Source organism: Polypterus senegalus, chromosome 11, assembly GCF_016835505.1.
Source record: "Polypterus senegalus isolate Bchr_013 chromosome 11, ASM1683550v1, whole genome shotgun sequence".
Taxonomy (NCBI): domain Eukaryota; kingdom Metazoa; phylum Chordata; class Cladistia; order Polypteriformes; family Polypteridae; genus Polypterus; species Polypterus senegalus.
The window spans coordinates 37,987,550-38,110,053 of record NC_053164.1 but is presented as its reverse complement, the minus strand read 5'-3'; the positions used below and the strand labels follow the sequence as shown (position 1 = coordinate 38,110,053).

The window sequence follows — 122,504 nt, the reverse complement described above, 5'->3', positions numbered from 1 at the left end:
CTAACAAAATTAATATACTAGTTTGTCCAGTCTGTTGCCATAAGCAAATAATTGGTTAACCAAAGTAGAGCAGTTTCACAGCTGTGCTGCTCCCTAAAATCAGACTGAATGGATTCCATCAAATTATCAGAAGTTAAGTAATTGGTGAGTTGGGAGGAAACAACACACTCAAGAACTTTTGACAGAAAAGATAAATGCGAAATAGGCTGAAGATTGTCAGCATCAAGCCCAGACATTTTTAACAGTGGGGTTACAGAAGCAATTTTAAATGTGGATGGCACAAAGCCAATGTCAAGGGATTTATTTATTATTGTCGTAACAGTTGGGATTATGGTATCAAGGCAAGATTTAAGAAGTGTGGTGGAGATGGGGGTCCAGTACACAGGTAGTTGGCTTCATTTTACAAAGTACATCAATAACAAATGCAAAAAGCTGGGTGGAGTGGGAAGACAGGACAAGGTATAAACGGATGATGGATTTACATTAGTTAAATTCTTTAGATCTTTAATTTTATTGCAGAAAAAGTGGAGGAATTTTTTACAGACTTCAGTAGTGGAGGTACTTGGGCCAGATGCAGGTTGAAGAAGTGTATTAAGTACAGAGAAGAAAACCCTTGGGTTACTGTGGCCACTTTCTATTATTTTACCATCATGTGTGTTTTTGGCTGCAGTTAGTGCATCCACATAAGCCCTTTGATGGCCAGAGAAAGCCTGAATGTTTACGGGGAGGCCGGTCTTATGTGACATTTTCGAAAGGCTTCAGCTAGCTGCTTTCATGAATGACAGAAAGGCAGAAAAACAATAATGATGGTGAACATTAACTACAGTCATGCAGACCAAGAGCATAATGCATGTGGAGGACCTAATGTCACCATGGATGACACCCTCACACCTTCTGTCTGGCCTAAGCTATTTGCATATGACATCTAGAGTAATGGTCCTTGCACAGGTCATCTTGCTCTGAGTCCATCAGCATGTGTGTGCACCTTAAATTTTAGTAGAGGAACAGGTGACAGATCTAAATAGATCTCTCACATGGACCAGTGTATTATGTTGGTTCTGCTCTGATGTGGCCATTCAAGGGTGACCAGACCTTAGACAGTAATTTTTCCTGCAATTCTGCTGAAATCTTGCATTTATTTGGGATACTGGAGGGGCTAAATCCATAGGTTTTGGCAATATTGGCACATGACATGTGTATGGCACAGCATACACATACTGTATGCAACCATTGCATTTTAATGGAAGATATAACAGAGAAGGGCAGGACGGTAGTGAAGTGGAAACCCTGCTGCCTCATACGTATAGTGTCCTGGGTTTCAAACCCACGCTCTGTTGGGGTTGCCTGTGTGGAGTTTACACATTCTTATCATTTTTGTGAGGGTTTTCGATATTCAAAATATTTATGTGTTGATTGGTTATTCTAAATTAGCCCCATGTGATTGTAATTCTGAGTGCCTAAGTGGACCCTGTGACAGACCGTTGCTTTTTCCAGGGATGATTACTGTCTTGTGCCTTAAACTGCTATTATAGACTCAAACCTCCTAAGAGTCTAATATGGATTAAGTGGATTTGAGAATGCTATGTATGTGATATCATAGACAATTAAATTTAAATTTACATTTACTTGCAGTGGCTTACAAAAGAAGTAAGCAATCGAGTAACATTAGGCTAGGGCCTAGTGTAATAGGACGGGTAACAGAAGTTAATTGCCACAAGTGAAAAGATGTAGTAACTCATACATTTACAATCATAGATTACAATCACTAAAGCAATTACAGGTAAACAAATTAATGAAAAATATAAAAATCTTGCAGAGCAAACTTTTTTTTTTTCATCATTTCGACAGATATTCACAGAAAAGATGGGTCTTCAATCGCTTCCTAAATACATTGAGAGAGTCAGCAGTATGGATGGAGGTAGGCAGCCTGTTCCACCCACTAGGAACTCCACAGGAAAAGAGTTTGGATTGAGACTTGATACCACGTAAAGGTGGCATCACCTGAAGCTGTTCTCCAGCAGACCTGAGTGGGTGAGAAAGAGCATAGCATTTTACCAGTGTCTCCATATGCACAGGTGCTGATCTACTAACTTCTCTGTAGGCAAGCATCAGGGATTTGAACTTAATGTATGTTGCTACAGGGAGCCAATGCAGCGACCTAAAGAGAGGAGTGACATGTGTCTGCCTCAGCTGGTTAAATACAGATGGGCCACTACATTCTGGATCACCGATCTGAGACACTTTTCATTTTTATTTTTATGGTCTATCATTCTCTCTATGAAAGTGATGTTGATGGACATGTTAACAGAGTAGATTAGACAGGAGTCCCCATGGACTAAGATATTTGTGGATGGCATTGTAATCTGTAACAAGAATAGGGAGCAGGTTGAGGAGACCCTGGAGAGGCGGAGATATGCTCTAGAGAGGAGAGGAATGAAGGTCAGTAGGAACAAGACAGAATATATGTGTGTGAATGAGAGGGAGGTCAGTGGAATGGTGATGATGCAGGGTAGAGTTGGCAAAGGTGGATGAGTTTAAATTCCTGGGATCAAGAGTACAGAGTAACGGGGAGTGTGGGAGGGAGGTGAAGAAGAGAGTGCAGGCAGGGTGGAGTGGGTGGAGAAGAGTGTCAGGAATGATTTGTGACAGACGAGTACCAGCAAGAATTAAAAGGAAGGTCTACAAGACAGCAGTAAGAACAGCTATGTTATATGGATTGGAGATGGTGGCACCGATCAAAAAACAGGAGACAGAGCTGGAGGTAGCAGTGTTAATGATGTTAAGATTTGCATTGGGTGCGACGAGGATGGACAAGATTAGGAACAAGTACGTTTGACGGTCAGCCCAGGTTCAAAGGTTTGGAGACAAAGCCAGAGAGGCGACCTTGCATTGCTAAGTATAGAGCTGCCAGGTAAGAGGAAGAGATGAAGGCCTAAGAGAAGGTTTAGGGATGTGGTGAGAGAGGACATGAAGGTGGTGCGTGTAAAGGAGTAAGATGCAGGAGACAGGAGGATATGGAAAAAGATCATCCGCTGTGGCAACCCCAAATGGGGGCAACAAAAAGAAAAACAAGAAGATTCTCTCTGTGAAAGGTGTTTCTGAATTGAAAGAACATTTTGAATGTTAAGAGTTCATTAGGTGTGTTAATACACTAATAAAAAGAGTGTTATTTTATTCAGCTTAACTTCTGAAATACAATTTTTATTGCTAGATTCTTCAGAAGAACTGCTGCTGCTCTTTTTCTTTTGCTTGCAGATAAAAGCATCAGAAAAACAGATTGAAGTCATTTGAAAGTACGATTAGGCTTCAGCTTCCTGCTACCCTAAAATTAGATTAATGCATTTACTAAATGGATGCATGGATGATGATGATGATGATAATAATATGTTTTAAGCTAATGAGCAAAATATAGCTTTGGAAATTTGATTTTGTGACGCTGTCCTTTAGAATATGTTCTGCATGGACCCTGCACATTTTCCTTCTCACTGTTATGGCTTAGTCAGAGTTCTAGCCCTGGATCTGGTTTATTCTTGATTTTGTTACTTTTCAAATATTATTTGCCCTTTTACATTATTTTTTTCATTGTATTGATTTGTCTTTATTTTGATTTATGTAAATAATATTTTTAATTTTTTTATTGTTTAATTTGCAAGTATTGTATTTGTATGTATTTAGTCTTGTTCTCTTATGTTCCTTATGTTTTGAGGGTAGAAGCTCAAGTGGTTTGACCCTTTACACTTCAAAGCTGAGAGTGGATCCTTCAGTGGTCCATTTTTGTGTCTTTGAGTGCATTCCTCTGTAAATACTGTTTTTTTCTAATATATGAATTCTTGCTTCTTTTTTGTGCATACTGTCTTCCAATTGCTTTGGGACTTTTCCTTTGTTTTGCCTCCTTTTGTGACTCTTGCATTTGTAAAAATAAATATCCATCCATCCATTGTACAACCCGCTATATCCTAACTACAGGGTCACGAGGGTCTGCTGGAGCCAATTCCAGCCAACACAGGGTGTAAGGCAGGAAACAAACCCCAGGCAGGGCGTCAGCTCACCGCAGTCAAAATAAATATCCCCATTTATAGAGATTCTGCAATAGGACTTGTCCTTCCAGTTACATGTATTTTATATATTTTGGAGTATAAAGAGATTGTTTAGAACTTTGAAAGACAATTCCTTATTTTGGGACTGAGTAGGACAAAACCTTGCTGTAGAGTCAGGAGGTCAGAATTTTTGGGGTGATGTTAATTCTAGGCAGGCTCAGAAGGCTTGGCCTGGTGTATGGTGCCTTTAGGAGGCCATACATACAGTTGGCTACATCTTAACACTCTCCACAGAGGTTTTTCTTTAAATTATTTATTCTTCCCTCCCACAGTTCCATGTTATCATTTGGAGTCCACTTCATTGTCACTTCCTGATTACACCTAAAGCTAGTAGAATAGACACCAGCCCCTAGCAACCTGAATTGAAGTAAGTGGGCTTGTGTTACGTTCTGTTATGCTTCTAGGAATAATTTAACAATTTCCTATTTTCTTCCACAACATAGTGTAAAACAAGCCACTTGTCTAAGTCCATATCTAAGTCCACAGCAGAAGTTAATCAGACATAAGCCTCACTCAGGCTTTTTGCCTCAGGCTTAGCCTCAGAGCACATGTTGTATCACATTTAATTAAGCCTTCTGTAGCCAGTGGATTCACTCTTTTAAAATCCTGCACCCCTCTGTTGTTAATCTCTACCTCCAGCTCATGATCTGAAAGGTGTTTACTCCAGATTAACTAGGAAACCTTGTGAAACAGCAAATTAATTTATATAGTGTCAATGTCTGGAAATCTAACCACCTCTTGGGGTTGAAAAAGAATGAAAATGATGCATCAAAAAGGTAGAGTTCTATTTAAACTAAATGATGTTCCTCTTGACCAACAATTGCTAAGGTGCAAGTTTTGGCTTGGCATTGTAGGATAAATTTTGTACTTGAAACATTATAAGGGAGATCACTGAATCAGAAGAATAAATGTTATGCTAAGTGTGAAACAAAGTCTTTAAAAGTTGGGCTCAAAATACACTAAATTTCACAAACAAGAAAAATGTCACTACATAACGAAGAATTTGAAGCTGCATTCAAACCCAATGCAGAAATCCAGGCCTAAATCTGAATGTATCCTCAAAACATGCACCAGACCCTTACATCAGGTGTTCGCTTTTTTGACACAAGTAGCTTGTAGGCTTGAACCAAAAGCAGATGGTGGATTGTGAAATTAACATCAGGGCAAGGATATGTGCCAAACAGGGTGAAACTGAGGTCAGGGTCTGATGCGTTGATTAAATAAGAGCTTTAAAGGTGTGGCCCAGAACAGATGGCAGAAACATATCCCGAGAACAGTAATAGTTAACAGCATAGTCAACATTTTAGAGTTAGGACTGGTTAAGCAAAACAATTAGAATGCGAGTTTGAATTTGCAAGAGATGGCACTGGAAGGCATCAGATAACCTTAATGATCTCTGACAGGAGCAGAAAACAGACTTTTGTATTGATCACATCCTACTATACAAGTAGAAAATATACCATCTTGCTTTAAAGGCAGGGTGGTTTTTGCAAGCATTTTCTGCTCTATTGTCTTTTGTTGTCAAAATGGGATTGCAGCTTTGTTTCAATTTAATGGCCACACCTGGATGACTGCCTAGTACATCTAGGAATAATATACCCCTGAATAATCAAACTGGAACCCAGGGCTTAATTTAGAACATACGATAGCTTAGGCAGGGAGTTACTGAGTATATTGTTTTCTATAAAGTTAGAAAATCAATGGCATCAAAAGCAAAATTCTAGAAAGAAGGTAGTCTAACAAGCACCCTTAATTAACAGTAAACTTCAAAATGTTGAAACATGGTCGCTAGGTGACATCTCAGTTAGACATAGCTGGATGAATCACAGGAAGAAGTAATTTCCTGCAGAATGTATGTTACTAATGATAATGAGTCTCATCCTTGGACGGATTCACTTGTGTGGTTGAATTGTCAGCAGGAATTTTTCAGGTAGATAGGATCCCAGAACTATTCAGAATGACATTCCTGCCTAGATGATAAAAACAAAAAAAAACAAATGTGCACTTTAGTAGAAAAAAACATGTAAGTAAATACTAACAAGTTTGTCTTGTAACTCTTATAGAACATCAATCAGTCAGAACATTAAATTGAGATAACTTTTCTGGATAATGCTGATAAAGAACCTGTCCTTCCCATGGCACAAAGGTTCTTGATTATGCTATTAGATAGCTAGTGCTTTTCTACAGTAGACACTGAAAATGTTTGGCGTAGATTGTTGGGGAGCCACATCAAGCACCACCAATGTGCAACATCCACCTGGATGATGCAACAACATCCATTTTTGTGCCAGTGCACTCACCATACACTAGCTATTAGGTAGTGAAAGACTACAAGAGCCAGTGAGCCAATTAGAGATGGTATAATTAGGGGACCTGAATGGACAAGCTGATGTGGGAAATTTAGCCAGGACATTGGGGTACACCCTGTTGTTTTCGAAGGATGACTAGGGATCTTTTATGACCACAAAGAGTCAGGGGCTTGGTTTTTTACGTCTCATCCAACAAAAGCACCATTTTTACAAACACAGTATCCTTGTCACTACATTGAGGCATTGGGATCCACACACAAACCACATGGTAAGTGTCCTCTGATGGCTTCACCAACACCTCTTCCAGCAGCAGCCCAAGCTTTCCCTAGTTGGTGTGCCATGCAAGTACTGGCCAGGTTGTGACAGACTTAGCTTTTGATGGATTACCTGTTCTGAAGTGGAGGTCGTATGGTTGCTAATGTTCAAGCATATCTCAACCATATCTGTTTTAGTGATAAACTGTTGAAGGAGGGTGGGCATTTGTCACTTTAGCTTCTGTTTATAGTGAGAGAAACCTTGTTCATTTTATAGGGTTAGATCCAGACTGCTACTTTCTTGAGAATGCATCATTAGCTGGAGAGCTGGGGCTTTGCATTTTTCCACTGGTATTTCAGTGTTGGTCAAGAAAAACTTAATTGCCACAGCTAGTCCAGCTATTTCATGATCCTCTATATGTATCATGGGGTTAGGAGTATAATTTTGGCTTGGGCTGGAAGGAAACAAGCACTGTTTGGTAACAGCTGACCTTTTTAAGACCTTGAAAGAGACACCACAGCATAACTCACTGACTTTAGCTTTGAGTGGCAAATAAAATGTATGACCTGACAGCAAGAACAAAAAATTATGTATTGAGTAAGCAGAGAACCTGTGTGGAGTAAAACCTGGTTCATGCTAAAAATGCAGATAGACCTGATTCACAACCTTGTTTGGCAGGATCTAAATTGATAAATATGTTTGTTCTTATGATGGCTAGCTAGCAGAACACAAGGTTCAATTTCTTGCCTGCACACTTTCTGTAGTCCCCAGGTCCATCTGTGATCTATCCCAGTACTCTGGGTTTCGTGTCGTATCTCACAGATATGCACTTAATGCTGATTCAGGTCAGGTCAGGTTGGGGAGCATGCATTGGTACAGTGTGTTGTCACACCCACCTCATGATGAAACAGCTTTGGATTCCAGGTGGCAACCCCCAACACAGACATGTGGTCTAGTCCCACCCTCCAGAAATGACCGTCTATCTGCTGCAGCCTGGTGTTATGTGGGCGTCTTCTTGGCCTGGTCCAGCCACACTAGTCCTCAACAATGAGAATCCTGTGATCTGGTTCACCCTTGAGGAATAGTACCACATGGCTATAGTGCTGTAATTGACGCTACCTCACAATGCAGATAATGTATCTCATTCAGGACTGTGTGAACAACTGCTTGTTCGATACAAAGTCAAACTAGCGGTAACCAAGGATTTTCCGAAGAGACACAGTACTAAAGGAGTGAATGGTAAATGTAAACTATCTTCATATACATAATTGTGTATGAGTTTGTGACTGGGTGTGCCTTGCCATGGACTGTCCAGGATTACTTCTTGCTTTGCATCTAATGCTCCTGGTATTTGATTGAAGTCCATATTTAACTGTGTTGGGGTAAGTGTATTTGGAAAATTAATGTATGCTTGCTCAAACTGAGCGGAGATTCGCTTGAATGAATAATGAAAACAATCATTTATGATTATAGGCTGTAATGGGCAAACCAGCGTCCAAGGTAGGATGGACTCCCTTCCCTTATCTGTTTAGGAGGCCAACATAATAAAGGTTGTAGAAGAAAGATGCACCAGGTTAGGCATCCCAGCAACAATGGATGGGAATCTTGTAGCTGGGATGCCAGCATCGAGTATGGACAAAATAGAAGGCTCAGAACAGGGACTATTACTTATCTCAGCTCGGAGGCTGAGATCCCCCATCTGGGACACCAGGGGGAGCTATCAGGAAGTAAACGTTCAAGTTTCTACCCGACCTGGAAGTGCTTCTTGAAAATGAGGTTTTGACACCTGAAGTACTTCTGCGTTGGAATGAGAAGGGGGCCATTGACTTCTCATTGCAAGTTGGAGTCAGGAAAGGAATTGGCCAACACTTGCTTGAGAGAAGTCGAGAAGAGAGAAGAGAAAGGGTTTACCTTGTTGTACTGTTCTGACAAGGAAGAAACTTGTTAAAGGTACTCTGTAAAATAAAAGCATGTGTTTGAACTCGAGACTTTGTCTATGAGGTTTTGTTTGGGGTTTGAGGTGCTGTTATGACCCTTAGCAGTAACAAGACACTGAAATCAACATTAGCCTTTGGCGATATTACTATATCCATTTTAAATGAAGTCGTCTTCAGAGCCGACCTGGATAGCATGACATAATGTTCTCAAGCCTGCTCAATTATGTTGCTACCTATCCAGGCAGCAACTGGCTCAAGGCAGTAATCATCCCTGAATAGGGCATCAGTCCATCACATGGACTAGAATGGGGTCATTTTATATCCATTTATTAGGGGACACTTTTATTCATAACAGTAACTTACTGCTAACAGTGACAATGAATCAATGGAGGTGACTGAACTTGCAATCCTGTGGTTTTCCATTTGTCAGATTAGAAAACAGGCTGCATGGCCTGCCTTGACATCAGGCATAACAAAGATATGGCAGGTTGTTCTTTTTAGCATAGCTTATGCTTTGTTCTTTGGCCAATTTTTGGGAGGATGGGCCATTTAACAGATGCAGAAGCTTCCATCATTTTATTCTGTATGTACCAATAAAGCTGCAGAGCAGCTTGGAGAATTTACTAAGACAAAAAGCAAAACGCTTCAGTTGTTTGTCAATTCAATACAAGCATAGTCATTTGGCAATTCTGTATTTATTTTTCTTCTTCTTCTTTCCTGGGATTCAAATGAAAAGACATGTATCTAAAAACTGGGTCTCACCATTTCTTTTAAATACTACAGAAAATAAATACTGGACTGTGATTCCAATGACTTACCAAGCCCAATCTGATCTTTGTTGCCATCCGTCTTACTTGACAAAGCTAATTATGGAATTCAGTAAAGTAAAAGTCACAGGTATCCATCCTGAAACCAAGAAATAAACAATTGAAGAAACTGACTGTAAAAGCTCATTTTAAAGTGCTGTTTTGTTTAAAATTTTTTTGTATGACTTCTGACAGCAGCTTGAGTTTGAAATCTTTGCACAGTTTCATTGTCCTTGAGCAGTCTGCAGTTTCCCACATTCCTGAAGACATGCAAGTTTGGTTAGCTGACAATGCCAAATCAGTACTGTTTGAATTGACAGTTGTGTACAAATAACCCCTGAGATTTTTTGACACGCTGTCCAGTGCTACTTCCTCTCTTGTACTCAGTGCTGCCAGGACAGGCTCAGGCCTTCACCAGGACTGAATTAGATTAGGTGTACTAGCTTTTAAAGTATTATGTGTTACTTCTAGCTTCACTATGACAGAGTTCACCAAGCTGGCAAGATAAATAAAGGCCTTACAATGGTTGTTAACACATTTTTGCCATTGAATGAGATGCCACCCATGTGAAGTGTGTATGTTTAACTCACATTTGTATAGGTTTCCTTCTGAATTTTAGGTTTCATTTGCTACTCTGCTTGTCCCAGTGTGAATTTTGATGTGCCCAGTGTTGCCAGGATATAGGCCCCAACTCCTTATTTTCCTCCAAAGTTTTGAAAATGGGAAGATAGATGGTTGAATGAAAGTCAAGTGGTGGAGTAGTTAGTGTTTTCCTCAGAACTCCTAAGACCTGAGTTTAAATTCTATTCCCAGTTGCTGCATGTCTATACTTTGAATGGTCTCCCTGTGTCTGAACAGGTATTCTTCTGTGCTGGAATAAGCAGTCTCTCAGGGCCAGACGTGATTCTGAAATAAGAATGCACAGCTGGGGAAAAACATGTCAAAAAGTTTGTAGTAAATAGTAGTTGTGGTGAGAGGCTGGGGCTGCTACCCAGCCGGGACGCCCAGGAGGACTGGAGGAGGGCTTGTACCTCCTCCAGACCATTGAGGGGGCGACCACCCTGGTTGCTTTGGGGACCACGGGTAGAGAGCTTGGAAGCTCAACCCTGTAGAGGCCCGTGGTCACCGCTAGGGGGCGCCCTAATGTCTAGACAGCCCTGGACCTCAGCACTTCCGCCACACCTGGAAGTGCTGGGGGGAAGAGGATCGGGGACACCCGGAGTGCTTCCAGGTACACAGCCGGTGCTTCCGCCACACAGGGGAGTGTTGGAGGACACCTGGAGCACATCCGGGTGGTTATAAAAGGGTCCGCCTCCCTCTATACGAGGGCTAGAGTTGGGTGGAAGAGGACGAGGTCTGGAGAGGAGATGAGGAGGCGGTCTGAAGGAAGAGAAAAGGCAGTGTGAGGCCTGGGCTTTGGGGTGAAGTGGGTTGTGTGGCACTTTATTATTGTATATAGTCTGTAAATAAACGTGTGGTGGTGATTTGCAACATGTCTACCTGTCTGTGTCCGGGGCTCATTCCACATAGTGAAATCCCTTGTGACAAAGACTATGCCCACAGGGCTTTTTCTTTAAACACTCACACCCCAATTCCTCTAGGCCGTGCATCATTTAAACCAGCAGGGTTTCAGGGAGAGAGCAAGATTTAACTGAACAATAAAACTTGACGGTGAGAGAAAATAAACAGCTACACAGCTGTTATCAGTTCAGGAGCTCAGTAGCACCAAAGTAAGTGAAGCTTAATGATACAATCTGTAAATTGTAATGAGCGCTCTGACAGAGTAGACACAGACACACACACAAGTGTTTGAGAAGTGTTTCTGTCTGCTATGATGTCTGTCTGTCATTTTGACAATTGCATCACAATATAACATAATAACAGCCGCAAGTAGAGTTTAGATAAACATTGTGTTCTGTGCATATACTACATGTTAAAACACTGAGGCAATATTCTGGCATGGCGTGTTTGCATTTCCAATCAGACATTCATGTGAACTCACTTTAGTTATTCATTTAGATGTGTAGTCAAAGGTGGATGTCATGAAACCTTGTGCTTCTACTGGTGTTGATTTGGGTGTTTTGAGTACTGAAATCTGTAGTCCTTTTGAAACATCATTTATTTCAAATACATATTTTCACAAACATGGCTGCCAGTTCTTTTAACCTTACATCAACTCCTATACTAACAGCATAACAGTAAACAACAGAGCACACACACCGCACCACAAGGTATCATTTACTTTTACCACTGATGTCACAGAAAGGGTTTCCCCATTCAGCAGGTTATGATTATTTTTAACACGTGCACATTTATATGTTTAATGGGGTCTTTTTAGGAGACCGTAGACCATTGAGTTTATCATAATCAGAAGCTTGACCTCATCAGACCAGTTTAACAAGACCACCTCTGATCTGTGCAGTTCAAAATCCCCACCCCTACTTTGAGCGTCACCTCCACTAGGCTTTGGATTGGTTTGGAATTGTGACACTCGGTGAGCTGTCTAATTGATCACAATCCATTCATGGTGTCCTCCAGTGTATAATGTTTCTACTTATATATGTGATAAGTAGAGAAGCCATGTGGAGTAAACCAAGGTGTAATGGACATGAGCCTGATGAACAGCAGTGTTCTGCAGCACTCATATTAATAAATAGGTTTGTCACATGATGGTCAGGTAGTGCAGTATTTAGCGCTTCTGCACCACAGGGATCAAATCCTGGCCCCAGTATTCTATGAAACTTGAGTGTTTTCTTTGGCTCTACATGAGGTTTCTCCAGGTATTCTGTTTTTTCTCTCAAATCTCAAAGACATAAATGTTAGTTCAATTGCAACTCTATGAGCACTTATATGAATTTTTCCTGTCTTACAATAGTGTTTCATCCAAACCCAATGCTGTGACTTTTGAAAACCCTGCAATGAACAGAACATTTAATGAAAGACATATATGGGAGCACACGTGACATGTTTTTTTTTTTTTTTGGATGGAAAGGTAGGGAACATTTCCTTGTCAATATTTGCTTATCATAAAAAATTAGTTTTCCCACATCCATCCATTTTCTAACCCGCTGAATCCGAATACAGGGTCACGGGGGTCTGCTGGAGCCAATCCCAGCCAACACAGGGCACAAGGCAGGAACCAATCCTGGGCAGGGTGCCAAACCACCGCAGGACACACACAAACACACCCACACACCAAACACACACTAGGGCCAATTTAGAATCGCCAATCCACCTAACCTGCATGTCTTTGGACTGTTGGAGGAAACCGGAGTGCCCGGAGGAAACCCACGCAGACACGGGGAGAACATGCAAACTCCACGCAGGGAGGACCGGGAAGCGAACCCGGGTCTCCTAACTGCGAGGCAGCAGCGCTACCACTGCGCCACCGTGCCGCCCGTTTTCCCACATGTAAAAATATTTTTCTTTAGATTCCCATGCACATCAACTAATTTAAAAAAAAGACCTTATACTGTAAGTAGGAAATAAATTTACTGTTTTTTATGAGCAGTCTTGATATTTCTGGAGTATCATAAAAAACTATACAGTAGTATTGCACCATATTGATTAGCAAACTAAACTACATCCAGACATCTGGTGGTATTTATTGTTAAAGAGACACTGACATATTCAACTAAGTACCTCTTTGCAACATAATTAATATTGGTACATTCCAGCCTTGTGCATGATGCTGCCATGGTAGGCTCCAACTCCCTGCAGCAATGTAATGTAATGGGCTCATTAAATTGATGAGTACATGAATGTTATTTAGCTTAATGGTCAAATACAACAGACCTCTACTCCCATGCCATCTCTCTTCAGCTTGCTGATACTCTAGGTGGTCAAGATTGTTCATGATAATACAGGCCATTGAAGTGAGCAGTTAGAGCATCCCAAAAGACGCCTTAAGGTTTACCTGTATGGCAGCAGGCCGAGGCATAACTGGCCCTGCTAGTGACTTTTGATTTTGATGTTTTCTTCTTTTGTGAAGTTGTGTACCCTGAAGAACCATAGCAGGAAATGTTTGATATAGCTGATTCTACAAAAAAAAGAGTATTCCTTCATTATTACATAAAATAAGGAAATGATATCTAATGATTAAATGAGTTAACTCCATAGTGTTTGCTGTAAAAAGGTGTCATTTAAAATAAAGGATTCATTTGGAATTTGCACAATTCATAAAAAGAGACATTTGAAAACAATCACAATTGCACCTATAAGAGGTACTAATTTACATAGAATAATTTAGCATTTAGTGTTCTTATTTTTAGCATGTTGAACAGTTTAAATGTAAAATTCAGGTTATTTTTTCAACAGGTTAATATGTGGAGTGGAATTCTCAACTTCTTTCTTTATGGATTTGGTACCTCTCCGTATTTAATAATACATATGGTTTATATAAACCTTTGGTCAACACTCAAAAAAAACCCCATCAAAATCATTAGAAGAAACCAAAACATTTAAAGATGCCTTGAGGTCACTTCAAAACATTCTCAATTGAATATATTGATAACATAAAATATATTTTGTTAATTTATTCATGTTACAAAATACACATTGATCCTCAAGTCTAAATGTAAATAATATAACATTTCCTTAACATGATAATTATTATGAATAATGCTATATGATATTTCTTCAAATCAATTGTTAACTCAATACATAATAACAATTTTTCAAAGTTTCTGCAAATTAATATTTTAAAATTTAAAGTGTCAATAGATGTTTTGCAGGTGGAATGTATTTTGATAAATACATGATCCATATAATAATAAATAAATAATTATATTCATTTGGTGCTTTAATAACCTACTCAAAGCTCTTTACATAGACAGTGGGGAACTACATTAACCACACATTAGCTATCAGGCAGTGAAGGGGTGAAATAGTTAGTCCATTTGAAAGAATGGTGGGGGCCCAAAATGGACAAGGCTGTGATGGACAGTTTAGCCAGGACATTGGGGGTGTGCATCCTTCTCTGTTCAAAGGATGCCCAGGGACCTGTTAAGACCACAGAGAGTCAGGACCTCATTTTCAGGTCTCATCCAATGATTTTACAGTACAATGTCCTCATCACTGCATAGCAGCATTGGGATCCACACACAGACCACAAGGTATGCGCCCCCTGCTGGCCTCCCCAATGCCTCTTCCAATAACAACCCAAGCTTTCCCCAGATTGGCTCCATTCTAAATACTGGCCAGGCCTAAACATGCTTAGCTTTAAGGTGGATTACCTATTCTGAAGTGCAGTTATAATTAGTATTACACTTTTTTTTCTAAAATATTAGCACCAGAAAAATAAATAAGGTGTTTAATGATTGGTTGAATGAATATACAGTTAGGTCCATAAATATTTGGACAGAGACAACTTTTTTCTAATTTTGCTTCTGTACATTACCACAATGAGTTTTAAATGAAACAACTCTGATGCAGTTGAAGTGCAGACTTTCAGCTTTAATTCAGTGGGTTGAACAAAACGATTGTATAAAAATTTGAGGCAACTAAAGCATTTTTTGAACACAATCCCTTCATTTCAGGAGCTCAAACGTAATTAGACAATTGACTCAAAGGCTATTTCATGAGCAGGTGTTGGCAAGTCCGTCATTATGTCATTATCAGTTAAGCAGATAAAAGGCCTGGAGTTGATTTGAGGTGTGGTGCTTGCATGTGGAAGATTTTGCTGTGAACAGACAACATGCGGTCAAAGGAGCTCTCCATGCAGGTGAAAGAAGCCATCCTTAAGCTGCGAAAACAGAAAAAACCCATCTGAGAAATTGCTACAATATTACGAGTGGCAAAATCTACAGTTTGGTACATCCTGAGAAAGAAATCAAGCACTGGTGAACTCAGCAACGCAAAAAGCCCTGGACGTCCACGGAAGACAACAATGGTGGATGATCGCAGAATCATTTCCATGGTGAAGAGAAACCCCTTCACAACAGCCAACCAAGTGAACAACACTCTCCAGGGGGTAGGCGTATCGATATCCAAGTCTACCATAAAGAGAAGACTGCATGAAAGTAAATACAGAGGGTGCACTGCAAGGTGCAAGCCACTCATAAGCCTCAAGAATAGAAAGGCTAGATTGGACTTTGCTAAAGAACATCTAAAAAGCCAGCACAGTTCTGGAAAAACATTCTTTGGACAGATGAAACCAAGATCAACCTCTACCAGAATGATGGCAAGAAAAAAGTATGGAGAAGGCGTGGAACAGCTCATTATCCAAAGCATACCACATCATCTGTAAAACACGGTGGAGGCAGTGTGATGGCTTGGGCGTGCATGGCTGCCAGTGGCACTGGGACACTAGTGTTTATTGATGATGTGACACAGGACAGAAGCAGCCGAATGAATTCTGAGGTGTTCAGAGACATACTGTCTGCTCAAATCCAGCTAAATGCAGTCAAATTGATTGGGCGGCGTTTCATGATACAGATGGACAATGACCCAAAACATACAGCCAAAGCAACCCAGGAGTTTATTAAAGCAAAGAAGTGGAAAATTCTTGAATGGCCAAGTCAGTCACCTGATCTTAACCCAACTGAGCAGGCATTTCACTTGTTGAAGACTAAACTTCGGACAGAAAGGCCCACAAACAAACAGCAACTGAAAGCCACTGCAGTAAAGGCCTGGCAGAGCATTAAAAAGGAGGAAACCCAGCCTCTGGTGATGTCCAGGAGTTCAAGACTTCAGGCTGGGGATTTTCAACCAAGTATTAGAAATGAACATTTTATTTCCAGTTATTTAATTTGTCCAATTACTTTTGAGCCCTGAAATGAAGGGATTGTGTTAAAAAATGCTTTAGTTGCCTCACATTTTTATGCAATCTTTTTGTTCAACCCACTGAATTAAAGCTGAAAGTCTGCACTTCAACTGCATCTGAGTTGTTTCATTTAAAATTCATTGTGGTAATGTACAGAACCAAAATTAGAAAAAGTTGTCTCTGTCCAAATATTTATGGACCTAACTGTATAACCTACTGTTGACCCTAATAGGAGTATTATTTTGCATAAGTGAAATCTTAAAGGTTTCCTGGAAATTCTGCATTGTCTCACCAGCATAATACTATTTTCAACCCATACTTGAAAAAGATTGATTCATTTTTATAACCTGTATCTTTCAGAAAAAAAACTGTGCACGTGCTGCATACAACACACACTGTGGAGGAGCGGCAGAATCGCGCATGTGCACTCTGATCAGCTGTGACCTGATATGACTAATATGACCGGAACACACGCACTTCTAATTTGGGATGTGGAAGCATAGACATGTATAGATAGACGCCGCATTCACTGTGTTGCCCAGTCGACACGATACGTCAGCGCGTCAGCCCTATTGCGAGTGGCAAAAGTGCCATTTAAACTAATACAGGTAGAAGTGGAAAACGGATTTTCTGATGAAAAAACAATAACGTTTAAAACAGTATCGTTTACATACAACAGAGTTTGGCGAATCGTTTACATGCAATTATTTATATCCATTTATACACTAATAATGGCAATTATTAAATAATAACAATAATAACAATAATAATAATTACTCGCATATAAGTAACATTTCTTGGACTGCCTTCTTCCATCTCCGAAACATTTCTAGACTTCGTCCTGCTCTTACAGAACACGGTACTGAAGTATTGGTTAATGCCCTAGTCACGTCACGTATAGATTACTGTAATGCTATTCTATCTGGCATACCACAAAAACATAAACATAAACTTTAAAATTCTGCTGCCAGGATAATAACCTGCGGTTCTAAATCCACTGAACATATTACACCTATTCTCTCTCAACTTCACTGGCTCCCTGTTAACTACAGAATATCCTACAATACTAAATACCGCTCTGAACATTTAAAGCTCCACCCTACCTCACTGATCTCCTACAGACTTGCACTCGTCTCGCTCACTCAGATCCTCATCTGCAGCTCTACTTTCTGTACCACACATCAAACTCAGTTCTGTGGGAGCTCGTGCGTCTCTCATAGAGCTCTTCAACTCGAGAATTCTCTTCCCTCACATATAGGTCTACTCAATAACACATTTTAAAACTGCCCTTAAAACTTATCTTTTCAAACTGGCATACCAATTGTGAATTTTGCACTGTTACTGCCAGTTATCTTTGTTTGTTTGCTAATTATTGTTTTTTGATTTATCATTCTCTTGTTTTAATTTTACTAATATTGTTTAATTTTATTATAAGGTGACCTTAAATGCTAACATTATAAAACGGGATTTTCTGAAGGCCAAATATAACCAAAACAATTATTCAGCCTTACCTATGAAATGTAATCCCCCAGGGTCTGGTTTGGGCAATCCTAAGCAGCACAATATTCATTACTTCACTCCACAGCAGTGCCACTCGCAATATGGTGGCGACCTTGACGTACTATGCTGCTGGTCATGCGGCGTCTAGTAATTCTATGTCTATGTATGGTAGCGCTAACTTGAAACGTCTGGACACTGCTATGGTGCCATCTACTGGCTCTTTTGTAAAACTACATTAGCTTTTCGACATGCAAAATATAAGTACTGTACTGTGCTCTTTATTACAGAACAATACGACTAATTAGATTTCTAAGTTTGGCACTGTGAGACAGTGGTGTTAATGTATTTAATAAAGTTCACAGACAAGTAAAGTATTTCTGTCTCCACCTCCATTTCCAAACATTAAACGTTGTCCAGCATGTTTGTTTAGCATTTTTGGTAGATTTGTCACGACAAGCTGAAAAGCATATTGTAGTTGAATATGCTATGAAATGCACCTTATACACTCTTAAAAATAAAGGTGCCTGAATAGACCTTAAGAGTGATGCCCTAAATCTGTTCAAATTAAGGTTCCAGATTTTATTTATTTAGATATGTTACAGCCTTCATATAGTAAATAGCTTTGAACTGATGATAAATGATTTGCGAAATACCAATGGCTCATTATTTTAAAAGTACTCTTGCTGCATACATACGATAAAACGGGCTAAGTTCAGTTTTTCTTAATCTACTAGTGTCCTGCTAGGTACCCTACCAAACATTAAAGATTTCATTAACCCCTACATATTAGGAAGTTTTTCAAAGCACAAAAAAAAAAACCCAACATCATATGCAAAGAACCCTTCCAGAATCACATGGCACTTTGTCAAGCAATGGCTCTATGAGGAACCACACAACTCTGAAAAGAACCATAAAGTGCCATTACAGAACCTTTATTTTTAAGACAGAAGGTTGTAAAAACTGGTCCTGTGTGAATGTAGGTGTATGTGTGAGTGAGCACTGTGATTGACTGGGCCCTGTTCAGGTCTATTTCCTGCTGCCCAGTGTTCCCAGTATGAACTCACACCTGCACCATGACCCTTAAGTGGATTAAGCCAGTGTGGGAATGTTATGTTATGCAATATGAGCTTCACTAAGCTTTATTCAGATTCTGTCTTGACAATAATCTGTCCATGAATACCACCATGACAAAAGAATTCACTGTGGAATTCTAAACATCAGTGGTGGAATTACCATCAGGGCGTTCTGGTTGCGTGCCCAGGGGCCTTTACACCAAAGTCACTCACAAACCTGCTTGATAAAACAATCAAGTGTCTGCATATCCAATGCAGGAGTGGGAATTACTGTGCTGCATTAAATGACTGGGTGTCTGCTTGCTGCATTTTTAAAGGTACTGTATGATCAACTCTCTGTTAAGGAGCTTTATTTATTAAGTGTTGGAGTCTTAACCAGGCTTTACCAAACATACAAAGTGAATTATATGGTATCACCATGTACACTTAAACTCCTTTTACTTCATTTTCTTGACATTTGCCTTTCTTGTTCAGATGTAACATTCACCTTTACCATTAATGGTTTATGTTCTATAACTTTGTTTAATCCCAAGGACTCAAGAATGGGCATGAACAGGGTTTTCAGCCTTGGAAGTGAAAACCCACACCACACTATCATCTTCCTCTCTTTTCTTACCAAATATTCAAATGTGAAAAAATTAGAAATGGTCTGCTAATGTACTTTTAAACTCTTTTTACATACAAGAGAAAATTGACAACATTGTCAAGAAAATTTTACATTTAGTGTCTGCTCCTCCCTGTACCTGTTCTTCATATGAGGCAGGTTAACTGCCTGTATTTCAGATATATAAGCTTTGTGTGAAAGTGTTGAAATAAGATATTACACATACTGATGGAGGGAATGAGAAAGAGAGAGAGAGATGGAGAAAAGGCTGCCAAGAAATCTTACTGGCCAACAAGTGACAAACAGTTCAAACCAATATGGATGGAACTCTGCTACCCAATAGAGACAACAGATAGCAAAGAGACCTGTCCCTTTAAGGGACACTTTGTCTTCAAGAGCAGGGCCTTCGTAACGAATGGGCACAATGTGCATGGCTTGGGGCCCCAGGATCATAGAGGCCCACAATGTTTCTGATGCCAATGTATGTTTCTGTTTTGCTGTCAAAACAGGGGCCCCAGCTCACTACTATGCCCTGCTCAAGAGCCCTGAGGGCCATTGGTATAAGCACTAGCTTGTTATCTCTTTAGGAGGACCATCTGAACCTGATGGTGACTACTGTGCTTGATCAAAAGTGACTCTAGTTTGAGGTTTGCAGTTAGGTCTTGAGCTGGGAGAAAATAGGATGTAAAGTCTCACTGGATGGAGGATACGAGACCAGAGTCACCAAATAGAGATGGGAGATGAGCAGCGAGTGCTTTGCTGTGTGCAAATGGGAGAGTCACACCACCTGGTAAACAGCAGCTCAAGTAATCTGTGAAGGCAGGCCCATAGCAGCAGTAGAGTTAGTTTTTTTAATATAGTGGAACTTTGTGTTCATCTGTTAAACCCTCTAATTTTTGTTTGCTTGTGTAATAAAGCATAACATTCTTCTTTCTATATCTTATGCCAAAGACACAGATAGCAGACTTTATCATACCAAAAACAAACTTTATTTCTTCCAGCCTTCTTGGTGCTTGCTCTTTCAATCCTCTGGTGCTCTTACATACTTTCACCCAGGATGCTACGCACTGACCAATCATAGATTAACATATGCACTTTGGTTTCTGTGCTCAGATGTCACAATTCTCAAACCCACTTCATTCAGTTTAGAATCCCTGGGGACTAAAGACTATCGTGGCAGCATTGGGCACAAATCACGAACAGCCCTGGGAAGGACACCAGTCTATTTGGCCAACTTATGCACACACTCAAAATGAGCCAATTTTATAGTCATCATTTAATCTAACACATGTGGGAGGAAAACCCACACAGACACTGTTTGGACATGCAGACATCTTGTGGACAGAGTCGGAGTGCAGGATCTGAGCCTAGGATGCTGGATCTGTGATGCAGCAGAATTATCCACTGTGCTGCTATGCTGCTCCTTTATAATTAAACACTATCTTTTTTCTTTTGGTCTTCTGGGCATTATATGGATAGGAGATACCTCACCTATTCCAGAATTTAACAATTCTGTACTCCCATTATTATCTGAATGAGTTTTGAATATTATGCAAACTCAGACTCATCAAGAAGTCCCAAAAGATGACGAAATTCTGTCACTGTAAATAAAAATTAAACATACTTGTTGGACAAAGTGTTCAAATTCTGTTTTGGGCAAAGTGTGGAGTTAAAATGTTCTCTTGAGAACATTAATGAGATTTTCCCATTAACCATGGTTTTCCTCCAACATCTAATAGAAAGTTATGCTATAACATATTAAGGTAACCAACAATATGGTAGTCTGTGCAGGTTTGGAGCATTAGTGTGTTTTTGCAATAGACTGGTGTGTTTCATTAGGAAAATTCTCACCCTGAACCTAATTCTACCAGGATAAGCTCCAGGTTCTTGCGGCCATGGAATACAAATGAGAAAGTGGATGGCTTGCATCATTACAAATGGCAATAAAAGCAGTGAAGATTAAAATTACATATACTCTAGAAAGCACAAATACATTAAAGATAAGAATTTACTTTGTATCCATTAATCCATGAAGATATTTTACAGAGCATAGATCAGCTACTGAAGTATAAAGCTTATTTGTGAACAAGAAAACAAAAAAAGAATCTTACCTGACCCCTGTTTTGCTTTCATGGTATCATCTTTTCTTTGCCCATCTAAGAAAATAAAGTATTGATCACTATGTGTAATTGCTGCATATGTTATCATATTCCAAGATTGGCTAGAGTTTAAACCGAGGCAGTCACCATTTCATAAAATAGAGATTTAAATAATGTGCAGTGAATGGGAAGGACAGTTCTTAATGAAAACAAGTAAAAATGAAGTTGTGATGGAAGCAGAGAAAGAACTAAAACCTGGCTCAAAGAAGATATGAAAAAGAGGATTAGGATGGTTCACCTGGAATCTGTGGCTGTCCATATCTGGACTTATTACTGGTCAGAGCTGTACAAGGTTAACAATAGTTAAAACATGTTTTTCAATAAGATTTTCTTTCTTTCTTTCTTTCTTTCTTTCTTTCTTTCTTTCTTTCTATAAATGACTCATTCTCAGACACGTTCTCTTGCTTGCTTTTCTGTTAGCTCTGTTGCCAAAGATTTCAAATTCTAGTCTGGTCACTAACTGTGAGGAGTTTGTCTATTCTCTCTGTGTCTTCACTGGTGTTTTCTCTGTTTTTCCTCCCACACCTAATGACATGTAAGTTAGCTTCATTGTTGATTATAAATTGGCGTTGTGTGAGCATATGCACGGGTTTGATTATTTTAGCTACAGAGTTTATTTCTCATTATTCACTGCCTTGCCTGCCTTCCTTGACAATTGATATGTTTCTGAGAGATAATCTGGAAAGAGTTTGTACTGACCGAGGTAACTGGAGTCCTAACTGCAGGACTGGGATTAGTCAAATGCTTCTTGTTTTCTCTGCTTTTGTCTGTGTTCAGCATCAAAGCCCAGCCTGATGTGTAAGCCTGAGTGTCTATATAAATTGTATGATTGATAATTTCTCTGCCTGAGAGATTCAGGAGCAAGTTACTCCCATGCATGATTAAAACTACATAATCACTTTATGATAGGAATGGGTTTCTCTATTTCTTTGATTGTCTCCACACCAGCCTTGCCCCCGGTGTTGCTGGCCATCTATAGGTGCTTGTCCGTCTCCTCTGACGTTACAGTCTGATAAATCAATTACAACTGAGTCCCTTTAAATTAGCCCCTGAACTCCAGCTCCTCTGTTACTAGTTCATGATACTTCTAAAGATACATATTTTGACACAATTCCCAGTTTCCCTCATGTCACAAATTCCTCATATGTCAGAGTGCCCTTCATCTTTCTATTTGTGTGCTGAATTGTGCCCCTCTAACTTGTCTTGTAATCTTAGAATGATTGCCTCTTACTGTCTGTCTGTTTTAAACTGGATCGCGTTCTTTCATTTTCCTTACCAATGCTGCAAATGAAGAACAATGAGGTATTGCAGGGCTTATTTTTCCAGTCGCCTGCTGTGTTGACACTCATGCACAAAGATCTGTTTTGATTATCCTGTGTTGCATTCATGGTGCTATTGAGTGCTTCTCCAGTAGCCCAACGCCAGATTGAGGATGCAGCTTCCTTGTTCAGTCCAATCCAAGCCTCCACATTAGGTTCAATTTGAGTATGGTTCATGAATGCGCTTTTGTATAGTGGCATGGCTAAGACAGAATAATTTGTATAACAGTATTCATTTGCCTTTTTCCAGGTAGCCCATTGCTTAATGAGCACATAATTTTCCCACTGAACTTGATCTGCTGGATAAAGAGAACAGAAATATTGAAATAACCATCCTTGAGGTAACATTTATTTTGAATGTCTCTCCTCTGGGTATAGCAAAGGCTATATTAATTTGATTGTATAATTAAATATAAATAACATATGGTTTACGTTAAATTTACATAATGGCATGCAGGTAAATACTGCTGCTTCAGATCTTAGTCTGATTTATTAGAACATTAGAAAATTTTTCACCAGAACAGGCCATTCAACCCATCAAAGCTTGCCAATCCTATCCACCTAATTCATTCAAAAACATCAGATTGAGTTTTGAAGGTCCCTAAAGTCCTACTTCGTACCACACTACTTGGTTATTTATTCCATGTGTTTATGATTCTCTGTGCGATTAAATACTTTCTAATATTTGTCTGAAATTTACCCAGAAGAAGTTTCCAACTGTGCCCATGTGTTCTTATTGAACTCATTTTAAAGTAACAGTTGGGACACACTGTACTAATTACTTTCATAGTTTTAAATCCATCCATCCATCCATCCATTTTCCAACCCGCTGAATCCAAACACAGGGTCACGTGGGTCTGCGGGAGCCAATCCCAGCCAACACAGGGCACAAGGCAGGAACCAATCCCTGGCAGGGTGCCAACCCACCGCAGGACACACAAACACACCCACACACCAAGCACACACAAGGGCCAATTTAGAATCACCAATCCACCTAACCTGCATGTCTTTGGACTGTGGGAGGAAACCGGAGCGCCCAGAGTAGTTTTAAATACTTCAGTTTTATCACCTAGTTGTTTAAACTAAAAAAGTTTGGCTTCTTCCATCTTTCTTAATTGCTCATACCTCTCAGGCCCAGAATATGCCTAGTCACTCTTCTCTGCACTTTCTCCAGTGCTGCATTGTCCTTTTTGTAATATGGAAACCCAAACTGTACACAGTAGTCCAGATTAGGCCACATCAGGGTGTTATAAAGATTCAGCGTAACCTCCTTTGATTTGTACCCTACAGATCATTCTATATAACCAAATGTTCTCTACCTTTCTCAACAGCTTCTGTGCAGTGCTTGAAAGTTGATAGTGATGTGCTCACTTTGACTCCTAGGTCTTTCTCATAAGAGGTTATTTTTTACGTTTCAGACCTCCCATTGTGAATTTAAACCTAACATGTCTACTTCCTAAGAGTAATTAGTTAAATTTACTCTTAGGTTAATAAGTATTTGGATAGTGACATAATTTTCATAATTTTGGCTCTGTACGCAGCCACAATGGATTTAAAACTAAGAAATCATTATGTGATTGAAATGTAGACTTTCAGCTTTAATTTAAGGGGGTTACCAAAAATATGTATGAGTTATTCAGAAATGACAGCCATTTTTGTGCATAACCCCCCATTTCCAGGGGCTCAAAAGTATTTAGGCAAACTAACATAACCATAAATATAATGATCAATTTCAATGTTTGGTTGAAAATCCTTTACAGTCAATGTCTGCCCAAAGTCTGGAACCCAAGCACTAGGTGGTAGTGAAGAGTTACCAGCTGGACAACTACAGCAGAAGTTGTAAAGGAGACAACTAGATGGGTGATTGGTGTGACATATGGACAGAGGAAGGAGGATAAAGAAACCTGGTGGTGGAATTGGGAAGTACAGGAGAGTGTACAGAGGAAGAGTTTGGCGAAGAAGAAGTTGGATAATCAGAGAGATGCAGAAAGTGGGAAGGAGTTTAAAGAGATAAGGCGTAAAGCAAAGAGAGAGGTAGTGAAGGCTAAAGAAAAGGCATATGATGAGTTGTATGAAAGGCTGAACTCTAAGGAGGGAGAAAAGGACCTGTACCGATTGGCTAGCAGAGGGACTGAACTGGGAAAGATGAGCAGCAGGTTAGAGTGATAAAGGGTAAAGATAGAAACATACAAGAGAGGAGAGTGTGTTGAGCAGATGGAAAAAGTACTTTGAGAGGCCGATGAATGAAGAGAATGAGACACAGAGAAGGTTGGATGATGTGGAGACAGTGAACCAGAAAGTTTACTGATTAACAAGGAGGAAGTAAGGACAGCTATGAAGAGGATAAAGAATAAGAAGGCTTCTGGTCCAGTGATATACTTGTAGAAGCTTGTAGGTGTTTAGAAGAAACGGTACTGGAGTTTTTAACCAGACTGTTTAAATGAGAGGATACCTGAGGAGTGAAGAAGTACACTGGTACCGATTTTGAAGAACAAGAATGATGTGCAAAACTGTAGTAACTACAGGGGGATAAAACTGATGAGCCACAACATGAAGTTATGAGAAAGAGTAGTGGAAGTTAGGTTAAGAAGGAAAGTGATGATTAGTGAGCATCAGTATGATTTCATGCCATGAAAGAACACCACAGATGTGACGTTTGCTCTGAGGGTGTTGATGGAGAAGTATAGAGATGGTCAAAAGAAGCTACATTGCGTCCTTGTGGACTTAGGGAAAGCAAATCACAGGGTTCCTATAGAGGAGTTGTGGAATTCTATAAGGATGTTGGGAGTGGCAGTGAAATACGTAAGAGTGGTACAGGATATGTATGAGGGAAGTAAGACAGTGGTGAGGTCTGTGGTAGGAATGACGGATGTGTTTAAGGTTGAGGTGGGATTACATTAGGGATCGGCTCTGAGCCATTTCTTATTTGCAATGGTGATGGACAGGGTAACAGATGAGTCCCTGTGGACTATGTTGTTTGCAGATGACATTTTGATCTGTAGCGAGAGTAGGGAACAGAAACATATCTAGAGAAGAGAAGAATGAAGGTCAGTAGGACCAAGTCGGAATACATGTGTGTGAATGAGAGGGAGGTCAGAGGAATGATGAGGATGCAGGGAGTAGAGTTGGCAAAGGTGGATGAATTTAAATACTTGGGATCAACGTATCAGTGTAATGGGGAGAGTGGAAAAGTGGTGAAGAGAGTGCAGACAGGGTGGAGTGGGTGGAGAAGAGCGTCAAGAGTGATTTGTGACTGAAGGGTACCAGCAAGAGTGAATAGGGAAGGTCTACAAAAATAGTAATGAGACTACCTATGTTATACAGGTTGGAAGTGATGAGACTGACAAAAAGACAAGAGCCAGAGATGGAGGTGGCAGAGTTAAAGATGTTAAGATTTGCATTGAGTGTAACAAGGACGGACAGAATTAGGAATGAGTACATTAGAGGATCAGCTCAGGATGGACGGTTTGGAGACAAAGCCAGAGAGGTGAGATTGTATTGGTTTCATGCACAGGAGAAATGCTGAGTAAATTGGGAGAAGGATGTTAAGGATAGAGCTGCCAGGCAAGAGGAAAAGAGGAAGGCCTAAGAGGAGGCTTATGGATGTGGTGAGAGAGGACATGCAGGTGGCGGGTATGACAGAGCGAGATGCAGAAGACAGGAAGATATGGAAACAAAGGATCTGCTGTGGTGACCCCTAATGGGAGCAACTGGAATAAGAAGAAGAAGTTTGCATATTTCCTTGTGTCCATTTGCAGTTTCTTTGAATGTTCAAATTTTATCTCACATTCAAAAGACATAGAGGTAAAGTTGATAGGTGATCTAAATTGGCTCGATAGGTGTGAGTAAGAGGTGTCACTCTGACTTGAACCACATGCTGCCAATATAGACTGTTGCTCCATGATTCAGCACCTGAATAAACTGGTTTAGAATGCGGATTGACAGACTTATTCTGCTTTATATCACAATATGACAGTCGCTGATTCAACATCTTAAGTTGAAGTCTGGTTCATCGTTGTTGTCTGTGTGGAGTCTGCACATCCTCCTGTATAGGTTTTCCTTTGTCTACTCTGTTTTCCCTCCTACACCTCTAAACAGTTATGGTGGATATAGAAAAGAATCACCCCCTTCAAAATATTCCCATTTTTTTCACTTTACGGCCTTAAATGAAAACACACACAAAAAATATTTCTTCCCAGCTTCATTTACTCAATGCAACCTATAACATCCAAGAGAAAGATATCACAGTTCAGAAAAATTATAAAAAATCAAAAACAAGACTTATTTAAAACTTATTTAATATATTTAATAAAGGATCACCCGCCAATGTCAATATTTTGTTAAAGCACCTTTTGCTTTAATAACAGCCTTGAGTCTGTTAGGATACTTCTCTGTCAGCTTTGCACATCTAGATTGAGCAATATTTGCCCACTCTTCTTTACAGAACTGTTCAAGTTCAGTCAAATTGGATGGTTAGCATTGCTGGACTGCTATCTTCAATTTTTCCACAGATTTTAAATGGGATTTAGGTCTGGGCTCTGACTGGCCACACGAGGACATTCATTTTTTTCTCCTTCAGCCACTATGTGGTTTATTTTACTGTGTGCTTTGGGTCATTGTCGTGCTGAAAGGTGAACATTTTGCCCATCTTCAACTTTCTGGCAGAGGGTAGCAAGAATTTTTCTTCAAGAATTTGACGGTATTTTGCCTCATCCATTTTTCCTTCTACCCTAACAAAAGCCCCAGGCCCTGTGGCAGAGAAACACCCCCACAACAGGATGTTGCCACCTCCATACTTTACTGTGGGTATGGTGTGTTGTGGATGGTGAGCTGAATTGGATTTCCGCCAGGTGTACCGTTTGGTATTGAGGCCAAATAGTTCGATTTTGGTCCCATCTGACCATACAACCTTTTTCCACTTGGCATCAGAATCTTCAAGGTGCATTCTGGCAAAGCTCAAATGAGCCTTAATGGGACCTTTCTTGAGAAGTGGCTTTTTCCTTGCGACCCTCCCGAACAAGCCACAATTATGGAGCACTTGTGAAATCGTTGTCACATGCACACAATGACCACTCTTTGCCATAATCCTGTAACTCCTTCAAAGTGACCATTGGCCTCTTGATATCCTCTCTTGCCAGTTTATTCCTTGTTTTTCCATCCAGTTTGGAGGGATCTTTGGATCCAGGGAGAGTCCTAGTAGTACCAAACACTTGCCCCTTCTTTATTATGGACTTTACTGTGCTCCTTGGGATTGATAAAGCCTTTGAGATTTTTTCTTGTATCCGTCTCCCGCCTAATGTCTGTCCACAACTCTATCCCTGAGATCTTTTGAAAGCGGCTTGCCACCCATAGTCAGTTGTTTGCTGTCAGCTGCACTACCAAACAAGGGAATGAATGCTCCAGGAACAGCTTCACCAATCACACTGATTATAATCGATCACAGGTGGAAGCCAGTAGGCTAACCATGGTCTCCAGTGGAAATGGTGCTTACTTACACCTGATTGAGTTTACAAATATTGTTTAGGAGGGGAGTGATCCTTTATTAATATCAGTACTTGTGTTTTATTTATTAAAATTCTTCTGAACTGTAGCTGTGATATCTTTCACTTGGATATTATAGATTGCACTGAGTAAGTAAAGCTGGAAATATTGGTTTATGTTTTTTCATTTAAGTCTGCAAAGCAAATAAAAATGGGAATATTTCAAAGGGGGTGATTCTTTTCTATACCCACTGTATGTGTTGGTGAATTGGTGACTCGAAATCAGCCCCAGAGTGAGTGACTGTGTGAGTAGTGTTTGATTCATTGGCACACTGTCTGCAGGGATCCAGAGGGTTTGGGAATGTAAGTATGAGCTTATCTATGCACACAAGGATCTTTGAGTCTTTGTTTTATTTTATTATTTATTAAGATAAAATTTTAAAATATGTGTACATTACTATTCCAGTTCAGGTTATCTACATGTAAAATGTAATAATATACTGTAGCTAGAAAAATTACCATGAACATAAAAATGAAAGGTTTGCATACTTTGAAGTGGCACAATGTAAATGACAATGAATTTTCAAATAAACACTGTGACTGTTGTGAACACACTTTAATTGGTCCTCTGGGGAACTGTGTTTCTTTATCGGGCAGCAAGCAATGGTAAACACTGATGCTGCGCATCATATTTCCTTTTAATAAAATTAAATATTCACTGCTTTATATGGGTCAGCCCATATAGTACTGCTTCCTGAGTTAACTCTATTCCCATCAAGCTAACTCCCTTCACCATAAATAGAATTACATCCCAAGACAACTTTACTGTAAGAGAGGAGTTCATATGTCATGCATCTAAAATAGAGGGTTCCAAAAAAAAACACAAAAATAAAAATACTCAAAAAATATAACAATTTCAAACCCACTTAGTCCAACTGAGGAGAACCAGAGCCTCTTCCAGCAAAATTACATCTAAGACAGGAACCAACCCTGGACAAGCTCCAAGCCATTGTATAGTGAATTTACTTACAACGGAAACAGTTTGGAATCAACAGTTAATGCTAGAGTAATGTCATTTGTGGATTTTTAGAGGAAAACCCAAACAGATACAATGGCTGACCATGAACTTTGGATCCTGAAATGCTGATATGTAAAGCAGCCATGCCTAACACTGTGCCACAGTGCTGCCCACTACTCAAAATAAATAGAAGAAAAGGACATTTATCATAGGCAACAGGGATGGGTTTAAACACTTACTTGTGTTGGATGAGTTCACCATTTCTATAATTTCAGGAGACAGAGCTGAGAAGAATCAAAATGGGTGGGTTAAAATGTTTTATTTTAGATGTCCTTTGCATTATAAATAAGAGTATGTTTACTAAGGCAGGAAAGGTGCAAGTTTGGACATAATGTTTAATTTAAAACAACAGAGAAGATAAAAGATGACCAACTTTAAAAACTATGTAACATGGTGTGAAACAGCTAACATAATAGTAGTAGGTATATTAAGTCAAGCAATGTACAGGTCTAGGGCCCAGTATTTATTTTAAATACCAGAGAAAATTAAGAACTACAGATTATGTAAACTACAGAACCACAGTAGGTTAAAATGTTAACATTACTGCCTCACAACACTAGCAGGCTGGATTCAAAGTCTGGGCCTGGTTACTGTCTGTGTGGAGTCTGCACACTCTGTTCTTGTCTACAGAGGCCTTTTCTTTGGGTATTTCAGCTTCCACCCTCATTCTAAAGGATATTAAGGTTAGGTGGAATGGCAACTCTAAACTGGCCTGGTATGAGCGACTGTGGGTATGTAAGGTGTGTGTGCTCCAGAATGGTCCAATACAGATTTGGTCCCTGCTTTGTTCTCGATGGATGAATGGAAGACTACAGTATCCCTTTTATTTTTGCTATTTTTTGTTCTTTGCAATGACAATCAAAATTTGGATGTCTTATTGTAGGGTGTCATGTTGCACTCTATTGTAAGTCTATTTTGGTATTCTAAATTAAAACGTACATTGATTAATAAAATATGTGCAGTTTGTAGGTATGATTTATATGGTACCAGTCACTTTTTATACATGTAATTTTATAATACCTCAGCACTGAGTGAAAAGTAAGAACAAGTCCGATAACAGTTTGTTTTTTTCTATGTTTTCAATTGGATACATTTATTTGTAGATTTCCAACTGTGTTTTGGGTCATTGTCTTGTTGGAATGTCCAACCCATGCGTAACTTCAACTTTGTGACTGATGTTTGAACATTATCCTGCAGAATTTGTTGATATTGGGTTGAAATCATCCGACCCTCGATTTTAACAAGGGCCCCAGTCCATGAACTAGCCACACAGCCCCACGGCATGATGGAACCTCCACCAAATTTGACAGTAGTTCTTCCGCCATGCGAAGCGCTTTTTGTTATGACCAAATAACTCAATTTTTGTCTCATCGGTCCAAAGCACTTTGTTCCAAAATGAATCTGGCTTGTCTAAATGAGCATTTGCAAACAATAAGTGACTCTGTTTGTGGTGCGAGTGCAGAAAGGGCTTCTTTCTCATCACCCTGCCATACAGATGTTCTTTGTGCAAATTATGCTGAATTGTAGAACGATATACAGATATACCATTTGCAGCAACATGTCCTTGCAGGTCTTTGGAGGTGATCTGTGGGTTGTCTGTAACCATTCGCACAATCCTGCACATATGCCTCTCCTGTATTTTTCTTGGCCTGCCAGACCTGGGTTGGTTTAACAGCAACTGTGCCTGAGGCCTTCCATTTCCTGATTACATTCCTTACAGTTGAAACTGAAAGTTTAAACCTCTGAGATTGCTTTTTGTAGCCTTCACCTAAACCATGAGACTGAACAATCTTTGTTTTCAGATCTTTTGAGAGTTGCTTTGAGGATCCCATGCTGCCACTCTTCAGAGGAGAGTCAAAGGGAAGCACAACTTGAAATTGACCACCTTAAATACCTTTTCTCAAGATTGGACACACCTGTCTATGAAGTTCAAGGCTTAACGAGCTAATCCAACCAATTTGGTGTTGCAAGTAATTAGTATTGAGCAGTTACATGCATTCAAATCAGCAAAATTACAAGGGGACCCAAATTTTTGCACAGCCAGCTTTTCATATTTGATTTAATTTCATACAACTAAATACTGCGTCACTAAAAATCTTTGTTCAGAAAACACCCCAGTACTCAGATCTTCCTAGGAAATGAAAGACATACCACTGTTATCTTTTTTGTTGAAAGTAGAGTCAATTATTATGCAGGCTATTATGTATTTTTCATATGACTGTATATATATATATATATAAATTAATAAATGTGTACACATATATATAGTGGATTCAAAAAGTATTCAGACCCCTACACTTTCTGCACACTTCATTGTGTTGTAGATATTATTTTAAATGAGTAAATTTGTCATTTTTGATCATCAATCTACAATCAATAGTCCATAATGACAAAGTAAAAACATGTTTATAACCCTATAATCCTATAAAAAAAAGAAAAAAGACAAATGTACAGTAGAATACATTACATTCTCAAATCCACTTAATCCAGTTAAAAGTTGTGATGGTTCAGAGCCTATACTGTAAAAGCAAAATCAGTTGCAAGACAGAAATTGATTCTGGACTGGGCACCAGTTCATCACAGAGTTAGGGTTAGGATTATTTAACTTTGGAAAAAGGAATGTATAACTCTGTGGGTTTGTACACAACCTTGCCTGAAGGCAAGATGATTGCACTCTCCACCAACATGTTAATTTTTCTTTTCTGTTTACCTCTGTCTCTTACCATCTGTTATATATTGGACTGCTATCTGTATATTACGACAACGTCAGACTGGGATGTTTGTTTCTTTTATGTTGTCACATACAGCAAATAGCATTCCTTTAGTTATTTAGTACTAACAACAACAACAACAACCATCCATCCATTATCTAACCTGCCATATCCTAACTACAGAATCACGACGGTCTGCTGGAGCCAATCCCAGCCAACACAGGGTGCAAGGCAGGAAAAACACCCCGGGCAGGGCATCAGCCCACCACAGGACGCGCACACACACACACACACACACACACACACACACTAGGGTCAATTTAGAATCGCCAATGCACCTAACCTGCATCTCTTTGGACTGTGGGAGGAAACCAGAGCACCCAGAGGAAACCCACACAGATACGGGGAGAACATGCAAACTCCACGTAGGGAGGACCTGGGAAGCGAAAGCTACACACTGTGCCACCATGCCACCCACAACAACAACACCATTTCTTTATATAGCACATTTTTTCAAACAAATGATGTAGCTCAAAGTGCTTTACATAATGAAGAAAGAGAAAAAAGACAAAATAAATAAGAAACAGAGTGGCAACACTCTTTGGAGGACTTCACTCTTACAGGTTTATAGCGTAAGAGTTGCAAAATTTTTCTCCTCAATTTCTTCTATCCGCACACCCTTCCATCTCTCTTTAGCAGCTGTGAAGCCCCACTTCTTCATTCCCCTTAACTGTTCCTTCTAGCTCCTTTTTCAAACTCTTTTGTACCAGCTGCACATCTGTGGTCACTTATCTCTTTATTAGAATAAACCTGGTATCTCACATCCTCTGCTTTGCCAGGCTAATAATAAGCCATATCAAAAGGATTGCTTGAACATCTACCATTCCTAGCCAGAAGCCCACCTTAAAAAATTAAATCATGTGACAAAACAACTGAATCTTCAACCTGTTGCAATAATCCTTCCCATTTGCCAGCACTCTTTGTGACCAACTGCATCCCCAAAACTTGTTTAATTGTCTCCACCTGGACACAGTCTGGTCTTGGACACTTCCTTGTGTGTGACAAACCTTGTCTAAACATTCTCTCCCTCACACATAATCTCCCTAACACCATCATCTTGTTCAGGTCCTTTAATGTAATTTCTCTTTCATGGTGGTTGTAGTTGTTTATTTTAGGCCTACTCATGGACCAATTGTTTCTGATGGTTTATGTTCTTCCACTTTCTCAATGATGGCATTTTTATGAAACATGCTCCTTTCCAAGAATATTATACCTTACATGCTCAAGTGGATGACCCCAAACCACTTGGCTTTCTACTTTCTATATATTGTGCTCAATCAGGCTGGCTAGGGTTAGAGTTAGGGTTAGAATTCATCCAGACTCATTCACATGGAACCCTCTTAAAATTGCCAATTAACCCAACACTCAGATCCTTGGAATTTGGGAGAGAAACCGGAGGACCAGGAGCTAAGAACATACAGAGGCAGAAACCCTGCCTACAAATCGAACCCAGAAAGTTAGTTCTATAAATCAGCTCAGCTACCCTTTCTGCTGTCTTGTCAGGAAAAAAAAACTGAATCACTTCAGAATATGTGTCCTTAATCTATACACATATATTTGAAAGTATTTCTCTTGCTTTGCTGCTGATTGTAAATCAACTGCAGATTTAAACAATTGCTTATAGAGGCTCAATAACAAACAGATCCACAAGATGTCTTACCGGTTAGCAGAAGTATGCAGTAAGAAAAGGGTGAAGCTCTAAAACGCACTGAGGAAACAAGAAATGGAAAACAGATGTTACAAAATAGCAAACACTGTATAAATGGGTATTAAGGCTTATTATAAATAAAATGCAGACAAATGCACAATATTTTAATAATCTGAAAGAGATGCACTAGAACAAGAACGAGTTAGATAGCAGAACTTGATCTAAACCTCTTAAATGGCACATCGGGAGCCTCAATGGAACAAGTGTTTAATAAATAACAGTCTGAACCTGAATAACGCTCACAAAGCACACCTGCACCTGAATGACACTCAGGTAGACAACACAGTTCCTTGTAAATAAATATTTTTGCAGTACTGCTTCTCTTGATTATTCTCAATCCTCAACTCCTGTTCAACATATTAACTTATCAAAGCAGCTGCCAGTACTTACTACTGAGTCTGGAAAGTTTTCTTGTTAAGCATGCATATGTTGAATTGGATTCATTGGGAAAGACAGGAAGACCACCCTTTATGAAGACTTCATAAACTTTCCACACCCTTTTCCCGCCCCATTCAGTCAAAGTCAGACATTTTGACTGCCTGTATGAAATGGGAGATGGAAAGGTGCAGTTCATTTGAACGATGTTTCCATTCCTTGTGTTACTTGTTTGTTTATTTAAAGCAACATCATTTTCCTAAGTAAGTTAAACTGAATGTTTCTGTTTATGAAAAGGAACTCATTACTGCTGCTGCTTGATAACCAGCCAACCCGGTACATTTTAGTTATTGGGGTTAATAAAATGACAGGGGAATAAATACATCTGCAGGCACCAAAAGACACTAACAGTTCCTTAAAAGATCCTGAGAACAAAGGCATAGCATACTGATGGGGGCACTAGACATGCTGGTAGTGCTGGTGACCCAGGGGAGCAAGTGATCAGGGAAAAGGCATCAAGGAATGACTGCCTGTTGGACAAGAGTTCCCCTGTCCACTGCGCAGCACAAGTGGCTCTCTTCTACATATTTGGACAGAGAGGCTACCTGATGTCTGTCATTTTAAATTGTAGATGTGGATCAGTAATTCAGGGGTAGCTGCATTCTAGCAGCTCTAGACATATGGCCCCATGGTTTCTACACAGCATTGTAATTCCAGAAGCAGTTTCAGATTAGTGGTATAAAGCCATTCGTCTTAAACCAGTCTGGTAAATTTGGAGTAGGGAACAAGAGACCAGTGCATTAGAGATGTAGTTTGGTATATGGAGGGAAGTAAAAAAAGGAATGACACTGTGAAAATGGGGAAAGTGGATTAGCCCCCTCACTTACAGTCAAGGTCCTCCATCTGTACAGGTAGGGCAAATGGGACATTAAGCTTTAATGTTTTGTTGTATGTTTGTGCTATCTTACTTATTTTAAACCTGATTTTATTTGATATCTTTGGACTCCTTGGTGCTCACTTGGGTTCTGGGATGACTTAAGAGTACCCCCTTTTATTCTACTGAACAGTGGAAAAAATTAATCTGGTCAGAAAAGCTATCAGTTACCTTGTATCATGTCCACCAACAGAAGTATTCTTTCTCATAGTGAAGGATTCCAATGGGTCTGTTATGGGGTGAGGTGCATTTTCATGGTGTAGTTTAAATCTATTAATGTAAATGCCAAGAAAAGCAAACAAATTCATTCTGTGGTGGAGCATTCAGTCTTAATGGTAGTGGACTTTCTGGAATGATTTCCTCCATTTACAAGGCACAGCGGTTTAAAGAGCATGACAACCATGTAAACCATATGCCGTGTTTCCAGAAAGTATTCAGACCCCTTCACCATTTTCACATTTTGTTATGTTGCAGCCATGTACTAAAATTGTTTAAAGTTATATTTTCCTCACATCAAGCAACACTAAGTATCCCAAAATGACAAGGCAAAAACAGGATTTTAGAATTTTTTGCAAATGTATTAAACATATAAAACTAAAATATTACATTGACACAAGTATTCAGATCCTTTAATCAGTACTTCCTTGAAGTCCCTTTGGCAGCAAATACAACTTTGAGTCTTCCTGGGTATGATGTGAGAAGCTTCACACACCTGGATTTGAGGATTTTCCGCCATTCTTCCCTGTAGATCCTATCAAGCTCTGTCAGGTTGGATGGAGACCATTAAAATATAATTATTTTCAGGTGTCTCCAGAAATGTTCAATTGGTTTCAAGTCCAGGTTCTCGCTGGGCAACCCAAGTACATTCCCTTTGGGTCATTGTCTTATTGGACAGTGAACCTTCAGCCTTAGTCTGAGGTCCAGAACACTCCGGAGCAGGCTTTCATTAAGGATAGCTCTGCACAGTATTTTTCTTTAGTCATCTTACCCTCAACTATTTCCAGTCTCCCAATCCCAGCCACTGAAAAACAGTCCCACAACACTGGCTGTCACCGCCACTCTTCAATATTTGATTGGTATTACATGGACGATGAGCAGTTTCCGGTTCCTCTAGACGCAACACTAATCATGGTTTCATCAGACTGATAAACATTGTTTCTCACAGTCTGAAAGTCTTTTACGTGCCTTTTTGCACGTACCAAGTGTGCTTCCATGTGTCTTTTATTGAGGAGAGACTGCTGTCTGGACACTCTGTCATACGAACCAGATCAGTGGAGCATTGCAGTGATGGTTGCCCACCTGGACGTTTCACCCATTTCCATACAGGTTCTCTGGAGCTCAGCCAGAGTGACCATCAAGTTCTTAAACACCTCTCTTGTCATGGTTTTTCTTCCACAATTCCTCAGTTTTGTCGAGTTTCCAGCCCTAGGAAGAGTCATGGTTGTTCCAAACCTCTTCCATTTAAGAAGCACAGAGGCCTCTATGCTATTGGAAAATTTTCAATGCTGTATTAATTTTCTGTAGCCTTCCCCAGATCTGTTCCTCGACAATGTCCTGTTTCTAAGCTCTGCAGGCAGTTCCTTTGACCTCATAGCTTGGTTTTTGGTTTGATTCACATTGTCACCTGTTGGACCCTTCTACAGACAGATCTGGGCCTTTACTAGTCATGTCCAATCAACTGAATGGACACAGATGGACTACCAACAAAGTGTAGAAAATCCTAATGATGATCAATGAAATGAGTTGCACTTGAGCCAAATGTCAATGAGCTCTTAAAGCAAACACAAATTCTGTTTAGTTCAGAACTAATTCAAAATAGGATAAACATGGCAATATCAAAAGCCTTTTTTGCCTTGAAAGCGTAGCGTGATTTAAGCTTTAATGGGTGCAATACCTGCAATCTCACTATGAAATTCATGCACTGTATAACTGCCATGGCAAACATGGAATGAATTATTAATTTCATTAAAATTTTCTGGTGGCATCACATGTCTTGTTAACCTGAGATAAGTACCTTTCAAACTCTCTGCTTGTGTCTGATTTTATAGATGCCTAATATTTACATATTCTATATAATTTCAACATAATTGAAAAAGAATTAGAGGATACCTTGAAGAAAGAAAAAGGGTTTTCTGGCTGCTACTTTATGATTCTTGCCATTCCATTTGAAGTGGTAAGGCACAATTTCTCAGTTCCTTGTTAGAATTTCAATTGGAATGGACCCCCTTAAAACAGATTTTCAAATAGGAAACTTGGGGCAGGTCTGTCAAGACCAAGTTGTTTGAATTCAGATCATAACATCACTCCAAAATAGCAATGTACTCTTCAAACTATAATGAAAGCTGTAGTATTATACTGGTTTAATATCACTTCTGTGTATCTGTGTCTCATTAAATCATTTGTGCACACAGTACTGTTCAACGTCTGTCTGTGGACATTTTGCTATGGTGTTTGGATGCGCAAAATGCATAATGCATTATCAATTTCTATTCATTCTGATGGAGAAAGCGGGTGGCATGGTGGTTCGCTTCCTGGGTCCTCCCTGCGTGGAGTTTGCATGTTATCCCCGTGTGGGTTTCCTCCGGGTACTCCGGTTTCCTCCCAGTCCAAAGACATGCAGGTTAGGTGCATTGGTGATCCTAAATTGTCCCTAGTGTGTGCTTGGTGTGTGTGTGTGCACTCTGTGGTGGGCTGGTGCCCTCCCCGGGGTTTGTTTCCTGCCTTGTGCCCTATGCTGGCTGGGATTGGCTCCAGCAGACCCCTGTGACCCTGTAGTTAGGATATAGCGGGTTGGATAATGTTTTATTTTTTTTATTATACTTTATTAATCCCAAAGGAAATTACTTGGTTTTCGCATACACCTTGGGGTCAGCGCTCAGGGTCAGCCATTGCACAGCGCCCCTGAAGCAATTGAAGGTTAAGGGCCTTGCTTAAGGGCCCAGCAGAGTAGCGTCTGTTTTGGCAGTGACGGGGATTCAAATCGGCAACCTTCGGGATACCAGCGCAGATCATTAGCCTCAGATCCACCACTCCGCCCTCTGGATGGATGGATGATGGAGAAAGCACAAGAAAGGTTTTTCTGGATGCGTCTATACTGGTTTTCTAAATATTTTGCTGGAACATGGTCAACTCAGGTGCGTTTCTTGTCTGATTATCACCTGTGTAAAGATTAATTGCTCTGCAGGTATATATCATTTTTCATCTACATCTTAAAGACAATGGTTATGAATTACCCAAATATATGATCTGCTTTTCATTGTGCCCAGTACCGCCAAGATTGATTTTAGTGGAAAAGGTAGGTTTAGAAAATGGTTGAGTGGTTACTTTACTATTTATACTCTAACAGAGTCTGTCAAGGATTAATCTTACCATGTTGATATTAGTAACTAATTCAACAGGTTGTGTGTGGTGATCAAATCACTGGCCAACAAATTTTATGGTTCTACAATTTTTTGTGAAACCAATAGATTTTTAGATGCTGAACACAAAATAATTCTGTATCATGTAACGTCTTCAGCAGCATACACTGTGCTATGCTACAATAGTGCAACATAAGAGAAAACTAGAAATGTTTTGCCAAAAATTTTAGTAGTCGTTGTCCGATGCTTCGCGTATCAGTGTCCAACAATACTCCCCCAGCATAGATGGACTCCACTTTCCCTGGTAGTGCTTCTCCATGTTGGCAATGTGAAACCTTTCACCATGTTTGTCACTGAAGGCACCGAGGTCGCCTGGAAGGAAGTCCAAGTAAGAATGAAGAAAATGTATCTTCAGTGACTTGTTGCAGTTCATTGACTTGTATGCCTGAAGCAGGCTTTCAACCTGTTCAAATAGTTTGGTGCCTTGTAGTTGCCCAGAAGGTTAGAAACAACATTCTTGAAAACAGTCTATACGACACGTTCGGCACCCTGCAGAAGGTCATCAAAGTGACTGTCCTTCATCACCTCTTGAATCTGTGGGACAATGAAAACACCTTCTTTTATCTTGCCATCACTGATATGTGGAAACATCTGTTGCAGGTATGCAAAGGCTTCACTTTACTTATTCATTGTCTTAAAGTTTTCATTAGCCCAAGTTTGGTGTGCAAAAGAGGAAGAAATATGTACTTAACCAGTGGGTCATGTGCAACATTCTTCTGACATGGAACCAATTTCCCGTGAGGTGGCAAGTACTTTATCATGTAATGTGAATCTTTTGCTCGGCTGTCCCACTCACAAAGAAAATAATAGTACTTGCTATATCCAAGCTACAGACTGAGTAATATTACAACCACCTTCAGATCATATGATGGGCATGTCCCACAGGTATGGAAGGGTGGAAATTGCCATTGTACAACAAGATGGCCTTCAAACTTAACAATGATGAGTCAATAAACAGTCACCATTCTGTTGGATCATAGACACATCCGAGAGCAGCAGGCAATCCATCAATGAAACTAAAAAACGTCAGATTGTCAACTTATCTGAAGAATGATGGCAGTGAAATACTGAAATTTTTGTACCTGGTGACAACAGGCTTCATCCTTGCAACATTGGTCCAAGCAGTTCTGCTTGATTCTTTGATAAATCCAAACCTCTAACAAGATAGTTGAGCTGTGCTTGAGAAATTAAATGAGGATCACTGGATGTTAATGGCTTGAAATCTGGATCGTCAGCAGCTGCAGCAGCTTCCATCTGCTTGAAGGAAATGTTGCCTAATACCATCTGTCTGAAGCCAGAAAAGGACTGAAAATAAAGAAGCATTTTGTTTATCCTTCTAATTATTAACATCTCATTAAACACTTTAAGAAAATTCAGAGCCATGTAAAGAAAAAATATCCACATACAGTATAGTGCAAACATTTTATGAAAAAATGCTGCTAAGTGGAAATGTTTTCAAAAACAACACCCTGAATAGTTTTAACAATGAGTAAACTCCCAAAAAAGTGCAGAAAACAGAAAAAAAGTATAAATTAAATCAATATTTAGTTCCACCACCCTTGGTCCACTGCCATACCATTTCTTAAGGTCCTCATATGGTCAGTTGTTCCCAGCCTCTTGGAGAACTTGCTCCAGTTCCATTGCCAGACTTTGTCTGTTTTACTTGCTTCTGTGTCTCAAGTAATCCCAGTCTGGCTTGTTGATGTTGAGATCAGGGCTCTGTGTGGCCACATTACCTGTTGCAGAATTCTGTGTTCCTCCTTTTACTACAAATTTTTTTTTATGATTTTGCCCACGTGCTCTAGGTCATTATCATGCTGCAGAATGAATCTGGGACAGTTCACAGGCCTGTCTGATGGAATTGGTTGATGAATACTTCCCAGCAGTGCCAGGACCATCAATTTGAATCCAATCACCAACTATGTTTGCGAAAATACAGCCCTAAACCTGTAAGGAAAATCCACCATGTCTCACTGTTGCCTGCAGACATTCATCCATGTACCATTCTCCAGGCCTTCAGCAGACTACTGCCTTCTGTTACAGCCAAATATTTCAAAGTTTGACTCATCAGTCCAAAGCACCTGCTGGCATTTTTCAGCACCCCCAGTTCTTGTGTTTTCATATGTAGGTGAATCATTTGGCTTTATTTCTACCTCAGAGGAATGGTCTTTTGTTCCCAGCACTTCTATGAAGACCACTTCTGAAAAGATTTATGTGGACTGTAGATGAGTGTAACAGGTTCCCAGTGGTTTCTGCCAGTTCTGAGCTGATAGATGTGCTACACATCTTCCTGTTTTAATGGAAGTAAGCTTGGTATATTTCTCGCTTCCTGCACTAAGTTTAAATGGCCAGTCACTGTTTGTCTGGTCCTCAGCCTTTCCCATTTCTTTGTTCCACTGTGGAAGAACTTGGACAGCACAACTGGAAACACCTGTCTGCCGTGCAATTTCTGCTTGGGAGATACCTTCATGATGCAGAATGACCACTTGGGTCTTTTCACTATGTCACTTAATTCCATTGGCATGGTGGCACAGTGGGTAGCGCTGCTGCCTCGCAGTTAGGAGACCCGGGTTCGCTTCCTGGGTCCTCCCTGTGTGGAGTTTGTATGTTCTCCCTGTGTCTGTGTGGGTTTCCTCTGGGTGCTCTGGTTTCCTCCTACAGTCCAAAGGGATAGGTGCATTGGCGATTCTAAATTGTCTCTAGTGTGTGCTTGGGGTGTGTGTGTGTGCCCTGCGGTGGGCTGGTGCCCTGCCTTGCACACTGTGTTGGCTGAGATTGGCTCCAGCAGACCCCCGTGACCATGTAGTTAGAATATAGCAGGTTGGATAATGGATGGATGGACTTAATTCCGTGGTGCAAGATATGTGGGCTAAATCACCCCTTCTAGCACAACCTCCTCTTTTTAGTTTGGTTGTATCCCTTTATACAGCTGTTTTTGTTTCAGCTCATCACTTTGGTTCAACCTGCACATGATTTCATGGATCATTAGCATTTGTTTCTTATTTTTGCTTAATTAAACCCCAGGCTATATGCCTATATAGATCTCACTTTATGATTCTTACTCTATGTTACTTTTATTCTTTAAGGATATTCATAAAACTTATTATGTTGCTTTACTTTTTGAAAAAAATTCTAAAATACCTTTTTTTTCTATTGATGCACTAAACCAGATGACATAAAGTAAACATGTAAGATGCATAAGTATCTAAAGCTCCTTTGACTTTTTCAGAGTACTATATATACACACACTAAGGTGACATACCTACGGTAGTCACATATATTGTAGCTGGACCATGGAAGGTGCATTTTGCAGGGGACATATGCTCCTTGAAATCCAAAACACACACACACACACCTCTAACATCAGGTGAGGAAAGATAAAGCATTTCTACATTTGAGAAAAAAAAATCAAAGATGAGTTAACTTCTTTAAACAATGTGCACAGGGAAAGCTGAGCATATTAACATGTGTCAAGGCCCACGAGGATCGCTGACAAGTTTCTATTCTGCAGTGTTGGTCTGTAGAATGGTGGCACGTTGGTTTATAATGTGCAATTACCTTAATCTGCATGATGAAATAGTCATTTTAGTGTTGTACACATTGTCCATATTCATATCTCTTGTGAAAAGTGGTTTTGTTTGCATACGGACTATCTATTCTCCTACTTAACATATGCATATCCTAATAGCATTCTACATATCTAAAATATTGTGTTTTGCACAGTAACAAAGTACGATACCACTGATGAGTTAACACAAGTTGCACTGATGGGACCCACTGATTACCACAGAATATCTCACACAAAGCTCTTAGTCTTTCTTCTGGTATTATAACTTAATGCTTATGCTACAAGTATGCACATTGATTTCTGTGTCAACAGTAACATAAGTTAAACTGTATATCATTAGTCAAATAGTTTGAGTTTTGTTTACATGTAAAGGTGGTTTGTGGGCTGCTTTGATTTTTATTTTTTGCATAGGCTGAGTTGCCTGCCATCCCTGCATTGTAGAATGAACCAATAGTAAAATCTCCAACACACCATAGCCAGGCTCATATAAACTTACCCTCCATTAACTTTGCATAGGCTAAGCTGGAATACACCTCTGGGGAAAAGTGGCAAGAGAAGTTGTTCTAACCTTTACAGTTTATTACATGTTACATACAGAATGTTAATATAAAAATGGCTTCACATATTGTGTGCTATTTCAGGGGATAGTAAAACAATGCACACAACTCTGAAATGAAATGGCTGGAACTTTAAATTGGCCAGATTAACCTTAAATTTAGACACCATGGGTTTTAACTTTTTGGTTGTTGCATTTCCCTCAAAAATATGGTAGCGCAGCCATGATGCATTTTTAAGGTACGTTTGTAATATACAGGATCTTGAAAAACCTATTTGTATTAAGAGGAATGCTATGTTTTAATACTATGTTTTACAGCTAGGCTGTTCAGATTGCTTGATTACTATACTCAATGTCTAATAAAAAACCTGGGATCACATCTAGATCTAGAAAACCAAGTAACTAAAGTTCTTTAATTCATTAATCTTAAAGTCAATTTAAATTTGTCTTTGTAACGTATAAAGCCTGTATAAAGTATATAGTTTCTCTTTAATTCACAGAACCTACTTTCAGTACAGAAAGTACACCATAATCACAAAATATAGGCCTATTTGAAATTCAAAGTACAAAAAAGTTAATGTAGAAAGAACAGCCGTACCTTACGGGACCCGCAAACTCTGAAAAGATTCAGAGTGTCCCATCCATTTATAGCAAGGCTGAGCACTCATTATTTTATCACAGAATACTCGCGTTTGAGCTCCTAATGAGGCCATTCATATTGCTTTTAGGAAACTGTAGAAATTTTGGTGAATTCCTGTTACTGAGTCTATTCTGCTGGCACTGGGACAGCATATCTTAGTGAATATATCTTCACTGATAACAAACCTTCATATACAGGTGCTGGTCATAAAATTAGAATATCATGACAAAGTTGATTTATTTAGGTAATTCCATTCAAAAAGTGAAACTTGTATATTAGATTCATTCATTACACACAGACTGATGTATTTACTATGGTCCTTAAACCAGGTACTGGTAGTTTTGGCACTGTGTGCAGGTGCCAGGTCCTGTTGGAAAATGAAATCTGCATCTCCATAAAGTTCGTCAGCAGCAGGAAGCATGAAGTGCTCTAAAACTTCCTAGTAGACGGCTGCATTGACCTTGGACCTCAGAAAACACAATGGACCAACACCAGCAGATGACATGGCACCCCAAACCACCACTGACTGTGGAAACTTTACACTGGACCTCAAGCAACGTGGATTCTGTGCCTCTCCTCTCTTCCTTCAGACTCTGGGACCTTGATTTCCAAAGGAAATGCAAAATTTACTTTCATCAGAGAACATACAGTAACTCAGCAGCAGTCGAGTCCTTTTTGTCTTTAGCCCAGGCGAGACGCTCTTGTTCAAGAGCTTGACACAAGGAATGCGACAGCTGAAACCCATGTCTTGCATACGTCTGGTCGTGGTGGTTCTTGAAGCACTGACTCTAGCTGCAGTCCACTCTTTGTGAATCTCCCCCACAGTTTTGAATGGGTTTTGTTTCACAATCCTCTCCAGGGTGCGGTTAGCCCTATTGCTTATACACTTTTTTCTACCACATCTTGTCCTTCCCTTCGCCTCTCTATTGATGTGCTTGGACACAGAGCTCTGTGAACAGCCAGCCTCTTTAGCAATGGCCTTTTGTGTCTTGCCCTCCTTGTGCAAGGTGTCAGTGGTCGTCTTTTGGACAGCTGTCAAATCAGCAGTCTTCCCCATGATTGTGTAGCCTACAGAACTAGACTGAGAGACCATTTAAAGGCTTTTGCAGGTGTTTTGAGTTAATTAGCTGATTAGAGTGTGGCACCAGGTGTCTTCAATATTGAACCTTTTCACAATATTCTAATTTTCCGAGATACTGAATTTGGGACTTTAATTAGTTGTCAGTTATAATCATCAAAATTAAAAGAAATAAACATTTGAAATACATCAGTCTGTGTGTAATGAATGAAACTAATATACAAGTTTCACTTTTTGAATGGAATTACTGAAATAAATCAACTTTGTCATGATATTCTAATTTTATGACCAGCACCTGTATTATGTTAGTCATCAATGTTGTCTGCATTGTGATGCATTGTCGGAATGTCCATGAAAAAACTGGCACAAGCAGAAAACCTATGTAGACTAAACAACTGTTTTTTCTCTCTTTTGCCAGTTTACCTTACCTTAATATATTAGTAAAATTCAATTAATCATTTATATTTAGGTGCATTAAAAACCTAATTTATAAAACAAAATCTATATACAAAGCACTTAATGGTGGAAACTACTAGGCACACCAAAGTTCAATGCTATCGTTATATTTGGGTCAAGCTACAGTATTCATTCACTGATTAAATTTACTTCTTAATCCATTTATCCTGATAACAGTCATTGTGACAAAATGTTGATGGCCTTGTCTAGAAGAGTGAAACCAAGAACTCACTCTCAGAGCTACGTGTTAGTTGCTGATGAGTACCTGATGGTTAGGCGAACTTTGGAACCCAGTTAACCCAATGTCACATTGGTGATTTCTAATTGTGAATTATTCTAAATATGCCACTGAAGTTTCTGATCTTGTCATTGGACCATGTCAATAAACGACTGAAAATCGCTGGAGGTGTCTTACTGCTTGCTTCTTTTTCTGATAGCCAATAGCGTGCTTCCTGAAGGGGCTGGCTTTGTATGAAGGGTAAACTAGTATAGCGAGTTCAACAGAAACCTCAGTCAGTTTTTTCTTTTTTTCCATTCTGTTTTAGTAAGTAAAACATAGTGCATCAGACAAATGAGCCTCTATTATGTTCATATGGTACAAAACACCCGGGTTCTTTGTGCCTTGTTGCTACATTATATGCATTGAACTCCCAGGTGAGCATTCATTGGTTGTCCTGCACACACAGCCTGTCCTTAAAACTTAAGAGAAAATCAAATATGTTTGATTTTATTGGATCGAGTTGCAGACTAGTTGGTCTCAGTCATTGGATATGTCACATCAGATCATTGTTTCTCAACTACTGGGCTGTGCCCATCTCGTGGGTTGTAGGGTGCACCTGGTGAGTCACAAAGTGCTACTCTTTACAATGGCAGTGAGTTGTGGTGGATCTCTATCCCCTGTCCCCAGCTCTGATGATTGCACTTGATTCACTAAGGAGGACCCCTCCACCTTGTTCTGATGATTGTGTTCGTTTCACCAAGGGGACAGCCCTCCCTTTGGTTTGTCGTGAAGATACTACCATGGAAAAAGTGGCTTGTGACACCAGAAAGATTTAGAAACTAAATCTAAAGTTAACATTATTGGAGCAAGTCGTGGACTAGCCAGAGTGAGTCACTGGGCATGTCACATTATGTGACCTCACTGGAATGCACCACAGATGGCCTTCGACTAGCTAAGATTGGGTAAATGAAGGCTATGACTGAAAATTGCTGGAAAAGTAATCGAATGTGATATAGGCTTCAGTCTGAAAAAGCCATTTGGAGCTGCTGTGTAGGTTCATCTCTTACAAGGTAAAGGATTGGGGTTGGCTACAATGCCAGTCAAGCAAAAAGCCAGACTGTGACATATCACACTACCATAATATTATGATTTTGTTAGGTAGGTAGGTTTTGTGGTATATGTAGCTATGTTGGTTGATTCTAAAATATAGTGTATTGCAATTACTGTTTTCCTTTTTATGTGACTTGAAAACAAAGTTGACATTATATCTGTATGTGCGTGGAGCATAGTTGGAAGCATGTGCGGATTAAGGCGTGTTGCTGCACCCACCACATGATGAATCACCCAGATAAGAATCCGAGCGCAGCCATGCAATGGGTGACACCTCAGCACCACACTGAATAGTGTGAGGTTTTTTTTGTACACCTAGACAGGAGGTGGGGGTGAGGAGGTTAGGAGCATGCACTGATACAGGGTGTTACCACACTCACCACACAATGGAGCACCTCAGGATCCCAAATTAGCACCAGAGTGCAGCCTGCAAATGGGTGAAACCTCAGCACCACACTAATTTGAATAGAAATAAAATAAAAAATAATTGAGTCGATTCATTGCAATTAAATATAGCAGAAAAAGATTTCAAGTACCTCAACAACTTAAACATTAAGACTAATTCAAGGTGCATAAAACACTCTTTTGGTTATTGATTTAAAGTTAGTTTTGGGATATGCCTTGTGAAATGAGTTTGTATGTGTGTAGTTGGGCTGCCAACAAATAGTGATTGCAGTATTAATTAGTTTAAATAAACATTTCTTTGAATGTTTTCCAAGGTGTATTTATAATTTTAAGTGCTACATGTGTGTAAATTACCACATAAGGTACTCATTATTAACATAAGCAGTAAAGAATGTACAGTATACAACTTTATTGTTTTAATGCCGGATTAGTGTGTTTAATCGTTTTGAAGCTAGTCTATTTCACTTTTTTTCCCCAAAAAATACTATAATTTATTTTTGAAGTTGCTCCATTTTTTGTATTTTTTTCGCAATGTGTATTTTAAGAAGATTAAGGGTATCATCTCAAGCCTTATACGGTCATTGGCTTAAAATTCTGTGAAGACAAGGCTGAATTCCTGATCACGCAATACAGCTAGGGATGCTGTTTTGAAATCTTTGGACAAAAGGGGAGTGGGAATTATTTTAGCAACTGAACTTTGTTAACTCCATCATGTTCGGGGGCGTCTCTGTGCCCATCCGTTAAGACTACCCTGGAGTTGCTGCGGGAACGGTCATCCATGTCCAAAAGTAGCTGTATTCAAACTCGTTTTCCAGTCGGCGTGTACAGTAATGTCAGTTTGTGTCGAAAAAGCACAGCAAGGGGGCGCTACTCACCGAAAGCCATAAATGCGTGAAGTCTCCATTGTTACTCCAACGCGTGCTTGTTGTTATCATGAAGTCGGTGAGGCCGGTTTAACCGCGCGATTGAATTCCAAAGGGCACCTGCGAAGTGCTGACGCGTAAGGAACGACGAATGTAATCATTTGGGTGCTTAATGGCAGAACAGCGCTGAGATTTAAAATCAAACTATCAACCCGAAGAAGAATGACGATCGTCTGGAAATTCACAACAGGAGCAAGGCGACATGCTGCTCCCTGGCTGCTTGTCCTCAGTCTGTATCTGGCCAACAGGAGGGGACTGGCGTCAGCTCCAGAGCTCCGACAGCCACCCGGGAGGATAGGTGAGAGCGCTGCGTCTTCCGTGTCACACACTAGGCCGCAATCACGGTCTCTAGTATTTAATAGTTTTTTAAGAGACCCGTTAATTGTGTGTATGCGCTGTTGACTCTGTTATTTTATAACACATTGGAAAGAATTACACTGGGGGGTTAAGCATAGCAGCCCGGCACGGTGGCTTTTCGCTGATTTTAACGCGTTTCTTTTACTTTTAGACAATACAGTGGAATTCCCATACGCAGCAAGTGCCGCTTCTCGTTTCAGTTTACTCAGTAGTTGAACCCACTCGGTCCCGCGGAGCAGGGGTTCTCAGCCTCGGTCCTGTGGCCCCCAAGTGGCTGCAGGTTTGTTGTTTCAGCCAGCTTCAGTTTTTAATTGAATTCCTGGGCTAATTATGTGAACTGTTATTTCCCAGATTCTGTGTTTTGGGAACAACATGCAAATTAGAAAACTGATTTATAAAAATAAATAATGTACTAAGTAGTTATATGGGAATAATGTATTTTATTTCTTTTTAACAATTTAATCTTGATTTTCATTCTACTTTTTCAGGTATTCAAATTGTTTAATTAGCTCATTATTTACTAATTGGTGGGGCTGACGTTGAAGTATTTGCAGCCCTTCACGACTCGGAGTTGTTTGCCTGGGTGTCTGCTCTGCTAGTTTTTAAATAGTCATTGTTAAGTTAAAATGAAGGGGGCAAACTGCACAGAGAAATGGCAAAATATAATGAAATCACAAAAGAGAGTTAAGCATTTAAATCTATCGCAAAATATTAATATTTCTAAATGTCTTAAATGTAAAAATCATGCTGCTGTGCTTGTCTGAAGGTAGAATAAGAGAATAGAAATAAAATTAGTGGATTAAATGAGATCAGTGTTATCAGCTCTTGTCTCTGATTATGAATCTGGTTGGAACAAAAACTTGAAGTCACGGTGGACCCCCAGGACTGAGTTTGAGCACCCCTGCCGTAGAGGGTCACGGAACATCGTGTGACAGGCTTTGGGTCCACTCGCGTCTGTATCTACCATTTACACCCAGCATTCAAATGAAGACGCTTGTTTGAGAATGAGGGAGGAAAACCAGAGTACCAAGAGGAGAAAAATGCACAAAATGCAAACAGGCAAAGTGACTGTGCGGGTATTGTAAACTTTGGACACGTGAACTACCACATATCAAGGCCACCACAGTGCCAACCTCCGCTAAATTATTTTCCATTGATAGAATATAACATTTCAAAGTGCACAGAAAATTTTGTTTCATTCTGTATAAAACAAATTGCCAGGGAATAATAACTTGTTTAAAAAAATGGAAATTTGAAATGACAATAAACATTATTGGGAGAAGTTAAGCATAATGACTCCTTTTATTGGCTAACTAGAAAGATTACAATATGCAGGCTTTTGAGGCAACTTGGGCCCCATCTTCAGGCAAGATGTAAATTAGCCAATAAAAGTTGATATTTTACTTCTCACTACATCCATAATGTCTAACACGGTACACACCCTAAACATTATACTAAGACCCTGACTTCACTACAAACTTTTACAATTGAATTTTCTTTTTTGTTTGTCCAGAATCACATAGCTTTCACATACATTTCACAATACCTACAAAAAATGGTTTAAAGAAGGTTCTTATTGGAAACTTTACATCTGTGTACATAATACTAGGCCAGGGGTCCTCAATCCCAGTCCTGGAGAGCCGCAGTGGCTGCAGGTTTTTGTTCTGACCTGGTTTCTTAATTAGAAAGCAATTGTTGCCAATAAAGCACCAACAAGCTATGAAATTAAATTAACTCTGCTATGTCAGGTCATTCTCATATCCTAGATTTTCTTTCCCTTTCTATCATGCGAATGATTTGAAGGCTAAAATGGACGAGTAATTCTCAGTCCTTCACTTTTTTCTCTTCATTTTTCTTCCAAGTATTTAATTAAACCCAACAGTGCAGATAAATACACACAGGTGTAAATGTAAATAAGCTTAACGGAGAAATGCTGCTCTCTCTTGTCATTTGCATGTTATTGATAATAAGGAGCAATTAAAATAGCTGTTTAAGACAAAATTAAGCAATAAGGGCTCAAAATCACTAAAGTGAAGCAGAAGTGTTACTTTAGCAATAAGTGCTTTTTATTAAGCAACTGGGTTGGAGCAAAACCCTGCAGCCACTGCGGCTCTCCAGGACCGTGATTGAGGACCCCTGTACTAGGCCAATATTAATATCAAGTTAACAATATATGCCTGACTTTCATTACTTGTGTTGTAATTAAGAAATCCAAACAGTACATATATAGTGACTTAAAAAAAATAAGTTAAATAAGTCATCAGTAATAAACTTAGAAATATCTTGACGTAGCTTCAGCGTTCATGAAGATGGAACTTTGTTGATGGGGTCAGAAATTTTTTACTTATTTAAGTTCAGATTCTGATTGAACAATGTTCACAATGTTGAGATAAGCTGAATTTAAAATGGGGTGTATATGTGAAAGATCAAAAGTCTTAAATAAGAATTTATGTCTGAAAATACTTTTTTGCATTGTGTAAAGCTTCTGGATGACCACATCCTAGAAAGACAAAGTCTTAGGACAAGTGCTCTCCATGAAATCCAACCTAACCATCAAGACGTACAGTATGTACAAGGATCACGTCCAAAAAAAAAATTACATCCATCCATCCATTTTCTGCCACTTATTTGAATCCAGTTCATGGGGGCAGCAGTCTAAACGATGATACCCAGACATTCCTTTTTTCCTGCCATCTCCAGCAACTCCTCCAGGGGATACCAAGGTTTTTCCAGACCAGTGAAGAGATATAATACCCCCAGCATGTCCTGGGTCTGCCCCAAGGTCTCCTCCCAGTTGGCCTTGTCTGACATACCTCCCCAGGGTGCACCCTTATCAGATGCCTGAACCACCTCAACTGGCTTCTTTTGATGCAGAGGAGCAGCTGCTCTACTTTGAGCTCATCCCAAATATCTATGCTCGTCTCCCATGCTATATACAATTATTATTATTATTATTAAAATTGTCATCATCTTGGCGGATGTGCCCTAAGAATGAAAACGATGACCTAACCTCTTCAAACACATTGCATCATTTTTGCCTATTTACAGGCTCTAGGCCTAGGTTTTTGTCTGGATCTTATCTCCATATCCTTCAAGAACAGTTTGACCTATGTCCAGTGATAACTTGCTGTAGAAATTGTTTAATTTAACCAGGGTTTCCAGAGTAGTTTTTGACATACACAATTTATTTAAATATACATGTGCACATGAACACAAATGCTTGTTAATTTGATTCAATTTCTAGTTCATTTTCCTATCAATGTATTAATGTCTCTCTATTATATAAAAAAAAAATCCTGGAAAGGAAAAGCAGGGTGACGAGACGTGATCTTCTCAGACGTTCTCTGAAGACACTTAAAAGACCGGCAAGACGCAAACAATATCAAATAAGAGCACTCGGTCGTGTAAAGGCACGTAGCGCACACATATCCTGTGCTCTCAGCACGTATAAAGCATATAAGGACAATACGTTCTAGATGAAATGTGAACAACTAAGCAAAGAAGAAAGAGCAGTGCGGAGAAAAGAGACCCAAAAGCATTGGAGAGAAAAGGCAGATAAGAGATTATGAAAGCAGTGGAATACAAAATTCGAAAGTATTGTATCATCCCAGCCAGGTTGAAGCCTTTTTTGTTTTAAGTGACTGTTGGGTCCAATTGAGGGAGGGCGGAATACAGAATGTAAGACTGATAGCAGCGCGACAGCAGATGATCTCCTTAGCATGCGTTGAGCCGCCCCCCCCTTGACAACGCGAGCAGCATTATACGTCCTGAGAAAGAGATTTAACCACGCCCGGGGCCAGAAATAAAGGACAAGTATTGTTTTTACAATGTCACACGAGACAAAGCAGTGAGACATCATTTAAAACAAGTCCACAGACATCTAACCTAGCAGTTGTTGGATTGCTGTTGGCAGACACGCTTCATGTGCTCCCAACTCTTAAAACGACGACAAGAGACAAGCAAAACACGCAGCTCGACCAACAGCAAAAAGCCTGCAGATGATCAGACTGCTTCTCCTTGGTGTGCGTTCAGCCAAACTAACCCTCACCCAGACACTTCATAACGCGAGCGACAGAGAGGCGAAGTTGCAAAAGGACAGCTGCTGTACAGGCTTTGAAATGATCGGGCAGTGAGACAAGCAGAACCAGCAGCAGAAAGACAGCAGGTGATCCGACGGCATCTCCTTCGCGTGCGTTCAGCTGCACCCCTTTTACAACGTGAACAGCGTTATACGTCCTGCAAGAAAGAGATGTAACCACGTCCGGGGCCGGAAATAAAGTATTGCTTTTATAAAAGTTTTAAAATAAATGTGAAAATAATGCATTTGTAACAATTCCCATGAAACTAACAATCTCTTTAAATTGTATATCCGGTAAACCAAACCCGGGGGTGGGCAAGCGAAGCCCCCTAGTATATAATAAATATAATGTACTTGATTGTTTATTATTGTACAGTACAATTGGTTGTATTGCAAAACCTTCTGAGTGATTTCCTGTGGTATCACTAAAGTGTGATTTTCATGGAAGTATTTTCTAAACCAGTCCATACCAGTTTTTAGCATACTGACCATGTCAAAAGAAATGGAGCAGCGTTTCTGGATGAATTCAGCCAAATCCACCCAAGCCATCTTAGTTGAACTGAAGTCGCATCTCCTGAAATACCCACACCTGTTGTGTGTGGCAGTGCAGTTTGAAATGGAACAGTTTAAAATGAACAGGATCATACTTTAATAATATTAAAGTGGCTTGGTTTTAGGGTCCACTCTATATTTCACCTCTGAAATCATTTGCAAGTTGATGTGATTTCTATTAAAGTGGAGGCCCTGATCCTGTCTGAACTGTGCTTATAACATATTTCTTGACATACCATTCTAATAATGTAAGCTGCTGATACTGTTTTCTTTTCAAAATACAATAAATCCATAAAAATCAATTCATTTCATGTTACATTACAGCACTAAACTCTTACAAAGATCATGTGGCTCTGTAAAGAGTATAAAAGAATTTAATACAGTATCAAATATTGAAACTAATATGAGTATAATAAACTAAAAATGGCTACAACAAATAAAAGCAAAACTGCAACAGAAATACCAGAAAAGTGTTGGAATAGTATACCTGATATGTGTTCACCACAAGAATACAATAAGTGATTACAGTATCAACTCTTTTTTTTTAATTGAATATTTTTGAATTTATATGCCTGAAACGTAAAGCACTTGTGATGGTGTATTTTTGTAATGGTGCTATATGAAATAAACCGCGATTGAATGAAATATAGAATTTAATTTGTGCAGTTGAATCAAACAGAAATGCAGCGTCTGTTTCAAGGCACGAACCAACCTTGAATGTGGTGCCAGGCCACATTGCATGTCTAGAACAAGTGCAGTTACAATTTAAATAATATATAATATAATATGCAATAATGTCATTCCAAGTGCATTAAAATAGGAAGAACTGCGGAAAGTTGCAAGTGAAGGGGCATCACTGTGCTGAGGAGAAGTAGGTTTGGAAAATGGATGGATGAAGAAAAGAGAAAACAAATGAAACTTCACTCTGGGTTTATATAGGATGAGAGGACTAAAAAGTAAAAGCCACTGATTTGGATTTGAAACAGTAAGAATATACTGTAAGAAAATAAATCTGCACTTGTTATTAGTTCATGTGTTTTTATTACGGAAAGGAAGTTAATTCAACAAGTAAACGCCCCTTCGTAACATATCTTTATACATTTTCACAAACTCAGTGTTGTTTGCTTTTTTGTTGAAGCTAAGGTTTTAAACACTGGTCAAATGAAATAACAATTTGGTTGATTGTCACTTTAGTTTGAGTTTTTTTTTTTTCTGTGGATGCGATGGGAATCTAGTTTTGGATAAAAAAGAGGGCAATTTCAATCTGAGGAGCTCAGCATTACATGATTTTATAAGTAGTTTTTTTTTTTTTACAGAGTGCAGTTGAATAACACTATAGATGAATATGGTGAATGAGAATAAGATTACTTTTTAATGATGCGTTTAATTAAAAGTTGAAATCACAATTTCGTTTTAAGCTTGCATTTTTTATTTCTGTTGAATTGTCATCTTTGGCAATATGTACAGTTGCAGTATGCAGTTGCCTGCTCTCTGCTTGTCTTGTACTTTTCTTCCAGTGTGGCCATTCAGATTAATGTTAATTACATTGAATTTCTCAGATATGACCGCTCATACAATGATATTTTCTTACCTGTAGTTATAATCTTTTGTGAAACAAACTGAAATAAACAAATTGCTCAGGATTTAGAAGCTTAGATGCTGTGAAAATTGTTATACACCTTGAGTCAAATGTGCCGCCTAGCAGCACACTGAGATTTGATAAAGCAGAGAAGGGGAAAATCAGCCAATACATTATTGGTCAGCACAGAAGTGTAGATGTTATACAATACAGTTTATTTTTTTGTATCGCCCAAAATCACACAAGAAGTGCCGCAATGGGCTTTAACAGGCCCTGCCTCTTGACAGCCCCCCAGCCTTGACTCTCTGAGAAGACAAGGAAAAACTCCCAAAAAAACCTTGTAGGGAAAAATGGAAGAAACCTCGGGAAAGGCAGTTCAAAGAGAGACTCCTTTCCAGGTAGGTTGGGCGTGCAGTGGGTGTCAAAAAAAGGAGGTCAATAGAATACAATACACAGGACAGAACAATTACGCATATCAACACACAGTCCGTGAAGCCATGTTTGTCTTCTTGCTCAGTTATGGTTTGATTTTTGCTTTTTGTTTTTCTTTCCATGTTCACATGTATAGTAAGGTTTCCTTCCCCCACCCCAGATCTGTAAATTATGCTAATGGATGATTCAGAATTGCCCAAAAAAGAATGAGTGAGTTCTGCAGTGAACTAGCATCCCTTCCAAGGTTTTTGTCTTTTTGTCAGGCTTGATTCTGTACATACGGAGAATCCATGCAGAAGACTTTTTCAAATCTGTTTTTGACTGCATGCTAAAGGCTCCTTTTCCAGTAAAACTTATATGAACAAAATGTACCAATATGAATAATCCTTGTTTTGAAGGGCTACAGCCCGAAGAATTGCAAATGTATAACCTGAATGCTTTGTTAATAATATTTAATTTTGCACTGGCTTCAATGTACATCCAATAATTTGTCTTTGTACTCTCCTGTATATTCTATACACCCTTCAGTTAATACTCTTTCTGTCTCCTGTCGCTGCTTGTATTTACAGCCATTGTAGGAGCTGGGATTGGTGGTGCTGCGACAGCTGCCTTCTTACGGAAAGAATTTGGTCCCCAAGTACAGATTGATGTATTTGAAGGTGGCAAGGTTGGCGGGCGCTTGGATACAGCTCATTTTGGTGGAAAAGAATTTGAAACTGGAGGATCAATCATTCATCCTCTGAACCTTCACATGAAACAATTTATAGACGATCTTGGTGTGTACCAGTCTTTTGTCTTTTTTTGTTTGTGTTCATTGTAATGTATTGTAAAGAACCCTAAACAAAATGTCAGTGCTGATTTCTAGTTTTATGTTTTAATTTTAACTGTTTTTCACCCAGGCTTGGCACAGCGTCGTGCTGTACCTTCCCGTCTAGGCATTTTCAATGGTAAAGAACTAGTTTTCCAGGAAAGCGACTGGTTCATTATCAACTTCATCAAGATAATTTGGCGTTATGGTCTTAATTTTATCCGTATGCAAATGTGGGTGGAAGCAATTCTGGATAAATTTATGAGGTAATGTCTCCGTCTCGACCTGGGTTCACTTCCCTGGTCCTCCCTGCGTGGAGTTTGCATGTTCTCCCCGTGTCTGCATGGGTTTCCTCCCACGGTCCAAAGACATGCAGGTTAGGTGCATTGGTGATTCTAAATTGTCCCTAGTGTGTGCTTGGTGTGTGGGTGTGTGCCCTGTGGTGGGCTGGCACCCTGCCCAGGGTTTGTTTCCTGCCATGTGCCCTGTGCTGGCAGGGATTGGCTCCAGTAGACCCCCCGTGACCCTGTTGTTAGGATGCGCCTCATAGGTGGCGCAGTGGTAGTGCTGCTGCTTTGCAGTAAGGAGACTGTGGAGGATTGTGGGTTCGCTTCACGGTTCCTCCCTGTGTGGATAGTGCTTTGAGTACTGAGAAAAGCGCTATATAAATGTAATGAGTTATTACTATTATTATTATTATTATTATTATGTAGCGGGTTGGATAATGGATGGGTGGATGTCTCCGTCTCACTCTGGGCCTACAAAACACATGCCAGGTCATTTTCTGTGAAGAACTATTTACAAAGCAAGTCTGTATTTGAATGCATGTTGCCTATAAGCACTAAATTAAATCAAGTAAAATTGAGTTTTCTTTGTTTTTAAATTTGTTTTTTTTTTTTGTTTTTTTTATAGAATTTACCAGTATCAGCAGTACGGCTACTCTTTCTCTAGTGTGGAGAAACTATTTCACTCAATGGCGAGAGATGAGTTTCTCAGCATGTTTAATGAAACTCTGGACCAAGCGATGCAGAAAGTTGGATTCTCACAGCAGTTTATGAATGAAATTGTCACACCTATTATGAGGGTGAACTATGGGCAGAGCATCAAGATGAACGCATTTGTAGGTAACTGTGATTGATCAGGAAACTCACAGACGTGGCGAAAGCTGATGTCACATTATGTGACTTCTAGTGGTGGGTTATATCAGACTTGCCAACCACAGTTGCAGATCGTATTGCCGGATCATGTCAGTTTAAATGACTGAAAATCACTGCCCATGTCACATTTACCAGTTGAGTGCCGACTTTCCAGCAGAGTTGCGCTAATGCCTTTGCTGACTTTTGCTGACTTTTTTCATTCAAATTTGTTGTATAATTTTACTAATTCTCGATAAGGAATTTTCTGTTCTTTATCTCTTTCTTGGACCATGATCATCAAAATCCGCTCTTTAGCCTGAGCCAGACATTATCTCTAGCAAGGCAGCTGGGAAGCTGCAGGCTCCTTCTTGACAATGGATGGATTTACATTGTTTTAAAAGTGATGATACTGTGAATATATTTAAAAACAAACCTTTTCAATGCAATTTTAAGTTTAAATTGGCCCTGATAATTAGCTTGCCATTGACTAAAATAAGGAGTTGCTCCCTTAAGGCCCATGTCATATGAAATTACGTTTCCACCATTGTATCCTTTATTTGCATAACCTTAGCAAGTCGGAGGTAGTTACTGGTGCACTGCCATGAAGGTAGTCGCTTAATGCGACATACCCACCAACTCACTCCAACTGGTCCACAACTCACCCCCACAAAATCAGTTTGATTTTGTATTTAGTCGTACTGGTGGGCTCTTTGAGCAGGAGAGTTGCCGACCAATGAATGGTTAGAATTTAAAAAAAACATAAGAGAAGCTCCTCTGTCTGGTGTCTTGTGTTTTATGTACCACAACAGAATGGATAAAAGGTTACAGCTGAACTTGCTGTATCTATCAGTTAACCATACTACAACATTGGCTCAGTCAGGTGGCATGCTATTGGCTGTCACAAAAGTGGTAAGCACAGCTATGCAGGAAGGCCCACATGCAGTTGCTATATTTGACATGCCCAGTGATTTTATCAGTCTTGTATATTGACATGATCCAGTGACTAAATCAGCAGCTGTGGTCAGCAAGTCCGACATACCCCACGACAAGAAGTTGTGTAATGTGACATCAGCTTTAAAGTTCATATGTGCAATTCTTTTAACAGAAAGGCACTTGTTCAAGTTGTCATTGTCATTATTTTTGACACTTTTGAAAAGCCCAGGGTTTCATTACGGTCATTAAATGTTGTTTTTTTAATTTTTTTGTTGCCATCTAGGTGCCATTTCCTTGGCGGGTGCAGACTCAGGACTGTGGGCGGTAGAAGGAGGTAACAAGTTAGTCTGCTCAGGACTGCTGTATCACAGCAAGGCAACATTCATTCCTGCTAATGTTACTGCCATTGCCTTCAAGACCAGGCCCGTTAGAACAGGTGAGCACGACTGGCCTATTGATTCAAGAACTGTAGAGAATTCAAAACAGAATGTTTGTTTGTATATAGAATTTATAGTAACAAGTGTCTGCATGTACTTACTTACACCGTACATTTTTGAAGAAATTTAGATGCACATTGGATATATTCAAATAACATTTGAAAAAATTTCTAATATCAATTATTGTCTGAAAGCTTTCATCTAATACGGACTCACCCAGAGCTACTGTACATTTATACAATGTGCTTGTGTTTGTGTGTAAGTAAAAAAAATGGAGTATTCCCAGTCTGAATGTGTAGACTGCTGAGCTGCTTGAAGCTTTAGTTTTTACAATTTTTTTTAAGTGAGAATGGATCAAAGTTTTTTTTCCTCTTAAATCTGACCAATTCTCACATTTTTGATTATATGTACAGTATATTATTTCACCCTTAACTTCAGACAAGTAAACGGTGAATAATAAATGGCAATACTTTCCAGAATTGAATTGCAATACATGATATTTTAAGCCATTACAAAAAGTCATAGAATTATAATAATGTGCCCCAAGTACGGGAGTACTATAATAACCAGCAGCCATACCACATGCACTTCAGGTGAGGTCATCTGCCTGAAGCTAAGCATGTTTGGAGCAGCCAATACTTGGATGGGAGTCCATTTAGGAAAAGCTTTGATTGCTGCTGGAAGAGGTGTTGGTGTGCCAAGCAGGGGGCGCTTAGAGGTCTGAATGTTGATTCCAGTGCAATGATTGGGGCACTGCTCTGTAAAAATGGTGCTGTCCTTTGGATGAGACGTACAACCAAGGTCCTGACTCTCCGTAGTCATAAAAGATCCCTGGGCATCCTTCATATAGAATAGGGTGTACCCCGATGTTCAATTGCCCACCACGGCCTAGTCATTCTGGCCCCCTAATCATCCCCTGTCTCTAATTGGTTATCTCTCGCATCACTTCACCACCAAACAGCTAATGTGTGGTGAGCATCATCTTTAATAAAACCCCTGTGTGCGTCCAGGTGTCCGTGTTTGTGCGTCTTCTGGTGAAGTGCGCATGCGCGGGGCCACATGGCACGTGTTCAGTCTCTTCCTGTGCATTCCCTGTGTGTGCAGAGAGAGAGAGAGAGAGAGACACACAGAGGTGCGTGCGCGCGAGAGACAGACAGACAGACAGACACGCAGGCCCGCCCGAGAGACTGACACGCACGTACGCAGGCCCGCGAGACAGACAGACAGACACATATATATATATATATATATATATATATATATATATATATATATATATATATATATATATATATATATATATATATATATATATATATATATATATGCAGGCAGGCCCGCGACAGAGACAGACACACACACACACGCGCAGGCCCGCGACAGAGACACACACACACAGGCGCGCGTGCATTGTTGCAATGTTACTTTTCTTGGTTGTTTATTAGATTACGGATTTTTCAAATGTTCATTTTTTTCCCTGTGCTTAAAACTCATCAAAAAAGGTATTTTTAGCGAGCGGGTCGTAAGGCTAGAGCGCGAACTCTTGCAGTGTTAGTTTTCTCTGTTGTTCAAGGTTTTCTTAGTGTTATTCAATGTTTTTACATTTAGTTTACTATTACGCTGTGCATTCAATGGTATAATTAACTATATTTGTGCTTAAAATCTTAAAAAAATATATATTTACATACAGTTCATACGGCCTGGAACGGATTAATTGTATTTACATACAATCCTACGGGGGACATTACTTCAGTTCCACCGAGGTTCCACTGTATTACTGTCTGACAAAATTACAGGCATTTTCTGGAAATACAAACCAGTATTACTGAGAGAGAAAATTAAAGGCACACAATACAGTGACGCATATTACAGCCACATACAAGGTCCCTTGCCATTTAATATAGACTGTTCCTACTAATGTTTATGCACTACTGTTCTAGCGCCTGTTATTGTAACGGGCTTAATGTCTAGTACTGGCATAAAATGGCTGCTATTGCACATTAGTGGTGGATGAAGTGGCTCCCCACTAACTGAAGCGCTTAATAAATGTATAGAATTACTATTATTTTATTATATCAAAAGGACAACTGGCAGAATCCACTCTTAATTTAATTTGCCTTATTCTGCAAAGTGCAAGTAATATGATTTACAATGGATTCAAAACTTCTTCAGACCCCAGCTCTTTATTTTTGCTCATCAGTCTACACTCATTAACCCTTACTGACAAAGTGAGAACTTGTTTTCAAAAGGTTCTCCTTGTGATTTGAGTAGAACTTGATAAGAGTCAACCTGTGGAAAACTGAATAGACTGGCCATCATTTAGAAAAGCACACAAGTACCTGTATATCTAAAGTCCACAATTCACACTGCATGTCAAGACAAAAACTAAACCATGAAGTCCAAGTATCTCTCTGTTGACCTCTCTGATAAAACTGTGCTGAAGGCAAAGATTGGGACAAGGGTTTAAAAGTGGCCTGAATAATTGTAAAGGGGAAGAATTTTGAAACCACCAGCCATCTTAGTAGAGTTGGCTGTTCGGCCAAACTGAGTAACCAGATTAAAAAGTGCTGTGGTCAGGGAGATGACCAAGAACCCAATGCTTACTCTAACATGGAGTACCGCTGAGACGGTCGTCCTTCTGAAAGGTTCTCACATCTCAGCAGAGAACCTTTGAACCTCTGTTAGAGTGACCATTGGGTTCTTGGCCATCTCCCTGACCAAGGTCCTTTTTGCCCGGGTAGCCAACTCTACCAGAGTTCTGCTGGTTCCAGACTTCTTCCGGCTCACAATTATTAAGGCCACTGTGCTCCTGAGAACACTCTGAGCTTTAGAAATGATTCCATACGCTTGCCCAGATCTCCACAATCAAATTGTGGTGAGGCATAGGTCTAAAGAGAGTTTCTTGGACTTCATGGCTTGTTTTTTTGTCCTGGTGTCCAGTATAAATTGTGGAGCCTTTATACACAGGTGTTTGCCTTTCTAAATGAAATCCTGTCAATTCAGTTTATGGCAGGAGCACTCAAATCAAGTTCTTGACACATCTCAAGGAGAATGAAAGCAAAAGGGATGCACCTGAGCACAATTTGCCGTGTCACAGCAAAGGTTCTCAATACTTCCATGAATGAGAGACTTCAGCGTTTGTTTTTTATTAAATCTTTCTGAAAACTTGTTTTTTATTATTATGGGTTATTGAGTGTAGATTGAGGGGCAAAAATTGCAAATTTATCAGTTTATAATTAAATGTACAACAGAGTGAAGGAGTCAGTATACTTTCTGAATCCACTGTATGTCATTTTGAGATATGACATGTCAAATAGACAAAAACGGACACTGACTTACAAAGAAGTTTTATTGTAGTAGACAGTAGGACTTTAGGAGCCTTCAACACTCAACTTGATGTTGTTTTGGAGGAATTAAGTAGATAGATTTATGTATTAATCCCCAAGGGAAAATTCACATACTCCAGCAGCAGCATACTGATAAAAAACAATATTAAATTAAAGAGTGATAATAATGCAGGTAAAACAGACAATAACTTTGTATAATGTTAACGTTTACCCCCCCAGGTGGAACTGAAGAGTCACATAGTGTGGGGGAGGAATGATCTCCTCAGTCTGTCAGTGGAGCAGGACAGTGACAGCAGTTTGTCGCTGAAGCTGCTCCTCTGCCTGGAGATGATCCTGTTCAGTGGATGCAGTGGATTTTCCATGAATGACAGGAGCCTGCTCATCGCCCGTCACTCCGCCATGAATGTCAAACTGTCCAGCTCCGTGCCTACAATAGAGCCTGCCTTCCTCACCAGTAATATCCAGGCGTGAGGCGTCCCTCTTGTGTATGCTGCCTCCCCAGCACACCACCGCGTAGAAGAGGGTGCTCGCCACAACCGTCTGATAGAACATCTGCAGCATCTTATTGCAGATGTTGAAAGACACCAGCATTCTAAGGAAGTTTAGTCGGTTCTGTCCTCTCTTGCACAGAGCATCAGTATTGGCAGTCCAGTCCAATTTAACATCCAGCTACACTCCCAGGTATTTATAAGTGTGATCCCTCTACACACAGTCACCTCTGATGATCATGGGGTCCATGAGGAGCCTGGTCCTCCTGAAATCCACCACCAGTTCCTTGGTCTTGCTGATGTTCAGGTGTAAGTGGTTTGAGTCGCACCATTTAACAAAGTCTTTGATTAGGTTCCTATACTCCTCCTCCTGCCCACAATAGCAGTGTCGTCAGCAAACCTTTGCACGTGGCAGGACTCCGAGTTGTATTGGAAGTCCAATGTATATAGGCTGAACAGAACCAGAGAAAGCACAGTAGCTAGAGCTGGCGAGTTTGGCAGGCTGAATGGCCTGTTCTCATCTAAATCTTTTTAATGTTCTGTGGTAGATTTAACTACTAATTTAAGTGGGCACAAGAGGATTTCAGAACCATGCTTACACATGCTTTTTTTATGTATTGCAGGTGGTACCGTCTCCTTGTATGAAGTCAGTTATACTGGGGAAGCAGGGGCAAGCCACAATCTCTATGACCTCGTTTTTATAGCTGCTCCACTACACCAGGGCAAGTCTAATATCAACTTCTTAAATTTCAATCCTCCAATTCCTACCTGGTTCCCAGGCCGCTACCACCTGACCGTGTCAACACTTGTCCACGGCCTTCTTAATGTATCTTATTTTGGAGTTTCAGAACCTGCATCTGCATTTACTGTTTCAGAGGTAGTATCCATGGAACATGAGGAATTAGTGGTGAATAGTGTTCGCTCTCTTGATCCAGTGACTGTATCCCCAGAATACAAGCGTCCTCCTGCCAGTGAGCCCAATGTGTGGAAGGTGTTTTCTCCTGCTCCCCTTACTCAGGATCAACTGCAAAAAATATTTTTGTCGTGGGACAGCATTTCAGAGACACGCTGGCTGGCTTATCCATATTATAGCCCTCCTCAGCGCATTCCACCAATACTGCTGCATGACAGACTCTACTACTTAAATAGCATAGAGTGGGCAGCCAGTGCCATGGAGATGAGTGCTATTGCAGCTCGCAACCTGGCTTTACTGGCACACCACCACTGGTATGGACTGACTGACAAGATAGACCAGGAAGAATTAAACTCTCGCATCAGAGGTGAGCTGTAGCACGGCAAAAGATTGGCAGAGCTAAATATAACACTGGACCAAGGTGCCTTCACTATCCTCAGTCGACTATTTCATTCACTCAGGAACTTTTCAAATGGACAAATGTGAACAACCGCTGGAGAAAGTGTTGGATCCATAGCTGACTATTTAGTTATGCTTCTGCCAGAACATTTCAAAGCATCACTTGTGACTTCTCTGCAGGTGTTTGGACTACACTACAGTATTGAGTGTTATTGACTGCTTCAGGTTTTACATTCACAAAGCCAAGCCTTTACTTGAATTAGCATTTCCTGAAATCTTGCCCACATTCAGCTCTGGAATCTTTTGAAGTCAAAATGGACAAGGAACTACTTACTTTATAATTGTTGTAGTTTGGGTTGGGGACTTCCTATTTTTTTTTTTTTGCTTTAACCACTGAGGTGCAAATTTAACTCAAGGAACAGATGACTGAACAGCATTTTCTGTTTAAGTTGTATTGGTGTAGTCTGGGGTTTGGTGTACTTGGGTGAACTGAGGACTTAAATGTGTTTTACAGTCGAATCATTAGAAGAAATGTGGCCCTTTAAATCTACTTAGTCATGTTTTTCATATTGCTTAAGGCTGTATGAGCATATAATTCAAAGATTTTCTTTTAAGCTCAGGTACATTTGGGCATTTGTCAAATTGCATGTTTTTAGGAGATCAACATGACATTTATGTACACCATAATGCACACTTTATTTAGTGAATCGAACAGAATTAAAGCCCTGAATGTGGCATGTGCAGAACTTGGATACCCTGTCACTCAGCACCCTGACAGTCTTTGTTGATGTGCTTTCTTTCCTCTTCCTGGCAGAATTCTTCAAATTTAAAAATGTTAACTTTTTTTGTCTCTCAGGTCAAATTTAAAAATGTTAACTTTTTTTGTCTCTCAGGTTTCTAATAATGCAAATCTAATCTGGTTTAAGTTTTAGCCATGTGTTTTGGACTGGATGGATAAAGTATTAAGCCTCTCTACAGTTTCAGATGAAACACCATGTAGGATTTAATATTTAGTCTTTTCTTCCTTTCACCTCCATAATATTTCCAGCATTGGCTGCTACATGAATCCAAAGCATCTGTATTCTTTATATGTATATAGAAAGAGTTAAGCAGTAAGATATCAGAATGTCCTTTAAGAAAGAAACTAATACAGTAACATTATCCAATTAAAAAAAAAAAAAGCAAAAAAAGTTCAATGACATCACAATGACATGTGGAGGTTGAACCAAAGTGATGAACTGCGCAAGGGACAACCACTCAAGTTATACTAACTTCAACTGCAAATCTTACACCACAGTAGAACAACAGGCCATAAGGTGGTCATCCTGCATCATCAAGGTCTCTATCAAGCAGAACTTTTGCAGTCAACAACTGTGCCCAGATGTGCTGTCCAATTTTTTTCTGCAGATGCACAAACAAAAAGGTAAAGCTGAGGACAGGCTCTGGCACCCAAGGATTATATACAGCTTCCTTGCCTTCACAGCTAGAAGACAGCCAGCGTTGCTTTCTGCTCAGTACTACCAGAAACCACAACTCTGGTACACCAACCTACAGTCCAGTCTTATCAGAAGTGGTCCTCATGGAAGAGTTGCAACCAAAAAAGCCAAGCAATTCACCTACACATGAAAAACATGAAGTAGGGTGCAGAAAAATGGTAGCTGATGTAGGCAAACAGCTTTGATAGTTACAAATAAATGCTTATGTAACAGACCCTTTACCCTGATGACTGTCAGCTTGCAGACCAAATGGCTTGACACTTGGACCTTAGGTGGTCTGTGGAACACTTTAACCACTGATCTAGAACAAAGACCTCACACGAATATAGCATCACTTAATGACTTCTGTCAGTAATTACCAAGGCAAATTTGTACTTCTGTGATTACTATTTACTGCAGGATTACCAAATATCCTAACAGAGGGCTATGGCCCCCTTGAAATTGGAAATAGTGAACAATTTGTTTTATAGTTTACAGTTTTTACATGAAAATAAATATAGCAGTACAGCATCTTTATGGAGATTGATACATTTTCAACAGCTGCTACTTTGCTGTACAAGATCTGTACTAATTCACAATTTGCTAATTGTACTCAACTGGTTCTTCAAAGTATGCCAATCATTAATACCAGTTTCCCATGATCCAGCCATGGCTCCATTTGAGGGAGGAGCTGCAGATCCTTGTCGATTTACACTTTTACCAGATTCAGAACCAAATGTTTTCTTTTAAAATCACCAGCTCCCTCCATACCAATTATAATTCCAACTGTAACTGCAATGGAACCAAAGTGAAGTAAAACATGAATACAGATATTACTAGTACAGTTACCACTGGTCCAAACTGCTTGCTGTCACTAGATTAAAATGAAATGGGATGTGCAAATATGGTAAAGGCTAATCAGTACTCTTTCTTGAAAACTGAAGATAATTCAAGTACATTTAATTAAACTATAATCAATATATCTTTGGAAGAAAAAACTCCATCTTGGTTAAATAAATGAAATGACACAACAAGTCAACACTCCATCAGAAAAGGTGAAAAGAAAAACTTCTACCCAGTGGTATGAACATTTGTTTTTTTTTTTCCTTTATAAATATCAGAGTGGCTTTTAGTTCTTATACACACACACACAGAGTTTCAACACAAAATATTTAGACACAGCTTTATTTAAAAAAAAAAAAGTTATTCACCTGTTTTGAAATTTTAATTTTTTTAATATAAACAGTAGTTATACAAATTCAAAACAAAGAATATTTATGCTTAAAAAGGCCAACTACATTATCTAGCTAACGTGTAAAACCATCAGGACAACAGATAAGCAAACAAAGGGAAGCGTAGCCATTCTAAAATGAATGGGGCTGTTCAGCCAAGTACAGAAACCAAAACTGGAGAAAATGGCAACCAATCAGTCCTGTTCTTGTTATCAGCTTCCCAATGGTATGTAATCTCCTTTCTGCCATTATGTGCAGTGTCATACCCTCTCCAGTGCCTCCAGCATTATGATACTGTTTCCTCGAATTACCTGGACCAAGACAGAGTGAAGATGAAATAATTACACACACAATGTTTCACTCAAATGTATGTATGCATTTTACAATGAACACTAAGCAATGAATTGTCCCATCTTTTTTCTTCAGTCTGCATAAATGAATTACTTGCTTTTTTTATGTAATATTGCACACACACTATATTTCATTAGTTTGGTAAGTTAGAATGAAAAAGATGACATTTCTATTAGTGAATGATTAAGAAGCTGAGTTCAATCTGCATTTCACTTACTGACAATCACAAATGAGTCACACTTATAAATCCCACAAATTCCCAAAAAAATTCAAATAATTAAATTCTTATAAATGGGAATAGGCTTTGGGTTGGGTGAGATACAGCTTTGGGGGTTTCTCTCAAGATTCAGCAATGTTTCATTTCACAGACTTGAGCAGCACAGTACTAGTCTGTTAGAAAGCCAAAGTTTTCCTTAAATGTAAGCTAATAAGAGAAGAGTGAGTGGAGTTATGAAAAAGCAGAATGAAAGAAACTTTACTCACCCACCCTTTCTCTAAATAGCTATGCCTTTTCAAAGACATAAATTGTCAGCTATTTGTAGTTAATATAACATTTAGTCCTAGCATTGACTTTGCGTTGCAAGTTAAATATTTAATTACCTGGTAAAATATACTTTTTTGCCAAAAACTGAAAAACATACATTCATTTTCTAACCGGCTTGTTGCTGAACAGGAGCCCATCCCAGGCAGCACAGTCTATTGCAGTATATATGGTATCAACTGGGCCAATAAAAGAACTGCCCTTTACTAAACTGATGAAATTACATCAATTTGTACATTGTATGCCAAGAATGACTACACATTGTGTTATACCAAGAGGCACACTTTATGCCCATCAATGCATACTCTTCACTCGTAGATTATAAATACAGAGTGCATCCATCCAATAGCAAGCTGTTCTTTAATTAAATCTATCAAACTGTTCCTGTGCTTAATTTGTCAGGCGTTAACAATTGTTAGCAAAGACACTGTGACTTTACATGTAGAGTATTCCTGTGGACATTGTGGTGTGACATTGCCTCTGAACATTCATTACATTTACTGTTTCTCCTCTTAAAAGTTAACACTATTCCATAATATCTTAGCCACAAGTCTGAAGCAAGCATATGTGCATGATTAAAGAAGTGAAATAAATAAGCAAAATTCTGAGCACGTCTGGTTAACTGAATTACATGCAACTGACATGCACTATTACCTGGACACAAACATACAATGAAATGTATGCATTTCACTATATAGTATCTACGTTTCAAGATTCAATTTGTGTTTTAGTATACACAACTGAACACTGCATCATTCATTCCTATGCTGTACATACAACATGTGCAACTTTCATTGTTGTTGCTGTACTTCACTGATATAGCTGTCCTGACAAGTGCAAATTTCATTGGAAATGCATTGCACTAACTCAATATGCAGATACGCTATTGGTGAAGACCAAGAATATAAAAGCTCACTTTCCTTTTATGGCTTAAGATCCACTTCACGGCCATTTCTAATACTTACATCCATAATAAATCTTCACCTTGGCTGACTTCACGACACCAGGCTCTGATAATTATCATTCAGTCAGTTGACTGGTCATAAATTTTCACATTTTCAAAGCATACACAAAACATGTACAGAAAAATCAGCAAGAACGCAGGTCTTTTTTTTTTTTTTTATATATAAATGAAAACAGGATTTCCTAGTTTAAATTGAGATTTTTAAATAAGATGTGTGCTGCCATAATTCTGAACTAAAATTACTACAGACTTATCACCCATCTTTCTTTGCTTTTGCTTAATAACCACCATTTGAGAGAGGAAGAACTAACGGCACAGTTATCTAGATGAAAAACATGAAATATTGTTTAATCAATTGAACCCAAGGTCAAACTGCCTCAAGTTGTATAAAGAGCAAACAACATATAGCTCTACCTTTTTTTTCTTAATGCAACTACCAACAAATCAATGTAATTTTGCAGGTCAGACAAACTACTGTTAATACATACAAGAATACTATAGTGGCTTTTGGAATGTTAATTCCAAATCCAGGTTAGAGTAGGAGAGGGTGGGCATATTAAAATTTAGTCAGCCTCTAACTTTGAAATTTCATATCCAAATAAAGCCCCAAATCCACAGTACAAGGAAATTTACTCAACAAAACATGACACAAAACAGACTAAAATCAAGAAAACAGTGTGATTTTAACTGACCAAGTTTAATTGAATACTTCCTCTCAAAAACATTTTTTAATGTTACTTAATGTTACTTGTGTAATTTGTGATGATAGATGAAAAACTTTAATGGCATGTTTTATGGACAATGGAGATAAAGTTTGTAAAAGAATGACTATCAATTGCGAACAACACTGGGCAACAGCAAACAACATTAAAAATGTACATGGGGGCACATCCCCTCAAGTTATTTATGTTGCATATTCCATGTCCAGTCACATGCTCATAAGGTGAAAAACCCATGTATTTTTCTTTTTGGCAACAGACATCATCACAATGAATTAGCAGGAACTGCACCCACGAGGGATTGTGCTTTTGAGTCGAGGACAGGACTCGACCAATGCATTAATTTTTTTTTGGCCATTACTGCTACTAGTGCTGGGCGGTATACCAGTTCATTCCAAAAAGCGTTTATTATTTTTGTTATGATATGGATTTTCTCTATACCACAACTGTTTAAGGGGGGGCCTTTTTCACTGCTATACCACTAAACACGTATGCAACGGAGTACATGCGGTAGTGGAGGTATTGCACGGTGAAAATGGACAGAGAACATTCTGAAACTAAAGCTGTAGCAGACGATAAAGTTGAACATGATGACACAGAAGAACTTTTGCCGAAAAAAAGGAGTCACGTTCATTGCCTGGAGATACTTTGGTTTTAAAATGTCGGATGTGGACCATTATGTTCAAATCAGCGAATACCGTTTCTGTACTACTGGAGAATATACTGCAAGCCAAGTTGTACTTGTTTTATTTTTTTCAATACTGTGTTATGTACCTGGGTACTGTGTAATAGCGTGACAACATGTTGACTTTATTCTCGACATTTCTACTTTATTCTCGTCGTTTATGTATTCTGTAATTTGCCATTAAAGTCAAACATCGTAAACTAAACTTCATCTTAAAATGAATGCTTAATTTACTAGATTTTCTCAAACCCCGTCATAAGTTATATAGCACATTAAATGCTTTGTGTTAAGTGTTCCCCGAGCCATGTTAATCACTACGTGCTTCTTAAACTGACTTCCTCTTGCAAAAAGAGGAGGTGCAGGCAGCACACAGAATACAATAATTTCATGATATTCCTGCTCCCTGAACATTTACAATGCCAAGATAAATACCTGATATTCATTTTCATGATGAAATGCATTAAAGCACGTATTTTAATCATGTGGGGGCACGGTGACATGCAGGAAGCATTGCTGCCTCGCAGCATGGGGGTCTCGGGTGTTTCCTGCCTTGAATTTGCATGTTTTTCTGGTGGGTTTACTCAGCGTGCTTCAGTTTTTTTCAAAGTCATGTAGGATGTGGGGTTTTGTTATGCTATATTGACCCTGTTAGTGTATGTATTGCTCGTATTCACCTTGCGATGTGCTGGCGTTCAGAATTTGCTCCTGCCTCGTATACAATGCAAGGGATGGGCGCAACCCTGAATGGATGGCATAATTAAAACATGTATAACAAAGATTTTTTTTTTTTTTAAAGTTCTGAACACTCCGCGGTCTAAGTTTATAACTAGTTTTAATTTCACAAAGATGTTTATCGTGTGGTGATTGGTTATGTGGAGAAAGAAAAAGGAAGGATAGAAATTGGGGGTTTTGTACATCAGACAGACAGCACACATACAATAGAGAAAGCCCGCTCAGAAGAACATCCATTGAATTCTTTGTTCCTGTCTCTGACCACCAGATCATGAACCCATCATTTACCCAATATTTAAGTTAAACCTTTGCGATTCCCATTCATACATCCAGTTCTTTGGAGCCTCGTCACACCTGCCATAAAGTTCTCTACACTGAACGTACACCTGGGGACCCCTTACTGCGAGGGAGCAGCACTACCGTGCTTGTTTAATACCTGCTTTGATGCATTTCATCCTGGAAATGATATCAAGTATTTATTTTAGCATTCTAAATTTTCAGAGAGAAGGAATATCATGAAGTGAATGGATTCTGTGCGGCGATAGCTGCCTGCGCCTCCTCTTAGTGTAGAGGAAGTCAGTTTAAGAAGCACGTAGTGATTAACAACTGGATCGGGGAACACTTAACACAAAGCATTTAATGTGCTACATAACTTATGATGGGGTTTGAGAAAATCTAGTAAATTAAACATTGATTTTAGGATGAAGTTTAGTTCACGACATTCTACTTTAATGACAAAATAAACTATGAGAATAAATTGGAAATGTCGAGAATAAAGTCAACATGTCGACTTTACTCTCGACATATAGTTTTTTTTTCCTTCACTGTGGCCCGAATACGATTACGTAGGGCTATACCACAAATAGCATTATGAATGCAAGTTGCAGTTTTATTATTTATGTATATAGCTTAGCTTGAAGCAAGGTCCATATTAATGTAGTTTGCCTAAATGATGGTTCAGTTGGTAAAGATGTCATTACCAAATTGCACTTGTTTTATTTCATTTTAATTTGGTGAATACTGTGTAATGCACCTGGACTTGAAGTAATAGTATTACTGGAAGTTGCATTATTATTTATTTTAGTGTTATTATTTATTAGTTTAAATATTATGCAGTTTACTGATGGTAAAGTTTTTTAAAAAGTCACTTTAACGTGTCAGTAGACAGAGATTGTTAACATTAACAGAAAGTGTAGTTGGTTTACAAAAAATATTTACTATTTATTCCTTGTCTAAGACATGTTCAGTGTAATACAGTTTTTGACAAGCACCTCTGGATATTTTACTAAGTCTAAATGACTGTTTGGATGGTTGAAAATATGTTGTCAAAATTTTAGTTTAAGTTGTTTGCAAAATTTGTTGAATAAAAAGACTATATTTTGATTAACTGTCATGCAATGAGATTCCTTCTCTTCATTAGTGCCACCCCCTTGAAAACTATCACTTTATGGGGCCATGCAAACCTGTATTAATACGCGTGTGCACATTAAACTGTTTTTTTGTACAATGCTCATGACAGTGGAATAGGTTACTCTTAGCCAGTCTACAGCAGTAATTGCAGTGGAAAACGTACATGGGATAAAATACAGTCGAATACCATGAAACCGGTATAAATTTTGAAAAATACTGTGATATAGAATTTTGGTCATACCGCCCAGCACTAACTACTACATACCACACATGGTACAGTACATATTTTTGGGTGGAGTTAATGACAAAAATGGGTTCTAACTTCTTCTATTAACTAAACGAACTGCACATTACATAAAACAAATGATTGATTACCTGTTGTTACATAGTGTGAATGTTTCACCAAAAATACTTTTAAACTGTTTTAACACATTTTTATAGGTTTAATCGTGTTACTTACCACCATTCCAATGTGGTTTTGCTGCCCTCCTGCTGCCATTTCCAGGCACTCATCCATTACCAAGTTCATAAATGGATCAAAACCACGCAGGATGCCTTGAACATGACGGCCTCCATTTAGCTTGACTGTCAACAAAAATAAAAGCATTTAAATACATGTGCCATATTGTCAGTTTCTGAACCTCAGATGTACTGTACACAGTGCTGTTTATCAGGATGTTTGATGAATGACCTGGAAATACCAAATCATTGTTGTTACTTTATTTTATTATTTCCAAAAGTTACTTTTCAGCTTCTTGTCATAAAAAGGGTCAGGCAACGTGGCATAGTGCCCTGAGGTTTTGTGCTGGTATCTGCTGCTGACAATGTGCGGCCATGAGCAAATCACTTCGCCTGTCTGTTCTCCAATTAGAAAACCAAACCAAATGCAACTCTCAACTATTGCTAAGTCACCTTTGATAAAAACCTCTTGCCAAATAATAAATAAATAATCACCTACTTAATTAAAAGCCGGCACTTCAGCGTTACTCGGCGACTGGATTTCATTTAGCTTATTTCGTTCATACGAACTGGAAGAAATCGGTGGTAACACCTGGATATTGAGTCTGGCAATGCAAAACTGAATGTAAGAATAATCGGACTGACAAAATACTGCCGTCGTCAAACACGCAAAACCAAATACAGTAAAGGAGTATTCTGTTAATTACGAGTAGATACCTTCCTGCAATGTATAAATACCGCATTATTTTATAATGACAAAACGTTTTAGGTTTCCGTATTTGAGAAAATTGATCATATAACGTAATACTTACGAGACAACTTCTTATCCATGAACCTAAAATAAGCAGAAGGGAAAATGCATTAAAAACGTATCCAACACAGCAGTCACTCTCCATATTTTACCCACGACTCTCCAAAAGGCGGATTTAAGGATTAATATTTCCCATTAATCCACCTAGGCTTAATTACTTCCATAACACGGTAGCCTTTTATTATTCATGACCACCCCGTGCAAGCTTCCCACACAAAGCTAACGCGCAATATGCCGGCCAGGCCTCAACGTTGCTCTCCACCCCAAAGCAACCACATGAACAAACTCACTTTTTCAGCTCAGGTGGGTGCGCTTTACTCATGGTTGAAGGCTCCGAAACAAACTACACAGGTTTTACGAAAACACAAAAAAAACCCTCCACCAACTACAATGACTGTATATGTAACGTCGACCTACACGCCGCTTACATCGAATGCAATTGTATGAAGCTAGGCGCGCTGTACCAAAGCTCTCAGTAGTTTCCGGTTCCGTCACGGTTGATGACGTAGCAAGGCATTTCTTGAGCATGTGCCTCATGGCTCGAGAATGGAGAATGGCTACATTGCCAGCGTCATAGCAGTTAACGCCCCTAGGCGGCAGTAGTGCGACATGCTTGGCTCCGTCAACTGCCTTTAAAAATAAGTAACAACTGATAAACGTTTCTTTCGGAGAGCCATCGATTCTGCGTGTCAGACAACGAAAACTTTTTGATTTACTTAATTTTACAAAATCAGAAGGAATGAGTACAAATCTATTAATATTACTGTTTTTCAGATTCATAATTGTACTGTGCATAGATAGATTTTAGTATTTTCGTAATTAAAGTGATACGTTTTATCTATTCGAATCAAAAGTAATGCACTCTTCAAACATTCCAAGGACACACTCAGTCACTTTTATACTGTCATGCAGGATCGGAGTTCTGCCAGAACCGGACAACAGTAAAACGTGGACGGTTCTCGCATGGCGCACTAACCCAAGGCCTGTTCAGTATTACCAGTTAACCTAACGTACGCCCTTAAGATGTCCTAGGAAAGAATGCGCAAACTCAACATGGCCTGCGTACAAGCCGGAATCAGTGGTCGCTTTAAAGGAGCTGAGAAGCAGGAATTTTGATAATTGTACAACTTTGATGTCCAAAAGTAAGGCATTTGTGCCTTAAATTGTTAAAGTATATCTATTTGTGTCAAAGGCATTAACAATAAAGATTGGCATTAGAACATGAGATTATTGGAACAATAATGACAAGAACAGACGATAAAACTGTGCAAGCTCGCCACTCCTATTCACCAAGCTGATTAACAAGGCAGGCTCAGTTATGGGCCTCTCTATTTGCTTGAGGAAGCAGTGGAGGAGAGAATACAGACAAAACTGAGGGCCATTTTTGAACAATGCTGCACATCTTCTCTGTCACACTTTTAACATGTTAGCAGAAGTGTTTAAAGAAACTCTCCTGGAGCTCCTTTATAATTCCTCACTGTGTCTGTTGCGGCCAAGCCTGATAGTTTTCTAACTTGTTAGTTTTCCTTCTTTTTAGTCATTCTGGTGTATATTTGAGAGGGATTTGTTGTTTTTCAAAATATAATATATTGCAAAGCTACATTTTCCTTTGGATACAAATAAAATGCAAATTTCTCAAAAATAATTTGGGTATTTGAAATTCATTGAAGTCCTACTCTTTGCCACATTACTTAGTTAATTATTACACAGACAAACAGAATATGCACCTGTCAAATAGTTAAAAAATTCAACAAATTCTTTTTTATATAATATATTAATACTTATTAGCCTCTCATCCATCTTCGATGATGAACTGGTGCCCTGTTCATCGGTTCCTCCCTTACTAATCTATTTCTACTCTACCCTTCACTTCCAAAATTCTTGATAAAATAGCGGCTATTCAACTTCATTCTCATTTATCTTAAAATAATCTGTAATAATAAGTCTGGTTTTCGGCCCCTCTACAGTACAGAAACGGCACTTATAAAATTACTAATAACCTTCTTATGGCAGCTGATTCTGGTTTAATTACTATTTTCATCCTTCTCGATCTGAGTGCAGCCTTTGACACTATTTGTCACACTACTCTTCTCAATAGATTATCTTCGATTGGCATTACCAACACTCCACTAGACTGGTTCAGATCCTACCTCTCAGGCCGCACTCAGTTTGTTCAGCTTAAAACTTCCACATCCCAACCCACCGCTGTTACTTCAGGCGTGCCACAAGGCTCTGTCCTGGGCCCCTCCTTTTCATTATTTACCTCCTACCCCTTGGCAATATCTTTTGTAAATTTAACATTAGCTTCAACTGTTATGCTGATGACACCCAGCTCTATCTCACTAGCAAACCTACTGCTTCCTTTCCACCCTCCTCACTTACTGATTGCATAGCAGAAATCAAATTCAGGTTTTCTTAAATTTTCTTAAATTAAATAGTGACAAAACTGAGGTTCTCCTCATTGGTACAAAATCAACATTATCCAAAACGGATCATTTTTCCTTTGTTATTGATAATTCCTTTGTCTCCCTTTTCCCACAGGTTAAGAGTTTGGGTGTCATCCTTGGCAGTACTTTATCCTTTCAGTCCCACATCAATAACATCTCCCAGTCTGCATATTTCCACCTGCGTAACATTAATTGTATTCACATCTCCCTCACTCCCCACACCACTGATATCCTTCTTCATAGCCTTGTCACTTCTCGTCTGGATTATTGCAATTCCCCTTTCTTTGGTCTTTCTCACAAATCTCTTTATAAGATTCAGCTGGTCCAGAATTCAGCTGCCCACATCATTACTAGAACCCCCTCTATTCACCATATCACTCCCATTTTGCAGCAGCTTCATTGGCTTCCAGTTCAGTTCCGAATTCAATTCAAAATTCTCCTACTAACTTTTAAGGCTATCCACAACCTTGCCCCTCCATATCTGTCTGACCTCCTCCATGTTGCCATTCCCTCTTGCACTCTTCGATCCTCTTCCTCCGTCCACTTGACTGTCCCCTTCGTCCGTCTTACCACTATGGGGAGCACAGCATTCAGTTTCTCTGCTCCCCAGCTCTGGAACTCACTACCACCTGAGCTTAGAAATATTGAATCATTTTCACTTTTCAAATCTAAACTTAAAAATGATTTAAGACTGCTTTTTCTCTTTGATTACAATTGCTCTGTCTGACTTTAACGTTTGTATTTTACTTTTGTTTATAATCTGTGTTTTGTCCATTGTTCGGTGTCCTTGAGTGTTTAGAAAGGCGCCTACAAATAAATAAAATGTATTATTATTATTATTATTATTACTCTCCGTGCTGTCAGGATTGGCTCTGTCCCTCTATAACTCTAGATTGGGTAAGGATGAGAGAAATGAGATATTCAAAGTACAATGTGCTATTGATTATGGTTGTACTCTGGCGAAGTTGACTTGAAGAAGACTTGTAGGAGCTGGGGTTTAACAAAAAGGAGTCAAGTATTTTAAGCCACACTGTAACCACCTGCAGCAAGTTATGGGATTGTCGGCTTGTTTATGGAACTGATCACCACACACAAGTGAAGCACAAGCTCACATGGAGATGTCAAGAATCCCAGACAGAAGTGTCAAACAGAAACCTGTCACTCACCTGTCATTGTTTGGCAGGAGAACATTTAGGTGTGCCCTGCGGTGCACTGGCGCCCTACCCGGGGTTTGTTTCCTGCCTTGCGCCCTGTGTTGGCTGGGATTGACTCCAGCAGACCCCCGTGACCCTGTAGTCAGGATATAGCGGGTTGGATAATGGATGGATGGACATTTAGGTGTGGCAGCATGATTCTTCAAGTTTTGGGAAAAGTCCCCTGGTGAGAGTATCAATGGCACCAGTGAAGTAAAGGGAAATGGACTTAAGGAGATGCAGCATAATGAGCAGGAATGAGGAGGCCATTCTTGATGTAGGCAAGAACCATCTCAGTGCTATGGTTGTCAAACAAATGTTGAGTGAAATGAAGGCAAACAATGCAATAAAAGTAAATATTCAAATCTAGGTGGAACAGAAGAGTCAAAGGTTACTAAGTTTTTAACTACTCAAGACTGCAATGCACCAGATCTGCTGAAGCATAGGATTAAAATGACCTTGGATTCACCACTCAGTTTCACAGCTGGACATAGGTCAGGTTTCAGGCAATTACCTACCAAAATGTTCACAGATAATTCTTACCTGATGTCTCAGACACAGGAATATATTATTTTACCTTCCGTATCTTATTACAGTTACCCCAGTAGTCCCCTAACAAAAAATACACATTTAAATGTAGCTCCAAAAGCCATGGCTGGTCACTGGCTGTGCAGAGCCTGCATGTTCTCCTCATGACAAAGGCCCAGCGGATGGGGTGAGTGAGGACTCCGAATTGGAACGGTGGGTGTGGCTCCTGCCTTGCAAATGATGCTGTCAGGATAGGCTCTGGTCCCTTAAAATGGCATTTAAAAGGTGCACTAAATGAGCGAATGTTGATGTGCTGTGCTCTTTGTTTTTATTACTTCGTGTTAGTTCATAAAAGAAATGGACAGATTTTTGTTTAAACTAAAGCTATTTTTTGAAAGCACTAGGGGGCTCCGTCCCCTGCTTGCTTTGCTCACCCACCCCTGGGTTTGGTTAACCGGATATACAATTTAAAGAGATTGTTATTTTCATGGGAATTATTGCATACTCTTTTGATTCTATGTTGCATCGCTTCTCCATGATCATAAATATACATCTGACTGAATTGTGGTTTCTTTGAAAATAAACTTGTCGTAGCTTTAATTGTTGCGGGACCAAAGATTCTCATAGCGTATGGTCCATTATTGTGTAAATCTACATTTTGAGCATTGAATGATGCGAAGGTGAAAAGATTTTTGTAGACTCGGATATTTTGCCTGTAGTGTTTGTGGATTTCACTTTCACCAAACAACAAATCTTTTAATTCTCGCGGATACGTCTCTTCATTGGAAGGCAACACTTTTCCCTGATGGCAACACAAATTAGACGATCTACAAGTCTCCGACTTAAACTTTAAAGCTGAACAATATCTACATACTTGTGACACATCACCTATGTCCATATATTCAATCTCTTTTTGCTGTTCCGTTATTTCACAGAGTAATCATTTCTGTTTGTTTGTGCTAATGTGATCTTTACTTTCTGTTTTTTTGATACTTTCGAATTTTACTATTTGCATATTCTCTAACCTGTTCTGCATGTGTATTGTGCCATCATTTATGAAAGTCTTTTATTTCTGACCCCGATTGGACCTACAAGGTTTTCAATCCCACTTAGTCCGAAAACGATTATTTTCTATGATTGATCGTCTGCTAAACTCTGGTAACTCAAAGGAATGCCTCCTAAGTACTTCCAGTAAAACCTGTGAGGCTATTACTGTATTTTTCAACCAAAAAATTAATGATATTAGAAATAACAGTATATCTTCCCAACACTAAGGATCCTCCTAAACCCCAGCATTCCGTTATAAACAAATTAAACTCACTAGGATAGATTTACCTGATTTACATAAAATAATTTCTCAACTGAAACCCTCCACCTGCGTCCTTGACCCAATACCAACAAATTATTTTAAATAAGTATCGGGCGTGCTAATTGATAATGTTCTTCACATAGTAAATTCATCATTAGATACGGGGGTCTTCCCAGACTGTCTTAAGACTGCTGTAGTTAAACCCCTTCTTAAGAAACATAATCTCGACCCTTCGACTCTTGAAAATTTTAGACCCATCTCTAACCTGCCTTTCTTAAGTAAAGTTCTGGAGAAGGCAGCCATTATGCAGTTAAATGACCACCTAAATAAACATGCTATTCTTGATAAATTTCAGTCGGGTTTTAGAACAAATCACAGCACAGAAACTGCACTCATTAAAGTAGTAAATGATTTGCAAGTGAATGCAGACAGAGGCCATTTATCTGCTCTCATCCTCTTAGATCTGAGTGCTGCATTTGACACCATTGATCACAACATTCTTAGAAATTGCATTAGTCAATGGGTGGGCCTCTCTGGCAGTGTCTTAAATTGGTTTGAATCCTACCTGACAGGGAGAAAATTCTTTGTTAGTTGTGGTAATCACAACTCAAAGACACATGATATCCGATATGGTGTTCCACAAGGCTCTATCCTGGGTCCGCTGTTATTCTCAATCTATATGCTTCCGTTAGGTCAGATTATCTCAGGGCACAACGTGAGCTACCACAGCTATGCTGATGACACACAGCTGTACTTATCAATAGCACCTGATGACCCTGATTCTATTGATTCACTAACACAATGTCTGACTTGTATCTCAGAATGGATGAATAGTAACTTTCTCAAGTTAAATAAAGAGAAAACTGAAATCTTAGTGATTGGCAATAATGGATACAATGAGGCTATTAGAAATAAACTGGATACATTAGGATTAAAAGTCAAGACGGAGGTAAAAAGCTTAGGGGTAATTGTTGACTGTAATCTGAATTTTAAATCGCATATTAATCAGATCACTAGGACAGCATTTTTTCACTTAAGAAACACAGCTAAAGATAGACCTCTTATATCACTGAAAGATGCTGAGAAATTAGTTTACAAGTTTGTTTTCAGTCGACTAGATTACTGTAACGCACTCCTCTCAGGACTACCCAAAAAAGACATAAATCGTTTGCAACGAGTGCAGAATGCAGCTGCTAGAATCCTAACTAGGAAAAGAAAATCTGAGCACATCTCTCCAGTTTTGATGTCACTACACTGGTTACCTGTGTCATTCAGGATTGACTTTAAAATTCTGCTTATGGTTTATAAAGCCTTAAATAATCTCGCCCCAATATATATATTGGAATGTCTGACACATTATATTCCAAATCGTAACCTTAGATCTTCAAATGAGTGTCTGCTTAGAATTCCAAGAACAAAACGTAAAAGTGGTGAGGCGACCTTCTGCTGTTATACACCTAAAATCTGGAATAGCCTGCCAATAGGAATTTGCCAGGCTAATACGGTGGAGCACTTTAAAACACTGCTGAAAACACATTACTTTAACATGGCCTTCTCATAATTTCACTGTAATTAAAATCCTGATACTCTGTATGTTCAGTTCATCATAATAACTATTCATGGTGGCTCTAAAATCTGTAGTAACCCCTACTCTCTCTTCTGTTTCCTTTTCCGGCTTGCGCCACCACCATCTACTCAATGCACCGTGATGTTCCAACAATGATGGATGGATTAAAAGCCAGAAGTCTGTATGACCATCAATATCAAGTGACTCCGTGAGAACCCTAACTACAAAGAGGACAATTTCAATTATGTTAGGTAGAATGCCCAGAGGGGACTGGGCGGTCCCGTGGCCTGGAACCCCTGCAGATTTTTTTTTTTTTCTCCAGCCGTCTGGAGTTTTTTTTCTGTTTTTTCTGTCCACCCTGGCCATTGGACCTTACTCCTTTTCTATGTTAACTAATGTTGTCTTATTTTAATTTATTATTTTGTCTTTTATTTTTCTTTTCTTCATTATGTAAAGCACTTTGAGCTACATTTTGTATGAAAATGTGCTATATAAATAAATGTTGTTGTTGTTGTTAGTCCAGGCTGATGTTTACTTTCCTTATTTTCAGAATTTGCACATAGCTGCTCTTTCTTCTTCGCTTAGTTGTTGACGTGCCATCTAGAAAGTATAAAATTTTTAAGAGCTGGGAACACATGAAGTGTGTCTGCCAAAAGCATTCCAACAACTGAGAAGTTAGATGTCGGTGATCTTGTTTTAAGTTGTTTGTAAGTGGGGCGTGACGTGCAAAAGTGACCGTCTCACATGTCTTGCTTCCAAAGGTTGTAAAGTCTAGTTTTGCAGGACGTCAAAGTGTCTTTCCGAGAAGATCACGTCTCGACCTGACTTTTTTATTATAATAGAGAGATGTGGTGATGGTTATGCTTAGGCACCATGTAAAATGCAGGCTAATGCATACACAATCAACTGATCACATTTATGTAACGCATTTCAGAGGACATTGTAATGGCTCCAATATTAGCCTCACAGCTCCAGAGTATTGTGCCTCTGCCATGTTCTACTCAGGCCTCTGCAAATGTCCACTCATATCCCAAAGACATTTATCAGATGGTGTCTCCTTACTGACTGGTACAGGTGAATGAGCCGGTGTATCTGGGTGTGCCCTGTGATGAACTGACACCTTAGCCAAGACGGTCTCCTGCCTTGTCGCCAAATATCCTCAGTTAGACACCTGCAACCTTGAATAAGGAGATTCAATAAACATTTTTCAAGAATTTAAGACTCATTTTTTGAATATTTCCTTGTGTACAAAACACTTTGCTCAAGTAGTACACATTACTTCAAACTTTTTCCACAGACCTGGGTGCAATTTAAATATTAATAATGCATATTAATAAAAATCGGACAGCACGGAGGCACAGTGGTAGCGCTGCTGCCTCGCAGTTAGGAGACCTGGCTGATATTAATAAAAATCATGCAAGAGATAATACTAACTTAATTTGTTCATTTACTTACACTACATCCATTATTTTGTTAAAAATGTTTTTATAGAGCACATTTCTGTTGTTAGTATTACTCCTACTACTCTACTTCAATACATTTTACTCCACCATCAATACAACACATTCCAAACTGAGGGTATGAAGAACAAATTATATGTTTAGAACAAGCTGTAATATTATATGTTCACTGACTGGCAACTGCCATACTTAAATTAGTAAAATATATTGGTTTTAAAACTAGGGGACTTCGCTCGCCAACTCCCCTAGCCTGCACTACGCGCTAGAGTATTCAATCCCGGGCTCCCCGGACATTTTTCATTCCCGCATTCCCGGGAATGAAACTGCTGTAATTCCCGGGAAACCGGGAACGGCCAAGTTCGCATATATAGCGTGTAAAAGTGTAAAAATCGATCAAGAAATAACAGAGTTATAGTTGAAAACTGAAGACTTCATTGACGTCTGTCAGACAGCAGCTTTGAACAGCAACTTGAAATTGCAATGCGTAAGTCTGTTGCATCCGCATTATCTGTGCCAAGAAACTTGCCATCACAGAATGATGACAAGAAACTGGATGCATCAGTAACAGGTGAAATGGCAGTGTTTCACAGCAATGGCAAGCGCGGGCGTTGTTTAGAACAAGTGTATCTGTATCTGATGACTGTGCTGCCTACTTCAGTGGAGGCAAAGCGTGCTTTCTCAACAGCTGGCATACTCTGCACGAACTACTCTCTTGCCTGGACGACCGCACGCTGGACAAGTTATGCTTTCTACGCTCTTATTACCGCAACTAACTAGATCAGGGGTGCCCGCAGTTTTTCGGCTTGCGAGCTAATTTTAAAATAACCAGGTCGAATTGATCTACCTACATTAAAAAGTATATATATTCGCCTCTAGCGCTGACGTCCGAGATTCGATTTCCGAGAGGGGGTGCAGAGTGAGTATGTACGCCTGATGAGCCCAGAATTCGGGTGAAACACGTGTTGCGTACTCTGCATTATTTGACAGTAAAACTATTTCAACCATATATATATATATATATATACTGCTCACAAAAATTAAAGGAACACTTTTTTTATTGGGCCTGGCATGAAATCAATTAAACCTGTCTGATAATTTTCTGGTTGGTTAAGCAGCTGAGGTCATTGTTAATCACTTTCAGCTGTATTGGTGTTCATGGACTTAACGACAGGTGCACTAAAGTGGCAACAATTAGAAAACCCTCAAAACAGGACTGGTTTTACATGTGGAGGTCATTTCAAGTGTCTCCCTCTTGATCTTTTTTGGCTGGTTTTCCACTCGTGCTAGTTTTGGCTTGAGTAATCATCTCTACTGGCAGTATGAGGCGATTCCTTAACCCTACAGAAGTTGCACAGGTTGTCCAACTTCTCCAGGATGGCACATCCACACGTGCTGCAGCAAGAAGGTTTAATGTGTCTCCCAGCACAATCTCCAGAACATGGAGGAGATTTCAGGAGACTGGCTGTTATTCTGGGAGAGCTGGACAGGGCCGTAGAAGGTCCTCAACCCATCAGCAGGACCGATACCTGCTCCTTTGTGCAAGGCGGAACAGGCTGAGCACTGCTCGTGCCCTACAGAATGACCTCCAGAGGGCCACTGGTGTGAATGTCTCTACCCAAACAATCAGGAACAGACTTCATGAAGATGGCCTGAGGGCCCGACCTTCTGTAGTGGGCCCTGTGCTCACTGCCCAGCACCGTGGAGCTCGACTGGCATTTGCTCAAGAACACCAGAATTGGCAAGTCCGCCACTGGAGCCCTGTACTTTTTACAGACGAGCGAAGGTTCACCCTGAGCAGCTGTGATAGACGTGAAAGAGTCTGGAGAAGACAAGGAGAACGATATGCTGCCTGCAACGCGCGTTCAACATGACAGGTTTGGTGGTGGGTCAGTGATGGTCTGGGGAGGCATATCCATGGAGGGACGCACAGACATCTACTGCATAGGAAATGGTGCTCTGACTGCCATAAGGTATCGAGATGAAATCCTTGAACCCATTGTCAGACCCTACGCTGGTGCAGTAGGTCCTGGTTTCCTCCTAATGCACGACAATGCCCGGCCTCATGTGGCAAGAGTATGCAGGCAGTACCTGGAGGATGAAGGAATTGAAACAATTGAATGGCCTTCACGATCCCCTGACTTAAACCCAATAGAACATCTGTGGGACATTATGTTTCGGTCCATTAGGCGCCGCCAGGTTGCTCCTCAGACTGTACAACAGCTCAGGGATGCCCTCATACAGATCTGGGAGGAAATGCCACAAGACACCATCCGTCGTCTCATTAGGAGCATGCCCCGACGTTGTCAAGCATGCATACAAGCTCGTGGGGGGCACACAAGATACTGAAAAGCATTTTGAGTAGCAGAAATTAAGTTTTTGAAAAATGGACTAGCCTGCCACATCTTCATTTCACTCTGATTTTAGGGTGTCTACACAATTGAGCCCTCTGTAGGCAGAAAACTTTTATTTCCATTAAAAGACTTGGCATCCTTTTGTTCCTAAGACATTGCCCTGTCGTTATTTGTATAGATATCCAACTTCATATTGAGATCTGATGTATCTAATGTGTTTCTTTAAAGTGTTCCTTTAATTTTTGTGAGCAGTATATATATATATATATATATATATATGAGTATACTTTATACATAAAATATATGTTGTCGTACCTTGCATAACTGAATAACCTTTATGGCACAATAATAATTCAATACGTTTATGGTCACTACAGTACAGTATTCGGATTTAATAATCTTCATGTGGGAAAAGGCTGACTGGCATAAATAAGTAGAGCCGAATAATGCAGTCAAGGAGTTTTTGAATTCAGCCGAGTGAAAAATGACGGCTGTCCGATTAACTGAGATTTTAGTTCCATCTTTTTTCTCTTTGTCAGATCGCTTTTCGGAAGGAAGTCAGTTTCGTAGTTTTTATGAACAGTTCGAAAGTGCCCTTCCACATTTTCCTTCTTTGGAATAGCAATGATAGATTGACAGAGAAAAAAATCCTCTTCCAATTCCACATCCATCCCATACCTTCCCCTAACATTTTTTTTTAATCCCTTCTTTAGTCAATATAAATTGGAAGGCTAACTAGATCACAGCCGGAGTATTGCAGTAGCTCGCGCGTTTGATCGTGCGTGCGGGATGACCAGTGTCTTAGAAGAAAGGAGATCTCAGGCTGGCCGCCCTGTATGTCAATCAAGTGGCAAATGCCATATGGAGGATATATGATAGACCAACGTTTAAAAAAAAAATAATTTTTGAATGCAACGCGATCGACGCATTGGGCACCCCTGAACTAGATACATGTTATAAGGTTAGTCTTTTATTGGTGTCAACATACTGCAGTAGTTTTATTAAAAATAAGTGTCGGTCATTCTAAAACCGTTCACATGTGAGATGCCCGTGCACTGTGTCATCCCGGGATACCCGGGAATGACATGCGGGATTCCCGAATTCCCGGGAATGGATAAACCCGTCGGGGAATGAATTCTCTACTACGCGCCAGCCACTTGGTGTTTCTGCCACTCGCATATACGGATTTCACTTTCACCAAACAAATCTTTTAATTTCCACAGATACGCCTCTTCATTGGGAAGAAACACTACTTTTCCCTGATGGCAACACGAATCAGACGATCTCCGACTTAAAGCCGAACAATATATTCGATCTCTTTTCGCCGTTCCATTATTTCACCAACTAATAATTTCCGTTTGTTTGCGTTAATGGGATCTTTACTCTCATTTTTTGAGACTTTCAAATTTTAGTAATTTCATTATCTCTAACCTGTTCTGCATGTGTAACGCGCCAATGTTTTTGAATACGACGTTCTACCTTCTCATCTACTCTTTGTCCTTTATTTCCGGCCCCGGTTAAATCTCTTGGAACAAAGTCTCACCTCGCAGGATGTTAAAGTATCTCTGAAAAAGTCACATCTCGTCCCAGGATTTTTTTTTATTATAATAGAGAGATATGAAAATAGTATTAAATAAGGACTAATAATATAATTAAACATTTATTTTCATCACAGACCTAGAAAAATAGCACAAAACAGGGTGATTTTTCTTTTCTGAATGCTTGTTTGGCATGACAGAAGAATGCAATATTCAGGTGCTCCAGTGCATAATTCAGAAATTGTTACATAATCCCCTTATCATTTTTGTGTACAGTATCGGTAAAACTACAGAGCTCAAAAATTATTATACACAAACTTTAGAAAATTAGAAAAGTAGCAAAATGGAAGACCAATGAGTTTGTGCAAACAGACCTCAAAGAGGGGTTATTGCTCTGTATGTGTTCTGTTATATGACTTGCAACAAATTTCACACTATTAGAATACAATTGTGGTGGACATTTGAGAATTAAATTTATTAGTTAATTTCTGTTGGTCAGGTTTTTTGATACATCGTAAGCCCTGATCAGTCTGTAAACTCTCCCGACTTATATGGACAAAGTTACAAATATATAAAACATAAATAATAAAATTTGCAAAATACTTTATCTTGTTGAGAATTGTGGCTCATGATGATTTTGTAATCCACAGAGGCTTGTTAAAAACATATTTTATATTCCAGCAAAGTTTCAGTTCATCCTATAAACACAATTTTAGAGTACACACCCTTAATGCAAATCTGACCATTTCCATACTTGCCCCATTACATTTCATAACCACCACTCAAACAGTCACATATGGAGTATATTTCTTACTAATATGACACAGATTTTAAATGCATTTGAAAGTTCAGCATATGCTGTAACATAAGGACACAGTTTTTTTTTGTTGTTTGCACTCGCTTTATATTTTCTTAAAATGTATTTGGTTCACTAGACTCTAAAATGACACAAAATTTAAGGTTATTTTGGTGATGTAAAGATGAACTAGAAAACTATCAAAAATGATATAAATCATGAACCATCTGTGCTTGGCCACACTTAAAAGTATGAAAGATGAAAGGATTCTTTTAACTGTCACTGATAACTGATTGGATAACAAAAAAAATTCCACACTTGTTTCAAGTATGGACATACAGAGACAAACCCACAGAATAATGTATGTTTCTAATTACAAAATAAAATGCATAAATTACAGATGCAAACAGTCTTTTCAATTCAGGGTAACAAACCCCAGTGATGTTCTTATTGTCTTGATCACATCTTGACTCTGAAAGCCATGGGTCCTCATTCCAGTTACTACTTTATACCTTTCACTTTACTTTCCAAAAGAGTCTAGAGTTTCTCGCAACTTCCGTGTCATACTTGGTAGCAAATTGACATGTTCATCCACACACGACGTAATACATTGTTCCATCTGGGCTTTGACTGCTGGTTCCTTAGATCCTGAATCAAAGGCGTCCTTGGCTTTGTCACTGCAGTGAATGGTGCAACGAGTTAGCCGGTCCTGGGGGAAGATGACCAAAATTTTAGGAGAGCAAAAAATTAAGGTGCTGAACAAGCAAATTCAGTAGCACTCTAGCTGTGAACTATATAAGATGAAAACTTACCAACTGTTCAATAATATTACTATCAAACTGGCAGACAAGTGTAGAATGATGACAGACTGTCAAGGGGTAGAATAATATTAGGAAGGCACGATAAAGGATCAAGGTCTTACAACAGGCATTTTTTTTAAAGAACTCACAAAGGTAAATAGGAAAATCCTCTGCATGTCAACAAATGTAGACAAAGAATGGCAGTTTATAAATGCAAAAGATTTCCTTCAGGTGTATCAACCTTAGAATGACATCAAGAGGACAGGCAAAAAGGCAGCTGATGCCAACAGGTGCCCACATAAAGACAGATATAGATATATATACGGGAGTTCTGAAAGCGAAAGGGGGTCAAACACCGTATTAGTATGGTGTTCCTAATAATCCTTTAGGTGAGTGTGTATATATCTATATATATATATATATATATATATATATATATATATATCTATATATATATATCTATATATATCTATCTATATATATCTCTATCTATCTATCTATATCTCTATCTATATATCTATATCTATATCTATATCTATATCTATATATATCTATATCTATATATATATATCTATATCTATATATATATTATATCTATATATATATATCTATATATATATATATATATATATTTTTTTATTTTTTTTTTTTTTTAAAAAGAGTATATAGTTGAAAAATTTGTGGAAAAGTTTGGTTTACCTGAAAACGTTCCAACTCAGTTGTGACAACATTTTGAGCTTGTGCTAATGGAGTGTGGCATCGTTCAATGCACTGGTGTACCTGCTGCATAGATGCGCCAGGCCGGTCACAACACTCAGCACTGCAGCGAAACATGCGAGACTGCCAAAAAAAAACAAAGACAAACTCATTCATAAAGGATTTCTGCAAAATGTTTCATTATACTGGGCACACAGCTTTTACAAAAAACAATGAAAATCATAATAAAAAAATACAAAGTAGCAAATAAAAATCAGCCTTTTAACTGTCACCTGCAGCTGTATACTAAATCACTGTATTTTTGCATTGCTGGCTGTAACTAACGGTAGCTGGTGCACAAAGCAGACCATACAGGGTGTACAGGAGTTCCTATTGATGGCTAACCAAGCAGGTATGGTTTAATTTCTTTCAGATTCTTTTCATAGCCTCATAATATGTATACATGCAACCAAAAATAGAACTAAATGTTACGTAAGGCAAATTGCCCATCGCTCTCAGCTTTAGCTCTCTGAAGAATCAGGTTAACTATTCATGGCCTCTGTGTATTCCAAATAAAGTTTCAAATGGTCTAAAAGTTTAAGAGGATATTCCTTTTAATAAGGTTAATCTTTTAGCTAATGTATGAAGATGCCTAGATCAGTCAACAGCACCTTGTATGACAGATTCTTTCAGCTCACTAAAGTGATATTTGAACAGGTCTTTAAATCAACAGGTAATTACAATACTATGCAAAGCCCATCTTGGTTACAAAAGACACAAAGAGGTAGACTGTACAAAAGGGAAAACACATCCATTACAGGACAATGCAGTATTGTAAATGAAACAAACACTATTTGAACTGGACTGTAAAATGAAACTGCAGTCCCCAGTATACATCCACGTAAACATGAGAAGAACATGCATACTCTACACAGAGTGCACTCCAGCTGGAAAATGTTATTGCATGTCAAGGGCAGTAACACAGCTGTACTGTCAGCAAAGTTACCATGCAGCCTTCTCAATCAAGTTCATCATTCAGAACATTTTTTAAACTTACTTATCACATTTGAGGGTTATAGAAAAATTTGACAGTCTAGCTTTGAGTACTTTCAGTCAATAAATTATTTAGCAGAAATTTGTAAAGACAAGGTACTGGGGCTCATTCATATGTATGACAACATCCCTATATAACGTCTGTTTTTTCTTTTTAGTCATGCTGATGTGTATTTTGGAGGGTTGTTGTTTGTCATGATATAATATTTACACCTTTTACTTAATTTCTGTAAAGCGCCAAACCTCCCTCTGGGATAAATAAAGTCAATCTTAATAGTAGCCCTTGCATTCAGATTTATATTTTAATTTGCCTTTTTTGTACCCCCGTGACCCTGTGTTAGGATATAGCGGGGTTGGATAATGGATGGAAGACTATGCTGCTATGAACTCACTAAAAGGTAAAATGGATGGAGGGCTTTTCCAGTTTGGTGTTGCAAATACCAAATGAAAATGGGAAAAATAAACAAACTCTTCACTAAATACTGTATGAGCGAGTTGCAAAATTAACTAAGATGCCTGGAGTGATGTGTGATACAAAATTAAAATGTAATTTAATACTTAAAATTATAAAAATAATATTTTTTAAATGTACAGTACAACCAAACTCAACTACTATGCAGCTACCACTATACAGTTTATGATTGACAACGTCAAACGTTACTTACAATTGTACGATTAAGAAGAAAATTTCCATTTTAAAAACTTTAAAATTTAAACAATAAGGATTTATTTATGTTTTAAATTTTCTTCTGTAGGTCAGCACTTCTGTCTCACTCCTTCAGGGACCCAAGTTCAAATCCCAGTTCAGTCACACACTGCGCACTTTTTCTCCAGTTTCCTCCCATATCCCAGGCAATTGCTATTTGTTTAGCGAAGGACACTAGAAGTTTTTTCATGACTGCTCTACAATGAGTTGGCTTCTTATGAAAGGGCTGGTTCCCTTGCACTGTCTGGATGTAAAGGGAAAAATGGGTCTGAAAATGAATGACTGACTGAATGAATGAATGAATGAACGTTCCAGCTGACAATACAAGAAATCTACCACTTCGCCTAAATAATAAATGGTAACAGACTGTGAAAAATAGAAATGTAAAATATAGAATAGGGGCTGACAGTCTAAACCTCGTGGCATTCGGTTTTACCTGATGCATCAATCGGGTTGCCCCAAACAGAACTACTGTGCAAATTACTGCAAAAGAAAAAGTTTAACGTACTGCACTGGCCCACTCACCTGCATTTTGCGAATGTGATCCCTCTCTAAACACTGTACCATTTCGTCCACAGCAGACTGAACCCGTGCTTGCTGAAACTCAGCCATTATAAACGACTATCAGACTCCGTGCGGCGTAACACACTGAAGCAGCAGCATGGACCGTAGAGGTGACCGCCGGCGTGAAAACGGTTTCCGGGTTAACTGATAACGCATGCGCAGTGAATGCCTTTTGTAACGCGGTCACGGGAAATACTGTACATGAAGTGCAGCAGCGCCAGCTGGTTACATCTGTGATTCGAAAAAGTGAGCCTACACGGCAAGGAGCGAGACTAGATACAAAATAGTCCAGTATTTTGTCGTTTAAGTAATAGTTTTGTCATGTTTCAATAGTTATTTCCATGTATGGAAAGGATTATACAGGATATACAAAAATAATCGAGTATTTCAGTAGTTTAAATAATACGTTTGTCATGTTTAATCAGTTAATTCAACTATTCGTGATGATAAATACAAAAGTCGCTAACTCTGTATTGCATGCATTGTTTAAACTTGAAAATCTGAACATAATGTTAGCCGAGTTATTTATAGTAACTGTGAAAAGTCCTGGGCAGCTGCACTGACTTGCAGTTCTTTTATAAACATGAATTATTAAATTATTATATACAGTATTGTTGAGCTTGATTTTATCTAATATTTTTATTATTTTACCGTTGCTGTTGCAATTTCACTTTAATATTGTTATAAGTTGTCAAACGTTACAGCAGTGTTTTGGTATTTGTTGGGGGAGCAAAGTCATTATTTGCGCTAAATTTCAAACTTCAGCTTTACTGTCATATGTACTTAGTACAGTGAAAATCATATTATGCGAATCCTCCAGCAATAAACAAGAATTCACAGCAACAGATACGAATACACAACAATAAACAAATACACTCAGATGAAAAAAGAAACGTAAAAACAAGCAGAAGTAAGAGTGCACATACAAATAAATGATTCAATGTAAGCTGTGCAGGTATGTGGTCTCAAGATGGCCTCCCATCCTCCAGACACGTGCTAGCCTGTAGTGCTGAGGGTAGGGGCTGTGGATTTACAAGATTGATGCCATAAGGAACAAAACTGTCTCAGCCTTGATGTTCTCGCTGCTATGCTGTTATAGCGTCTCCCAGATGGGAGCAGTATGAACAGTTCATGTAGTGTGTGGCTTGTGTCCTTAATAATGTTACGGGCCCTCCTGAGAACGCTGGTGTTATGGATGTCCTCTAGTGCAGGGAGTGATCTTCTGGTGATATTTTGTGCCGATTTAACCACTCGCTCTGAAGCCTTGCAGTCTTGTGCTGTACTGTTTCCAAACCAGACTCTGATGGAGTAGGTGAGGATGCTGTCGATTGTGCATTTGTAGAAGTTGCTGTATATAGTACTTGGCATGACAGAGTTCCTCAGCCTTCTCAGAAATTAAAAACGCTGCCGCGCTTTCCCAGCCAGGTCTGTGACATGGTAGATCCAAGTAAGAGTCTCAGAGATGTTAATGCCAAGAAATTTAAATGTGGCCACTGTCTCCACCTCAGTGTCTCCAATGTAGAGTACTGGGTGGTGATCTCTCTCCCTCCGTGTGTCAATAAACATTTCTTTAATTTTGCTGGTGTTACAGAAGAGATTACTGACCTGAGACCACTTCACAAGGCCAGCCACCTCCCTCCAGTATGTTGACTCATTATCCCCAGAAATCAGACCAATGATGGTGATATCATCCACAAATTTAATAACATTGGTGTTATGCTGGGAAACAACACAGTCATGTGTGAAGAGCGTGCACAGCATGGGACACAAAACACATCCTTGTGGGGTTACTGTATTTATGATTATTGTTTTGGAAATGTTGTTCCCCAGCCTAGCTGACTGGGATCGGCCTGTTAAAAAGTCCAGGGTCTGGTCCCTGAGAGTAGGTGGCACACCTAGAATGGAGAGCTTGTTAGTGAGCTTAGCTAATATGACAGTGTTAAAAGCCTAGCTATGATCAATAAACAGTAATCAGGCATAGCAGTCTTTGTTCTCTAGGTGTATGAGAACTGTATGCAATGCTGTGCTAACTACGTCCTCTGTCAACCGGTTTATATTTATACTCCACGGGCTCCATTGTGTAGGGTATGAATGTCTGAATGTGGCTCATAATGATTCTTTCGAAGCATTTCATCACTATAATAGTCAATGCAATGGGCCAGGAGTCATTCAGACAGTTAGCTTTTCCCTGTTCTGGCAGGGGAATAATGGTGGTTGTTTTGTAACAGGTGGGAATTGTGGCTTGCATAAGGGAGAGGTTAAATATGTCAGCCAGGATGAAGCACATGCTTTGAGTGCACATCCAGCGATGTTATCAGGGCTGGCTAACTTCTGGGGTTTTATCGTCCTCATTGACTTTTCCATATCTTCAAGTGATATTGTGAACGGGGGCACTGAACCCTCACTACTCCCATCCAGCCCATCAACTCAGTGACTTGTGCTTCAAAGCAGGCATAGAATTCATTGAGCTCATCCGGAGAGAAATGGCTGTCAGTGGTCGACCCTCTACTCTGTCTCTGTAGCCTGTGATGTTTCCCAATCCCTGCCACATACTCCGAATATCAACAGTAGTGTAGTGAAATTCCAGCTTAAGTCTGTATTTCTTCTTGGCTTCTCTAATAGCTCTGCATAGATCATATCTGGACTTTTTTTTCCACCAGCATTGCCTGAGACATATGCCTTGGAGCGAGCATGAAGTGCGGAATGGACATCTGAATTAATCCATGTTTTATTGTTTGGATATGACCAGATATGTTTGAAGGGCACAATAAAATTAGTGCAAGTGCTTACGAGTATGTAGCTGTCTTAAAAACATCCCACTGACTACACTGGAAGTAGCCCTGAAGCTCCTGGTCAGATTCTTCTGTCCACACTTTAACAGTTTTCTGTAAAGTGGGAACTTGTTTGAGGAGCTCTCTTTATACTGGATAGAGGGATGCAGAGACATGATAATATTTAAATTATTACATCAAGGTGGTGCTCATTATGGTTGATGTCTCTGTGTACTACTAAATACCTGTTGGGATATTTGTTAGTATTTTATCCTTTGGAATCATTTTTAATATTCATTTTTTAATAAAGAACTTTTGATTACACTACTTTCACACAAAAATAATGGTATAATGTTGGCTTAATGTCACTAGTCTGTGGGAGACAAGCAAGTATAAATTGTGCTGTGTGTGTGTTATTCTTGAGCTTAAAGGGGATTGATAGTAGGGTTATGCTTACTGTATGCAGAGCAGGGATCTCCAACCCCAGTCCTAGAGCGCTATGGTGGCTGCATGTTTTTATTCTAACCGTTTTCATAATTAGTGTCTAGTTTTTACTACTAATTAACTTATTTTTCCTTCATTTTATTTGACTTTTTTTTTTGGATTCAGTCCTTTGAATGGATTATTTTTTTAAACGGCACCCAAACACAAATGAGATCTGAAGTGAGCCAACAGATGACCAGATCACTCTAAAAAATAAACATGTCAGAATGGTTCTTCAGAGTGATGCCAGGGGGGAACAGTTTTTGGTTCTGTAAAAGACCCATCCACATGAAGGTTCCAGAATGAACTTTTATTTATTTAGATCCATAACAGGCTCCATCCAGTAAATAGCCATGATCAGATGGTAACAGAATTGTGAAATACCAATAATTCATGATTTTAAGGGACAATTCCTGCATACAATAATGCAGGCTAAGTTCAGGTTTCCTTAATCTGTTAGTGTACTGCTAGGTAGCCTACATTAAAGATTTCAGGTTTTCATTCTACGTATTAGAAAGATCAAGGAAAAAAGCGCAAGGAACTATCTTCACATGTAGAGAAAAATAGTTCTACTTTGAACCACACAACCCAGTAATGAACAATAAAGTGTCATTAAGGAACCTCTTTTTTTTAAGACTGTAAATCTGGGCCTAAAATTACAATCAATTTCACTCCAACCAGATTATTAATTAGAAGCTCATTCTCTTTGTTAATTCAACACATTATTTAATTCTAGGGTTTGTTGGTGCTCTCATTCTGCCACAGCAAATATTTCCAAGACTGCTGATTTTCTTTTTTTTTTTTTAGAATGCCGTCAAAATGTTTTGTGGACTGCATAAGATCAACATTACTGGCATCTTCACTTTTCTTTATTTTCAGATATTGTATGATACACACATGTTGCTGGTCATGCGTTGGCTCATTTTGTGTCTCATTGTTTTTCGGCGGCAAATTAAAAAAAATAATAATTAAGGGGTCTGAATCTTAAGTCTCAATTCAATTAAAATTAATGCAAAAAAGTAAATTAACATCAAAAACGGGTTAATAGTTAACAGAACAATTGGAATAAAAACCTTCAGCCAAAGTAGGTCTCCAAGAACGGAGTTGGAGATCCCTAATGTAGAGGATCACTAAATGGAAACCGAACTCGAGTCTCAATTCCGACAGTGTAATTGCAGACTGCAATACCTATGACGTCAGACACGGACTGCAGTTAGAGCCTTCTCCTCAATTCCGTTTCTGAGCCTTCTCTTTACGGGCGCTGTGTGAAGTTCTGCCAACAGAGGGAGCTGAATGCATACGTGAAATTGGAGAGGACGGGTCAAATGGCCACTGCGCGCAGAACTGGCGCACCGAAAAAAAAAAAAAGAAGAATGTTATCAAGTCGGATGAAATGATAATACAAGGAAAAAGACGAAGACAGTCATAGCAGCGGAAGACACACACGAGAGATAAAAATCGCTCTACATTATACCATAGCATGGATGTTGACAAAGTATCGGGTGTGAGAATGGAATGTATTAGAACTCTTTTAACGAGAACAGGACTTAAAGGTCGATATAGGGTACATGAGGCTAATATACACTTAGGTTTCAAATTGGATGCGTTTAATTATTTAGGGCGAGGCAGTGCTTCATAGACCAGGACAATTCTCCGCCCGGTTTCTGCTCGTCTGTAGTTGTCTCGCATAAGCAGTGTATAGATTGGAGGACTTATATTGTCCCACACGCGCACACTCATAAAAACTAACGGTTCTGTAATGGCGCTTTACTGGGTTGTGTGGTTTCTCATAGAAACATTGTTTGGCAAATTAGAATTTTATTCAGGGAAAGGTTATTTGTGAATGAAATTGACTTTTTTCCATAATATGTGAACAAAGCACATCTATACAATAGTAGGCTACCTACCACCATATTAAGAAATCAAGAAAACCTGAACGTTGCCTGTGTTAATTGTATACAGCAAAAAACAAACAAACAAAAAAAAACTTTTATTATCAGAAAACGACTGGTAATTAACAAATCTGTTATCATCTATTAATGGCTATTTATGTGGGGCTGTTATGAATATAAATAAATAATGGTCCTTTTGGAAACTAAAAATGATTCCCCAATGACATCGCTCTGAAGAACCACAGCAGCACCTTTATTCTTACAAATGGAAATCTGTCTGGGTTCATCGGTCTGAGGCTTCTAATAACGAGAAGAGCGCTATTTTGAGAATGTGTTGCTGAAAAGAATGACGGTGCTCATATAGAAGGTGAAATGAGAGCTCAAGAGGGGAAAATGTCAAATTGAAAGCGAACGTGAAAACCTTGACAGGATGGCAGGACAACCCGTCGGAAAAGGCGCCGACACACACGTGCTGACGTCATCGTGTGAATGCTGTCCGTGACACACACAGGACGAGCACATTTGCAATCTAGCATGCACAGACAATGACAAATATTTCCAGGGAAAGCTAGAAAGCAGCACAAACATACAGGTACACTCACCGATGACAGAATCAAGAGACTAAGTACAAGAACAATCAGTGATTCATTCATTTCACACATTTCAAAAGACGCTTGACACTACACGCTTTACCATGGAGGGGCAGATATAATTCCATTGAGTAAACCAGTGAGGACTGACTGCCACAACAAACCTATAAAATGTAAGATGCTACAAAGAAAAAAACAGTCATAAACTTGAGAAGGGTCTGCCCCCAGTTTTCACTGATGGTGAAGATGTGTAGGTGCAAAAGATATGCAAATCCTTGTGGTGCATCTTAACAACAGGCTTGAGTGGAGTACCAACAGAGAGACTGTACACAAGAAGTGGCATTTAGTCATTTAGTGTGCACAGGCCACTCTTGTTTTCTACCAGGCCATAGTGACCAGTGTATTTTTCTATTTGGCAGTCAGCCAGTCAGTCTTTGTCCAACCTGCTATATCCTAACACAGAGTCACGGGGGTCTGCTGGAGCCAATCCCAGCCAACACAGGGTGCAAGGCAGGAACAAATTCCTGGGCAGGTCACCATCCCACCACAGGGCACACGCACACCCACATGCCAAGCACACACTAAGAACAATTTAGGATCGCCAATGCACCTAAATTGCATGTCTTTGGACCATGGGAGGAAACCGGAGCACCCGGAGGAAACCCACGCAGACACGGGGAGAACATGCAAACTCCACGCAGGGAGGACCTGGGATGCGAACTCAGATCTTCTTTCTGCGAGGCAGCAGCACTACCATTGCACCTCCATGCTGCCCCCTATGCGGCAGTGTGCTGGGAAAATGGCATTAATGTTGGTACTGCCAACAGACTAAGTGAACCCAGAACTCAGGGTGGACTCAATGGAGAAAGGGTAGAGCAGACTATCACTCAGGAAGCTGCTTACTATACTGGGCAGTGACTGTCACCCCCTGTATGAGGTTTTAGTTAAACAGAGAAGCACATTCCGTAACAGACTGAGATAACTGTATTGCCCCAAGGAGCCACATGTAAAGTTGTTTCTACACCCAGCCATCAGATTCTATAATGTGTCACCCCTCAGTGGAGGCGGTCTTGTGTTTTGTATAATGAATGGCACTGAGCTAGGCTAGCAGACATCTTAATAGATAATAACACTGTATGTCACATACTGTGCGAATGACTGACATCCTGGACTGTGAAACTAACTGAGAATTATTTGCAATTCTAATCTAATCACTTCACGATAGATAGATAGATAGATAGATAGATAGATAGATAGATAGATAGATAGATAGATAGATAGATAGATAGATAGATAGATAGATAGATAGGAACTTTATTATTTCATGAAGGAAATTGAAGAGTTACTACAGCTAACAAAAAAGTCACAAATATACATATAACAAGAATAGTATGCTATCAAGGTACAAATTACCTGTGAAAATTAACAGTGTAGGTATTGCACTTGCCTGCCTATAACAATTGAGTACTTTTAAAGTGTCTGGATGAGGTAGTGGGACAGCTTAGCTATTAGGACTGAGTGGTCTCACCTGGTTTGTGAAACTACCAATGTTTTTAATTAACAGAACTTTTAGGGAGAGTTTCTCTTGTTTCCTGCAACATGTGTCCTGTCTCAGACCTCCTGGTGTTACTGCTCTCTAATTATCAAAAATACTTAGACACGGACATCTAATTTGTAGCTGTATTCACAATGACAGTTCTGGTCTGACCACAATTTGTTTGAACTGACAGATGTGTGTCTACATGTCCAGGTTCAGGTTTTGCCCCCAAATTGCTCTCCTTTCTTAAAATTTTTAGGCAGTCTTTTTATTTTTTTGGCACCTTACGTGACTAAAACAGAAATAAACTTTAATTCATGGTACACAGTGGGTCACACACACATTTTAAGTAAACTGTCACTTTGCAGGTACCTTGTCACAACACATGGCTCCATTTCATATAAGGGGGATAGGTGAGCAATGCAGCAAGTTCCCCTACTTATCATTCTGACACCCTGAAAGCCTCACAATTATGGGAGAAACCTAAAAAAATTAAAAGAAACATCACATGGTGTTCTGAATCACCAAGTGCCTAGTACTGGGTTTACAAATTCAGAAGAATAACTTTTTTAGGGGATTTTTTTTTTATGTTACCCTGCTTTGCCTTCAACATGATGTGCTTCTCCTGTCTGTGCCTTTGCTAAGTAGAGCTGCTGTTCTGGTCTGTGGCAGGTGGCATAACTGACATTTCATTTACCCAAGTGCATTACAAAAGGAAGAAAAGAAATTGTTTTAGGCTTGTCAATTCTAGAATTACTTCAAAAAAATCAAATATAACAGTAGACATTTCTTAAGTAAAGACATTTCAACAGTAGTGTGCGGCCGGGGCCCTTGCCCAGCTGGGACACCTCCATGCTGAGAGGACCAGGGGAGCAAGTGTGGCCAGAATGTTACCTCCCCCTGGGTTGCAGAGGTGCCTCCAACTCCCACAGGACTTCATGGGAGTTGGAGTTTGGTGCAGCCCTGTTGGGATCCGCAGGCGCTGCCAGGGGGTGCTGCAGCAGGAGCTGCTGTGCCCTTGTGGACAGTTCTTCCGCCACACCCAGAAGTGCTCTGGGAAATGAGTTATCTAGCACCTGGAGCACTTCCGGGTGCCTTAAAAAAGGAGCCAGCAGCCACTACTCAGGGAGCCAGAGTTGGGAGGAGAAAGAAGGACTGGGAGAAAAGAAAGAGTGAGAGACAAAGAAAGAAGAAAAGAGGAAAGAAAGCATGTGTTTGGGCTGTTGGGGACGCTAAACTGTAAATAAATCACATGTGCTTTTTGAACTTGTGCCTCCAGCGTCCGTCTGTGCCAGTGTTAGCCTTTACATAGCCAAAGGCTGGGCTGCTGTTGAAGCACATATCAGTATCTCTACAGTGAGTAAGTTGGCGGCTTCTGCTCTCCCGCACTGAAGTGTGTTTAGTGAAAAGTGGACGCTCTACCTAATAATGGTCAGAAGTATAAAATGGACTTTGTTTTTATTATGTTTCCATGTGTGGTGCGATTATTCTATTTAAGATATGTAAATTGCAAGTGATAGCATTTTGTATAGCTCAACAAACCAGAGGCAGCACCAGAGCACTGACAGGACCACCTGATACCGACGATGGCCATCAAAAAGTTTGATTTTGTAAGTGGGCAAAGATTAGCTCTTGTGGCCTAAAAAGGTGAATAACCTTTTCAGATATTTGAGTTTTATTAAAACGTCAGAACATTAGAACACTCTAGACGAGAACAGGCCATTCAGCCCAACAAAGCTCGCCAGTCCTATCCACTTATTTTTTCCAAGAAAAAAAGTCTAGTTTTGAAAGTCCCTAACGTCTTACTGTCTACCACACTACTTGGTCCAAGTGTCTATCGTTCTTTGTGTAAAGAAAAACTTTCTAATGTTTGTGCGAAATTTACCCTTAACAAGTTTCCAGCTATGTCCACATGTTCTTGTTGAACTCATTTTAAAATAACAGTCTCAATCCACTGTACTAATTCCCTTCATAATGTTAAACACTTCAATCATGTCACCTCTTAATCTTCTTTTACTTAAACTGTATAGGCTCAGCTCTTATACTGTATTATGTGTTGTTTCAGATTTAAGTCAATGTGGATACCAAACATTGTGAAACCAACTATTGTTCTACACTGTATATTTGAGAGAAGCAAGGGGGTCACCTGTCTGGTTTGATTGTAATCCAAATGCACCTAATGTTGAAGGTCCAACTTGTGGTGAATCAGTATGGTGGCCTAACCTACACAATGAAGACAAAAGAACACTCCAAGCACCTTCATGAAAATGTGATTAAAAAGCACGCACCAGGGGATGGAGTGAAGAAAATGTCCAAGTCACTTAATATTCCTTGGAGTCCAGTTCAATCAATCGTTAAGAAATGGAAAGAGTATGACACAGCTGCAAATCCACAGAACAGGCCATCCAAACAACATGAAGAAGATGAGTGAGGAAGGCCACCAAGAAAAACCTGAGAACTCTGATGGAGTTACAAGCTACAGTGATGCACTGAGATTGGAGAGACTTTGCAAACAACAACTTTATGGAAGAGTGGCAAAGAGAAATGTATTATTAAAAAAATTGCACTTGACATCTTGGTTAGTTTACCAGAAAACACAGAGAAAACTCTGAAATCAACTGTAAGAAGGTTTTGAGGCCTTCAGACTAAACACCATGTTTGAACACTGCGCATTATCACAATCACACCATCCCCACTGTGAAGCATGGTGGTGGCAGCATCGTGCTGTTGAGATGCTTTTCTGCAGCAGGCCCTGGAAGGCTTGCAGGAGCAGAGGGGAAAATAAATGCAGAGATTTACAGGCAAATCCTGGGGAAAAACCTTATGTAGTCTGCAGGAACCTGTGGCTTGGGAGAAGATTTATTTTCCAGCAAGACAACAACCTCAAACATAAAGCGAAACCTAAACAGGAATGGCTTAGAAACAACAATGTTAATGTTCTGGAGTGGCCAATACAGAGTCCAGATCTCAATCCAATTGAAATTGAAAATATGAGGATGTACTTGACAAAAGCTCTTAACTCACAATTAACATGCAGTCTGACAGAACTGGGCAGTTTAGAAAAGGAAAATGGGGAGAAATGGCAGTGTGCAGATGTGCTGAGCTGGTACATCTACTAAAGACAGACTTGAAGGGGGAGAATACTTGTGGGATCAGTTACAGTAATCCCTCCTCGATCGCGGGGGTTGCGTTCCAGAACTTCCCGCGATAGACGAAAATCCGCGAAGTAGAAACCATATGTTTGTGTAGTTATTTTTATATATTTTAAGCCCTTATAAACTCTCCCACACTGTTAACATTATTAGAGCCCTCTAGACATGAAATAACACCCTTTAGTCAAAAGTTTAAACTGTGCTCCATGACAAGACAGAGATGACAGTTCTTTCTCACAATTAAAAGAATGCAAGTAGATCTTCTTCTCTTCAGGAGCAGAGAATTTCAGAGAGAGAGAGATCGCTCGCAAAGAAAAGCAAACAATCAAAAAATTAATACGTGTGCTTTTAAGTTTGCCGGCATTTTTTAGAGGAGCGTTAGTATGTTCTAAGCAAACAGCCTCTGTGCAAACAGCTCCTCTGCTCACATCTCCTCCGTCAGGCGCAGAGAACGTCAGAGAGAGAGAGCGAGATTAAAGCAACAATCAAAAAATCAATACGTGTGCTTTTAAATATGCGAGCCCGCAATAAAGCGGCATTTTTTTAGAGGAGCGTCAGTATCTTTTAAGCAAACAGCACCTCTGCTCACAGCCCCTCCGTCAGGCACAGAGAATGTCAGAGAGCGTGAGAGAGAGGCAGAGACAAGCAAACAATCAAGCTCCGCGCGGGATGCATATCTTATAGCATTGAGGAGTTTTAGTTAATATGTAATACATGCTCTGATTGGGTAGCTTCTAAGCCATCCGCCAATAGCGTCCCTTGTATGAAATCAACAGGGCAAACAAACTGAGGAAGCGTGTAGCCTAAATTAAAAGACCCATTGTCCGCAGAAATCCGCGAACCAGCGAAAAATCTGTGATATATATTTAGATGTGCTTACATTTAAAATCCGATAGAGCGAAACCGCGAAAGTCAAAGCGCGATATAGCGAGGGATTACTGTATTTTGTGTTGTATAGTTGTAATTAATTTAGACCACTTTGCAGATATCTGTATGCACTTTGACATTAAAAGTCATTTTCAGCTGATTATTGTCAAGAAGCCAAATTATACCCACTGTGATTCAAAGTTGTATAACAATAAAACGTGCAATGCCAGTGAGTACAAAAAGTCCAGATATGATCTATGCAGAGCTATTAGAGAGGCAAAGAAGAAATACAGACTTACACTACTCTTGACATTCGGAGTATGTGGCAGGGATTGGGAAACATCACAGGCTACAGAGACAGAAGTAGAGGGTCGACCACTGACGGCCACTTTTCTCCAGATGAGTTTAATGAATTTTATGCCAACTTTTAAGCACATGATTTTTGATTTTTTACCTCTCTTGTTTGTAGAATTACTAGTTTTACAGTGGGTCTGACTGCACTGTGTGCATACTATGTCTTTTTTGGATGCATGCTGGGGGGGCTCAGTGTTTAGCTTTTTCACTTCTGGTAAGTAAAGGAATCACCCCTGGACTGTAGCCTGCACTGCCACCAGCAGTTGCATCTTTCAGATAACTCCTTGAACATAACTTGGACCTAAACACAGCCTAGCTGGCTGGAGTGTCTGAGACAGGGGTGGCCAACTCCGATTCTGGAGAACCACAGTGGCGACAGGTTTCCACTCTCTCTGTTTTCTTAATTAGTGACTTGTTTTTGCTGCGAATAAACTCCATTTAATTTATTTGCTATTTAAGACTCAGACCCTTTAAATCAGGGCTAAGCAACCTCAGTCCTGGAGGGCCGCAATGGCTTCAGGTTTTTGTTCCAATGCAATTGCTTCATGAAGAATCATTCATTGTTGATGAAGCACTCATTGCTCAAGTGACATTCTTCAACTTCATTTAAGTTGTCTCTCTTGTTAAGATTTTGAACCCTTAATTGCTTATTTTAATCTTACACAGCTATATTCATTGCTTTAACTGCTTCTTATTAGTAATAAGATGCACATAACAAAGGAATCACCAGTTCTATATCTAGCAAGTCTCCATTTCCGTGTATTCATAACTCAACATTTAATTTAATTAAAAACTCAGAAGGATACTGAAGAGAAATTGAAGAACTGAAAATTACTCAGATGTTTTAGGCTTCAAATCACCTGGATGACGCATGTATCATTAGAAAGGAAAAACAAAAAGTGTGATTTAAGAATGAACTGTCATGATAGAGTTAAAACACTAATAAGCCATGAAATGAAATAAGATCTGTTATTGGTGAGGATTGGCTTCTAATTAAGCAACACAAACCTGCAGCCACTGCTGCCCTCCATGGTCAGCGTTGGCCACCCCTGGTGTGAGAGGTGAGCCACAGGGTCCTGTCCCTAACCTGTAATCTAATGATTGTCCTGCTCTATTATCAGCACCTTACCTGTTTATTGTGATTTGTTTATGAAATGTGAGTTCCTACATGGATACCATAGACAGAATTGTTCCTCTTTCCTATGAACAAGATATGGTATCCAGTTTGCATAGATTATTAAAGCTGCAGTGGGTTTGGAATTCTTCTGTATTTTACATCAATTCATACAAATTAGGTGGTTTTCTGCAAACACCTAATGGCTTTGTGTTAACACTCAACAAAAGACAGTGCAGTTGTAACACTGGAGAAGGTCAAGAGAACCGCATTCCTGGGATTCACCACTTTGAATATTCAGCTCATTTCTGACACATAGAAACCACTCTGTGGTTTAAGGATTGTTTCTAAGGTACATCACATGTTAAGGTGCACTACTTCAATCATTAAGATGGCAGGAGATTAGATGACAGCATGATCAGAGAGGTTCCTCTTCACTTCAAGAGTTTATGTGAACAATAGTTTTCCACTACACTCTTAAAAGTGAAGGTGCCGGTTGGTCCTTCAGACTGGAACCATTTTTTGGTTAATAAAAGAACTATCCACATGAAGGACGGACCCAGAAAGAACCTTAATTTAGATCGACAACAGGTTTAAAAAAAATAACCAAGGATAGCTATTAACAGATTTGTAAAATACAATTCTTGATTTTAAAGGGACTCCTGCTGCATACAATAACTCTGTTGTGCCGAAACAGAATGACTTTATATTTTGATGAAATGAGAACTAAAATGGAGTACGCACCAGGGTGAAAACCGAAGAGACAAACCGATTTTTTGTCAAGCGAGAAATGTGAGACAAGAATCACAATTGTAAGTCAGAAAATCAAGAATGAAAATACAGAGAAGCGCACTTAAAGTCTTTTAGAATGATCCAAACAGGGATACCAAGATGGCGCATCATATGACCTTATATAAGGCACGGTCACTCCAATGACGCCATGTGAGCGCACCCCTGGAGAACTTCACTGGGGATGGACTGAGGTGGTTTGAGTCTAACATCTTGGGCAGATCCTACTATGTGTCCTGGCATGGACAGATGTCAAGGATGCATCAGGCAAGCATGGGGAAGACCCAAGGACTGGCCTTCTCATCTTCTTTCTATACACATCCTCATTAGGCCCTGTCTTCATGTCCCATAGTTTCTCTGCTCAGTGCTATGACAATGACACACTGCTGTACCTGTCATTTCATCCAGGGGACCACACGGTATCAGCTAGAATTTCTGCATATCTCACTGATATCTGCAACCTGGATGAAAGAAAACTGTCTCCACCTCAATGTAGCAAAGATGGGAAGTCTTGCTATTCCATCTTGTCCCTCTATTTATTATTCCACCTCTGTTCAGCTCTGTTCATTATTGTTTTCGCCTGCCAAGTCAGTGTGGAGATTTGGGGTGGTGATTCATAACCATTTGTCCTTCACTGACCATGTTGCAGCGGTTTCTCTGTCTCGCACACAACATCTGTAAGATCAGAGAGTATCTGATGGAGTATGCAGCACAACTTCTGGTTGAGGCTTTGGTCTTATCACATTTAGCCTACCACAAATCTCTGCTGGCTGGAATACCAGCATGTGGTACTAAGCCACTGCAGACAAATCAAAATGCCAGCTGAGATGGGCAAATGCCCCTCTTCTTTTCAGATCACTACATTGGCTCCCTAAAGGAGTACGTATTAAGTTCAAATTCTTGATGTATGCCTACAGAGTGCACTTATACATATGGAGACTCTTGTGAGGTCCTACACTCCTTCTTGACCTCTCAGGTCTGCTGATGAATGTCGTCTGGCATTCTGATGAACCTCTGTGTGGCATCAAATTATTTCAAGCTCTTTTCACGTGTAACTACTAGCTGGTGGAATGAGTTGCCCACCTCCATTCAAACTGCTGACTTCCTCAATGTGTTTAGGAAGCACTTGAAGATTCTATTGTTCGGTGAGTTTCTGTCTGACTCTTGTTAATTGTTAGGTTTATATAACCTAGGAAATATAATTAGCTTCTATTGCGTTTGGAGCTTTTCACTTGAGATGGTCAATTTTCTAACCTTGTCCTGTAGCACTTGTTCCCTTACAGTCCCCCTGCGTTAAAGTGAGTTAGGGGTCTTTGGCAATGTAGGATTTTATTTAAAATCAGCAAGGCACCGCAGACCCCATGAATGCAGATGTGCGTGTGGAAATACGTGCAGCTGTGGAGGTCATTTGTCACACCTGCACTTACTATGGATAAAAAGGGTCTTACAGCAAGAGATCAGATGAGAGTTAGAGAACAAGAGATACAAGAAAGAAAGAAAGAAAGAAAGAAAGAAAGAAAGAAAGAAAGAAAGAAAGAAAGAAAGAAAGAAAGAAAGAAAGAAAGAAGTGTAAAACATCAGGATTGTGGTCCAGTCTCATGGAGTAATATTGAGGTAGACACAACATCATTGGATGCTTAATATGTGCACAAATGCATAAGCAGCACAACACTGTTTAATTGTTAACTTTGTGAAAGAGAAAGAGGTAACCCTTTAGTTTAGGAACTGCAAAAACACATATTTTACTCATTTACACTTATGTCACAAGACCTTAACAAAGACTTCTTTTGGTCTTCATAATACTCATAACAAATCAGTAGATGGCTTATTCATCTCTGTGCAGTGTGGCATATTGACATGATAGTAAAAATTAATTATTAATATGAAGGATTCCCAAGTCTAAATATATAATATCAAAAGAATTATGTCTCAGTTAAGCCACCTCAGACTGCTCCAAAGTGATGTTTTGTTAGCAGATCACCTTACAGCAGCGGTTATCAACCTGTGGGTCGCAACCCCGTTGGGGGTCGAATAACGATTTGCCAGGGGTCGCCTAAGACCATTGGAAATATGGATTTTGTCTATTTTAATGTGTAAAACGTGTTATTGTACAAATTTTTTCCATTGGTAGTTACTAGTTTTTTACTATAGTTGTCATTCTAGTACAGATGTTGCAGACAATAGAATCAGAATAATTGCAAATGTTTTAATTGTCGTAACTTTATAATTTTTAACTGTTTACATTACTGTACATTGAACAGCGTGACGTTACATAATGACACGCCGTTACGGGGATTTACACACTTCTTCTTCCATTTCCAACAACATATCTTTGTGAAACAGTGTTTTCCAACTTGTTGGTTATAAAGTCTAAATACAGAAGCAGACTTGTTGCAGAAGATGATCTTCGTTGTGCTCTTGCAAAGACTGCCCCGAAAATTTCTGATCTGGTGAGAAAGAAGCAGCCTCAACCTTCACACTGACGTTGGCTTTTTACGCGTACTGTCGCAACAATTTTGTAGCAATGTAGTTATCTGTTGTTATATTAAGACTGTTACCCATGCTACGCCATGCTTTTCACATTTTCACATAAGTATACAACATGAATACAGTGAATACAGTTCAATACACAATGAAGAAAAACCAATAAATGTAAGTCATAAAGACAAAAATTAATTTATTTGTAATTAGAAATAAATATTTCACAACATATATTATTGCATATTGTTTTTGTTATTAATCACTACACTTTAATTATGTTCAATTTGTAACAATGAAAATACATCGTGCATATCAGATATTTGCATTACGATTCATAACAGTAGCAAAATTACAGTTATGAAGTAACAATGAAAATAATTTTATGGTTGTGGTCACCACAGCATGGGAAATTGTATTAAAAGGTCGCTGCACTATAAAGCCTTACAGAGATGAATAAACACTTTACTGATGCTGTGTAAGTGTTATGAAGACCAAAAGAAGTGTTTGCTAAGTTCTATCTATCTATCTATCTATCTATCTATCTATCTATCTATCTATCTATCTATCTATCTATCTATCTATCTATCTATCTATCTATCTATCTATCTATCTATCTAAGTGCCTTTCCTATCTATCTATCTATCTATCTATCTATCTATCTATCTATCTATCTATCTATACAAACTAGTAAATGAGTAATAGATGTATTTTTGCAGTTACCAAGAAAGCAAATCTCACCACCTCTAAGTTGTAAAGAGTAAGGGACAGATCTTATTTACTGTATTCATATCAGCTACACCTGCATAATCAAAGCAGCTATTTAGTTGGGTCAAAATATTGTGACATTGTGACTTTTCTTCCTGAAACTGGAGAAAGTTAACATGCCAGGAATGTACAACCTGAAGCAAGTCTGTACGTGATTTTTGATTTGGCTGCATGCCTATGGTACTTGGTAAGTGACCATAATTGCTCACTATGATAGCTGATCTGATTTAATTATTTAGTTATCTTATATTGATGTTAAGTGTTCTTAACTCGTTATGGTAATAAGATTTGATCCTACGGTATTTTCAGAAACTTTTCATGGACACCAAACTATTGTTTGTCTTTTTTTATTTTATGTGCTATTCTCTGCTCATTAAAACAGTGAACTTTACAAGGAAAAATCAAGAATTATCCTCATTTTTTGTAATTAAAGATCTTTTGCCTACAATAAGGACTTATACTGTAACTTCTACAACTTCTATCTAAAAATGAAAGATAATATCATACAGTATACTGTACAGTGCACATTTGCATTGCAGTATTAAGAGTAGGGCGACATGGTGGCCCAGTGGTAGTGCTGGGGTTCATGTCCCTGGTCTGTCCTGAGTGGAGTTTGCATGTTTTCCCCACCCATGTCCACATGGGTTTTCTCCGGGTTGTACTGTTTCCTTCCTCTGACCCAAGATGCTAAGTTGGCTCTAGCATGTGTGTGTATGTGTGTGTGTGTGTGTGTGTGTGTGTGTGTCTGTGTTCACCCTGTGATGGACTGGCTCCCTGTCCAGGGCTCATTGCTACCTTGTGCCCTATGCTTGGTGAGGTAGGCTCCAGCTCACCCACGACCCTGATCAAGGTAAACCAGGTTTGAAAGATCAACCAATCAATTAATCAATCAGCTTTATTTAAACTGTAGAATCACCATGTAGCACGGATGATGGATTCTAAGAGTAATAAATGGTGGATATCTCACTACAGTGAATACAGGTTGGACATGAGGAGACAGGCCATGAGTCAGAGAACCACTTAGTGTAGGGGTGGGTGATGAATGGTTTATTTTGGGTGTTGGTGTATGGGCAAGTCTCTGTGCTCATCACAAGCAAATTATCATGTCTGCCCAGGCCCTTTGGTGCAGCCCAGTTTTCTTTTAGTCATTTTCATGGTGGCTCTTTGTTTTTTCATTCTTTAACATCACTTTTGTTTGTAAGCCCCACACTCATTACTCATGCAGTCCCTGCTCTCTCTCTCTCAGGTGTGCTAGAAAACTCTGTTATTTGTTATTTTGCAGGTCTTTTCTTTCATTCCATGGAATGCACTACCCATGACCATATGAACCACTCGCAGTTTGCTGCCATTTAGACTCTTCTTTATTGGACCAAGACCAGGAGAGAAACATGAGAATATGAGCATGACTCAAAACTCAGACAACCAAAGTGTAACATGAGGCAAAAGATGAAGTCATTACTGAGGAACAGAAGATCAAAACCTGGGAGTTCTATTAAAGTAGCAAGTAGTGAAAAGTTTTTTAGGGTTATCAGACAATCTAGGATTCACTGGAACACCATATTTTGACTGTGGAGCTATGCACTTATGCAGGATCCTTCAAGGTGACATGTTAAGGATTTCTTGCTTGTTCGTGTTTATTTTTTTTCTGTTTATGTTAATATTGTGAATTACATTAGATATTTAGTTTGGGGCATTGTTTGGTTTCCATGTGTATGAGCTGCCTTTGTTATTAGATTAGATTATTAGATTATATAAACTGTATTAATCCCATGGGAACATTCAGATGCATACAGTAGCAGGAACATTTAAAAACAAGTATACAGAGTCACATGACAGATAATACAACCAATCAATGAATCTTTCCTTAGATAAATAAATGTATAAATGAATACATTTATTGTTTATCAAATGACTCTAAAAAACAAGCCAGCACTATCATCAGCCTGTCCAGAAAAGGCTACACTCCATTCAGCCAGTCCCTAACTATTACATGCAGGTTTCAGTCTAAGCAGGCCCCACAATGGGAATCTGGCTTTGAAAGGTCAATGCAATAAAAGTCCCAAAATATAACAAAAATGTCCTAGAAGAAAGAACGTCACCGTAAACCTCTGGCTTGTTGACACCACCAATGAAAATATATTTATGTTGTTAATGAGGAATTTATTGAAGGAAGAACATAGTGTTATGTGTCTTGTGTAGCGTCCACCTGGATGATGTTATGGCAGCCATTTTGTGCCAGTACGGTCACCATACATTAGCTGTTAGACAGTGAAGCAAGAGAGATAGTTAGCCAATTAGAAACAGGGGATGATTAGGGGGCCAGAATGACTAGACCGTGGTGGGTAATTTAACCATTCAGCTACACCCTACTCATTATGAAGGATGTCTACGGATCGTTTATGACCACAACGAGTCAGGACCTCAAGTTGGTATCTCATTTTAAGGATGACGCCATTTTTACAGCACAGCGTCCATGTCACTCCACTGGAGCATTGGGATCCAGATTCACACCACAGGGAGAACGCCCCCTGCTGGCCTCACCGACACCTTTTTTGGCAGCAACCCAAGCTTTTTCCAAGTACTGGCTGGGCTCAAACATGCTTAGTTTCAGGTAGAAGACCTGTTCTGAAGCGCAGGTGGTATGGCTGGTTAGTGGTGACAGTGTTCTGAAAAGGTGGGGGCTAACAGAGTGTGAGAGCTCAGATGACGTCACCAGGATGCCCTCCAAGGTAATTCAAGCTACTAGTCTGTCCATTGGCTAGATAGATGCAGACCAAACCGATGGGTCCTGGAAACATCTTAGAAAAGGGACTTGGATAAATTGCTTTGATCTCTTGTTGAAAGGTCGATTTAACAGATGACTGCCATCAAACAAGTGAGTGGAAAAAAAGAATAATTATAATCCTCATCATTAATTTTTCAAGGTGACAAGGTGGAGCAGTGATAGCACCTCTACTTCACTATCTGGAGGCCCAGGTTCATGTTCCAGGTCCTCCCTGTATTGAGTCTGCATGTTCTCCCTGTTTCCTTCTCTGGTTGTCTCCCACAGTCTGAAGACATGTATGCTACACTGGCCCTTGATCTGTGTGGGGATGTGTGTGTGTTCACCCTGCGATACACTGGCACCCTGTCCAGGGATTGTTCATGAATTTTGTCCGATGAATAGGCTCCAGTGTCCCCATGAAATTGCACCAGATAAAGCGGGTATAGAAATGGATGGATGAATCAATAGCATATAATTGTTGCCACTAATATACCAGATTGATTTGGTTATGCTTATATAAATAAAATACAGACATATAAGATAAGAAAAGAAGTAACTGAGCTTCCCAAACAACCAGTTTAACACAAAAATAAATAGACTTCTTCATTAATTTAGTGTAAAGGACTCTGAGGTTAAGTTAATGCTTGTAGCTTCCAGATAACTCCAGTTATAAAACCTGGTAGTGCTGATCTTGATAGACATAAGCCGTTTATCAGACGGAAGGATGCGTGGGGTGTGACGGGTCGGATTTACATGTCAGTCTGGGAGAGTTGAGTAAATCCACAGGCAGGGGGTGGCCACTCTATGATTTAAAAGCAGTCCACTCCACTCTCCCTTTGTGTTTCTTGTCCTTGTCAGACATATTGCAATGGCACACAGTAACAGAGAAGGTGAAAAACTCTCAAAACAGACCTGTAGGAAAGGATTGTTGCTTCCCATGACACTCTAATCTTCCTTAGCTGTCTTTAACAGGAGAGCCTCTGTCAAACTATCTGGAAACTGATGTATGGAGTGTAGGAAATGAATATTGTAATAAAGTAATAATGATTAGTGAAACATGTGGACCGATGGTTCAAAAGTAAAAAGCCTAGTTAAAAGATAAGGAGCTGTTGATATTTCTTATGTTTTCTAAATTGTTCCTTTTTGAGTTCCTCTAGAAGTTATTACATATTTTATTGCTGTACTTGTTGTGGCTCATATAGTGTAAGTCGTGGAGATTAAAAATGATTTTTAATTGATAAAAGAAACGTTCATGAAATAATAAATGAAATACGGTATACCTTACCAATGGTAGACCACCAATATTATAGTGAACTTGATTATGAATTCTGAACACAAATGTCCTATATGGATTATAAGTCCAGGCTTCCATTGATGGAAACGATAAGGAGCTGTTGATACTTACATTTTCCAATTAGTTACTTCTTGCACTTCCTTTAGAAGTTGTAAAGTGTTTTATTGCTTTGTGTTGTTCATATAAAACAGACTGAACTTTACCATTTTTCCAACACATTCTTTTGTTATCACCAGGGCCGGATTTTCCTATATGCTAACTAGGCTTCAGCCTAGGGCCTCAAGATCAAGAGGGGCCTGCATTTAAATTGTTAGCAATTTGAACAAACTTAAAAATGGGAGGTGAAAGGACCTCATAAGTGGAATAGCCTAGGGCCTCTTTTCATCTAAATCTGGCCCTGGTTATCACCATTAAGACATACAGCTTTATAGTGATCACATTGGTGGTCTACCTTTCGTGAATAGTACACTTCAAGTAAACATTCATGTAAAGATGCTAAAGCAATGCCTGCATATGGTAGGAAGTTTCAGGTTTCAAGTTTGATGATCTTTTCATTTGTGTTCATGCATTTCTCTCTTGTTGACGTTTAAACATTCTGTATCCTGGACTTTGTCTTGCATACCTGTGAGCCATTGTGTTCGTGTGCTGCCCACTTTCTCTATATTCAGGATCACCTCTTGTTTTTCTTTGTCGGTCAGTCAGTCATTATCCAACCTGCAACCCCCACGGGGGTCTGCTGGAGCGAATCCCAGCCAAAACAGGGCGCAAGGCAGGAACAAACCCTGGGCAGGGCACCAGCCCACCACAGTGCTTTTCTTTGTACTTCAATGTATTGTCTTCTTATTGGTTCTTATTCTTTGTTACTTAATTGTCTTCAGCAATTTGCTTGACACTCAGTAGAAGTTACTGCTCTTTTTCTTCTTCCTCCTATTACGGAGGTTAGCACTTAGTTTTTTGATCGTTTGTCATAAACACTCAAGCACAGGTCACATTTACCATCACCATGCATTTCTCCATCTTTGAAAATGTTGCATTCTGTATTATACAATTGATGCTCAACAGAATTAGTGTTCTTCGTCACATAATTGGCCTCTGCATTTTATTTGATGGTATGTAGATGTCACTGGTCTTTATCTTCTTTATTTTATTATGACTTTTAGCACGTTGATTTTCAATTATTTCACCATAACCCCTTGAGTACAGCCATTGACATGTATTTCTTCATCTTTGAAAATGTCGCATTCTGTATCCTACAATTGATGTTCAATGGAATTAGCTTCTCTTCTTCTTCCTATTATGGTGTTCTCTGTCAAATAATTGGCTTCTTCATTTTGCATGACACTGAGCAGATGTCACTGCACCTGTGCTTCTTCTTTCTCTTCCTCTTCTTCTTCTAGCTGCCATTTTGGTTTATAGCACCTTGGCTTTAGATCAGTTTGTCATAAACACTCAAGCACAGGTCACCTTTTACCATCACCATGCCATTCTCCATCTGCATCATACAATTGATGTTCGACAGAATTGACTGCTCTTTTTACAATTATGGTGTTATTCATCACATAATTGGCTTCTGTGATTTACTTGACACTCAGCAGATGTCACAATTTACCATAATCCTTTGAGCACACTTCACTTAGCCATCACCGTGTATTTCTCCATTTTTGACAAGGTTGTGTTCTGACATTTGACTCTTAACACTATTAACTGTTCTTCTTCTTAATATTATGTTCTCTGTCATGTAATTGGCTTCTGTGATTTGCTTGACACTCGGCAGATATTACTGCTCTTCTTCTACTTCTTGCTGCAATTATGGTTTTCATCATTGTATTCTTTGATCAGTTTGCAATAAACCCTCTAGCACAGGTCACTTTGCCACCGCTATACATTTCTACATTTTTTCCAGTGTTGCATTCTGTATCACACACTTGATGCTCAACACAATTAGCTGCTCTTCTTCTTCCTATTATGGTGTTCTTCATCACGTAATTGGCTTCAACGATTTACTTGATGCTCAGAAGATGCCACTGCTCTTCTTTTTCTTCCCGCCATGTTACTTGGTTTTGCAATCACTTTGTCTTAATAAACACATGAACACAGGTCACTTCAGCGAGGTTGCTGCTCCCTAAACCTAAACCTACATTTCTAGAATGTATCAGGTCATAAGATTTCAATTTAGACCAAGATCAAGACTCTAGCCCCGGTAATTTGCGAGTAATCACATGACAGACAGATCTTAGCATTGTATATATAGATTTTGTTTGTTTTTTACTTCTGTTGTATTATTTTAGGAGGCCATCCTTATTAACACAGCCAGGCATCACTTACTCTGAGCCCACAGTAAAAAGGATTTTTACACATTGTGGCCACCAGGTGGCACTGCAGCTCCCTAGAAACCAAACATAAGCAGGCTTGGACAGAAGTTGCTACCAGAAGGGATTTTATTTGTGGGAAACTATTCTCTCAGCAAGTGTTTCCCAGAGCACAACCACAGTACAGTTCAATGCACCAAGCACATTTCAACTCAGCAATTTTCTGTAGTTGTCTTCCTCTCTCAGTCTCCTCCACTGCTTGCAGCAAGCTTTGACCTCCTCCTCCTGTCTCTGGCTTTCTGATTGAAGCAAGACTGCTCCTTTAATATAAACCCCACAGGCACTTTCAATGTCCCAATGCTGTTGCTCGGGAATGCTTCTGGATATGCTGGGAGTCTGATAAGGTAAGACTCACAAATCCCATCAGCTCTCCTTGGCAGCACCCTTAGAACCCAACAAGGCTTACTCAAAGCATTATAGTTCCCATGATGCCCCTTGGGTACCCACAGTGGTGCCATTACACACCTGAAGTATTGGGAAAGACATTGCCCTGAATGACCGATACCCCCTCCCCCCCATCATTTTAATGGCTTCACGGGTGGATAAGGATCCATATTTAATCCCAGCAGGACCATCTTTCACATCATTTAAGAATGTGCAGCATTGATCCAACTTAACTAATAGTCTTTACATTATTTTATCAAAGAATATTAGCAAGGAATGTTGGTGCAGCCCCACTTGAACAGAATAAGGCATACTGAAGAAAATGGGAGACAAAGACTAACCAGTTCCATCATTCTCCTCCATACCGAGCAGGTGAACAGCAACAGAAAATTAAATTTTCATTGTCAACCCAATGATCAGTGGGTGAGATTGTCTAAAGTTGTATTATAGCATTCTTTTCAAAAATGTCAGATTTTCTGTCAAAAGTCTGCAATACTCCAGAGAGCTGGTAAAGTGAGACAGCAACCAGTGTGAGACAAAGAGTGTCCCATTCATTCGATGCCTTGTTAGTGCCATCGTGGTAGTTATCAGCTGACAGATGAGTGCTGTCTTTTGTGGTTCAAATAACACCTGCTTTTTGATGAGCAACACTCACCACCCCCACCTGCCGATCAGGTAGCCCACAGAAACAGCTGTCCCCCTCCCATCGTGGGCGGCTCATCAATGAGGGCCCTGCAATGCTTGAAAGGGGTGCCTCAAGGGAGGAGGGGCATACAGTTTCATTGTCCGTGACTTTAGGACAAAACAGAGAGGGAATAGATCCTGAAACCAGCCGGCTGACTCACACCATTAGTAGAGATAAGACGGTTCACCGCCCTGCAACCCAAGAAGAGTTAGAGCACGCAGTAGAATGCCGGCACAGCTTTGATGTGAGGAGGTAGCGATGACAGTGAGGCTGCCACACAGACCACATCACAGCCGAGGCCTAAACACGGGGCCAGTAATGTGTGCTTTAAAATCCTTAAAACAGGGCCAGAATGAAGTAAAGATGGGTGCCTTCAAAGTCCGTAGCCAGAGCTTAATTGCTTTACTTTGATCTGCTTAATCCCGTTTTGAAGGTGAATTGCATCCACTGGCTTGCAATTTATAAATTTGGACTTCCCAGCCAAGTCCTGACCACAACACTAGGATGTAGAGATATGAATTGTGAATTCAAAACCTGGCATCTGTTTGGCAGTCCATAAATTTAATGTATACAGCTTTGATGTAACATTAAAATGTTTCTTCTTTTAGTTTCACATTAAACCTAAGATGTTTGATCTTCCAACTCAGATGGTACAGCCATGAAGTTGCAGGCCGATCACAAAGCGAAGACTGACTGACAGTTTGAAAACTGAGCTAAGGCTGGTCATGAGTCTTCTGTGTTTATAAAGCAATGACAACGGTGGGAACAGTTGTGTCTTCGGCATGAAAATGCTGGTGAGGCCATACCAGAATTTTCTTTTATTTGTGAAGATTTTTCCAACATTACCATTAACTTGACTACCTAACTCTTTCAGGGCTGATGTCGACTTTTGTCAAAATTCAGGGGTAGAGGACAGTAATCAGCTGTAAACTGCGAAAAAACTCGCCCTTTCATTTTAGTTCGACTCTTTGCTAGAAGGAAAGTTACATAGCTTTGTTGATTTAACTTTGATTCCCTACACGTGCATGAGTAGCGAAGAGCAAACAACCTCTGAAATGCCATCAACATCTAGTGAGGGTCCAAAGCAAAATATGTAATTTCGTTGAATGGGACTCTTACTTGTACTTTGACTTTGATGCAAGTGATCTGGACAAATGTGACATACCAGCATCATCTGATTGGTCACCAGTTGATTGTGGTGCTGAACACTTTCGTGTAGCTAATGTGCCTACAGCAGTGTTCACCTGGGAGGACCACCACTTATGATGACAAGAGGTACAAACCATATTGCATCACACTGCGACCGCCACTGCCACCCACCTGCTGTGTGACTATTGAGACACGCCTGCGCAGCCACTGCTGCCAAAGATGCTGAACATGTGTCAACCGCAGTCACAGCACATAGCAACAGACGTTTAATGTGAATATATATGTGAAACCATTGCTTTGTGTACTTTTCTTTTGGCAAAAATATTCAGCCCTCAAAGAGCTAATAATATCTCTCCCTGTTTTGCTAATAATTAGTGATATTCACACACCATTCATGTCACAAAACGATTAAACAATGGAATGCTGATACCTGGTAGTGATGGACGATTTGTGAACAATTTATTAGTTTTGAGGACTCTTAACTGTGAATCTTGAGAATTTACTTGGGAGGACAAGTGAATCAATTCTGTAGATCCTAACTGGAGTGCTAAGACACGTGCGTGCTGCTGTCAGGGTCTTTTGTTTAGATGTGCATGTGCAAATTCCGCTCATCTGCTTCATGATTCTCGTTAACTTCACTAATAATTCTTTCTAGTTTGAACTAAACCATTTTCAGTAAATGAAAACTCTGTTATTGACGATTCTCTCATTCGTCATACAACTACAGTACTCTAACAACACATTAGTATAAGAATGTTTAGATTTTTTGTTTCAAACAATTCATTACTGGAATTGCTTTAAACAGAATGTGCACTCATTGAGCAAATTATTAAGGACACTTATACACCTGCTTATCTATGTAATTGTCTAATCAGCCAATCATATAGCAGCAACACAATGCATAAAATCTTACAGAAACAGTGCAGGAGCTTCAGTTAAAGTTCAAATCAAACACCAGGGGCTTCATGTGTAAACGGTGCGTACACTCAAAAATGTTGTGTTAGCCTGTTTCCACATTAAAATGGAGATGTATGAAACTTAAACTTGGCATAAAGCCACGCACATTTCCACAGTAGCTCATACCCTGGCATACGCAGGTTTTGTGCTCGGTTTTGCAGACTGGTGGTACCCAGGGTCAAAGCACTGCTACTGTTCCAGTGTGGTTTCCCTTTCTTTTTTAGATCCACATCCCTGACGAGGCTTTATAAATACACTGAAATTAACCTCATATTATTTATTAGTTTAATGCATCTGATTGTAATTAAGCTGCAATATAATGGTCCAGAAAATGGACAAACTATTCCAAATACCATAGCTGCTTTAGCATTGTTACTCTCACTGCACCTTCTTTTTCTTCTTTCAGCTGCTCCCGTTACGGGTTGCCACAGCGGATCATCTTTTTCCATATTACTCTCACTGCACCACTCAGTGCAGCTGATCGGAAAGAGAATTATCAGTATACAGCATCAAGCACACGCTGCCTCAGCCATGTTGTCTATTTGAACTGCTTTCACATGGCAAATGCTTCAAAACCTTTCCTGTACGGACCTCGTGGTTCAGAAACAGTTTCATCCCAAGAACTATAAACGCACTCAATCAGTCCATCAAGTGCTCCTTGTAGAACTGTTTGTACTTATTAGTACAATTACCTCACTGTAAACTTGTGATACAGTTATAATATTGCATGACCTGAGACACTTTATAAAGCGCGTATTTACATATGATGACGATATCATTTTTAAGATGAAATACAGCAAAATATGTTTATTATATTATACAGATAAAACTTTAACTTCATTTAAATAATCTATATTGTTATTAATTAAACATGTGAGGACACAGTGTTGCTGCGTTCACGGATTGTTCCTGCCACGCGCTGTATTCTTGCTGGTGTTGACGCGACACTGGAAGGATAGATGGATAGAGTAATTAAACATGTACTACGAAGATATTTCAATGTTCCTTAAACGTTTTGAAGAATCGGCATTCTAAGCTTACAGATAGCTTAACGTCTATTACAGCGCTGATTGTGTGGTGATTGGGTATTTGGAGAAAGAAAAGTAAGGACAGAAGTTGGAGGTTAGTATGTTTGAAAGAGACAGTACTGCTACAATAAAGTATTTCAATGAAGGTCGCGCACAATCACTGCACCACCGTGTTCCCATGTTTAATAACATGCTTTAAGTCCTATCATCATGAAAATTATATCAAGTATACATCTCAGTATTTTAATTATTCAGAGAGCTGTAATATTACAAAAGTAATGGATTCTGTGTCCTATCGGAGGAAGGGAAAGCCCAGAAGCATGTAGTGATTCACACACATAGAGCACATAGAACATCAAATATAAAACAAAGCATTTAATGTGCTACTTTAGTTACGATTGGATTTAAGAAACTAGTAAATTAAATGATTTTAAGATGAAGTTTATGATGTTCTACTTTAATAAGAAAATGAACTACGTGATTAAAGTGGAGATTTCAAGATTAAAGTTGACATTTCTTGCTTTTTTAAAACTGTGTGCCTATTTTTTTGTCTGTACCCTAATAAGCTTTCATATGACACTCAGACAGTGGGCTACGACTGTCCTTTTCACAGTGACTTTGATATCTGGCAACTTCTTTTTTATTTCAGGCACTGTGTGACTTTGTGAACTTGAGCTTTCGAGTTTCTCCAACACTCTATGTCACTCGATCAACTTCCTTTTGTTGTTTATACCACTGTTTAAACCAACAAATAGTACGTTTTTCTTTTCCTCCACTTGGTATTCGCTGAAATTCTTCTATTTCCCCTCGTGCTTTTACCATTGCCTTTTCACAGAACACTGAGCTTAAGGGCTATTTATATTGATTTGCATATTCAAAGAGGCGTAATTCTGTGAGGAGACAGGGCGGGACAGAAGGCGCGTGCATGAGTGTTACTTTTCACGCTGACCGGGATTTATGTAGCGGAAGAACGTGGAAGTTGCCGAAAGCACAGATTTATGCATCTGGATTTTTTGTGCATAAGCACATTTCCACTTTGTGCTTACGCCATGTTATAGTGTGAATTCTACAAACGGCGTTGTGCATGAGGCCCCAGATCTGAGAAAAATGTTACGTGATTTCAACCATTGCATAATTGTCGTTGACAGGTGGGCTGGTGTGAGTATCTCTGTGACTGTTGATCTCCTGGGATTTTTACACACAACAGTCCTTAACATTTACTCATAATGGTGCGAAAACCAAAAAACATCCATTGAAAAGCAGGTGGAAACACCTTGTTGATGAGAATGGTCGAAGGAGAAAGGCCAGACCGGTTTAAGCTGATAGAAAGGCTATGGTAACTGAGATAACTACTCTGTACCACTGTGGTGAGCAGAAAAGCATCTCAGAATGCAACACATTGAACTTGAAGCGGATGGGCTACAACAACAGAAGACCACAGAAGATTCCACTCGTGTCAGCTAAGAACAGAAAGCTGAGGCTACAGTGGGCACAGGCTCACCAAAACTGAACAGCCTGGTATTTTGGATCTTGATATCTGTTGAGGTGCACAGATGGTCGAGTCAGAATTTGGTTCCAACAGCAGAAATCCATGCTCCCAACTAGCCTTGTGTCAACAGTCCAAGTTAGTGTTGGTGGTGTAATGTTGTGGGGAATGTTTTCTTGGCACACTTTATGCCCGTTAATACTAAAAAATGATCATTTGAATGCCACGGCTAATTTGAGTATTGCTGCTGACCATGTGTAACGCTTCATGGCCACAATTTACCTCTCTTCTAATGGCTGCTTTCAACATGATAATGCGCCATGCCACAAAGCAAATTTGCTTCATGAACATGACAATGAATTCAGAGTTTTTCAGTGGCCTTCACTGTCACTAGATCTGAAACTAATATGATATGGTAGAATTAATTAATATGCAGTTGAGAAACCAACAGAAATTGCGAGATGCAATCGTGTCAACATGGACCAGAATCTCTAAAGAATGTTCCCAACATCTTGTGGAATCCATGACATGAAGAACTGACACTGTTTTGAGAGAAAAACTAGTTCCTATAGAGTATTAGTATAGTGGTCTTAATAATTTGTTAAATGAGTGCCTTAAGATAAAACATATTAAAAATTTTAAAGTAATATATGTATGTTCCTCTGTCCCTTCAACAAATTAGTCACACGAAACTGAACATTATAAGTGTTGGTCTAACAATTATCTGTGTTCACTTTTGCCTTTGCACAGGTTTTTTACAACTCACTAAATATATCAGACATGTATCATTCTCTATTTTGAGTTAGAACTGAATGATTACCCAAGAATCAGTCACACAGTTCTCATTCATTTGATTAACAAATGAGTGACACGATTCTCTTTTATCTGATTTGTGAACTGAATTATTACTTGAGAAATATTCACATGATTCTCATTCACTTCCTTCATGAAGTGGATCACTAAATTACTGGAGAGACATTCAGGTTATCCGCCTCACTTTTCCAGGCTAAGGGGTGAGAGATCTGGAGACAATGGCGACCTTAAGGACCTTAGAAATAGTGCAGTCACAGGCCTCTGGGATAAGTACCTGGTGAGGGGGCTTTAAAAGGTTTGCTTACCTAATGCTGGCCTGAAGCCCCTGTTGTCCTGTAGTTCACAAACCCTAACCCTATTTTATTCTTCAATGAACCTCTGAGAGCAGAAAAAGTAAAAATCTAGACCAAATTAATGTAAAAAATTACAAAGCAAAATACAATTAAAGATTGCACGAGAGTAATAATAGATTCGATAATATATTTAATGTCAGTGTGCAGGCAGTGTGGCATAGTGTTTAAGACTTTATACTTTGAGCTTCAAGCCATAAGACTGAGGGTTCAAATCCTTCTACTTGCACCATGTGACAATGAGCAAATCACTTTACTTACCTGTAACATAACTGGAAAAACAAAAGGAGTACAACTAATTGTATCTTAAATGTTGTAAGTTGCCTTGGATAAAGGTGTCAGCCGAATAAGTGAATGTAATGTCTGCTTAGCTTAGGCTTAGCAACATGGTTATGAATAGTGTTGATCAGGGAAATTCATCCAAGCCTTTTTTGCAGTGACTATACTGTATTCTCTGTTGACCTTTTTCATCAAATGTTTTCCTGGAAATTCACCATGTGGCCAGCTTAGACAAACATTTTGTTTTTTATCCCAGCTCCTTGTGATATTATGTGATGCCAGAGTGACATCACGTAGCTGCAGCAGCCAATGCTGGATGAGAGCCCCCCATAGATATAGTGCTTATAATACATAGTGGGCTAAAAACTTGCAAATATATTTAAGTCCAAAATCCACACTTAAAAAGAAACTGGAAATGTGTTGGTGTGTTCATGACTTAGAAGTAATGTCTTTTTGTATGGACATGTATTTGATCTCCTCCTTTAATAGTATTTCCCAGAGTGCTTTGCAGTTAATGCAAACAGGAGGGAGTGAAGACTCCATGTGCTTTAGTGTTGCGCTTATTTAATAGTAGCAGCAGTGAATGAGCTAAAAGCAGCGGGGGAAGAAAAACAAACAAACAAACTGTATTTTATGGATTGAGAGAAATGAGTACCTGCTATTGAATCTGGCGGCGGCAAGCCTTAGTGAATTCATGCTTCCGTTCTGCCACTGTCTGCGAGACTTTTTACTGTCCGTTTGTTTTGTTAACTTTCTCTCAGAGTAGCACAATGGTCAGCACTTCTACCTCATAGCTCAGGTCACATTTTTGGCCACAGTAATTGGTCCAACTTAGTCGGCAGGTGTATCCATTGCCATCAGGAACAATTAACAATTAACCTTTATAATCTGCTCAAAACTAGTTGCATTTCTCCTTCTACATTGACTACAATAAATTTTGCTGAGTTTGCAAAGTTTACAAATAATTCAGTGATTTCTCCAAATTGGAGGTGAAGCAAATTCAGTGTTTTTTGCTCATCACTAATTATGAGTGTAAGTAACAGAGAAAAAAGCAGTAATGATGCTGATTCTGGCCTTCTGCTGAGTCTTCAAGATGCAAAAGTTGAATAAATCAACTATACTGTCTCTTTTAAATTAAATGTCCGATTTCCCTTCCTGGTACCCCTGTGCACTGACACACCTCTTTGTTATAAACAATACATCTCTTTATCTTTAGCCATAAAAATAACATTCATTATGGGGTGATTCCATACTTCCCGTTATCTTTATTTTTAATCTTAACATTATATAATTGATATAAGTACATTTCCTTGTATGATTAACCATTTTTAATAGCATTCTTATCCTAATTTTAGGTATAATTGGCCAAACATCCCATCCTTACTATGTAATTATTTTAAAAATACAAGCATAGTAATTGTTTGGTAATTAGTTCAATAGCAGGGTTCCTCATCATAACATATCTTAGTTCAAATGTTCACTGCAGCCCACAAAAGGGGAACTTGTCATTGTGGTTTTGTAGACTTACCTCTATTTTAACAGAAATATTTCTAAATGGTCAGCTCTTAATGTTTCCTTAATTTTCAGATTATTTAATTTTAGCTTTGTTTTTTTGTTTTTTGAGATTTAGGCTATAGTCACATTACCAGACTGAAGTGACTCAAATCAAATTTTTTGACTTAATGTGACACAAATCTGATGTTTTCAGTGCTGTGTGGGCACTAAAGTCTGATATTTTCAAATCAGATTTGAATCACTTACATATGTGGTCCTACATATTTGTTTAATGGCCATGTGACTTGAATAATTTATGTATTTATTTACTGTCATGATCAGTCAGCACCGACAATGAGACAAAAAAAACAATGGAGGAGAGATACAGCTATGACAACAATCACAGTCCCACCATTGTTGTCTCCGTTCTCTAATCCCAGCGTCTCTTGGTTCAACAGACCGAGCCATAGCTGTGAAAATAGCAGAAGCTGGCCGTTTGATTTTTCTGTTCCTTCTTGACCTAACCACGTATAGCTGACGAGCTGTTTGCCGTTCTCCAGAACAAAATTAGATACATACACTAGCTACTAACACGTCTATTTTGTCAGTTTCAGTACCATGAGCCTCTTCACAAACACGATGCTTTTTGTTGCTTATGACTCAGATTAATTGTGCACAAATGAATCAATGTGCGTAATGTGCGCATATGATGTGCGCAGACGAGTGTTCACATTACAGTTAGATACAGGTCACTTGAACTTGTGAATGTGAACAATCAAGATAGGCAGATTCGATCTGAGCAAACAATTGGAACTGTGCAATGAGGCTGGTAATGTGAATGTGGCCTTTAAGTGTCTCTTATCTATCTCTGAGCCTAATCAATTATTTTGCTAATGGGCCATAGTGGCTTGTTTTTTTGATAGAATATACTGGTTTTAAAACAAAAAAACTTTGAACATTGGAAGTAGCATCTTGAAGTAGCTTGGAATTACTAACTTTTAAGACACCAGGCCAATTCTCTTTATAATGGGATACACTCTTAAGTGCCTCTTAGGGCTCGTTTATACTTCATGCTCAGAACACGTACATGCCCGTATCATGGCTGCCACGTGTTCCCAGCGTTCATTTGATGCCTCCTCTGAGCAGGTCCCCAGAAATTAACGCGACGCATGTGTGAGTTGCAGTACCAGCAAAAAGTCCGGGGGTGCAGTGTGATAAAAGTTGGAATGTGACGTCAGAGTCTCTGTTCACTATTTACATGTGACAGA

General features: G+C 39.3%; 4 protein-coding genes across 5 annotated transcripts; 1 reads left to right on the top strand and 3 right to left on the bottom strand.

Moving 5' to 3' along the window:
- Window positions 1-3,685: 3,685 nt before the first annotated feature.
- LOC120539753 (macrophage mannose receptor 1-like) lies at window positions 3,686-34,287 on the bottom strand. Its single transcript, XM_039770134.1, has 8 exons — window positions 34,250-34,287; window positions 33,812-33,859; window positions 29,560-29,604; window positions 22,780-23,121; window positions 21,456-21,500; window positions 13,321-13,443; window positions 9,417-9,504; window positions 3,686-6,067 (listed from the first exon to the last, which is right to left on the bottom strand). Coding segments are annotated over exons 1-7 (660 nt in total). The 5' UTR covers window positions 34,251-34,287; the 3' UTR covers window positions 3,686-6,067; window positions 9,417-9,448.
- Window positions 34,288-47,325: 13,038 nt separating this feature from the next.
- Window positions 47,326-63,779, top strand: pcyox1 (prenylcysteine oxidase 1). Its single transcript, XM_039768404.1, has 6 exons — window positions 47,326-47,841; window positions 55,111-55,317; window positions 55,441-55,615; window positions 56,262-56,473; window positions 57,702-57,854; window positions 62,314-63,779. Exons 1-6 carry the CDS (start codon window positions 47,706-47,708, stop codon window positions 62,979-62,981), a joined length of 1,551 nt encoding a protein of 516 aa, XP_039624338.1. The 5' UTR covers window positions 47,326-47,705; the 3' UTR covers window positions 62,982-63,779.
- Window positions 63,780-65,691: 1,912 nt separating this feature from the next.
- On the bottom strand, window positions 65,692-72,885 carry snrpg (small nuclear ribonucleoprotein polypeptide G). 2 transcript variants are annotated; one of them, XM_039768403.1, is made up of 4 exons: window positions 72,810-72,885; window positions 72,383-72,405; window positions 71,572-71,696; window positions 65,692-66,020 (listed from the first exon to the last, which is right to left on the bottom strand). In XM_039768403.1, coding segments are annotated over exons 1-4 (201 nt in total). In that variant the 5' UTR covers window positions 72,812-72,885; the 3' UTR covers window positions 65,692-65,969. The 2 variants fall into 2 exon arrangements, with proteins under 2 accessions (XP_039624337.1, XP_039624336.1); XM_039768402.1 differs by having other exon boundaries at window positions 72,672-72,858.
- Window positions 72,886-85,222: 12,337 nt separating this feature from the next.
- fam136a (family with sequence similarity 136 member A) lies at window positions 85,223-89,542 on the bottom strand. The gene is made up of 3 exons (XM_039768400.1): window positions 89,351-89,542; window positions 87,070-87,210; window positions 85,223-86,279 (listed from the first exon to the last, which is right to left on the bottom strand). The coding sequence occupies exons 1-3, from the start codon at window positions 89,435-89,437 to the stop codon at window positions 86,091-86,093; spliced, it is 417 nt and encodes a 138-aa protein (XP_039624334.1). The 5' UTR covers window positions 89,438-89,542; the 3' UTR covers window positions 85,223-86,090.
- Between the last annotated feature and the right edge of the window lie 32,962 nt (window positions 89,543-122,504).

Coding starts and splice junctions, on each gene's coding strand:
- pcyox1 (XM_039768404.1), top strand. CDS start 47,706: ATGACGATCGTCTGGAAATTCACAACAGGAGCAAGGCGACATGCTGCT. Junction 55,318..55,440: donor ACAATTTATAGACGATCTTG/GTGTGTACCAGT, acceptor TTTTTCACCCAG/GCTTGGCACAGCGTCGTGCT. Junction 57,855..62,313: donor GACCAGGCCCGTTAGAACAG/GTGAGCACGACT, acceptor TATGTATTGCAG/GTGGTACCGTCTCCTTGTAT.
- fam136a (XM_039768400.1), bottom strand. CDS start 89,437: ATGGCTGAGTTTCAGCAAGCACGGGTTCAGTCTGCTGTGGACGAAATG. Junction 87,211..89,350: donor ATCACATTCGCAAAATGCAG/GTGAGTGGGCCA, acceptor TTTTTTTGGCAG/TCTCGCATGTTTCGCTGCAG. Junction 86,280..87,069: donor CTGAGTTGGAACGTTTTCAG/GTAAACCAAACT, acceptor ATCTTCCCCCAG/GACCGGCTAACTCGTTGCAC.
- snrpg (XM_039768402.1), bottom strand. CDS start 72,703: ATGAGTAAAGCGCACCCACCTGAGCTGAAAAA. Junction 72,406..72,671: donor CACCCACCTGAGCTGAAAAA/GTGAGTTTGTTC, acceptor TGCTTATTTTAG/GTTCATGGATAAGAAGTTGT. Junction 66,021..71,571: donor AAAACCACATTGGAATGGTG/GTAAGTAACACG, acceptor GTCTTGGTCCAG/GTAATTCGAGGAAACAGTAT.
- LOC120539753 (XM_039770134.1), bottom strand. Junction 21,501..22,779: donor GTTCTTCATTTGCAGCATTG/GTAAGGAAAATG, acceptor TTATTTTCTTAG/ATGGGCAAAGAAAAGATGAT. Junction 13,444..21,455: donor GAAAGCAAAACAGGGGTCAG/GTAAGATTCTTT, acceptor TTTTTTTTGTAG/AATCAGCTATATCAAACATT.